This window comes from Xiphias gladius, chromosome 7 (genome assembly GCF_016859285.1).
Source record: "Xiphias gladius isolate SHS-SW01 ecotype Sanya breed wild chromosome 7, ASM1685928v1, whole genome shotgun sequence".
Classification (NCBI taxonomy): Eukaryota; Metazoa; Chordata; class Actinopteri; order Istiophoriformes; family Xiphiidae; genus Xiphias; species Xiphias gladius.
This window is the reverse complement of record NC_053406.1, coordinates 28,052,494-28,187,599: the sequence shown is the minus strand read 5'-3', so window position 1 is coordinate 28,187,599 and position 135,106 is coordinate 28,052,494. Positions and strand designations below refer to the sequence as shown.

At 45.2% G+C, this 135,106-nt stretch overlaps 5 protein-coding genes across 13 annotated transcripts; 4 read left to right on the top strand and 1 right to left on the bottom strand.

The window, feature by feature from the left end:
• Positions 1–14,466: 14,466 nt before the first annotated feature.
• dharma lies at positions 14,467–16,119 on the top strand. The gene is made up of 3 exons (XM_040131342.1): positions 14,467–14,776; positions 15,140–15,351; positions 16,000–16,119. Exons 1-3 carry the CDS (start codon positions 14,467–14,469, stop codon positions 16,117–16,119), a joined length of 642 nt encoding a protein of 213 aa, XP_039987276.1.
• A 5,476-nt stretch (positions 16,120–21,595) lies between these two features.
• On the bottom strand, positions 21,596–53,140 carry clip3 (CAP-GLY domain containing linker protein 3). Of its 9 annotated transcripts, none has more exons than XM_040131598.1 (18): positions 53,049–53,140; positions 51,987–52,100; positions 49,308–49,386; positions 48,946–49,115; positions 38,024–38,443; positions 33,474–33,613; positions 30,951–31,044; positions 30,363–30,524; positions 30,036–30,154; positions 29,595–29,831; positions 28,219–28,269; positions 27,780–27,915; positions 27,138–27,293; positions 26,845–26,976; positions 26,470–26,593; positions 26,117–26,184; positions 25,336–25,408; positions 21,596–24,190 (listed from the first exon to the last, which is right to left on the bottom strand). In XM_040131598.1, exons 4-18 carry the CDS (start codon positions 49,073–49,075, stop codon positions 24,136–24,138), a joined length of 2,097 nt encoding a protein of 698 aa, XP_039987532.1. In that variant the 5' UTR covers positions 49,076–49,115; positions 49,308–49,386; positions 51,987–52,100; positions 53,049–53,140; the 3' UTR covers positions 21,596–24,135. The 9 variants fall into 9 exon arrangements, with proteins under 9 accessions (XP_039987532.1, XP_039987533.1, XP_039987535.1 ...); XM_040131599.1 differs by lacking the exon at positions 53,049–53,140 and adding an exon at positions 52,715–52,908; XM_040131601.1 differs by lacking the exon at positions 28,219–28,269.
• On the top strand, positions 44,066–48,851 carry LOC120792429 (E3 ubiquitin-protein ligase TRIM7-like). The gene is made up of 2 exons (XM_040131608.1): positions 44,066–44,156; positions 46,540–48,851. Exon 2 carries the CDS (start codon positions 46,542–46,544, stop codon positions 48,297–48,299), a length of 1,758 nt encoding a protein of 585 aa, XP_039987542.1. The 5' UTR covers positions 44,066–44,156; positions 46,540–46,541; the 3' UTR covers positions 48,300–48,851.
• On the top strand, positions 52,941–97,831 carry timm50 (translocase of inner mitochondrial membrane 50 homolog (S. cerevisiae)). Its single transcript, XM_040131609.1, has 11 exons — positions 52,941–53,167; positions 55,585–55,741; positions 60,058–60,089; positions 69,361–69,382; positions 81,741–81,799; positions 82,833–82,952; positions 87,229–87,333; positions 88,297–88,395; positions 94,732–94,888; positions 96,053–96,159; positions 96,249–97,831. The coding sequence occupies exons 1-11, from the start codon at positions 52,961–52,963 to the stop codon at positions 96,345–96,347; spliced, it is 1,164 nt and encodes a 387-aa protein (XP_039987543.1). The 5' UTR covers positions 52,941–52,960; the 3' UTR covers positions 96,348–97,831.
• An 11,032-nt stretch (positions 97,832–108,863) lies between these two features.
• dlc (deltaC) lies at positions 108,864–127,847 on the top strand. Its single transcript, XM_040131639.1, has 10 exons — positions 108,864–109,167; positions 109,635–109,877; positions 110,287–110,347; positions 110,898–111,155; positions 112,622–112,810; positions 116,027–116,196; positions 116,418–116,634; positions 123,574–124,315; positions 124,617–124,731; positions 126,312–127,847. The coding sequence occupies exons 1-10, from the start codon at positions 109,117–109,119 to the stop codon at positions 126,315–126,317; spliced, it is 2,052 nt and encodes a 683-aa protein (XP_039987573.1). The 5' UTR covers positions 108,864–109,116; the 3' UTR covers positions 126,318–127,847.
• The last annotated feature ends 7,259 nt before the right edge of the window (positions 127,848–135,106 follow it).

Sequence of the window (135,106 nt, the reverse complement as noted above, 5' to 3'; positions counted from 1 at the left end):
GTTACCAGGTGTTCGAAAAGGAAGAGTGAAGACACAAGAAAAAAAACTTTCAGGACGAAAAATAAATAAAATCATACAAATAGTGTAACAATAGAATAAAATACAGCACAATAAAATAAGCCAAGAGCGGAATAAACGAGTAAAACGGGCAACAGGCTTTAGAAGCGGAGAAATGAGATGTGAATAAAAGGCTTTTTTAAAGGGAGGTTCAGGAGATGCTGAGCCACATGAGCCCTTCGGTCTTCGGGGACAGACTGCAGGACCCAGGAGTCTCCACATCTCGAGCTCCCAGCTCCCTTCTCTTGAATTCTCTCCAGAAATGATAACGATTTGCATTCTCCATGTTTAATTCAGTCGTTAAACTCGTGTGTGTGATTTCGTTTTCCGGCTCGTCTGAAGCGTCTCGATCTCTCGGCATCTCCACGGCTTTAATTTCAGTTTTATTTATTCGCACAGCTCAACATCGCAAATCCCAATTTGGCCTCAAGGGGCCTTAAAATCCATACAGCACACGACGCCTTGTGTCCTTAGACCCCCAACCACCGTGCCGCTTCTCCCGTGCCGCACAGGAAGTGACCGATACCAACTCCGGCGTCACTCGCCTCAGAGCCAGCCTCTTACGTCATTTCCTGCCGAAGGCTTTTCGAATAGGACGCTTACGTAACCGTCCCACGACGCCAGGCCTCGTCTACATGCCGCGTGGAGGCGGCATGAGGCTTCAAACGGTTCCATGTCAAACTCCCTTCTGGCCTTAACTTAGCGACAGCAGCTAATTCCTCGATCACTTCCGGCCTCGTAGCTGTCACCGTTGTCCTGCCGCTGAGTCGTCTCCGTCTCGGTGACTTTGCGGAGCCCGGCGCTTACGGTCCGGGTTTTGGCTTCTCTCTAGAACTCAGTTTGCCTGTTGCCCCACTAGCACACGAGCATCCGGGCCGAGCGCCAGCCCCCCCCCCCCACTGCGAGCATGTCGCTCATTTGACACGATCAGGGCTCCTGTCTCCTGGCTCCCGATACAAGGCTGAGTAGAACCAGCCGGGACGGATCAACTGAACTTCATGTGTGAAATGCTCCTTTAGGGCCTATAGATATGTAAACGTGTATTTGTGTGGGTGTGTGACGTGTCGTATTTCACATTCATATCGGGAAAATTCTCCTCTGTCTGATTTTCCAACGGGTGTCGATGTACAGATCTCAAAGACGATTCTCGTATTTTCCGTTGTTATTGTACCTCATTCGTTCTGTTTCATTTAATCATCATTTCATAAAAACTGTCCCGTGTTTTAAATTCGGGTGTGTGTTTACATTTGAGTGACGGATCGAGCCTCTCCAGGACGCACCCGTCCCGCAGTGAGACCGCGGCAGCAGCGGTGTGACAGCTGGAAGCGTCAGGCAGTGTTTTGAGATTTGAAGCTCAACCCAGGGAATCGCCGCAGCCGTTGAGACCATCCCAAATCTCCCCGTAGCTGTTTGAGTGATACTGTGTTAACTTGTATTTATAAAAAGAACAAACCTGCTGCCAGAAACTCACTCGAGCCGTCCGCTCCTGTTGCCTTCAACCGGGGCATCTCGAGAGGTCTGTCCGTCCCCATGCTGATTTTAAGAGGGTTACACTTGCTCCTAAATTATATCTAGATTGTTGCGATTGTCTGAATTCAGAGTTCAAACCAAAAGACAATTTCAAGCCTTCAGTTAATTCAACAGTACTGATATTTTACGCGGCAGACATTCCGACGTGTGGCAGGTGTGATCAATAAAAAGTTCATTCAGCCTGTGGCACAAATCTACAAGACGCAGACGGATGCGTTTTGTGAGCGTGCGTCTTCGTCTGTTTGCATTCTCTGTTCTCGGTGGGCTGAGGCCAGCGCTTTTCTCCCCGACTTCGCGGACGTACAGAATATGATGATCACATTTCCAGTCACACAACAGACGTAATAGGTGGACTGATTTACCGGGGAAATGTCAGCAAATCAGCACTTTATTGGACACGATCACTCGTCATTTTCTGCTTTCGCGAGATGAATATTTGAGAAATGTAACAATAGTATTGTTCCTTGGATGTTACTTGTTATCACCACATTTGTTAGTCTGCCGGAGTTGTCCTCTGTAGGAGGACGGGGCAGATATTCCCGAGGTGCTCGGCCCGACGTTTCGCCAGCCAGCTGGGCGGCTGCCTGCGGTGTTCTCCAGGACCGTCCGCTGTAGTGACCCATACGCGCCGGAGGATGACCAGCACAGCCACGCCTGGTTCACCGCCGACGAATGATTTTAACTTAATGAGAACGTTCCACGCTCCGAACCACACGATGTCGGCCCAAACGCTTCAACCAGCTGCGGGTCTACGAGGATGTCCCCCGCAGAGGGCCGCTTCTTTGCCGGGTCCAAGCAGACATGAACTGCAATGGTTCCTTGGAGACTTTCTGTAAAGTTTAAAACTGCATCTACATGAGATAAAAGTTTTGTTCGTTGGTTCTTTCCGGCTTTTTTTCGGTTGTGGATTCATTCTTCTGACGGTGTCCTGTTGATTCACCTCAGTTGGATCTTGGTAACCACCGTCTTAAGTGGAAGTGTTCCTAAAATGGCCTAAAGACATCCGACGGCTCACGACCGTCCCTCGGGCCTTAAGATGGTGCACGTGGTGTTTTCGACAGTCGATTAACCTCACTTGGGTCCGAGTGGCCAAAGAGCTAAGTAGGCGCACTTCTGATGTGGCGCTGTCTTTGGTGTCTCGGTAGGTTAATTCAGTGGACTTGGTTTAAGCGGTTATTGAGCTGAGTGGAAGCAGTTCTTGGACGGCGAGGGAAAGCTTCGGAGTCACTGTGGCGCTGCAGAGGATTAGCCGATGGCGGCGTAATGACAGATGCATCTCTTGGCCTCGGTGAAGACGTTCCGCATGGTTCACTGAGCTAAGACCGGTGACAGCAGGCTCGGGAGGGGGAGAGCCTACGACAGCATTAGCCCCGCCGTCTGCCTCGGAGGAAAACACACATACGACTGGCTGAGTTAAACCTGAGCGGGTGGAGCTAGAGAAGAGCAGCAAAGCTTGGTGAAAAGGGCCCAGACGGGTGGAAATAAATGTCTACCTCACTGCACTACCCAGCATTCGTTAGTTGGACACAGGGTGCGGCTTCTAGTGTCGGAAATACGGCGTTTTCACTCGCGGTGAGAAAAGTCTGGGGCAAAACCTGACAAAACCCGGTGTAAAATCTCCAATCCAGTGCCGAAGTCTTACCTGATCCGGAACAAAATACGACACCGTCTTTGACTTCACGGGTTTTGCACCGACGTCACCTTCTCTATTCGTGATCTTCGTTATGTCACACGGGCAGTTTGTGCTGCTTTTAATTCTGCTTAAGACTTTCAAAGGTGCGACACCAGGTTTTAAATCGAGCATCCCGGTCCTGGACCCCGCGATGAGGCATTGCAACTGCTCCGGGCTTTTGAGATACTATAATGTTACTTAGATGACGTTGTGCAGGTACTGATGGTGGGTAACCTGGGCAAAATTATTGCTGAAGGAACAATTAGCAAAATCTCAGTCTAGGTGCGATAGGTAATAATTGATCAGTTGTGTTATTCACAACCTTAATGGTTTGAGAAGGAGACAAAAGCTCAGATTGTGTGTTTCACTTTATTGTATTTCAACTCATACTAGAACAACAGGTTTGAACTTCTATCTTTGTGAGGACACTCATTGACATAATGCATTCCCTAGTCCCTTACCCTAGCCTAAACCTAAACCTGAATCTAACCTGAACCCTAAAACCAGGTCTGAACCCTCCATCAGCCCTTTGAGGGTGTGAGGACTGGCGGAAACGTCCTCACTCCAGTGGTCCTCACAAATGTGTGTACGTACACACACACACACACACACACACACACACACACACACACACACACACACACACACACACACACACACACACTGACCTCCTCACCTTTCCGCCTCAATGCCCAAACGGCCTTTTGTTCTCTAAACTGACCAATGACGTGGCCTCTGATTGCCTGTCAGCCAATCACAGCTCCTATTGTGACGCAAACCAGCCAATCAGAGCACCATATGTAACCCCCCAAACCGACCAATCAGCCGACAGTACCACTTAACACCTTCACGCCACGACCACGCACACACAAACACACACAATCACACGCACACACACACCCTGCATAATAATTGAACTCCTCTCCCTTCACTCTTTTGTTTAAATGTACGTGCACATGAGCTGCACATTTTGTAAACTGTGTGTGTGTGTGTCCGTGTGTGTGTCCGTGTGTGTGTGAGAGAGCGAGAGAGAGAGAACCCCTCTGCATTTCCTGACCTTCACTGCTACATCAGTTCCGACCTTTTCATTAGCGCTGAGAGCGAGCGTCAGGAAATTCTGTCCGACACACTAAGGAGAGAGAAATGACCCAAAAAAGGCTCAGATGCTCTGTTTGCGTTATGCTTGTTGTTTAGATGTGACATTTTCCAGCATTTCCCCCGAGCGGGCGTCATCTTGAAAGTGTAAAAGGTAAACAAAAATCCCCGACCCGGCCGCCGCTCGTATTCGTAACACCGTGAAGTTTCGGTGTTTTCTCACCAAAGCGCTGTGATATTCTCTCTTTTCACCAACACCTAGCATTATTGTTCAACATCTAAGAACGTGGAAACGAAAAACCTCCGTCAGCTTCGGGAAAGCCGAGGCTCTGTGGTGTAATGGGGCAGCGCACCGGACTCCTGGCTGAGCGCCGGAGAAACGATTCGAAGGTTTCTGGGCTTTGAGTCCCAGCAGAGTCGATCTCTGTGAGTCAGCTGTAAGAGAGAAGTTTTACCACTTCAGTCCTCTAGAGGACAAAACCCTGAGCGGCGGAGGCGAAGCGCCCCCTCTGGGTGTCGCCCAGCGGGCTTAGCCTGTGCCTCCTCATATGGTCAGAGGACTAACGCTCCAGAAGAAGGAGGGGTGGGCCAGTCGTGCTCCGCAGCCAAGCGTTTACTATTTGCTTTCCATCGGCCAGCGGTCACAGAAACGGCCTTTCCTGGTCCAAAATGGTTTGAACCTGATCCGAAACAGGCGATGAAAAACCGAAACCGACTCGCATAAATTCATTTTCAAAAAAAAGAAAAGAAAAAAAGACATGATCGTACGGGGACCTGAGGACACTCAGACCCAGCCTGACCAGGACCCGAGCATGATTAGACGCGATCCAGGCTGCGGACCGTGGACCTGAAAGGACCCAAAGCATAACCTCCCGTGGATTTATCGTACTTTTGAAGGCAGCATACGTACTAAACGGACCTTAAAGCATAAGTCTGGTGATGTACTGTGTTTACTCTCATCAAGAACGTGTGCAAACCCAGACCGACAACGAACGTATCCTGCCAACAGGTAACTGTGTGTGTATCAAAGCCACGGAGCTGCGCTGTTTCCAGAAACCATTAAAACACACCAGTGGGCCAGTGGTTTCTCCGGGTGACGTGTTCCTTCACCACCATCAACACACACACACTGGAGTTTATTTTGACTCAGTCCCACACACACACACACACACACACCGTCCTGCTGCCACAAATACTCACTACAGCACAGAACGTGGATTAATCCGCCGCTGAAAATAGTCCCCAACAGATTCAATATTTCCTCCTGTTGGAGTCACATTTGCTAAAAACTACAGTGTCCAGCGGTTTTAGAAAATTACTTTGCTTTCTTTTATTATTGAAACTTTACTGTATATTTGTAACATGTTTTTAAAGATTCACTTCTGTAGAAACCACTGGGCTTGGAGGTCAGTGCCACGGACAGGTAAGGAGCTGAGAGACCGACGGACACATGTATGTTTCTTAACAAGAGAAGAAAGAAACATAAAGTCACGTAATCCTGTAGAAAAGTTTTTTAAAAGACGCAAGTTGTTCAAAAAGTCCAGGACACTTTAGTCCCATCCTGTCTGTGTGTGTGTCTCTCTCTCCCCTGGTGGAAGCACAGTTCAGCATTCAGCTCCATAGACCCCGGGGTGTGTGTGTGTGTGTGTGTGTGTGTGTGTGTGTGTGTGTGTGTGTGTGTGTGTGTGTGTGGGTGTGTGTGTGGGTGGGAGGGGGGTCGTGTGATTCATCAGAAGTAATAAAGACAGGCGGATCTATCGCAGGAAGACAAGTCCTGCAGAGTTGAGTTAAATCAAGTGCGCCAGAAGAGAGATCACATTATTCAGAGAGAGACTTCGGTGACGCCTCAGGTGGCGAACAGCATGGCGGGGCGGGGGGCCGTGAGTCGTGTGTGTGTGTCGGTGTGTGTGTGTGTGCGTGCGCCTGCGAACGAATGTGCGGTGTGTGTCCCGTGGGCTATGCAGAGCAGTGAAGGTCTGACAGTTGTCTAATGACTGTCTAGTGTGTGAGTGAGTGTGTGTGTGTGTCAGACAAAGAGCCGAGGGTTGAGCGTCTTCCCATTGTTTTAAAATTCTATTATGATATTATTGGTTGAAACAGGTGTGAAGAGGGCGAGACAGGAGACGGCGAAGAGAGAGAGAGAGAGAGAGAGAGAGAGGGAAGAGTCACACTGAGGACGGATGCTGGGCTGGAAAGAGAGAGAGGGGACGGCCTGAGTGAAGGATAAGTCCATGAAAAGATAAGAGGAGCAGAGAGGGAGAGGATTGGGAGACATTAGTGGTTTTACTGGCCGTCTGTCCGCCCAGCTGTCTGCATCGCCTCCCGCTGGTCAGAGCACAGCACTGCAGCTGAACCGGGGTCAGAGAGAGAGAGAGAGAGAGAGAGAGAGAGAGAGAGAGAGACAGACAGACAGACAGAGAGAGAGACAGACAGACAGACACAGACAGAGAGAGAGAGACAGACAGACACAGAGAGAGAGAGAGAGAGAGAGAGAGAGACAGACACAGACAGACACAGAGAGAGAGACAGACAGACAGAGAGAGAGACAGACAGACAGACAGAGAGAGAGAGAGAGGGAGAGACAGACACAGACAGAGACAGAGAGAGAGACAGACAGACACAGACAAGAGAGAGAGACATCACCTGCTACAAAGAAGAGGAGGAGAAGAGAGAACGGGGATGTTGAGCTGAGTCTTAAAAATGTAAAACATTTCAAGCAAACTGTTCAAGTTTTTGTTGAAAATGCCACTTTCACATATTTCAGTGAGCCTCGTGTTTGGGCACTGGGGGGAGGGGCTGAAGGCCTTCTGCTAAAATAAGTGATGGATGCAGGGTCGTCCTGCAGAAAAACGGAACCCGGCTCAACCTTTTGCCCCGGGACAAATCAGCGTCACCCAGTAATGTTCTGCAGCTGCAGCCGCCAGCCAAACGTCTGCGAGCGCCAAGTCTTGGTAGACGGCTTTGAGCCGGCGCTGGTGTGGACGGAGTAAAGTTTCATGTTCTTCATCTCCTTCGCTGCACTTTTCCCAGCAGCAGTATGTTGGTTTTTTTGTTCTTTTTTTTGGTGAATGTACACGAGGAAACATTTGACTGTTTTCTCCCTGGAGAGAACCAAGACACACACGCATAAACATATGACTATTATTTAGGATTCGGCGGGGAGAAGAGAAGTTTGTGTGTCTGCGGTCAACTCCATCCACCTGCATCACAGAGCTCATTATCGTGATCCCGAAGCCAAACCACGGCAACGGAAGAATACGGAGCTTTAAGTCTGCATGTGATTAATTTGGAAACATATTCAGCTCTACACAGAGTCAATATTTTCCAACCCGCCCCCCCCCGGCGTTGTGCCTGCAGCTTTGTGAGATGAGTCGAACACCGAGCAGAGACACGGGGAGAGTTGTCGGTCTGGTGCCAGCCGCCGTCTCGGTCTGAGGACGGTTCATTCAAAAACTAAACTCCCAGTAGTTTCCCTCCTTCTCCTCTAAGATCCAGATCGGCTGATCCGACCGGTGGACAGATGGAGAGAGACAGAGAGAGGGTGAGTGTCTTCTCTTTTTATTGGCCGAGCCTTATCAATAAATAATCATTTTTACTCATAATGTTACTCATACTATTATTTCCTCTCTCCTCCAGTTTCCGTCTCTTTCTCTCTCCCGTCCTCACAGGATTCGGTTCATCGCTGGGTTGCAGCCTAGAAACGTCAGTCTGGACAAGACTCAAACCTGCGTCTCTCCCGCCCTCCCCCTTGTTCCTCCTTCTGTCCCTCCTTTGTGTTTTTTACACCTGGTCGCATCACTGAAGTCGGACCGCTTGGCTCATCCGGTGCAGAGACGGACCGGCAGCGGCGGACGGACAGCGGCTGACGAAGCCCGACCATTTGACGCGGCCTTTTGAGGGCAGGTCCACCGCTCAGACATTCATGTTCCCCTCAGGTTGACTCGTATTTAACTCCGGTGATTCCTTTACTTTTAACTCGTCAAATTATCATTTCAAACTTTCCGTTTGTCTGCTACGAATGAAACCAAACACCTGCGGAACTAAGGACATTCCCCTCAGCTGCACTCTGTGTTTACCACTGTGCACAGCCTCGGAGGATCACTAGCAAGGCTGCTACTCCTCTTTCTGGTTCTGTGCTGAAACAAGATTCGAAGCTCTGGGCCAGTGAAAACAGAAAACTCAGTGACACCTGGTGGCTTCTGTAGAAATGATTGTAGCAATTTAAAACTGGGCAAAAGCTCCGGTGCAACACCTTGTTGATTTTATAGTTTCATTCAGGTTTGTGTGCAATAAAAGTCCCAGAAGGCTATGGGTTGTTTATTTTAATCTATTATACTCTTGTCCAGTGCTGCAGTACATGCACATAGTATTGTGCAATATTGTACAGTAAAATAATTCATAAATGTGTTGCCCAAGAGTGTAAAAAATAAAAAAAATATGTATGCATATATTCCATTTTTTTTACATGAAATATTAAGTTATTTTATTAGTGTAGTTTAGGCAAAGTGTCCACTGTGGGCTCCAGTGTTTTTTCTTCATGCTCATTATATTACTTTTACTACCTGTTACTCCTTGGCAGTGGTGTGCGGTGACTCCTACAGCCAGGCACTTGCCCGGAGCTGGCTTCAGCCACTCACCCGTCGAAGGTCCCAGGGTTATCCACAGCGCACAGCCCCCGTCGACGGGACGCGACCGCGCCCATGAAAAGGACAGACGCGATAGCAGCAACGGCTAGTTAGCCAACCTAGCCTGCAGAGGCAGTGGCCTACTGCGGCCACCAGAGGGCAGTCAATGACAAGACGAATGCAAAGAGGCCGCATCAGATCCTTTATGGGGCAGAACGCCATTGAACGCTGAGACGTAGGGAGACGCGTCGCTTCCACTTCGGTGTTGTTCTAACTGGTTAGCTAACTTCGGCTTTGACTGGCACCGCTTGCCTCGCTGGCTGCGACGGCTCGCCGCTGCTAAAATGTTCCAGTACTTATGATCGTCTCTTTTCTGCCGTACTTCTCGGTTCTTCTTCTCTCTTTTTAATCCCGGCAGGGTCACGGTGAGAATCACTTGAGGGCGCGGCTGAGCTGAAAAACTTCCAGGACCGTGAGGCGCTTCCTGAAGCAGCGGTGATGTTTCATCAGTTACCTGGAAGGCGTCTCCTGACAAAAGCTCTGACACGGCGTCCTGAAGCGAGCTTGGGTGTCTCCGTACGGTCCACCGGTCGCCACTGACCATCACTGAGGACCATCCGACACAGTCACCCAACAGTAGGCTACTAAAACTACACCAAAACAAAATAAAACAAAAGAAGACAAAACCAAAAAAAAGAAAGAAAAACACCAGCACTGAGGCCTAAAGAAAAAAAAAGACGCGCTGGACAGTGTGGAAGCCCAAAGATATACTATATAACACTGACACCAACCAGTAAAGGGACTTTATAGTTTTGAAACGCAGCCAGTAAACCTGCAGAGTATGTGGATCGAGCCCGGAGGCCAGCGGACAGAGTATTGACACCCAGCCAAAAGCAAGTGAAATGTCTTGACATTAAAATGCTGCACAGGGCTGACACAGAATTGAAACCCTGCCAAGAGACGCACTGGACAGGGGTGTTAAAACCCAGCCGACACAGCGCGCGAGCGGACGTGGAAGGAGAGACGAACAGTCGCCAAAAGACACAGCCGAGGGAGGATTGAGACGTGTCCGGAAAGCCCTGCGAGTGAACTCCCTCTGTGCTTAGTAATCAGCTACAGAACAGAGAGCGAGTCAGACAGATAGTGAACCAGCCAGACAGAGAGAGCGAGAGAGAGAGGGGGCGGGGTGCTGGATGTCTGGAGTCCGGCTCAGGGAGCAGGCTGGGCCTTCGTGACGTTTTGCTGATTCATGCTGAGAGAGACGAGGCAGCGAGGGGCGAACTGAGAGTCTGACAGAATCATCAGAAGGGTTTTAATCCAACACACACACACACACACACACACACACCTGGACGACTCCACAGCTGGAGCAGAAATATAAACCTACGAGACGAATCCGAATCTTTGAGCGTCTCAGAGCCGCACAGTCGCCGTGCAGCGTGGAAGCACCGGTCCAGCCAGAGAGCACGACAGCAGTGCAGCTGAACTCGTCTGTTATCTCACTGGAGTCAAATGTCACTTTCACCATCTACTTTTTTTTTTTACCCCTGGTCTTGCAGACACTGCTTCGCCTGGTGGGTGCTGTGTAAAAAAAAAAAAAAAAAAAAAAATCCCTCACCAGGATCAGCTGAGCCGAAAAAACCCCGACCATGCCGTTAAAGGTGCAGTCACCCTGGATTTCGTTCCTCGCTCACTCAGTGAGAAATAAGGAGAGAAAGAAAAGCTCTGTATTCTTGTTTATATAACTGAACGTCAGAATAATACAGGCAGCAGAGAAGTGTGGAAGGCCAAAGAGGCCAAAGAGGCTAAAACAGGCCAAAGAGGCCAAAGAGGCTAAAAGGCCAAAGAGGCCGAGAGGGCAGAGAGGCCAAAGAGGCCGAGAGGGCAAAGAGGCTAAAACAGGCCAAAGAGGCTACAACAGGCCAAATAGGCCACAGAGACTGAGAGGGCAAAGAGGCTAAAGAGGCCAAAGAGGCCAAAGAGACCAAAAGGGCAAAGAGGCTAAAACAGTCCAAAGAGGCCAAAGAGTCCAGAGACCGAAAGGGGAAAGAGGCCAAAAAGGGCAAAGAGTCCAAAGAGGCCAAAGAGGCTAAAACAGGCCAAAGAGGCCAAAGAGGCCAAAGAGACCGAAAAGGCAAAGAGGCTAAAACAGTCCAAAGAGGCCAAAGAGTCCAGAGACCGAAAGGGGAAAGAGGCCAAAAAGGGCGAAGAGGCCAAAGAGGCCGAGAGGGCAAAGAGGCCAAAGAGGCCAAAGAGGCCAAAGAGACCGAAAAGGCAAAGAGGCTAAAGAGGCCAAAGAGGCCAAAGAGGCCAAAGAGGCTAAAACAGGCCAAAGAGGCCAAAGAGGCTAAAACAGGCCAAAGAGGCCAAAGAGGCCAAAGAGGCTAAAGAGGCTAAAGAGTCCAAAGAGTCCAAAGAGTCCGAAAAGGCAAAGAGGCCAAAAAGGGCAAAGAGGCCAAAGAGGCCAAAAAGGCCAAAGAGGCCAAAAAGGGCAAAGAGTCCAAAGAGGCCAAAGAGGCTAAAAGAGGCCAAAGAGGCCAAAGAGGCCAAAGAGGCTAAAAGAGGCCAAAGAGGCCAAAGAGACCAAAAGGGCAAAGAGGCCAAAGAGGCTAAAACAGGCCAAAAATGTCAAAGAGGCCAAAATGGCCAAAGAGGTCAAAACCAGGTGATATGGACATCTGAAGGAGGCACGCTGCTTGGCTACCGTGAGGAACAATGATACCGACTCTGAATTGTGCTGCATTTCTAACTTTATAACTACTCCCCCCTGCAGTTTACGTTTGCAAACCTGCCCACGCTTTTTTCCCCTTCCTGTCTACTTTTTCGCCTCAGCACCTGAGTGAATTCTCACCAGGTGAAATCCGGCCTTGCTGCGGCTCAAACCTCACATTAACTCAAGTGTTTGAGGTAAATAAGTCGCTGCTTTTTCCTTTTCATGGCTCCCACCGTCTCCAGCCCCTAACAACGAACGACGTTGAAACTTCCAAAATTTTAATTCAGTTACATTCACGGGTAAATTTCACTTCAGTGTCTTTAGGTTCAAATTACGGGGAAAACGGAGACAGTGTTCAAGTGGAGCACGTCCAGCTGTTGTGGGCGTAACACAGCCTCACTCAGCTGGACGTGCAAAAATGTGAAATAAAATAAAAAACAAAAAAACAAAAGTTTCACTACAGGCAAGAAGAAAATTCAATATATAGAAAGAATAAAGTTTCCAGTAGTAACTGAATAATGAATAAAGATCCATGGAAATTCTTATTTCTCCACATAATTACTACAGGACCAGACTCTTTCACACTTCCGGAAACTCTTAAGACGTTACGAACCCGTAAACGAGTTTTTAACCAGATATAAAACCTGACTTCTAATCTCTAAGTTACCCGAATGCATCATTTGTTAGAAACACAGGCCAACTTTTGAAAGGTTGGAGTCCCCGGTCTCCTGACATTCGGCCTGCGATGTGATGCTTAACGGCCCGACTCTCCCTACGACCTGCGACCGCGTTTGTGCATTGCTGGATAAAAGCCACCTGACGTGCGCGATACCGAAACGTGAAAACGTTCAGCTCCTGCTGCTCCTTAATCTTCGGCCCGGGGACGTTTGAGAAGTCGCCGCCGTTTCTTTCTTCTTTTCTTATTCCTATCGCTCCTTTCAAGTCTGTCGACGATCGATCAGATCAGAGAGGGTTTTAAAGACGGGTCGCCGATTGATCTGCTGCTAATCAGCTATTGATCTTCCCTTCAGAGGGCAGACCTCACGCTCTCCGGAAACCAGGGGCTGGAAAACACATGCTGTCTACATTTCATGCTTTACGGTGGGTTCGCCGCCTTCTGAAGTCTCCTTCCGTCCTCAGACAGTTCCGAGTTTTAACGGGTGAAAAGATTCGATTCATCCCTTGTTTGTAAAACTGATGTGAGTGAATAAATGAGAGAAGTCCAGGCCCGTTTGTGTGATTCGTTTCAAACTGTAGAATTCAAGGTTCGGGATTAGAAGACAATGAGAGCACGTGAGAGAGCGTTTTGTCCTCGTGCCGAACTTGGTCCTGCCGCAGGTAAGTCCCTCCTGTCCCTCCGGTCCCTCCTGTCCCTCGCGCCACCGCTGTGGCGATTCAATCCAACACCGTCCTCCCCCGTGGACGGAAAGGCCGGTTGTTTTTACTATTTTATACAGTTTCGTTCCCCTTCAGCTGCGCGGACGTTAAAACCCTCCCCCGAGTCTCCGGGTCCGGTTCCCTGCGCTCATGTCCTCGCACTCTTTGTCTCGCTGGGCTGTGACGCGATGCGCAGACGCGCTGGCTCCTCCGGCGCGGGCCCGCCGGTCTGTGGACGAGTTGCGCCGGATCGTCGCCCCTGCGGTTTCCCCGTGTGTGGGAACGTGGGTCCCCGCCGTGGTCACCGCGTCGCACTCGCTTCATTTTCGCGGTTCAGTGGTTTTTGCCGCTGGGGGGGGGGGGCGTCGCGGATAACGTGGCCCCTGAAGTTCCAGGTGGAGTCACACGCCGACAGGTGTCTGTGCAGTGAACACAGCCTGGAGTGTGGCGACACCTGCAGGCCACCGACACACACTGCAGCCCCCCACCACCAGAAACAGGTCAAACACTCCTCCACCTGGCGGGAAACGTGTCCCTCGCACTCTGCTTATGTCACCGTGTTTCACGGCTGCAGATCAATAGGAGACGGGGTCCGCGCGGGTCCAGCAGATGTTCCTCTGCAGATGTTCTGCGGTGTGGTTGGATGCTTTAGTTGCTCAAACGTTCGTTTAACGTTATAACGACAACGGATCTCTGTCCTTTGGCCAAGTCTCGTGTCACAGCAGAAGAAAATCAACCAGGTTCATTTGAACTTGTTTCCGATACAGATGTTCACAACTTGGAATAAAGTTTCCTTGTATTTTTTACTTAATGTTTTATTTGACCTGCTTTGTCTCTAAAAAAAAAACAAGTAAGGAAAAATAACTAAATGGTCCTACGGAATTCAAAAAGGAGTGAATGGTACCTTCACCAAAAAAGTGAAAAATTAAAAAACGAACTAAAAAAAAGAAAGATAAAAACAGAAGCCAAAGGTCTAAAGGGAAAGTGTGCTACATGAATTAAGACCTGGACTTGGACCTGGTCCAGAGTCTCTGCATCGAGAACTAGAACATCAGAAGGACAATTAAGCTGTTTGAAGAAAAGTGAAACAGTTTAACGGGAGATTGAATGGACAGAAACACTTTACACATCCAGTCACATCATCACATCATCCTGAAGTTCAAAGACCCGGAGGGTTCACGGGTCCAATCAAAGTCCGGATCCTGAGTGAACCTCCACCATCAAACGCTCTGATGGACTGCATTCACGAGTCTCATTAACATATTAAAGAGCTGTCCGGTGTTTGATGGCGACTTCAGACTTCTGGTTCTGTTTAAAACTGGACCCTGGAGGACTCCCGGAGCTCAGAGGCCACTGGAGCAGCTATCTGGAAACTTTCTGGTCCCTGGAACTGAATCATGGACGGAAGCAGGGTGTCCGACTTCAGCATCGAGCGCATCCTCTCCCCGCAGCTCGGACACAAGCCGCCGGCGACGGAGCTCCCACCGGACGGGTGTCTCCAGGGGATCCCCGGCGGATTCGGTCTGGACTCCGGGCAACTCAGACCCCCTGCGCCGGTCCCAGTGCCGGTCCCGGCGCCAGGCTGCCTGCAGTACCAGGGGATGGGCTTCGGGGAGGCGTTTTACCCGTACGGGGCCGGTTTCCATCGCGCAGACTTCGGCGGCGTTTACCCAAACTCCGGAGTCTACGTGCACCTGGACTCTGCAGGTCTGTAGACTCTTTCTGGGCTGAACTCGGAATGTTTGTCCAACTTTGTTTTCCTTTGTCTTTTTTGTCTCAGTTTAGATGTTGAGCCTTTTAACGAGGCCAGATTCATCAGTCTCAGTGTCCGCTTTTAACCTGCTTAGATGTAGGATGAAATCAGACAAAACGCGCTTGGATTTCTTTGATTTATTGTTACAAGTCGATGAGACGCGTAAAGTCCGGTCCACGGTGATGATGTAACGGGGCCGGTGTCGTTCTTTGCCCGTAGTCCTTCTGTTTCTCACTTGACTCGACCGTTAAATCTTCTTCTATCACCACATGTGTGTAAATGTATAAATGTTTTGTTTTTTTGTTTTTTTTCCACAGCAGATTCTCAGGCGTTGCCGGGTTACCATGGCTACCAGCAGGCCGCGGCGTCCGCGCAGTCGCATCCGCGCCAGAAGGCCCGGATGAGGACGGTGTTCACGGACAGTCAGGCCAAGCAGCTGGAGGCGCTGTTCGAGCTCACCGACTACCCGCCGGCGGAGTCGCGGGCCGACGTGGCGAGGAGCACCGGGCTGAGCGAGGAGACGGTCCGGGTGAGTCCGACACGATGCTTCCCTTTGCCGCTCTCGAATGTGGCAACTCAAGTCTGTTTATTGGGCGGGAGACTGAAACAGCAAAAACGTTTTAATGTGATTTAATTAAGATGATTTGACCTGCGACCCAAAAGCCTTTCTGTGTTGGAGTGGACTCCTACAGACCAGTTGATTCAGTTTTCCTCATTTCTCAACCACTATGCTTTCCAACTTCCTCTGAATAAGAATTAACTGAACCTGGTCCGCTTCATCCAAAACCTCCCCACCGGCAGGATGGGCTGATTGGCAGTGGGAGAGAAAGTCCTCACACTAGACTCAAAGCCCACTTTACCACGTGTGAGGATTGTTGACCCTCAACGAATCACGCTTCACTGTACTGCTCTGCTTCACATTACTGCTCTGCTTCACATTACTGCTCTGCTTCACTGTACTGCTCTGCTTCACTGTACTGCTCTGCTTCACATTACTGCTCTGCTTCACTGTACTGCTCTGCTTCACTGTACTGCTCTGCTTCACTGTACTGCTCTGCTTCACATTACTGCTCTGCTTCACTGTACTGCTCTGCTTCACTGTACTGCTCTGCTTCACAGTGCACGAGTATTGATTCGAAACTAAAACTCTCCTCCTCTCTGTCTCCCTTGTTTCCAGGTGTGGTTTAAGAACCGCAGGGCCAGGAGGAAGCGGCAGCGCAGCGGGTCAAAGGTCAAGTCCCCCTCCCCTCCCCCCTGCACCGGAGCAGAGAAGAGGCTCTTCACCTCCTTCCTCTGAGCAGCCCGCGCAGGGACGCTGTCTTCGCGTCTCCGGAAGCCAGGAACGTCAGAGGTCGGCCGTCTCCGTCCCGCTCAAGGGGAACTTCAGCAGGGTCCTCACCGGCCGGACTGTCCTGTCACCTGCTGACCAAAGCTGCTCTGATGAGATTACTGCTGATCCAACGTTACATTTTTGTCGTGATGATGCATTCAGGTGCTGCTGGGAAAGTCACACGGCCCAGACGTCAAACCCTGGGGACACTTGACTACGGAACATTTATAACTAGAGCTGTTTGGCCGAAGCTGCCGTTTAATCTCTACAGAGTCACTTCTAGTTTTCTCCTTTTAAATTATTTTGTATCTCTATGTAATTTATAGAAATCAGTGTATTAATGATATTGTGTGTAGGTTTTAAAGACGAGCACCATTTGTAACCTTGAGCAGTTTAATTAAAAATACATTCAGTTATCTTGACCTGAATTCTGTCCTGTGTTGCTTTATATTTTTAGTTCCGTCTTCACTAACTGCACTGGTTACCTTTCAGAAACACGTATACGAAAAGAATCACTACACCACAAGACGTACGATGCACCTTGCAGGGAAGCAGACTGAGAGAATCGGGGCGTGATCTACGCTTCGACCACTAGGCTTCAGTATTAGACCTGTTCTGGGTTTCTCTCAAGGCTTGAAAACAGGGCTGGGGTGTTACCAAGTACACTTATTCAAATACTGAATAGAATAATAATAATAATAATAATAATAATAATTATGAGGTAATTGTACTTAAAATTTTTATCTTAGTCTACTTTATATTAATTCACAGCATTTCATTATCTTATCTGGTGTTTACGTTGTCAAGAGATAAATATTCTCTGGTGAAGTAAAAGACCTGCTGGTGAATTCTGGAAAAATAACAGGTTCTAAATCTGGATTTTACATTTTCATGGGATGACTCTCTCCCTGACATCTGGATCGTGAATTGTGACTTCATGATTAGGTTACGGTTTGGTCAGGGCTTCACTTAGTCGAATGTTAAAGAAAAGATATTTTTTCCATCTACGTGGTCTGCAGCTTATTATAATTTGGTTTTAACTCGAAGAGAAAAGGAAGTAAACGGGGCCGTCACATCACCTCTGTCTCAAAGTCCGTGCTTGTTATTACAATTCTCTAACAGTTAAATGAAAAAAAAATGTTGTCCAGATGGGATGATTTCACGAATTCACAGCAATGAAATCTGTGGAGCAATTATTAATTGCATTGTTGACCACGGTTTGCTATTTAAGAAATTAGAAACACACGGCATTAGAGAGGTTGCACGCTGCTAGTTAAGAAATCACTCAGAAAACAGGTGTCAACAGGTTCAGATAAGAATTCAAAATGATAGAAGGTTACTTGTGGAGTTCCTCAAGGGTCGGTATTAAGCCCATTCTTGTTTACTTTGGACATGAAAGATATTTTTTATGGTTTAACAGTGTATAAAATAACGAACAGTGCATTAAATCGGGCCTCGTTATACCCAACTGTGCAATTATAAATCAGAAATAAATTTCAATTCAAAAACCTAACCTCTGACGTGTTTTCTGTGAGTAAAAGCAATGGACAGGAGAGGTAGAAAAACACCATCAAATTCTTTATTATATTCATAGAGTTGTCACTGTTATTATAAGAAGCATTTCCATGCTGATGAGAAGAGGATACACATATTGAAAAACCCAAATCAGAAAATACTGAGAGAGAGAGACAGAGAGAGAGAGAGAGAGAGAGAGAGAGCATGCAGTGAGTATCTGTTAGGATGAAGACGTCCGATGCTCGTTCTCCCCTGTTCCCCCTTTAACGTCCGTCAGCTTCACACACTTTTAAAACAGGAGTGACTCACCCACATGGACTGTAACCAAACACAAAGTAACAAACACACACACACACGCACGCTACAAAACCGGAGAACAAAAAGTACACTTAGTGAAGTTATCAAAATATAGGCTATATACTGTATATTTTTTAAGACTTATTAATGTTAAAACAACCAGTGCCGAGTTAAGTTTCTATGAGAACGAGTTCAACGTTATATTCTCAGACACGTACTGTACACCGATCGATTATAGAGGATTTAAAGGACCGGCCACTGGTTCTGAATGTTGTAGCCTATGACCTACAAACCACAAATGCTTTCTGTACCCGCTGATCATTTTCTAAATCATCCATCAATCTTTTGATTGATTTCCTTCCTTCCAGGCAGTTCATTTCTGTGAAAATCAGCTTACGGAGGCTTGAAACTCACTGCAGAGCGATAATCCATCCCAGTCAATTGAAATTCAAGAGCTGGCTGCAAGTGATGGGGCAAACAAACCTGTCTGAGGCACCGAACCATTATGAAGCCGCTGTGCTGAAAATGCTTGATTGTTTGAAGGCTTTGATACTGTCAAAATGTCGACCGCTAACCGTTAACTCTTTGTTATTATAACATTTGTACGAAGGGGCTAAATCCAAGAACGTGATGATGCAGTGAGTCAGAATAAATCACTGCTATCATTATTGATATTGTTATATTATTAAACTGATCACTTTTATCTGGTGTGTGCAAGGTTTAAAAAGCCTGCCATCTTCTGTGAAAAGCGGTGGCTCTGCACACGTCTGACTGACGGTAACTCTGGCTTGGCTGAGGCTGTAAATAATTTACCCCAACCCTGGAAATTTCCTCTAAGCAAGAAAATTGTTTAGGTGCCATTTTTTTATGTGGCAGACTGACACACATAAGACTACATTTGAGGGTAGTGGGTCGACGCATGTTGGCAAGAGTGAATGGATGTCACTTCACTCGTAGGTGAATGAAAAGACCTGTATCGACAGAAATGGGTGCATATTGAGCCTTTAACAGGAAATTAAATTTGTAAAGTAGCAGAATGCCACAGTTTAAAAGGGGCTTTGTTTATGGTGGTTGTGATTTTTCGGGGCGTTGAAGGAAAGCATTGATGCATTTTGCCACAATACTGTGATACTGGGGTTCAGCGGTCTGTTTTTCAGCCTAACATTACTATTGCCAGCAGTTCAGCAACCTTTTTGACGCACCAGATGTCCAAAATGCGCAAAATTTGTACTCATTTATTGTTTGTTTTCACGGTTTGATTTTTCCGACAGCTCGCTATCAATTCTCAAATGTGTCCGCGTTCTTGAATACACTATCAGGTGGAGTTGAGACAAATAATATTAAAAAAGGACTAAAGTTTGACAAGGATGCAAAGTTTCTGCAGCAGGTTTCATGTTCATTTTCTCACAAAGAGGAGGCGGAGGCTGCCCGGAAACAATGAAGTAACTCTAAAAGTTAAAGGAAGGCTTTGGAAATGAGTCAGCGGAAACGTGGAGTAAAGATACAGTAGTTTGTAGCTGTGGAGCTAAAACAGTCAAAACCACCAGAGTCCTTTAAATGGAGCAAACCAAATAGAAAATATGTGATGAGGAAAGCTTACGTAATAGTTTACTTATTGTAAGATGAATAACCAGTGACTCACTAGTGACACTTAGTGGCCAAACCAGAGAAAGCTCCACATTTACACAGTAGTCAGAACACTATGTTCAAACCAACAGAGACGTCACCGGGACATATTGACTGTACTGTATGTTTACTGTACAAAGACAAACTTCCACCATCACTGTGGTCCACTAACGTCACTGTCCAACTAAGATGGAGTCAGCAGAGCCGGACTCTGTGGAGCTTTAGCATTGAACAGCATGCTGCAGTAGCTTATTTGTAGCAACACTTTTCCTGTGTGAAATTATAAACAGATGTAAACTACAACACATGGATTAACTTCAGTTCATCAGGCTCTTTTGTGTGGGTTTGGGTGGGTTGTCAGATGAAAGTAGCTGATGGCATGAATACGGGAAAGTAAAGCTGTGAGTCATCTGCATAGCGAGTTAACATGACCACAAGATTCTCACATTTTTCAACAACTTGTCTTCCAGGACATTTTTTGGACAGTTTCAACAACCCAGAGTCTACACTATCGATGCAGGATTATTTAAAAAATGTGGCTACAAATGAAGTTGAAGTCTGGCTTTAATTAGACTGATGTGGCAAATCTGGATTTCTTGGTTTGTAAAACTTAAGTTCAGTCAGGTTTCTAAATGCACTCCAAACATTAGAAGTCAGATGCTAAAATCAGCTGTGGACACAGCTGCGGCTTCACCTCGTTCCTTAACAAAGCTGGAATTTGCACCAATAAACTTTGGGAGATTATAAAGTTCGAGCAACCTGATCAAAATTTGTTGCAGTTTTCCAGGGCAGACTGTAGTTTTCAGGACATTTTGGTTGTTTTTAAGGACATTTCCACGTCAGGAAAGCTGCTTAAACAAATGCAGGTTTTTCTAAAAAAAGCCAGGAACCCTGGATTTTGCAAAATGACTGTGGTTTTTTCACCATTTCTTCTCAATGTCAGTTCTTTTCATTAAGATGCAAGTGCTGAAACTCTGGATCTTAACAAGCTGACAAAACCAGGTAAACTACAGACCGTTAGGCCAAGAAACACCTTGACATAAGGGCCGCCAGGGCAGTAGTTTGTATCACGTAACTCAACCTACAACTCACAGCGAGGCTTGAGAGTTGGACGACGTACTTTTTGCACTATCTGACCTTTTGCTATGTTATTTAGCAGCAACACTCAGAGCTAAGCTTTGAGTTTGAGCGGAAATGGAAAGCTTCGGTCCGATCATGGCCTGACTAAATTCTGCGCACTCTAGTTATCATTGGTGTAATGTTGAAGCTGATTCCACGGGCACAAACAGAACAGTTATCAAAAGCAGTGTGCAGGAGCAACCACAAAGTGTTTCCTTTAGCCGAGGCTGCAGAGCACAAAGACCAACTGAGAAAAAATTTCCGCAAGCCACCGACAACATTCAGTCTGCTCTTTGTTTACTGTCAGTCTGGATTCTGTCAATCCCACACAGACACAACCAGAGTGAAGAGCGAAGGTTCTCACTGAACGGCTTCAGAGACTGATCCATTCAAGAATTCAAGAGCTGTTTTCTTGTTTTTACAGGGATGCGAATGGTTGAGTAAAAACAACTGCCGAGATATACGGAACGTGTAGATTGAATCTAACTTGACAGTTATAAAATGATTTCATTATAAAAGCCACTGCTCCGTAAAATGAACTTATAGCCCGTGATTTGTTACAAATTTTTACGATTACAAAACCACGGTTTTACAGCTCTGGAAAGAAACGGTTGAATTACTGCGATCTAAATGTGTCATCCAAAACAAGAAGATTAACGTGTGGTGGGTTTGTTAAATAAGTCATAGGAAAATTAGTGGGAAAACAATATTCAGAAGTAAGATAATGTCTTTTTTGAGCTGTAAAATACAAAGTATATCCATCTGAATAAATGTCAACGATAACTCATGATCATAAACTAAAGATCTGACCTGTAAAAGGCGAAACATCCAATGTCTTGTCAAACTTTGGATTTCCGTGACTGGGTTTACGCACCTTTTGTTTTTGGGTTAACTTAACTCTATATTCGCCTGCTACTGTGGCCACAACAAAAAGGTCAATGGCCCCTTGGATTTTCGAACCTACGAGTCACTGAGGTGTAAACATACCTCCACAGATCGATTCCTTTTGGTTGTCTGGTTGTTTTCTCAGCCGGAAAAATGTTTTCGAGTGTCCCGCCCCGGCAACCTCGGCCATCAGAGTGTGAGCGTGTTCATCTCTCTGTATCAGTGTGCTTACAGAGTGTAAAGAGACATTAACACAGGAACCATTTCCACACAGAGATAGGTACACTGTTTACATATTGCTGTTTTCAGTTATGCACATACTTCAAGAGAGATTTCAACATTAAGCACACGTGTAAGTTTATATTAACTTGTGTTTTTGTTTTTGTCTTTTCGTGGATGCTCACATTCACAAAAGGTACAGAAGTCTTATTTAAATGGAGAAAGAGGGATGAGAGAGGAAGGGGAGCGGCAGAGAGGGGAACTTTTTCAAATATCACGGACTCTCCGGAGAGATTTTCCAGGGTTTAAATTTCTGTGGTAGGAAATTGAAAACGTCGAGATAGAGGAGATCGATGCGTGATGACGGGTCGCAGAGTTGTACGGGTGATTATTGTTAAAAAAAGTTATTAAAAGTTGGGGGTTTTTGTTTAGTTTTCAGATGCAAACAAGACAGCAGCAACACAAAAACCTTAATATGACTTTTAGCAGGGCTGAAAACACTTTGATTTGAACATTTTGGATTTTTAAGTTGCATCAGAGGAAATCATGGTTTTGGGTCTGTTAGCAGTTTTGGTTAATGACAGATCACAACTGCAGCTCTTTATAAGATTTCTATAATACACTCTAATTTAACTCTAACTAGTTGGACTAATGTCTGTATTATTACTGATCAAAAATGAGTTATTCTAAGGCGTCTGCTACAACGTCTATCTTCAGTACTTCATCTAGTAAAGACTAAAACGGAGTCTTTTGTTTTTCAAAGGAGCGAAGGAGAAAATCCAGTCGTGCCGTTTCCTTTGTGTTAAGATTTCGAGTGAAAGGTCAACTAGCACAACATAAAGCTACAATTTATCTTAAAGATGTGCAGTTACATCAAATTCAACTTGTGGTAAAATGACGGCACCCACATAAACTACAGAGTAACGATCCCCGTATGCGACAGGAGATACTTCATAGAGACCAAGAACCATTTTGTCATCTCACAATCCCAACACTGACATTAGGCCTGTTACATACATCTGAAAGATAAAAAAATATAACTGACTGTAACACCATGATAAAGTACAATAAAGTCAGTAGCTGATAAACCCTGTTTTCAGTTTGACATCTGAGATTAAAGCATGCAGGTGATAAAGGTTCTTCACACTCAGTTTGGAGTTAAAAAGTTTTCGAGGATTGAGACTGAATTTGAAGCACTGACTTTTATGCTTACGGTTACATTGTGTAACCCCAGTTCTCTGAGTGGAGAAACTGTCTCTCTGGCTCGTGGCTCCGAAACTCGTTCAAACCGCGGTTAATCGGAGACCATGGAGGCGTGGTTCTTATATGGCCACATTACTCCACGGACACCGCAGCAGTGGCGTCTTAAAGAGGGTCTACGTCAAGTGCCCCCATGGGACCAGGACTGTACCGAGTGGAGAGACGGTCTCAACGCAACAGAGAACTGTAAATTTACACAACAGAGACAGCAAACTGTTAAATGAAGTTCTTGGTCTCCGACCAGCGGTGAGGCAGCAGCAGCCAGATCAGGGTCCAACACTACGAACACACGACTCGATACTCGAGACATTTTCTGCACGAGTACCCAAACATTTTGAGCCAGGCAGAATCGAGCTACATCCCTTCCGTCCTCAGGATTTGTTTCCCAGGACCTATATGGCCGTCGCGGTCTGCATTCAGGTACTTATGCAGAGTATGTTTTCTGGATTTAACAAGTATGCACACGTTTGCAAACTGCAATCTATGAGTCAAAGTGTTAGCGTTATTTTCTTTCTTTTTTTAGCTCACAGGTGCCAACCTCGGCTGATATGCACGTTTGTGACAAAGTCATCTGGCACTCAACGCAAAATCTGGCAAGACCCAAATCTAGTAGCAGCAAAAACGAAAAACGTAGCAGCGCAAACTAATGTTATGTGTTTTTTGTTATCCTTAGGGAAAGTAAACAGCAGTTTCTGCCCCGAATACGGGTACAACATGGAAGATACCAAGCTGGGACAACGAAATGATAAGACGTGTAAAAAGGTAAAGAGATTGTTTTTAGGGGAACTGCTTAACAGAGCTGTTTCAGTTTCATTAAAGGAATTCAGGACGTTTTTATATCAGATACAAGGCACTATAGATTTTGCTATAGAACGGCTAAATTAGAAGGATTTGGGCTGAGAGTTAGAGAGAAGAGGGACGGGGTTTCACTGTGAGACGTTTGACTGACGATAGTGATAGTCTGAGGAGACTCGGAGCGGAAAACTAAAGTAAAAGGTGGAGAGAGGAAGGAGCGGAGAGATCGATCTGGTGGAGGAGTAGAGGAAGGAGAGGGGGGCGTGGTTAGGACCGCATCTCAGCACGCAGCATCCACGGAAACCAACAGCAGAACAGCAACCTGCAGGAGGAGACGAAAGAAGGAGGAAGAGGAGGGAGAACGGACGAGGCGGGTGAGTTGAGCGTGGCCGAAGACCAAAGGGAGGAGGAGTTGAGAGGGATGGGGAAAAAGAAGAAAGGCAGAAGAAGAAGAAGGGTAGAGTGATATTAGTAAAACATAAAGTCAGACTGAGTATCGGGGTGTACCGCCTGGTGAAAGGGACAAATTCAGATTTTCTGCTCACACGTGGGACTCTGATGCCTTTATGGTGTTATACACACAGGAAATGCTGCGTTCATGTCATGTTTGAGTTTCCATAACTACCAGTTTCCGACCTGTAAAATCTGATCATGTCAGCATCCAAGTCATAATTACGATTGGGAAACTCCAATATATCCGACTTAGTGCTTAGTAAAGGGGAGTGACTGAAAAAGTAAAAGCCTCACGACAGCCAGATACCAGTTTCAAGGTAATTACACTCAAATGTCATGATTTTATTTAAAATGTTAGTGGACGGTGTTTTCAACCCTTATACCACCAACTCTGTTATCATGCAACTGTCTTGAGTTGTCCGATAACAAGTCGTACACACGGGAACCATCCCTAACTGGATGGGAAGTGAACTTGATGGGAAACCGATATCTTTCACTTTAAGGCAGCCATCACATTTTTTTCGTTGGTTTTGATTTGCCTAAACCGCTGCAATTGCGTTCACTTAACTGTAAACGTCATGTACACAGGAAACCAATTTTCTGTAATCAGGGTAAAGGATTAGAAGGAAAACCTGAGTAACATTGGTAGATTTCTGCGAGAGAAATCCAATTTAACATACCGGAATTTCAAATGGGATTTTTGTACACGCATTAGTATGTGAGACTTCACCGAAGGAAAATATTGCTGTGAATCAAAAGTCTGACTGAAACTGAAATGTAGAATAGTAGTTTCTAGAAGACTGAACAAGTCAGTTTACAGGTAAAAGGTTATAAAGGTGGATTATTTGTCAAATTAGACGCGTTCCCACTGTAAATCTCATTATCTCAACACTACTTCATTAACGAGCATCTAGTCTCAGTCTAAACGCTCTGACTATTCAAAAGTCTCCAGAAAGCAGCGTCTCCTATCATTTAAACCCTCAAAATCAGCAGGCGGGCGGTCTCCGTTCTCACCTGGATATGGAGCTCTCAGAAGTCAGGTCCTTCGGAGAACGCATCGTGTTGAAGTTACGCTTGGGCTGTGACACTGCAGGGCGCAAACAGACAGTAAGTTAATGACTGATCATTGATAATGGGGTCGATACAGAGGGTGGGCTCAAACCTCCATCACAACACAAACCACCAAAATGTTGACACTTCCATCAGGTTTCTAAGGTTGCGCTTCTGATCCTTGCATTCGGTGCTATTCATTTTTGTTTGGGGCCTTTTTGTTGGTAGTCTTCCCCATCACTGTGTCAGTTATGAAAACAATGTCTAGCAACTTCACTGCTGAGACACGGACACAGCTTTACAACAAAGTCGGTGGAGCGTCAACACACAGGAAGTCCAGTCTCTCTAATAACCGCTGAACTTTAACCGTGAACATATCTGAACTCTCCGCTGCATTATCGTAGTGAAGACATCGTAAAACCGCACAGCGAGTAAAAAGTTGAAGAGAGGAAACTCTGAGGGCCTGATGCCGTTCATGTTTTCTCTGTTTACCTGATCAGCAAGGTTATCAACAAGGTTATCAGGTAAACCCAGTTATCTAAACTGGGTTGTTTCAGACCTGTCTGATGGTTCCCCGTTGTGATACTCTGTTGTAAAACTGTGTCCGGCGGGCGCCACTGTCCCATAGTGTCTCTTCGGTACAATCCATAAATCCATAAAAACCTGACGTCTCCTTGAAAGCTGTGAGCCTCGGATACCTTACCCTAAGCCTGTTTGACGCTACAGCATGATGAAAGACACTTACTGGTGACCTGGTGGACTTTCTTCACCATGGAGTTGTCATCCCGTGAGCCGTCTTTAGGGCCTCCGATTCTGAGAAAACAACGACGATGAAAAAAGGTGTTTTCAAGATGTTGCCGAGAAGAACACATCATATTTAAAAGATACACTTCTCCAGTGGAAAAAAACAAACAAACAACAAGTTTCATGTTGTCCTGGTTCATTATGGAGTGCAACACAACACCAGGCTTCTACTAACGTTAATGTCCTTCAGTACTTTGAATTTAATATAATGTGATGTCAATCCCTTAAAATCATCATGCACGTATTAGTAAACAGACACTGATATAACCTGAAGAGTTTTGAGCAAAAGTTTACCTCTGGACGCGGGAGGGCGGAGCGAACACTCCATATTTGGGCAGGCAGCTGAAGTAACGAACTCCAAACACCGAGCCGTCGTGTTTTCCTGTCGGCTGATCCAGCTCAATACCAAACCAGTAACCTGCAGGGACACAGACAGCTCAGGTCACACCTGCTCCGCCTCTACCTGGGTTTTAACGGCTTCCTCGAAGCTGCTAATCATCATCTTAGAGGGAAAAACTGTCGCCTTCGCAGGGCTAAAAAACTAGACAAAAAGTCTATGGCCGTGCTACTGAAAAAAAGGGCGTACACAACAATTTTACTCCACAAGGAAGCCTGTTAAGCTACCAGAGTACGCAGTACAGAGAATCGACTGAAAACCAGCAGCCAGACCTGGCGCGAAGTCGGTCTTGCCATAGAAACGGACGACGCCATGTTTCTGTCCGGCCACCAGAACCTGATCTCCGACTTCCACGTTCATTCCCTCTGGATCCAGGCCGGCTACTGATGACTTCTTCCTCTGGGCTGAGAAGATACAGAAAACACACCCACGACCATGATTCCCGTACGTCTCCATAACACTGAGGAATCCGTGATGAATCTGATTTAACGTCATTCGATATGTGACATTTATTGGTATTCCAAGAACACAGACTATACCCTCTCTAACCATAGAAGCATGTTACCTTTCTCTCTCTCCTTTTCCTTCTTCTCTTTCTCCTTCTTGGTCTTTCCAGCGAGGCGGGAGGCCAGGTCCATGCGGGGGGTTCGCGGGGTGGAGGTGGCAGACGAAGGTGTCAGGTCCAAAGCCTTGGAAATCTTTGACACGGGGGCGAAAATCCCTGCATCGCAGAAGAGACAGACAGACTCAGATTGTCATGGTCAGCCCGCTGGACTATTAGGTCTAATAGCCATTAGCTATCGGTCGCAGTCAATAGCAAGATGTCATGGTGGGCTAAACTGTAGGCTGTTGCCACTTCTCATATGCACTACTGCATGTTTGTGTTGCTGCAACTATCACAGGCGCAGCAGACCTTTAAGTATTAATCAAAGAATATTACAACCAAGTCAGGATGACGTTTTATCATGTTTATGAAAAACAGGAATGAATTCAATCAGCATTTATGTTGAATTGGAACATAAAAAATCAGATAAACTAGCTTAAGTAGTCACTCTGGGCTGCTGGCTGGCGTACGTTTGCTTTTTTGATTCCCTGCTCAAACCTACAGTTGCGAGTCAAAGCTTTAGTGCGCCAAGCTGGACGGCAACATTGTTAGTCTGTTAGAAGAAGCCCTCAGCATCTGAAGCTCCTTGGCAGCAGCGCTTACCTAGTTTAGGAGGGCAGATGAAGTAGCGGACGCCACCCACACTGCCATCGTTCTTCCCCTCGGGCTCGTCAAGCTCCACGCCGACCCACTGACCGCTGGCAAACTCTGTTGTACCGCAAAACCTCAGAGTGCCGGTCTGAGTGAGAGACAGTGAGACAAAGTTCTGAGGTTAGAAGTGAAATCTTTCCCACGCTTGAACACATGACTGCAGAGATCCTGTGGCCTGTTAGGTTGCATGGAGGTAGGTAATCTGGGTGTCTGCTGCTGAATCGTATGAAGGGGAAAGGGAGGAAATGTAACTCGGCACATACAGCAGTGCTATAGATGGAGTGAAGGTGGACAGATTTTAACTTGGCATGTGGCAGGGAGAAAACATGTTGTCAGCGTGATGAGTCAGCTCAGTTAGTCTACGGTCCAGCCAGAGCCCTGTCCAACCAACCTGTCTGAGGTTTGCAGCCGGGATGTCGTCTCTGCTCTGGTCTCTCTGGAGCTACACAGCGAGAACACACTGTTCAGAGCCCATACAGCTTTAATCTGACCTGCAACCATGCATTCACTTCAAAGGCTTCAAGCACCTGAAATACTGTCTCCATTGGTTCTTCTGTATACGTAATTTAACCAGCTAAAACTACTACTGACTGATTTAACAATGAGCCACGCTGAAAATATACTTACAAATATACTTTTAAAAGCTTGTCAAAGGTCACATCTGTTTACTGCTGACTTTGTGGGCAGCCGCGTTCATAGGACATCGCATCTTGAGTATTTGAGAAAATGTTCCCAACCTCCTGACTAAGAACACACTCTTAAAACAGCTTTTTAATGTCACCTGAAAGTGTCACGTCAAAGACGACTGAACTTGCTTTAGATTCACACGGATGCCGCAACTCTCATCCAAAGGTTCTTTCAATCCTTTCCGACAGGTGGGCGATTCTAGGGCGTTTGTACTCCTTATAACAGAGGGCAACGCTATGAATTCCTTTGAGTACATGGTGTTATTCCCGTTTAAACGATTATAACGTCTTGCCCCTCCCTATGACGGTATTATTTTCACCCCACCCCTCACTGTGGACATTTGGAACAGCTACAAATACTTTTGCCATCCACTGTGGTTGGACGACACGTCGTACAAACTAGTTCGCTCCAAGCAAGTCCAGTTAACTCTGACTTAGCACTTCTAGATATACCGATTTTATTTTTTCCTCGCAGTGCGGAGGGAGTCTCGGTTTCAAAGGTCGTCAGGCGTGGAGGTGGACCGGACCCACGTTCTGCTTAAGCACATTTCAGCAGGGTCTTAAGTTTCCTTGAAGTGTCCTGTTGAAGGACGATCCCCCTGATCACTACACCCCCTGTCTGCTCAACTGCTGTTACAATGGCGAGTCTCAGTTTAAAGTGTATGCAGTTGTAAAGCAACTGGCATTAAAGATTAATTTGAAACAGCTAAATAAGATTTTCACACCTTATTTGGTGACAGTCAATGCCCACTTGCTTTCCTTTCATTTGAATCATCATCATTCAGGATTCAGGATTATTCAATTCATGTTTAACCCAACGGAAACTTTTGTTTCCTGTAATTGCAGCTCAGTATGATCAACCTTTCTGTGCAGATCTTCTTTGGTATTTATCTGATCTAAGAGCCTCGCTGTGCTTGAAATGAGGCTGTTGTCGCTACTGAAACCTCCTCTACCCACAACTTTCTGAGACTGAAATTGGGGGGGCTGCATCCAACACTTTTCGTTGTAGGGGATTTGGTAGGTTTGCTCTCACGTTGTGGACTGACTCATAAAATCCCTCGATCATCAGTGTGCCTCTGACCTTCATGTCGTCCAGCAACACACGGTCTCCCAGCTTCAGCCCCAGCGAGGTCAGCATCAGGTTTCCTGGGATGTTGTCGTAGTTGGGCAGTGTGGCTCTGGGAAGGTTGCAGCTCAGAGGGACGGCATCCAGCAGCAGCTGCTTCAGCTCTTTGGCTACCATGGCTGCCTCGGCCTTGTCCAGACTCATGTCCATTGGGTCAGGAACCACCTCTCCTGGAACCTGGCCCTTATCATTCTGCGGAGAGATGGGACGAGAAAGAGTCAACGTTTTCTTTAGTGAGGTTAAACAATCAATCTGAGAGTCAAGGTTTAATAGCGCACTGGTATTGAGTAAAATATCTCCTTTATCCTCCCATAGGATTCAGGCAGGATTCAGGTGTTCATGTTGAACAAAAGTGAGGGCTGAAATGAAACATAAATGAACCCAAAGTGTTTTTACCCGGACGATGGGGTTGGCTCCGTGCTCCAGCAGACATTTCACTGCACCCAGACAGAGGTTGGAGGCAGCGATGTGGAGAGCTGTACCATAGTGGAAATCGCTGCATGTGGAGTTCATCACTGTGGAGAACACAGAGGAAGAAGAGGCCTCCAGTCCTGACTTTAATATCTGGTGATACTCTCTACTGAAGCACAGATTATAAAATATTGAGTGACGGAACATCTGTGACAGAAATCTGTCGAGGACTGTTCTTGATCTGTCCTGTACTCACACCGCCCACCGAAGCCCTGTCTACATGTTCCCGTGTGCGTCCATGTGCGCACGTACCTCTGGGTTTGGCGGCTTTGAGCAGGACTCGGATCAGTTCTGGGACGTCGAAGTAAGCGGCGTAGTGCAGGGCGTTCATGTTGGTCCAGCGACTCCTAAGACTCACGTCGGCGCCCAAAGAGATCAGCTGGCTGGTGAGACGCAGCGCTGCCGCCGGATCGCCTGCGCGCACCCACACACACACACACACACACACACACACACACACACACACACACACACACACACACACAGAGGACAGAGCTAAGAGGAGCTCCGGCTTTACAGCAGCAGTGGAGCAGAATCCGCTACCTGCCCCGGAGTTGTCCTCCTCACCACAGACCCTCATGACTTGATGTTGGACTTTATTTACCGTCCCGACCGACTCTAGTACGTATTTTGTTTGACTGGTTTCACTAGTTTAGTGTCTGACCTGAAAGAAGGTCCCCTCCTCTGTTCCTCTTCCTTACGTTTCTCCCTTTTTCCCGTTAAAGAGGATATTTTCTAGGGTCTGCAGATACTCAGTGTTGTGTTTCAGGCCCTTTCCCTTTAACTGAGCAGGGTCGTGACGGACCGACCGACTGGATCCATGCTACGCGGGTAACTCACCGACTCCGTGTGCTCCGGCCTTACAGCTGTAGTGAAGCAGCGTCATGTCGGTCAAACCATCGCGGTCGTTCACGTGGCAGCCACGCTTCAGGATCTGAGACACAAACGGGAAGAGAAAGAGAAGTTAGTGTAGAAACGCGGTGCTTAGCCATGGCTCAGGGCAGTATATGCTAGCTAACCTTTTCAATCCCGCACCTGCCCCCGACATGCCGATTTTTCCTCAGGTTATCTCAATGAATCTTTGGTCAAATGTCGTTTCTTTGTAAGAAAACATTAGTGATACGAGAAATCAGGCGCCTCGTTGCGGGAGCAGGACAAACGCTGGCTTTCCTTTCAATTCAGCGGGTGTGAAGGGAGCTATCTGTTATTTTCCAATATCAGGAGACCCTACTGTGTGTATTGTTATAACCAAAATCTATTTTCACTTCCTGGTACGCCAGAGCTGTAACGAATGGTTATTTTCATTATCAGTATACGTGATCATTTTTTGGAAACTGAGCCTAACTCAGCTATTTTTATTGTTTTACTTATCGATGGCGGTTTGTAAACAAGTGGAACCCGACAGAAACCGTGTACAGCTCCTTTTTAATACATTGAATTTACTGTATTTATGTAAAAATTGGATTTTTATTTATCTATTAATCTATTTATCTTTTCATCTGCCGCATCTACAACTCAAGTCAAGATTTACAACTGTGGCATGAATGCTAAAAAAACTAAATATCAAATAAACAATGATGCTAGATTTTTTTTGTTGTTAGTTCTGAGGTGATTATTCTTATTGAGTGATTTGATAACCGCAGGGGGTTTATGTTGCAGGGCTGAATTTGTAGCTATGCGTGATTCTGAATGAGCTCTTCTGACTTCTGAAACACCTTGGCTGATCACCTGCCACATTCAAAAAATAAAAATAAAAATGACACAAAGGCCAAAGAACAAAACAAAACAACAATTTGCGGCAGCGGTTGTCGGACGGGACGTGATCACATGAAACTGTCTGGGTGAGACTTCGACTCTGCTCGCTCCATCATTCTGTCTGTTCCTGAGTCATGTCACTGTCCGTTCCTTGTTTTTTTATTCCTCCAGGCTGAGTCAGCTTCCTGCTGAATCATGATGGAGCCTCAATGACTCTCTCTCTCTGTCTGTCTTTCTTTGTTTCCCTCTTGTCTCTCTCTCTCTCCTCTGCACCACTTTCTCTGCTCGGTCTCTCTCCATGTCCATGCAGCCATTTTAACTGGGTCATGATAACAATGTTTTTGTGTGAGTACTTGTATTACTGACATTTTGGGGACAAGAGGATGCTCACTATTACATTTTAGACATTAAAGTCTCTTTGTGGTTAAGGTTACGGTCAGGACTGGCCTTAGGCAGGCTGGGTAAGTGGCCTGGCAGGGAATGTAAGTCCATTTAACGTCCTCTTAGCCTTTATGCTTTAAATTACGTGTTTGGTTACAGTGGTTATGGTTATAGTTATAGTGCAGCAGCTTTCAGTCCTGCCCGTGTTTTTCTTTACATTTGGGTAATGATTCAGGCCCCGAACAGAACGAAATGTGCATTGTTAATATTCAGGGTTCAGGCTTTGTTCCTACAGCTCTAATACGAGCTCCACGCTTTTCAGCGGGATTTCATTGTTCATTATTTCTACGCGTGTTTGTCCAGAGGGTTGAGCCGGGGTCAATATGACGGTGACAATCGAGCCGGGGTTCAGGCTCCGTGCCAGAACAGCTGGGGCGATTCATCTTCGACTCACAGTTTCAATCTGCTTTTTATCATCTGCGGAACAGATAAATCGCAGCCATTTCTCTCCCCCTGTGAGACAAAGAGAAACTCGTGCTGCTCTTTTATTTCTAGCAGGCTCGACTGTTGCTCCGCCATCTGATGTTTCTAAAAAAAGTCGTAAATGTGTTCAAATTTATTGCCCGATTCCTGATTTCTAAACTCTTTTTACTATTATATAAACTACATAACCTTGCACCAGAATGTTTGTCTGACATTCTTGCAATGTATGTCCTCTTGCGTGAAAACAAGAATTTTGGTGATAAGCTTTTATGTATTTTATTATTTCACTTTCATCACTTCTATTCTCTTGCATTAGTCCCCAGTTGTTTTACTGTTTGTGTCTTGCAATGTCAGTCACCTGTAAGAGGCTCTGAGTCTCACTAACCTGTACGGAAGATGCTGTACAAATAAAGCTGAATTGATTTGGCTCAATGCCGCAGAGGCTACAGCTAAAGCAACTAAACTGGATCGTGTTTGTGAAAAACAAAAGATTCAGTTTATAAGGATTTGAGATGAAGAAACGCTACAAATGCAGAAACTGGATTCTCCAGCTGTTTGGTATTTTTACTTGATAAATTACTAAAAAAAAACAGGACAATATCAAAATGTTAAATCACAAATAAAATAAAAGTCTAACCATTTCAGCATCTATATAGTTTAAGACATAATTTACACTTCAAGAATTTTTCAGAAACAACAACGGGATGGTGGTGTGTCAGTGTGTTGGTATTTGTGCGTTCTCACTTCGTTGCCGATGATGTCGATCTTGTGCTGCACTTGGGGAACCCACTGACGCACAATGGCGAACAGCTCCGGGATGGTGGTGCGAGGATCCATGAGGATTTCCAAACAGGCCGGGTCATTCGGGTCGAAGAAGGTGAAGGCTAGAGACAGGGGGATACAGGAAAGTTCAGAGAAAAAAACCCAAAGAAAGACCACGGACACCTGAAAGGGAAACAGAAATTGAAAAGAAAGCAAAGAAAAAGAAAGGAATTAAAAAAGCACAAGAGTGAAGAGTTAACTGATGACAGAGGAGCAGAGGAGAAGTAAAAACAAATTAGGAAAAGTAAAAGGACAGTGGACCACTCCAGATGGCGATGCCAAGACCTTTCTGCCGCCCTCATCAAATCAGAAGTAACCTCTGAGTTCAGCACTTTCTCTTCCTGCCAGGCCTGCAGTCTGAGCTCTGAGTCAGATTTCATTTCACTGAGTGACTGAAATCAGCTCGACAAAAAATATGTCCCACTGCAACGTATGACTTATTCTGATGCACTACAGACTGAAACGGGATTTGGGGACGGGGCATAAAGCAGGGAGGGTTCATTCAGTAGTGTTTTAATCAAGGTGGTACTAGTTTTTGTGGAGAGGCAGTTTGATCGGATCGGAGGGGTAGGATATTAATTAACTTGACTGGTTTATTGGCTTGAGTTTTTACTTCTGCCCCATGGTACAGCATTGAAGGGTCAGTTCAAGAGAAACATATGACAAGCATTTAGAGTTCCCACTAGTGTTCTCTGGACATGCACATAGTTCTGGACTTGTTTACCCAACTACTGAAATAGATACCAGAAATCCATTTATCCATTTTTTGCAGTTGTTTGTCGCAGCGGCAGCCAACTAAGCAGCGTACATCAGCCCATGAAGCCTCATTCCTGGATACATCTCCCAGGATCCTGAGGTGTTCCCGGGCCAGATGGAATATTTTATCCCTCAGACGTGTTCTGAGTCGACCCGAGGGTCTCCTCCCCGTTGGACTTACCCAGAAAACTACTGAAGTCCCGATCAAATGCTGAGCAACCTCAACTAACTCCTCGCTACTTAAAGCACAGCAGTCTCTATAACCCTGTTCACATATACAGACTCAAAGTAGCAGGCTCTCTCTTGCCTTTAACTAGCCTGAAGCTTGTGTGCAAATTTAGCGTCAAGCATTCATTTACATACTCTGCTCGGGTTGGACAGGTTTTCTCCCGTTGCCTCTATAGTGGCACACCACAAAGTAGGTCATTTCCCAAGCGATGTGCTTCCCCGCATCGATTACAAGTCCCGGTAGCTCATTAAAGTTGTGTCATAATGACCGGGGAAGCCGCTTTTCATTTGTTTCAAGTGCTTTAACAGAATTAAGATCGAGTGGAAAACAGCTACGTTTCCTGAAAGAATCACAAAGCGCAGTTGTCGTCACCAGGTTTCACTCCTGCACATGGGAGGAAAATCTGCACAAAGTTGAACATCCCTCAACCTCTTCAGGTGAGACTTTTGAGTCTTGAAATGCAGTGGGGGGTGCTAGGCTACTATTTGATGGTTCCATTCTAAATGAATGGCAGCCTGGTGCACCTCTACTGTTTGATTTCCTTACGTGACCCTGGAGAGGAAACTATTTTCAGCTAATTTGATCTGAAATCTTATTCTGTCTGCCATTATCCAGAGCTCATGACCATAGGTGAAGGTTGGAGCATAAATTGACTGTTAAATCAAGTAATTCACCTCCAGCCTCAGCTGCCTCTTCTTCACCATAACTAGTACAGTACGACGTTGGCATCACTGCTGACCACGCAGCAGTCTTCCTGTCGATCTCATGCTTGATCTTCCACTCGCCTTTAAACAAGACCCCACTGTACCTGAATTTCTTTGCTTGGGGCAAAGGACTTAGAGGTTTAGAGGCTCAAGACGCTCTTCTGCAAACTGTCCCAGTGCACACTGGAGGTCCCAGTCTAAGGAGGCCAACAGAACCACATCATCTGCAAAAAGCAGAGATGCAATCTTGAGGCCACCATACTGGATACTTTGCACAACTGAATGTGTCTGTGGAGATCACAGAACAAAATATCTGGCAAGGTTCGACTCTGCTGGAGCCCAGTGCCCGCTAAGAATGCACTTGACTTTAAGCTAGAATGTGACCACGTGGCTCGTGGTTATTAACCTTATACCCCATATTCCTGCAGTACCTCTGACAAGATCCTCCAGGAGACACGGTCAGAGGCCATCTCCAGTTCCCAAAGCACATTTAAACTGGATTGGCAAACTCCTATGATCCCTCCAGCATCCGCTGGTCCACTGCTCCATGGCTTAAGACAGTATCCACATTGTTCCCTACGGAAATCTGAGGCTCAACAATCGGTCTTCTTTTCCATCACTCTGTCATAAGCTTTCCTAGGAATGCTGAGCAACATGCCACCCTGACTGGTGGAGCACGCCCTCTATTTTTAAAAATGGGAACCCCCACCCTGGTCTGCCAATCCAGAGGCACTGTCCCCAACTTCCACGCCACCACACTGGCGATTGAAAGTGAAACTGCAAAAGAAAATCAACTCCGATCTTCATTGGGCATCTTAACCACAGTTCTCCTTTGGTTGAATGCCATCTCACAGGACGAGGGTTCAAGAATAACACGACAAAGACAGAAGTGTTGGATCCCCGTGCATGGACTCCCCTCTCTTTTCAAGAGAAACGCTTATTGTCAATGGCTTCTCATTGATCTGTCGTTGGTCGGATTCTATCTCATCTACACATCACTTTGGACAAAAGCATCTGTCAAGTGAGTTAATGTTACTGTGAATGAAACCGACGGCTGCCCGAAAGGAAGAAAATCGATCCAGACAGTAACTGTATGATCCGGACAATGATCAGCAGGAATATAACTAATAGCAATAGGTAAGTGGCTGCTAAAATTTAGCTCTCAGTTTCAGATTTAGAGAAAGCAGGAAAATTCTCTGTCGGGCTGCTGAGCAGGCCCACTCTCTGTATTCACTGCTGGATAATTGAGATGGCCAGTAAACACACACACACACACACACACACACACACACACACACACACACACACACACACAGTGTGTATAATCGCCTGGGCCAGCTCTGAGTTTGTCTGATGAATACCAATGAGCCTGTCGTCCATACTGCAGTCAATCCACGGCGTTTGAAACCCACTGATCAATCAAAGCCGTCAGGAAATAATGACTGTACGCGCTGACAATCCACTCTGGTCTATTACTCTACAGTTTCTCTACTCTCACCACTGCATGCACGATCTGTGTGTGTTTTAAGCCAGTTTCGTAGCCGTGAGCAGCCTCTGCAACGACATGGAGATTCTGCTGAGGTTTACTTGCTGTGCTTTGTCTTTTGTTGTTGTTCTTTTACGGTAATTAGGGGCAGGACTCTGCAGTGGCCTCGGTCTATTTATCTCTCCTTTTATCCATTATATGCAATGCCCTTGTCAAAACCCTGGACAATTCTCTCTACTGACATTTTCACAAAAAAAATTATTATTATTGAACTGAATTATTTTGACTAATTATCCTACCACCTTCTGATCAGACATCAGACCCCCCTTGCCAATACTAATCAACAGCAAATAAATTCAAATTGTTTCAAATAATTTAAAGAAGATATGTTGCTTGTCACTTTCAGCTATCTGAAAATGTTAATACGCCCTTTGCCTTTCTAAAAGTTTGACACAAAGGTGTAATTCTTGGGACGAGTTCACCGGTAACAATAAAAACCTCCTGTGTAGAATGACAACTACTGGATGTGAACAGAGTGAATGTTGCAGACAAGACACCAACTGTCGACGGAATCGAAACTCGTAAAGATTACAACAGGAAAACACTCTGTATTTTGACCTGGTGCATCAGCCTGATGTTAAAGTGGCACGGTATACTCTAGTCTTTGGTTAGGGGTGTGAGTATGTACCAGTACTATGTATTTAAGGTGGTATGATGTACCACAGTCCTCGGGCAGCAAGGCCTGGGGGGATAAGTATAACCATAGTGTTTGTGAATTTGAGGTGGTATGACATACTGTAGTCTCTCGATAGCAGTGACTTGGCTCAGGGGTATGACAGTATGTGTTTAAGGCGGTATGGCCGTGCGTGGTAAAGGTGCTACGGCAGCGTGTGTTTAAGGCGGTATGGCCGTGCGTGGTAAAGGTGCTACGGCAGCGTGTGTTTAAGGCGGTATGGCCGTGCGTGGTAAAGGTGTTACGGCAGCCTGTGTTTAAGGTGGTATGGCCGTGCGTGGTAAAGGTGCTACGGCAGCGTGTGTTTAAGGCGGTATGGCCGTGCGTGGTAAAGGTGCTACGGCAGCGTGTGTTTAAGGCGGTATGGCCGTGCGTGGTAAAGGTGCTACGGCAGCGTGTGTTTAAGGCGGTATGGCCGTGCGTGGTAAAGGTGCTACGGCAGCGTGTGTTTAAGGCGGTATGGCCGTGCGTGGTAAAGGTGCTACGGCAGCGTGTGTTTAAGGCGGTATGGCCGTGCATGGTAAAGGTGCTACGGCAGCGTGTGTTTAAGGCGGTATGGCGTACCATAATCTTTGGGCAGCGGTGCCTGGGCGGAGGGGTGCACCATGGCTCGGCGGCGCGGCTCATTAACTGGACTCTGGTACTCGGACACCGACAGCGGCTCCGTCTCCGGCTCGGCCTCAGGCTCCTGACCTACTGGCGGATCCTCCTCTTCCTCCCTCTCCCCTGTTTCCTCCCGCTCCTCCTCCTGCTCGTCATCCTCCTCATCTTCCGCCTCTGCCTTCTCCTCGCCCTCCCTCTCCTCTAGCTCGTATTCCTCCTCTTCCTCCACGTCTTCGTCCTCCTCCTCCTCCTCTTCGGTCAGAGCCTCCTCCTCCTCTCTCTGGACCCTCCCCTCCTCCTGCTCCTCCCGGTCGTGCCTCTCCTTCTCCTGCACCTCCAGGTTCTCCTCTTTAGTCATGATGTGGGATGCTGCAGCTGGGCCTGTCAGAGAGGAGGCAGGACACTGTGAATGACTTCAAATCTTTTTTTTTTATTAAACAGCAAAACATTTTTCCCGACTCAATCACATGTGTAAACAGGGATTTTACACCATTCAGCCGCAACATAAAGCCGTGAACTGGTTTTAATGTTGTGGCTGAGTGGGTGGGTATTAGTGGCGTCAAAACATTCGTGCTGCTTGCATATAATGCATCACAGGTCGGGTTTGATGAATCGACCTTCTGTCCCACCCTGACGTTATACAGTAAAAGTTTACCGTTATCCATTTTAGAGATTTTCAAGAAAAGTACCTGGATTTTTAAAATAAATAACATTTATTGATTTTATTGCCCCGGTTAGGGACTTGAGAGAAAAATAAAAACAATCCAGTCTTAACTCCTGACCTGGTAAAATCCAAGAACCATGACAAACACAGGCCTCGCATGGACACAAAATATTCAACTATGGGTCCTGAGTCCTAAAATAACTTTAACTATAACTGAAAAGTGCTGTTGCTGGTAGAAACATGTACCTGAACTTGAGCGTTTTGTTCAGGCCGGAGAAGAAGAGAGATTCTCTAAAACCTCCCGCCCCATCACATCCATGGATATTACAGTACAAAAGTAAATGACACGGTACGGAGGTACTGAATATTAGAGGATGAGTAGTAAAAGAGGGTTTGAGGGCCTCCCCGGACCCCTTGGACCCCTGGGCCTCAGCCCACAGTTTAAAGACTTAAAAACAGCACTAACTGCTCATCTTTTGCTTCTCTGTTGGTCAGATCAGCCTTCCTGTCTCTTGGTGGTCAGTGTTTCTGCTCTGTATCACCAGACTAGTGCTATTTTTAGCTCAGGGGTGCGTGAGTGTGTGTGTGAGTGTGTGTGTGTGTGAGAGAGAGAGAGGGAAAAGGAGGAGAACGCGAGCTAATTGACCCACCGCATCGTACTGATAAAAAGACCAATGCGAACGCTCCCTGTTCATCATTAGCTGTCGACGGGCCTGACTGGATTAAATCTACTGTCCACTCTAGCAAATGGACAAGACACTGAGATCCATCCAGCGGCCACTCCCTCCATCACCGAAGCATCCATCTCCTCCTTTATTATCAGACCCCCGAGGAAGCGAGGAAGGAAGGGAGGGAGGAAGGAAAGCAGAGGATGTAACGATTAATTTATATCCTTACATGCTTCCTCGGGCGAAAGATTCGTCTGATGTCGTGTAACGGCCGATAAATTATAAGAAAACTCTCCGTCCGATCCTTCGGCTTCTGCTGTTGTCAGGGTCATTCAGACTCTACTACATCCACTTTTAATCCTGAGGATAAAACCTTCCCTTAAAGGCGACTTTTTCTTTAATATATCCTTCTGATCTGTTTACTGATGATCGTTTAAAAAGCCTGACTGAGTCCAATACACTCATTTCTGATGTTTCATTGTGTATTTCGGTCTGACACATCAACGTATCACTGAATCGGCACATCTAATGTGATTAAGGTAAGAGAGATCCTGGGTGTAGCATAAAGAAGGAAAATTCATTTTCGGTCAGCGATGAGACACAAACTCCGGTCTCCACCTTCGAAGTCAACAGCATTACACCACCCCGACCTTTTCCGAGCAGGGAACCAGACGTCCATGACCGCGGCACCGGTGATATCTGAATCTCACTTAACGAGTTTAGAGACGGTCGGCAGCGATTCAGGGGTCTGGATCCAGCCGAGCTTCCTCCTGCTCTGGTGCTGAGCCCACGTAAACCGTGCGCTGCAGAATCAGCCGGTAGGAACCTAAACGTTGGGGGCAGTGGGCCGACAGTTCACACGTGGTCCAAAGCCATCGGATCCGAGAGCGAGCACACACACACACACACACAGATCATCTAATACGAGGCACAGGAGACGTCTCTACAGTCTGAGCCGTGTCAGATGTTGTCTGTCTGCCTGCAGCAGCAGCTACATGCTAAACTAAGCATTGCTATCAGTTGCATCAGACAGCCCACGGACAGGATTCGGATCGGAACAAAACACCGTCCATCAAGATGAAATTTGACTTAACAACGACACACAAATGAAGCCGTAACATTCATTTTTCCGTTTAAATTTTATTCTATTTCATTTAAATTTCATCTGAGGTCCGGATGTTGTGAACATGCTCTGTGGACTAAAATGCTATTTTGTGATCGCAAAAAAAATAAAACCTGTTGGGCGCAGATCGCAAAACAGCAGCGTAGCGATCACGCGATAACGCACGCGTCCTCTTACTGTACGATAAACCCTCGGTTCGAAAACTTGGTCAAAGTAATTATCCGTCTCTGTGTCTGTACTGTGCCTTATGTAATCTACGGTCTCGGCCGGATGATTCCAGCCTGAACAGAACGGCAACCGCTGTCTGGACGGGGCCACGATAAAGGTTACGCAACATGGCCGCGTGAGTCGGCACGGACGCACAGAAATGGGAAACAGGGAAGTATGCAGACAGAGAGGCGGGGGGCAGGGGTGGCCCCCCGCTGGATTCAGACCCGGGGCGTCTCGGTGTGGTCCTCGGTCCTCAGGTCACAGGCGTCGCTGAGCTTTGATGCAACGTCACGCTGTCGGTAAATGAAACTGATTCGCGACAGAGAAATAAAGACGGCAGAGATTTCTGATGCCAGCGGGGCCGTCGAGATTGAGCGACATATTTGCAGACGGCGAAACGAAACGACCTGTTAAGTGCAATTTGCCGCAAAGATTTTGACTTGGAAGAAAAGACAAACAAGCATCGTAATAACAGGGCATCACTGTTACATTTCTATTCAATTAATATAGGATTTCTATTAAATCTCTACCTGCCCTATGAATGTTTCTCTAAATAAATGTTTTCTTTTTTTTTTTTTTAATGGTATCAGACGCAATAGACAGATACATCGACAGGTAGACAAGTAGACAGATCGATAGATAGATGATAGATAGATGATAGATAGATGGATGGATACATGGATAGATGATAGATAGATGATAGATGGACAGAGAGACAGGTAGACAGATCGATGGATAGACAGATAGACAGACAGGTAGATCGATAGATAGACAGATAGACAGACAGGTAGATCGATAGATAGATAGATAGACAAGTACATAGATAGATGAGAGATAGATGATAGATAGATGATAGATAGATAGATGGATACATGGATAGATGATAGATGGACAGAGAGACAGACAGGTAGATCGATAGATAGACAGGTAGATCGATAGATAGATAGATAGACAAGTACATAGATAGATGATAGATAGATGATAGATCGATAGATAGATGATAGATAGATAGATAGATAGATAGATATAGAGAATGGGGAAGTATTAAAATGCCAAATGCTGATTGTCATTATCATCTGTAAAATGTGTTCATGAGAATCACAGACGCTGTTGATCCGAGCAGTAACGGAGCAGGACGTCAATGTCCGTATAATCAGGCCTGAGCGTTTATTATGACCTTGTATTGAGTCGGTACAACGGTCCTCTTATTACCGAGGTAGTGGGGGAGCATCTATCATACACTGGGTCCCTGTGGGAATACCGGTCGGGAGGAAAACCAGCGTCACGACCAACAAGTTCGCTTTCAACACCCGCACAGTCAGAGCCTGCAACTGGATCTTTTATGGGTTCTACCTGTAGATTGGGGATGTGATGCGCAGCCCACCAGCAGGTTGCGAGAGGCGGAGGAGGCCATGGCAGCGGCGTCCTCCTCCTCCTCCTCCTCCTCCTGCATCAAGCCTCCATTTTACAACGAACCAAACCGGAGACACAACACAGCGCCTCAAAAAAAAAAAAAAAAAAGGACGGTCCAACCGGGCAGCGAGTCCCGCACAGTGTCAGCTCAACCCCACGGTAACGTTTATCAACCCAAACAGCAGGAAAGACTCGATTTAGACCGCGACCGCCTCGGTCGGCGGTTTGTGCCAATGTGCGTAGTGAACGGCAGGATGGGGAAAAACGCCCCGCTGACAAACAATGAAAACACACGCAGGCGGAAAAACACCGGAGACGTGGAGGCACGAACCTTAAATTCACCCCGGTATTAAACACAGACCCAGACTGGTGCTCGAGCGGCTCGCTCCGGCCGTCGGTGCACGGGAGGGACGGAGAGCAGGTTTATCCCGGAGGCTTTGTTGAGAGCAGCACCCCCCCCTCTCTCGCTCTCCATCTCTCGGCCTCAGCATCTCCATCTTCACGGAGCGCGGACGCGGAGGAGCCACACGACGCACGACGGAGCGATGCCGACCGACGGGGCCAGTATCTCGAGGACACGGGCCGAAGGGCTCTTACCTGAGAACAAGCCGCTGGTGGTTCGGTGGCGATCCGCTCTCCTCTCTGCCCGCAGCGACCGGATCCTCGGCAGCAACAACACTGATGCTCTGCCCCACCTCCTCCCGCTCTCTGCCCCTCTCCCTCACGACGTCGCTCGCTCCCCCCGCCGCGCTCCCTCTCTCCTTTAATTCAGCGGGTGCGGAGCCCGTTCAACACGCGCCTGTTATCGGGTTATAGTTCAGTATTCTACCAGTCATCATCATCTCGTTTCCATGTCACTGCCGAGGGACATGACTTTGTTATTATTATTGTTGTTATGATGATGATGATGATGATGATTATTATTACTATTATCATTATCATCATTGTTGACGTCATCAACCACAACAACAACAACAACAATGATGATGATAATGATGATGATATTAATAATAATAATAATAATAATAGTAGTAATAATAATAATAATAATAATAATGATAGACCCTATTTGTTAGGTACCTGATCAGAAAATACTGGAGCACACATTCAATAGCGTCGCAGTATAGGACAATAGGACACACGTGTTTTTTGAATGGTCATTTTGGAGGCTGTAGTTTGTGCTGCTGTTGAACCGTACTGGGTTACACTGAGACGTGTTCCTAATATTTTGTCCAACCTGATTCATATAAATTTGGTTCCAAAAAAATGTCCATGATTTCCAGAAGGTCTTTACTTTCGAAAAAAAGTCCAGACTTTCTCAAAATGTCAACACTTTCCAAAAAGTCCTTATTTTCAAAAAAATCTCCCTACTTTTCTAAAATGTCTTCACTGTCTGAATAACTCCCTACTATCCAGAAATGTCCAGGGTGTCCCAGAATGTCCCTCCTTCCCAAAAATGTCTCCAGTTTCCACAAAGGTCCTCACTTTCCTAAATATCTTAAATGTCCAAACCTCTCCACACTTTCCAAAAATGTCCCTACTTTTCCCAAGTGTCCTCACATTCCTAAAATGTCCCGAACTTCAAAGAATATCCTTGATTTAAGTAATCTAACCTTCCAAAGTGTCCTCCAAGAATGTCCCTACTTTCCAAAAATGTCCCTACTTTCCAAAACTGTCCTCAATTTCCTAAAATGTCCTTAGTCAGGGTCTACAACTGAAGCTGGTCCTCACAAAGATGAAAGTACAGACGTAAACACAGACAGACACACACGCACACACACACACACACACACACACACACACACACACACACACACACACACACACACACACACACACACACACACACACACACACACACACACACACACACACACACACACACACACACAGAGGCTGGCTGAGGAGGAGGCGTGTCCACTCTGCTATGAGGAAATGAGACAGCAGACGACGTCTCTCGGCAGCTGATTTTTCCTGCTTTTCTACAACGAGAAAAACCAACAACCGCCTAAAGAGGTGAGCTTTGACTTTGTTACCTGCTCTGACACTTCGTGCCACTCAAGTGAATGTTATTTTATTGTCACCGTTAAGTACCAGTAGTGTAGTAGACTTTTGAGAGACACATCTGGTGTGTAACCAAGGTTGTAAAGTAGAGGCCCAGTCACTGTAAGAGCTCAGAGATAAACGCAAGAAGAATTAGAAGTAGTAGTACCAGGGTGTAAAGATACTCCCTCCCCACCTTTCATATATCTGACTTCAAGGAAAAGAAGAATCCAATGTTTTACTTCTGAATAATTTGTTGTTTTTAAATTATTTTTGTCCAAAATTGCCACTTTCAAACTCTTTGATAGGCTTTCCGTGATTATCCGCCTACAATCGGTGACCAACTGGACTACCTGCGGTCGAAGGCAACTTCAGAACCCGAGCCCTGCTCTACCGCGTCCATTTTTATCATTCAGACATATGAAACAGGCTCAAAACAAAGCCCTTCGTGGTAGCAGCTTTTACTGAAGTCCAGCTCATGTTTTCCTCTTTGCCTCTCCGAGTGTGACAGTGCAGATCTCAGTCAGATCTCTGTGCTGAGCTGGAATCAGTGGGAGGCAGAGATATGCCTGGAGAGGCTAAACTTTCTCATATCTAACTCCAACGTTTGACCATACAAAATACCAGTATCATAAAGTATAAACCACTAAATGTCACAGTATTTTTCTGCAGCCGCTGAACAAAAGGAAGTATATATATTTCCATTATGTACTAACATGCAAGACATGCAAGACATCTGTCTTTTGGCGAGAACTCAACCTAAAGCGAAAGCCACCAACTGAGATTTGCTTTCATTTCTTTCAGATGCGAGTAGCTCCTCCATTTTCTTTTTGAACTGCATTGTACAACAATAGTCGAGAACCACAATTAAAAATCATGCAAGTATAGTATACGCACGTCGTACACATCTTTGAATATACTGAATGTTGAGATTTTCGGTGTGAACCCACAACAAAAACGAAAAGAGCTGGGACGCTGCTTATCGTAAATATGCTGTTGTTGCACGTTGTTTGCCATAAATCAATTCTGGTTACCTCATTATGTCTACTGACATAATTTACCTATCAACAAAGCACGTATATTGTTTCACATTGAAGTTAATTTATTGTGTGTGTGTGTGTGTGTGTGTGTGTGTGTGTGTGTGTGTGTGTGTCTGTGTGCGTGCTTTCCAATACCTGTCACATCCAGGTAGACATGACAACTTTCAGACAGTGCTGAATGGGGTAGATTACTGAGGCGGGGGCTCGGTCGTAAGTGGTGGGGTAGACTATTAGGATACCGTACAGTAAGATTAATGTTTAGCCAGGCTAGCGACGCGGCTCTGTGGGTGGTAACGTTGATCTGCCGGTCTGACGGTCGGGAAGGCCACCGCTTTCCCGACTGAAATATCTCAACAACTAATAGATCTATTGCCATAAAATGTTCTAAAGACACTCATGTTCCCCAGAGGATGTGTCCCACTGATTGTGACGATACTCCTACTTTTCCTTTAACGTTACCATGAGGTTGACATTTTTAGTTTTAGTGAGAAATCTCAACAACTGTTGGATTGATTGTCATGAAATTCTGTTCAGACATTCATGTTCCCCTCAGGATGAATCCTACTGCCTTGGGTGATATTCCTACCTATATAGTTAACCTATAGGTTTAGAGTGATATTAACAATTGCATGAACTGCCATGAAATTTGATAAACACATTCACGCCCCCCTCTGGATAAACTGTAATAGCTTTTTTAATCCTCTGTCTTTTTGTCTAGTGCCACTACAAGGTCAGTTTTTTAATTTGACCAATCCTTTTATCTATAACAAAATTCCTACAAAATTAATGACATTCCCCGCCATCAGCCTTAGCTATACTTCCTGTTTAATGCTAATAAGCAAATGCATGCTAACCACTAAACTACGATGGTGAACATTCTAAACATTATAGAAATCAGCATGTTAGCATTGTTACTGCGAGCACATTAGCATGCTGATGTTAGCATTCAGCTCACATAGCCATACCGTCACATAGCTGCCAGTATGGCTGTTTTTGCACCCTGTTAGCAGTAGCTGAGGTTATCTGAGGTGGACCCACATTGCTTGAGCCAGGCGAACTGCTTTTAGGAGACACCAAATTAACCGTACTAGGTTATTAAATCAGGTTGTTTGGGTATGTGAAGCATTTCCAGGAAATTCATGGTGGATAGATCAGCTCGCTGCAGTTCAAAGGCTCAGTGAGTTTTTAACAATCCCAGCAGATACACAATTGATTGCACTCGTAAGAGTAACTTGTTTAGTCTAACCCTTAACTTGAGTTTGTGGTATTGATTTTATCCTTCTACCCTCTCCTCTCACCTTTATTTTCTCCTCCAGATATGGCCTCAGCGAACATTTCCCTATCTGAAGAACAATTTAAGTGTTCAATCTGTCTGGATGTTTTCACTGAACCCGTTTCCACTCCTTGCGGACACAACTACTGCAAGGCCTGCATCATGGGCTACTGGGCCCAGAGAGACGTCAGCCTTTGTCCACTGTGCAAGGAGAGTTTCCCTAGAACCCCCGAGCTGCGAGTCAACACAGAATTCAGAGACATGCTGGAGCTTTTCAATACAACAAGAGCTGCAGGTGATGACAGTAGTTCCCCTGCTCGGCCTGGGGAGGTCCCCTGTGACTTCTGTCATGGGATGAAGCGTAAGGCTCTGAAATCCTGCCTGGTTTGTCTGGCCTCTTACTGCAGTGCTCACCTGCAGCCACATCATACCGTTCAGGCCTTAAAGTGGCACAAGCTGATCAACCCCGTGAGTAACCTCGAGGACAGAATGTGCAAGAAACACAACAAGATGATAGAGTTCTTCTGCAGCAAAGATCAGAGCTGTGTTTGCATGGTGTGCCTGAGGGATGATCATGCGATGCATGAAGCCGTGTCTTTAGAGGAGGAGTTTAAGGACAGGAAAACTAAGCTGGAGTGTATGAAAATGAAAGTCAACCACACTCTGAGCGAGAAGCAGGTCATGTCTCAGATGATTCAAAACTCAATGAAGCAAGGTTGGCAGGTAATGGAGAGAACAAAGGCAGAAATTGCAGAGGCCTTTGCGGCTCTGGAGGCCTCGATTGAGACCAAAAAGCTGAAGCTTATTGGGCTGTTGGAAAAGAAGCAGAGAGCCGCAGAGCGGCAGGCTGAAGCTCTGGTCACACAACTGCGGCTAGAGATCGCTGAGACCCGTCAGATAAGTACTAAGCTGGAGGGGCTCTCAAAGACTGAGGATGACTTCAGACTCCTCCAGGACCTCCCATCCATCTCCTCCCCTTCAAACTCAAAACACCGCTTTATAGCCACAACCCAAAGCCCCCTGCATGTGGAGTCTGTGAGGAGTACGGTGGCCAAGATTGAGGAGATGCTCAACAAACACATGGAGGATATTATCAGAGAAGCCAACCTGGTAGATGAAGAGGAGCGAGTTGAAGAACTGACGGATGTGATTGACGATGAGCTTGGGACAATCCAGAAGCAATATTCAATAAAAGTGACACTGGACCCCGACACAGCACACCCCTCCCTCATCATCTCAGAGGACAGGAAAGAAGTGTGGTATGGAGGCACAAAGAGGCCAATCCCCGACGTCCCCGCAAGGTTTGACACCCTCCATTTTGTCCTTGGAAATGAGGGGTTTTCCTCCGGCAGGTTCTACTATGAAATCACGCTTAAAGGGCAAACAGGATGGGAAGTTGGAGTGGCAAGAGAGTCCATAAGCAAGAAAGGTGTTGAGTTGTCTCTCAGCCCTGAAAAGGGATGCTGGACATTGGGCTCATACTGGGGACGTTGCCAGGCTAACGCAAATCCTCCCGTCATCCTGGCCTTGTCTGAAAAGACCCAGAAAGTCGGGGTGTTTGTGGATTATGAAGGAGGGTTGGTCTCTTTCTACGACGTGGATACTAGGACTCTTGTCTACTCTTTTACACAATGTGCTTTTACAGCAAGTGTCCCGTTTCTGAGTAATTTATTAGCATTAAGGGTTATAACCGGCACCCCAACAAAGACCAGGATCTACCCTATATTCCGACCCAGCTGCGAGGACGGGAGTATCTCTGCTCCTCTACAGATCACTCCTGTCAGATACACAAAAGGAAAGTAGTGATCCACCTTGTTAAACTCAAGCTCTACTCGCAGAGACAAGTTTAGCTGGTGGCTCCTCCTATGATTTGTAATGATTGTGTTTGCATTCTGTCAATGAAATGATTCAGAAGGGTTGGATTACCTGCTTTAGCAACGCCCTCAAAAGAAAACTGCGATGTTCTCTTCAGAACAGATTTGAGTTTATGATGAGTTTCTAATTGAACAAATAAACAACATCAGTGGGTGAATGTTACAACACAGATGACGAAAGTAATCGAGTATGGAAGGTTCCTCTTGACATTTGGGAACAACATATGTAACAAAATAATCTGAGATCAATAGGGATTATTTGCTGCATTTAAAGATTTTTTTTAACTTCAAATACACTGTAGAGCACATGTCACTGGATTGTAAAACTTTTTTCTTTTACATTTTCTCAGAATAAAGAACCCAAAATATTTTATGCCATAAACCTACAAATAATGAGAGTTCAATAGGTTAAAAAGGAAGTTTTTATTTTATCATGAATTTGGATTTTCCCTTTCACTATTTGATAGAGAGATGTACACACCTTGTTGCACAAATACATTAATGGGGTGTTTTATAAAATGCACTTCTCTCGTTTTCCCACTGTTATCCCTTTTCATCATGTTAAAGCATCTTACGGTTCTGCAGATTATTGATCATCTCCCCCTGCGTCATTCTCTTCATGAAGTACAGTGTGATCTTCAGAAACGCTGCTCTGCTGCTTCTCTTCCCTTCTGTCTCCCCCTCCGCCTCATCCTCCCTCTCCATCTCCGAACACTCGGAGCCTCCGGACCCTCTTCAGCTCGTTCTTCACAAAGGTGAAATTGAAAAATATTTCAAATTTGACGCTAAAGTCAAATTATGCAACATCTAAGCAACGTCGCATGAGCTGATAACAACGCGCACTGGTCCAAAGAGTGTCGCATGGAGAGTCAGAGCTGAGTGGTTGGTTTTCGTTGATTTAACAAGAGGTAAAAGGTGTTGTTGAACATTCACATACCCGAAATATGGAGTCCAGGTCTGTTTGCGGCTCCTGGGCAGACTGAACACTGGCAGCCTCACACCTGTCCTGAAGGTCTCTGTAAAGAAAACATGATGCATAATGTGTTGTTGTGGCTTACACACTCACGTACAGCTAGTTAAAGTGTGGTCACGCTTTACTGTAGTAGAAAGAGGTGAACAGTAGTGCAAGTAACACTGTCATGATTGCATCTTGTATTTTGAAAACAAAAATCGTGTCTCAAAGACAAATTCTATATCTCATGACTGAGAGTCACAACTGCTTTGGGGCCAATACGCAACTTAAACAAATGTGATGTAGAAACTTGAAACCTCCAGCGAACACACTGCACACTGACAATGAACTTCAGTGAAGTTGGAGACATCTTGAGCCCTGCAGTCAAAATTTCAAAATGAAAAATCGGTGCATATTCAACTTCCATATAAACAACCTAATGTATCTCTGAAAACAGAGCAAATCAAAGGTGGACAATGAAAACAGGAGTGTTGAAAAGGAGCGGACAGCCAAGTAAGACAAACTGATAAGAAAGAGATAAGAAACACACATTAGTGATCCAATAGTGAAAAGCACTCTGACCAAAAACACCTCCTGCTCTATTATGTAGGATTGGATTTTTGGTTTTTTACTTTACTGCCATCTGGTGGTAGGAGTAAGAATAACACCAGGATTTCTTCTTTTCCCAAACAAAAACTTATTCCCTAAAAATATCCATGTCATTCAGTTTCATTCACGTAGGCTATAATCTAAAAAAAAAATACTAGACAAATTAACTTCTAGATAAACAGTATTAATGACTGTATGTGAAGGACAATCAGTGGTGGAAAAAAGCATCTTTTACTTAAGTAAAAGTAGCAATACAACAGTATAAAAATACTCCATTTCAAGTAAAAGGCCTGCATTCAAAAGCAATACCTTGCAGCAAAAAACGGAGTATTGTTTACCGACATTACAATACTGATGGGTGATTTATTTTATATCAAGGAATGACATTTTATTAGATGATTATATGTGTTGTACTTAAAATCTTAAACAGCAAAGTAAGAAGTAACTATAGCTTTCAGTTTAATGTAGTGCAGTAAAAAGTTCAACGTGTCCCGCTGAAATGTGGTGAAATAAGAGCATAAAGGGAGATAACAAGGGAGTGCTCAAGTTAAGTACGAGCACGTGAAAATTGTACTTACAGTAAGTACAGCACTCGAGTGAATGCACTTCGGTAAATTCCACCGCTGAGGACAGTGCTGCTGCAAATGAACAGGCACAATCTCACAAACCTTTTCTGGATGTGTAAGTGTTGAAGCGCACCATGTGTAACACTCCTTTTCAGGAGTAAATGTAAGATGAACAGGTACCAGGTTCAGGGGACTCTGGTCTCTCCTGATGGATCCTAATGGTAACACGGGGCGGACTAATCAGTGATGATGGCATTCAAGAGAGAGGCTGTCGTTTGGTCAGAACACTCTAAACCAGCAATGTCGTCCTGCACATGAATACACCCGGGAATCACGTTACATCACATTCATATTGGATGAACCTGCACAACACAATTTATGTTCAGTTCCAGTGCAGGAAGAAATGTTTTAGTTTCTGACACTTAACCCAGACATTCGAGGATAGGTTCGTAACTTTTCCAGTCTGTTTTTAAACAACAGTCATGTGCAAATATATATATGAAACTACTTGGTGTAAAATGACCCCTCCCGCTCATGCTGGCCATTAGGAGATCCCTGTGATTTCAGTGATGGGGGGGGGCACCCCAGAGTACTCCCTCTGTTTACAAATACATGCCAAATTTTATCTGACATTAATATGAGTCTTTAGCAGTCCGAGTTAGTCAAATCGGGCGGATATCTTCCAAAGTTACTGCATTTTAGCACAAAAGCCCTTCTTTGTGTTTCCCCGGAGGGTGTTTCTTGTTGGGCTGAAATGGAGGGAGAGTACCACAAAGAGAGAGTTTCTTACTAAAGAGACGGTAACTTTGAAACTTGTATCCACTTTATTTTACTAACTTTAATAATCAATATCTTTATACTAACAACGGATCACATTACTTCTTGTGTGTGAAAAGACTCATTCATTCCACCTGTTTAGCGCTAAGAAGCGGACAGACACAGCTGAGACTGAATATTGGACCTACATCCGTTTGGTGGATGCAAACACGGCTCCAAATGTCTGTTGGATCTGCAAATGAGCAACTGCTCACCAACATGTCGTGTCAGTGTTGTTGTTTACGGCTCGTGGCAAAAAAGGTTATAGTAGGTTTAACCACACCTGAGCCGCCATGTGCAGATATTGTAAATACAAAGAATTTCATAAACGTTGGCATTAAACATCAAACATGCTGTCATTCGGTTTAGCAGAACGGACCGAAATATATGTTTTTGTCTGGTGATAGGGTCGGGTCCTGCTGATAGGGCACCGGATCAGAAAGGGCTCCAATGGGTTGTTTTAGACGGCACTGACAAATGACCTAATTTGTTGTTTACGTCGCAGTAGTCTTAAAAAGATAAGAGAGGCAACTGCTGTCGCTTCTGGATGTCAGGCATGTGCAAACTAATGTGAAACAACCCGCAAAAACCAGACTAGACCTCAGGTACTAGAAGCACTGCCTCTCAGCACACGACAGCTCGCCTGTATTCATCATCATTTGCAAATCCTTACTCTTTATTAGTAGAGTGTTGTGCATCTTTGAAAGCCACAGGGTGACGCATGGGGCGGTCGCTCCTCATGGACACGCAGCTGAGGCCAACGCAGTCCGATCTCTTCTGCTGAATCCTGATGAAGAAAAGAGAGGATGATTTCTTTTTGCAGCCAAGTCATTCCATGAGAACAAGCACGTGCTGAATGATAATAACACACAGTGAAGTGTAACCTAACTTCTCTGCCTTTTCATGTTGGAACATGCACCTGTCAGTAAAAACAGAGAAAGAGAGTGTTGTTGTTTTTATACTGAAGATTATATGAATTAATTCATAATTATTTCTTAAAATAAATATAAAATATTTTAAACATTTATAATTACTGTATCATTTATTCAGTTCTGAACAGGTCTGCCTGGAAAAAAAACATTTTTTTTTCACATGTGAATTGGTGTTCAGGCTGTAACACTGGGTAAAGTGCCACATCATTTTGCAGAACGGCTTGTAGTTGTGTAATTGCCCAGGTCATCTGAATGTCGCTGCAATTCAAAATACTTGCACTGTACTTGGCCAATAACACTGATGCTTATAATATATTAAACATATGCAGTTGTTTTTTGGAATGCGTTATTTTATTCTTATAGAGCACAGTATTATTTACTTATTTTCTCTGAATTAATATTTAAAGTTGTTGTCTTGATGCATAAGGATGGTTTTGTTTTAACAACTAACAAAGGTGACATAACTGACCAGATTTTGGGCGGTTTGCCATCAACCATCATGGCAGTTTTGCGTTGCAATCGAAGGTCAGACTCACTCTGGCTTCTGATTGGGCCGAAAACTCTACGTCCCGCCCTCCTCCTGCTACACGTGGCCTCTCGCTGCTCTGACTGCGCCTCCCGCCTGCCACTCAAACCAGCCCCAGCCAATCGACCGTCTTTGTCCTTTTTGACTCGCGTCATACGCGTTCGCCGGCAGCTAGTGCTACTATCCAAGATGTCGGCTACGTCTGTGTTCCCCATGTGTGTGCGAGCGAGCCGGGGCCTCCTGAGGCTCAGGAGCGGCGCGGCGGGCGCCTCCTCACCGGCCGTGGTGGACATCGTGCGGACACTCTCTACGGACAAGCCGGGCGGCACGACGGGCGGGCTGGCTCAGGCTATCCTCCAGGAGCGACTCCAGCAGCAGCAGCAGCAGCAGAGTCAGGTAGGTGCGCTCGGTTTTTGTATCAACATATACCGATGTGGACGGGGAGAGCAAATAATGCAGCGTCTGGGTTCGACTGTGAAACCCCGCCCACAGGAGCTGCCCGTGTAACGGAAATCGGAGCCACTTGTATGACATTTCCAACCTCTGGCTAAGCTTACATCTAAATAGTTAGCTGACAGACAGAATTGGACGTTTGTTTCGTGTTAGTTTTGTTTGGATAGATATCGCCTTGAGAAATGTTAGATTCCTGCTGCACTGCCCCGCCCGTTCCCCGCAGTCTGCTGAATGAATGAACCTGAGATTAGCCTAGCTAACAGATTAGCTGGCTAATGTTAGCATGCGTTTTTACTGGGACCGGTTGTCTGTCTCTCTCTAACACCTCTAGGAGACACATTAGTCTAACAGTCATTGCCTGAATCCAGTTGGTTTCCCCCCTTTCCAACAAAATAGTCCGTTAATTCATTTGTGAGTGTTTTCATACTCTGGCCAGCTACGGCAGCGGGCAGGCAGCTAGCATAAGATCAGTCCCTTAAAGCCTGCCGTCGTAACCTGTGCCTCACGGCTCGCTGTGCGAATCCGCTCTCCACGCAGCCACACCGAGCTAAACGTGCCTCCGCGTTTTATCCGTAGGAGCTGTTAGATAAATACTGTGGACAGGCAAGGTTTGTTTGGTTTGAAGGTCAGAACAGACACCCGCCCCCTCCCCTCTCCTCCCCGCGTTCAGTTCAACCTTCCCCGGAAAACCAAATCTGCAGCAGGCTACTCACAGTCCAAGCGACTGACGTGCTGCCGTGTCACTGAAATTTTAAGATAAATTTACTGTCTCGTTTCCCCTCCTTTAAAGACGAAGCTGAATGGCACCGGGGAGGGAAAAGGAAGTGACAGCATCACTGACTTTATATTCCACAATAATAATAATAATAACAACAACAATAAAATGAACCAAAAATGACATCACGTACAGTACATGTGACTTTTAATTTGAAGAGCCCGGTTTGGAAAGACTTGATATCATGAGCAAGATTACCTGTGAAACAATTGATAACTTGTGGACTGGCAGAAGATATTTAGTCCATGATGGTTCAAACTCGTCGCAGATACTGTGCAGTTTGTTAAAGCGTTGCCCACATTACCCACCCACGAGGTTTAAATGAAGAAAAGCCATTTTCGCAGAGTTAACTGTATTATATTTGTTCTCGGAGAACAGGACTTTTTCTGAGTGCAACAGGAAATGTAGTTAAGGACGGGTGTGTTGGGTGTCAACAGCAGATTGACTTTGAAATTAGGATTGTCCATAAACGTGAAGAAATTTTCGTAATAATTTCATATACTGTTGTTTTTTTGAAAAATTAGGTTGAAAGAGGACACGATATGCTGCTCCGTATTGAAAAATGGCGATTCATCCTTGTACCCACTGACAGATTAAGACCAGAGTATTTGTGGAAGAATATTTTGAAGAGTTGGTTGCATGCTTTGTGTTTATGATCATTTATTTTCCTCTTTTAAATATGTCTATCACATTAGCTATACAATTTGTACTGTAAAAATAAAATGATAATGGCTTTTTTGTACATTAAGTATCTATGGCGATCTACACCAATCTGGATGGCTGTCTGTCTACCTGTCTGTCTACCCGTCTGTCTATCTATAAATGTAGAGTTATCGAGACAAACAACGCCGTCACACTCACATTCACAGCATTCGGTGTATAAGCAACGTAACTGTTTGCGGGACTGTTTATAAAGAAGAAACCTGAAACACCCTCAGACATTGTGATGAAGTTGCTGAAAACGTTTGGTGAATAAACCACGATGCGCTGGGGAAGAGTTGTTCTACGCGTTTCGAGTTTGTTGAACTTGCATCGACGCTCACACTGGTCTACACCTCACTGTGTGCGTGTGTGTGTTCTCAAAGTTTGAAATAGAAATGTATTAAGTGACTTTTTTGATTACTGTTACTCCTTCCCTCATCATTTGATTTTCAGTGAGTAAAAATTTTTCTAGTCACAAGCCAATGTTTGGTTTTATAACACTGGGGTTTTTGACTGTATTTCTAAACAAATTCAAGACATCACTTTTGGCTTCGGGAACTTTTGAATGGATATATTATCTATGTTTACATTCTATTGAGAAGAGGGTAAATTGATTAATCTCAGAATTGCTGAGAGATTAATTAGTAATTAAACTAGTCCTTAGTTTCAGCCCTATTGGCAGTGATGAGATGATTTTTTTTTTTTTAGTGGGGGAAATAGTTAACTGGTTTGATTGACTGAACCCGACATCACAGTAATAAGTTTACACTCACCCATCAGTTCGAGCTTTAAGTCCAAGATCCCACAACATGTCAGAATGCTCTGTTATTATAAACCGAGATTTAAATTCAGTTTTGTTTTTTGTTTTTTTCTTTTTGTCCAGGGCCAGCCTCCTCCTGAAGGAAAGGAGGGAGAGAGGGAGGGAGAACAGGCAGAGGACAAGAAGCAGAAGGAAAACACCGCCTACGCTAAGAAGATGGTGCTACGGCTGGCGGGACTCATGGGACTGGGCGGGGCGGTCGGCATCGTCTACATATTCGGTGAGTGTGTTAACGTCATCCCATGGCAACGGAGACTTTGAGAATCTGACAGTGAATCTCTGTATGTATTTTATTTAGTATTAAAAATAATTCTTATAATTATGTTAGTCCAATTACTTTTTAGCCTCTGAAAATGGAGGGACTATGTATAAAAAGGGCTGTAATTCCTAAGCAGTTAATGCGATATTTTTGTAAAACCCATGTTAGACATGTTGCTTTTGATTTTTTTCTTTAAAGATCTTTTTTTTTTTTTGATGCGTTTGACCACCAAATTCATGATCTATTCCCTTCTGTTGTAAGGGTGGCTTCAGAAGTTTCAGAGTTGGAGATTTCAGAACTTCACCTGCAGAGTGAAGCGATTATTCGATTAGACGGGCAATGGAAAATTCAGCAGAAACTATCTTGATAATTAATTAATGATTATAAGTCATTTTTTACACAAAAATATCAAATATTCCCTAGTTCCACATTTTCAGGTGTGAAGATTTGATGCTTATCTTTGTCTTATGTGATAGTAAAACCGAGTTTCTTCTGGGTTTTGAACTGTTGGTTGGACAGAACCAGATATTTGAAGGTGTCACCTTTGACTCCGGGTTCTTTTTTCTGACATTTTATAGACGGAACAAATAAGTGGCTAATTGAGAAAATAATCTTGAAATTTATCATTAATTCCAAGCCACGACAGCGGGGCTGGTATTGTTTTTCACCTTGTGAGTCTCTGTGTGTGTCATCATGGCATAATGTGGTCCTGGAGACGCCTACTGTAGTGGGAACTACCACAGATAAGGTTTTGAGTACTCTGCCAAGCGCCTGCCTGTCTGCCTGTCTGCCTGTCTGCCTGTCTGCCTGTCTGCCTGTCTGCCTGTCTGTGGACAGATTTTGTCACCAAGATAGCATCACAACTGTGCAAGTTACGTCATGAAACTTGATAGATGTGTAATTGGGATCAAAATGAGTTCAAAGATGGGGGTGATGGGTGTGGTGCGACCCATGAGCACTGAGTGCTCAAGGGCCACAACGTTAACGTGTTGATGGGCGTTGAGTCGTGTGATCCCATTGGAAGATGGTCTCTAGTTGAAATAATCATTTGTTGCAGATAGTGCTGTCAAAATTAGCCAAAATTGACGTTTGATTATTCCTTCTTAAAAAACCCACAGGTTCGAATCATACGCGTATCTGTTTTTGCGCATTATGTCCGTTAGAGGGCAAACCAGTACAACGAGCGTCATGACCACTTAGGTGCATATTTTCGAGTTGTGCCCTCAGGTTGCTAGTGCTGGAATGCTAGGCTAACTGTAGCTTACATAGCTGGCATACAGCTTCATCTTGAGGTTCCACAATTTTGCCGTCTACCGACCAACATCCAAAGTGTTTCAAAACGGGGCTTCTCAGATGGCTCGGAGTGCAGATCCCACTCTCTGCCGTCGAGCTGGGTTGTGAACCCTCTGCTGCCATTACCACATGGTTGTTGTTGTTGAATTATTCAATCATACACACACATACAATCAAATATTAATTTTAACAATCAAATATTGTTGTTTTTTTTTTTACAATTCAATTATATATCAGATGTAGAATATTCATTAACAGCCCTAGTTGCAGCCCTTCTTGGCAAACAAACTAAATTGATCTACATCGGATTTTTTTACATTATTTTTTTTTATTTAGCTTAGCTAACTCTTAAAACTTGATCAGAAGGACCCTCCCTACCTTCTCTGTCAGTGTGAGTGGAGTGGGGGTTGTAAACATTGTGGTGTGATTATCCGAGAAAAGTTGAATCGAGGGCGACTGGACGTGGTTGCAGATACTTTAAGACGTATCACCTCTCACCCTCGAGGCTTCTCCAGTTCTGAGACAGAGCCACCACCACGTCCGGTCGCCTTCGATTCAACTTTTCTCGAATAGCCATGACCTGGACATCACAGACATTGGGTGTGATTGGTTTATCACCCTCAGCTCCATGTTTAGAGGGGCAGCCCACAGATGGGCGGAGCGAGCAACTGTCAGTCAGAGGTGAGGATCCTGACTTCAGAGAAGAATGAGACTGAGGCTGAAGCCTGAAGAGGCTTGTTTCATCAGCTTGTCAGGTAGAAAATACATGTGTGATCTAGGAGTCAGATTCAGGTTGTGAGTGAAGTTTGAAGCAGCCGGTTTAGTTTTCAGTCAGTGGTAGCACAAAAAGGCCATGTGACAAAAAGAGTCTGGGAAGAGAGAGTGCTTAGAAATTAAGATTTCAACTTTCTTCGAGGCAGAGCAGACAGTGTTTAAAATCATCAGCTCCTCTTAGAAGCTTAGAGGGAGAGCTGGTTTTTAGCAGCAGCCGGTCAAGGACAGTCGCCACACCAGAACACTCTTAAACCCAGCTGGGACTGAGTGAATCGACTGTTTCATCTGCTGGGTTCATTTAGTCATCGGAGCCTTTATTTTTTCATCTTCAGGCTTTTAAGTTACCCTGAAGTTTTCATTTTTATTGTGGGTCAAAGCCAGGATTTGGATTTCCCTGCTTTTGTCCTCTTTTATTTGCTTTTTCTCCATGCGATCTCTGAAGCGATTGGAGGAACAGAAAATGATGGAGCACTCGGCCCCACACAGTCTGCAGAGGAGCGGGCGATGGCGTGATGGACAGTGCAGACGGAAGATGGATATACATCTTAATTGCTTATCATTTCGGAAACTACTTTGGATGCTTTGGAAGTGCAAGCGCCCGTGAATTTCTGTTGGAAATTTACCAACTTTAAACTTTTACTTTGTCACTTTTTTTTTCCCCCTCGTATCAGCCTTGTCATGGAATATTTCTGTTGCACATTTGGAATACTGAAGGGGAATTTGCGCTTGATAATTTGGGATTTAATCACGTCTCTGCCATGGGGAGTAATCTTTGGAGATATTGTGGAGATTCTGCTCTGGCAAAATATACATGTCCACATCTTTTGTCTGGTTTTCCAGGAGATAGGTTTGTAAAATACTGTTTATTTTTCCAGTTTGCACAAGATTCTAGTGACGTGCAGAAGTTATTTGCAGGTTATAATGCTGTGAAAGCGAGATCTGGCCAAATAACACCTGACAAAGTGTTAAGCTTGGGAATTGAATCTCATTCGTCTGACCTCTTTCCCCTCTTTCGTGAAGGCTCTTAATACTGTGATGAAACTATAGAAATACTAATGAAACTTGCATATAGAAAGGCTGGAAAAATGTTTTGGTGTTTTGCATGTCATATTTTTTGGGGAAAGTTTACTCAAGTAAAGTCTCTTAAGTGTGACTGTTTATTTTTTGTATCTTTTTATTTGGCTTTGCAACGGACCATTATTTTCATTATCTCTCTATCTATTGACTAATTTTTTTCGATGGATCTACATCTAGTCAGTACGCTTTGTTTTTGTTTGTTTTGTTTTTTTTAAATAACAAAAAATGCTCATCACAACTTCTCAAAGCCCAAGATCATGTCTTTAAATTTGTAGTTTTGTCCGACCATCAGTCCAAACCCCAAACATATTCAGTCAGTACTGTAATAAAACAGAGAAAACAGCAAATCTTCACATGTGCTGGAAGCTGGAAGGAGTAAACACTAGTCATTCTTGCTTAGTTAAAAGACCTTAACAAACTTAATCAGTTATCAGAATTGTTCCAGATTTATTTTCTGTTGTTTGACTAATTGATCCATGAACCAAACCTTTTAGCTCTTGTCTTTAGTAGGGCTGGCAAGTACATCATCATCAACTACGCTCAGTTGCCAGTTAATAAGGAGCACGTAGCTAAAACTAAAGCAGTCTAAAACAACAGTCTTGCGATAGATCCTACCTTCATGAGGGATATAGTGTTCAGTTTTTGTTGAAACAGACAGGTGTTCATTCAACTGTGTGATCGTTTTGGAGGATGTAGATTGTGGTTTTGTATGAGACTGCGTCAGTTTTAGCCAGGTGTTCCTAATAAACTGACACCTGAGTGTATCCAATCAAATAAGAATCTGATCAGACAGTTGATGGCAGCTTTTGGCCCCTTGACAGTTTTGCTACAAACCCATTTTGGTTGAAACCAAAAAAGTATCCCCACCCTGCCCTACAGATCTCCGCTATCTGACATACTCATTGAAAAATAAGGACTGTTAATCAGCCTAATGTGTTTCTAACAGTTGTTCTAAAAAACAAATGTTAAAGATCAAACTAGTGGAAAATTCAGGATGTTACCTTTGTATCGTGTTGAAAAGGCTCACAGTCATTGTGGGTTTTTCCTGTGAAGTAACTTACAGAAATACTTTCTCCACACAGATAATAAACTGTTGTTTTCTTTTTTTTTTCTTTTCTTTTTTTTTTTTTTAGGCGCCAATTCAGTGGATGAACAAGGAAACACGGTAAGTTTTATTGTCTCACCCACATAATTCCTCCAGGTGTGATCCTGGACACGTTACCAGCAGTACCTGTCAGTGCCAGTGTTTTGAGGTGATCGTGGTTGGAGAGCTTGTGTCCGCACAGTGAAGACGCATTTACCCGTCTATTCAGGCTCAAATTGGATATTCACGTGTGTGTTGACCAGAGCCGAGCTGACGCAGTGATTTGTGTCGGCACACTTTAGCACACCGCTGTTAATTTCGGCCACATTTTTCTTTTCGTTGCTTCCCTTTGATGTGTGGTGCTGTTTCGTTCACCCCACAGGTAGGAGATCCTCTTCCTGTTGCATAGGATGCTAAAGGGCACACTTCACAGGTCTCTGTGACGTGTGTCTGTCTGACAGAGGTGTAAATGTGGACAGGCAGGGCTTTTCGCTCCTGACCATCATGCAGACGACTGAGGTAGCTGTCAGAGGTGTCAGTATGGGAAAGGAAGGGAGCACACTTATCTCGCCTTCAGCACCCCCTTCTGTTCCATGCCATACTGTAATATAAGGTTTAATGTGGTCGGGCGGCACACTCGACAGGTAGCTGAGACATCATGTTCGTCTGAGCCGTGAGTTTGGGAAAGTCAGGAACATCAAAGAGCCCAGTTATCCCACCTCCACACACTAATGACAACCACTTCCAGTCCTCTCAAGTACCACTGAATAATAACCAGTTTGATCCCAGATCTCTGAACTGGTTAAAAAAAACTGCTGCCGGAAGAAGACTGACTAAAAAGGCTGGCTTTTATCTTGTTTGCTGCGGTATTTCAGTGGTATTGTTGTTTCACGTAATTTTGAAAATCAATTCATTTAACGCTTTAAGTAGTAACTTTAGGTTTCAAGTCCCCAATCAGTAACTTTTTTTTCCCCTTTGAACATTAAATATTCGTACGTTCACAATGCAGCAGTTTGATTTAGAAATGTACATTTTGTGTTTAAAAATGGAAATTCATTCTTGAATTTCAGTATACATAACAAAACATTAACAAGCTTTAGGAGCTTTCAGCTGCATCTCAAGGTCTTCATCTTCATGCTTGTTGACAGATCTTGGCGTAAGCTCAGAAAAGCAAGTAAGTGGACCTGTGGAGCTTAGATAATTTTCTCAGATACATTGAGTCATTTGTAAGTGATGATAAATGGAAAAGAGAGGCCTATTTTTACTGATCTCACCAAATGCATCACCTAGCATCTGAAATATTGATAACTTATGTATATAATATAGATATAGTCATGTATTAACTATAGGAGCTGTAAGTCAGTTCGAGATCTGTCTTGTATTGTGTAAACATGTGGATTGCAGATTGTGCCTTAATGTCAGTATTGGTTTGGGACTAGGCGATATTGGCGGACTGTCGGTTTGTGTTATAGAGTATTGTGGGATGGAGTTTTATATTCTGACAACATCTGACTTGAGGTCTCAGGTAGCCTGTGGTCCCAGTCTGAGAGGCCATCTCTCAGCTGTCAGACAGGATCTGCTGTCGGAGGTGTTGGTCCGGGAAGACGAGCCACTTCAAAGGGCACACTTCTCTTGCATTAGGATCCTTTTGTTGGTACCAAAGAGCCAAACGTCCCAGGTTGGCTTCCTGCTAAGTGGCCTTTGCGACTTTGAAGCCGTCAGTGTGGGAAAGTCGAGTCATCCAGAGGGAAATTATATTTATTGCCTTTTCTACAGCAAAAAGGCAGAAGAATTACCTGTGATTGGAGTCTTCAATAACTTCATGGTCTTTTTTTCTTTTTTTTCTTTTTTTGTTGAACGCAAAATACTCCACCAAGGAGAGTGTTTTGCTTTCTTTCAGTTTTCTTATCCAGGTTAATCCAACGTCTTTCAATCTCTTGTGGAACTTGACACCTCGGTCCTGTTGTTTGGCTGCCTAGGTCTTTGGCGGAATTGCGAGGTCATTCAAAGATTTTATGGGTGCAAGGATCGAGTTTGTGACATTCGATGGCCAGCAGGACAAACCATCATCTGGCTCATGACATTCATGACCCTATGGTAGTATTTCATTAGCTCTTTGCATGACCCTAATTGCTGTGAACACCAGAAAAAGTCACTTCATCCAAGTCCAAATTCATCATTTTTATCAGACGTTGCAGGAACGGGAATCGAATCGAATGACCTGTACGAATAAAGAGTCACCAAAGTGTAAAAAACAGTCTCCCAGCTCTGTTTTGTTTGTAATTTAGCAGTTTTGAATTTTTTTGGGGTCTTTTTTTTCCCAACACCTTTCACCAAGTTTGGGGCCAAATGAAAGCAGCTGTGATGCGTGACTAGGTGTGAATGTGGGAATGATGGTGTCTTTTGTCTGTGCTCGGTTTACTTCCTTACAGCTCGGGAGGATTACTTCCTTCAAAGAGCACACTTATCTCACCCCGGACATCCTGTCGGGAGCTTTCAGCTCCCATCAGACGACACACTCCTCACGTCAGTGTGACACCGTCTTGTGCCGCTCGTCAGAGCCTTCAGAGGGCACACTTATCTCACCTCCTCGTCCCAAAACTCTTTCTCTACTTCAGAGAACATTTGCTAAACAGGGACTGTGACATGTGGCGTGTGCCGGTTCTGTCTGTGAAGTGTTTGTCTGAGAAATTCAGTTTACTTCAAAGAAAACACTCCACAGGACACTGTCAGTTCCGTGTGTGTGTGTGTGTGTGTGTGTGTGTGTGTGTGTGTGTGTGTGTGTGTGTGTGTGTGTGTGGTCTTAGGCATGTTGTCCAGCTTTAGCTTTGGCAATAAAGTCACTAAATTTCCGAAAAGACCTTGTTGGGAATGTAAGTAAGGCAAAGGTTAACTTTTCCCATCAGACGACATAGTGGCATCACCACTCCGCAGTTTACATTGAACTACAGGTAAAACAAGTCAGTTATTTGATTAGTTGAGAACTGGACTGCAACTAATGACAATTTTCAGTATTGGATAATTGGCTGATTATTTCCTTGATTGTTTAGTCTATAAAACATCAGGTCGTGGTAAAAATTGTCATCACAATCCCTCGCAGATGCATAGACATCTCCAAATGTCTTCTCTTGTCCAAAACCCAAAGTATTCAGTTTACTACCATTCGAGGAAAAAAAAAGCACTTTTTCACATGAGAAAAAGTTTTTTGCTGTAAGAAAATGACAAAAGTGATTAAACAGTCAATGAAATTGTTACTGTCAGTCGATTTAATTAATCAACTATTAAGCATTTTAGCTTTTGCTGATCTCGAGATAATTATTCACAAACAGCTCTGATAATTGAATAATCAGTTGTTTATTAAGCACAAATACCAGCCATTCTCTGGTTGTAGCTTCTCCAGTCTGAGGGTTTGTAAAACTTTAAAAACTGAACAGAGAAATCTGAACTAATTTCTCATCAATATGCAGAAAATTGATGACAACTTGAACAGACAACTTACACGCAGCAGGTTGTTGTTTATGAAATTCGGGTGAAATTCAGTGATGGTTTGGTTTGGTTTAGAGGTAGTGTCTTCCACTAAAGCACCTAAGTAGCAGAGTGGAAGTTCTGGACTCAACACAATTAAAATGACCATTTCTGTGATGAATATTATTCCAGGTAATTGCTCTCTCACCCTTGAACACTAAATAACCAACACTAAGTTTTCCTCTGAAGTTTCGTGATGATGCGGGAACGAGGACATGTCCTCTCCTCGTAGCTGTTTTATAAAGACCTGCCCTTCCCATTGTCACGCATTATAAACTCTTTGGCTGTATCCTGTCTAGCCAACAGGCAGACTGAGTCACTTCAAAGCTGAGGTACACTTCTCCCACCCTCTCACCCCCCACCCCCCCCGAACCTGCAGAGAGCTTACAGGTCCCAGCTGTCAGAGGTGAAACTATGGGAAGAAAGTCTTCAAAGGACATACTTCACATCAACTTTGCATCTTATTGTGCTCAAACTTTTTTTTTTTTTTCAGGAGGCTGTGAGGTGAAAAATTAGGACACACTTCTCTTGTATTTACATCTTGAGGGAGTGCCGCTAAAGTCTCAGTGCAGCCTTGATGCCGTCACCAGTGGGAATTAGATTTAACTAATGATCTGATTGTTTCATCAAACATGCTGCAACTTAAAAGTCCCTTCTCCCAAAGCCTATGAGCATATATGTGAAATTTTTTACTCCACGTGTGCACATGCCATAAATATGTGAAATGTGTTTAGCTGCAAATAACGATAATTTTTATTACCGGTTAATATGCCAATTATTTTCTTGGCTATTTGATTAACTGAAAAAGTAATTTTTCTGGAGCTCAAGGTGATGTCATCAAATGTCTAGTTTTGTCCATGCAACAGTTCAAAATCTAAAAATATTTGGTTTACTGGTATGTAAGACAAAGAGGAGCAGGCAGTTCTCCCATTTGAGAAGCTAGAGCCATCGACTGTTTATTTTTATTTATTAAAAAACTGATTTTTAGTGTTGTAGTACGCTATGGTGTAATATATAGTTTATGGTCGGTTCTTTCATTTGTTTTTCTACTGCTTTAGTAGTTTAGGTAGTTGAGTCAAACTTCTCGTTAATGACGACTTCTCAAACAGCATGCGGCTCATCGTGGGAGGTGCGGCTGAGACCGCACACTTATCTCACCCTCCTGTCTCAAACGTTGAGCTGTTTTTCTGTCCTTCGCCGGACTCGACGCGTGTCAGAACCGGACATTTGTTCACTTCGTTTTCGTCTCGAAAGTGCACGCTTGTGTCAGGGAGGTGCGACGAAGTGTGCCGGCCACCAGGCTGCCGCTGCAGGACTCGACACGTTGTATCTCGCGGTTAGGTAGTGCATGTGGCGTCTTTACGGTGCCTGAAGTCAGAGCAATCCCCTGTAAGACAGATGATTATTAAAACCAAGAGTGCGAATTCAGTACTTGTGTATTTTTTGGAGAAAATGATCTGAAAGTTAACTTCAAAAGAGAACACTTTGAAAGAATGTGTTTTTAATGATGTGGGATGAAAAAAAAAAAAAAGAAGATGGAGAACATCTGCACACACTTTTCATTTTGCTCTGTGCTTTGGACATTGCACCCTCAAATAGGGCAAACAGATGGTCCTCAGCTGTTGCAACCAGCTGTGACATTTGACTTTAATGCTATAGATGGTACTGTGTCCTCAAGAGTGTTCTGTTTTTGACTGTATTATAGACCTTTAGATATTAGTTGCTGTATTCTGTATTCTGCATAGTTAAATACAAGCAGCTCAAACAAAAAACAAAAAAAAAGTATACATCATCGCATCTGCACTCTTACAGAAAGTCTTGCAGTTTATGTTCCCTAAAGAAATAATGTGAAAAATGTTGTTTTGTGATCATCAGCAGGATGATATACTGATGCAAAACTTTGTTTGCATCTGTCTGATCGCCTGACTGCTTGTGTTTCCTGTCTATCAAGTAATACACAGTATCTGATTCTTACCTGCTTCTACAAATATTTTCTTTTGACGGTCTATTTTTCTTTTTCACTGACAGATCATGTCATGTATCACAGATGATTGCCTTCATATGGCAGAACTGCCCGTGATGGCTTAACATTGTGATAGTTTTGTATTTCATTTCTTCGTCACACTGCGTTTGGTGTGTGGGAACCTGTTTCCTTCCGGCTCTCCCAGGCTGCAGCTCTGTAGTCATACTGAGGTGTCGAGGGGCTTTTAACGGCCTGTTTCACACCTGGATCTGGATTGACCCACACGACCCAACACAACAGGCAGCAGCTGAGCTTTGCCCCTCACATCATTTCCCCGTCGTATGGAAGCATCTGGTCCCCTCCATTGACTTCTTTTCACTGCTCTGTCAAGTTTCATGAGAAAAGGTTCATACAGCGCTTTCACAGCTTCATCCTCCTGTGTCAGAGTTAGAGTCACTAATACTTGATGTATTAAATTAAAATTAGACAAGGTTTCAAGTGCAGGGATGTTTAAAAATCTGAGCTAAGAATGAAATGTTTTTGAAGGATAGTTCATCTGTTTGAACTTTTCAGCTGCTTTTTCCTGAGTACTACTGTGTGATGGGGGACATGACTCTTCTTGGGTGTGACGAAACAACTTTTCACACCTGGATTTTGTGCCGTTCTTCTCTGCAGATCCTCTCAAGCTCTGTCAGGTCGGATTGGGACCATCGATGACAGCCATTTTCAGGTCTCCTTAGAGATGTTCGATTGTGTTCTGACTGCGCCACCCAAGAACAATCACAGAGTTGTCCCAAAGCCACTCCTGCCTTGTCTTGCCTCTGTTCTTAGGGTCATTATCCTGTTGGAAGATGAACCTTTTAGCCAGGTCTGAGGTCCTGAGCTCTCTGGACCAGGTTTTCATTAAGGATCTCTCTGTACTTGGATCCGTTCAGCTTTCCGTCAACAGTGACCAGTCTCCAATGGAGCCCGGTTTCCTCCAGACTTGACAGTTAGAATTTAGGCCAAATAGTTCAATCTTAGTTCCATCAGACCAGAGAATCTTGTTTCTCACAGTCTGAGTGTCCTTCAGAGGCTTCTGCAAACTCCAAATGGCTTTCATGTGTCTTTCACTGAGGAAAAGCGTCCGTCTGGCCACTCTGTCTTAAAGCCCAGATCGGTGGAGTGCTGCAGGGATGGTTCTGGAACTTTCTCCATCTCTCCACAGGATCTCTGGAGCTCAGCCTAAGTGACCATCAGGTTCTCGTTCACCTCCCTTACGAAGGTCCTTCTCCCTCGAGTTTGGCCTGGTGACCAGCTCTAAAAAGAGTCCCGGTTGTTCCAAACTTCTTCCATTGAAAAATTACGGAGGCCACTGTGCTCTTGGGAATGTTCAATGCAGCAGAAATGTTGTCTGCAGCATGTTGTCCCCAGACCTGTGCTTCGACACAATCCTGTCTCTGAGCTCTGCAGGCAGTTCCTTCAACGTCATGGCCTGGTTTTTGCCCTGATGTGCATTGTCGACTGCAAGACCTTATGTAGACAGGTGTGTACCTTTCCAAATCATGTCCAATCAGTTGAATTTACCACAGTTGGTATCAAGTCAAGTTGTAGAAACATCTAGAAGAGCATCAAGAGAAATGAGAGGCACCTGAGCTAAATTTCAAGTGTCATAGCAAAGGGTCTGAATACTTATGTGATATTTAAGTTTTTTCTTTTCAATAAATTTGCAAAAAATGTCTAAAATTCTGTTTTGGGTTTCTTGTTTATAGAACATTGAGGGAAAAAATGAATTTAAACGACTTTGGCATAAAGCTGCAACATAACAACATGTGAAAGAAGTGAAGGGGTCTGAATACTTTGTGATTAATTAATCTGATTGTGATTAATTTTAATCAGAATCCCCTCATCAAGTACAGGAACAGTCTGTTCACACCCACATGAGACACAGCCCTCCTGAGAGGACTAATTGGGGAAAATATGTGGAAACACCATGGTGGGTTTAACGTTGATGTGTAGGGGGTTTAAAGGTGGCCAGAAATCCTGCTGTGGAATTAAAAAAAAATGCATCTGGTGATAGTAGAACATTGATCTAAGTCTGGTAATCTGTTGTTGCTGTCCTTGTTACGTTTTGACACTTAGATCTACAGCTGAAACGATAAGTCAATTAATCAATCAGTCGATCGACACAATAATCGGCAACTGTTATGATAATCTGTTGTTTGTTTCAATCATTTTTTCAAGAAAAAATGGTGAAAACATGCCAGATATTTTTCTTTCTTTGTGAAGTGAATATTTGGAGGGTTTGGTGTTTTTTTTGGCCTCACAAAACATTTTTGACAGTTTTTTTCAAGTTGCATAGACTGAATGATTAATTGAAGGGATGATGGTCAGATTAGTCAATAACAATCGTTAGTTGCAGCCCTAGTTAGTCCTTCCTCAGGTTTCACGACCCGGAGTCCCCCTGATTTCTCTGGGCATCACTTTGTAAACTGGCTCTATGTGTGTGACATTCATATTTAGGATTTCAGGCATTGAGCTAAGTAGCAAAAGTGAGCAGTAGAAACGGGTGTGAAGGGGTCAGAGGTCATTAGGTTGGGTGCTCGTAGCTGCCAGACAGCCAGTGAGATAAATACTGTTTAGCCACCAGGTGGAGTCCTACACCACAGCTCCAGGCTGTGTCTCCGAGTCCTGACCAACCCTGCACTGCTGTCTCCCCCTTCACCCCTTCTCTCTTTCCTCATCTTTATTTTCCTAATCTTCCTCCACCCTGCCATTTTTTCCCTTTCTTACTTCTCCTTCTCTTTTAACATATCTAATTTTTAGTCCTAAAAAAAAAAAATCTTCCTTTAAAAAAAGGGTCTACCTTTTCTTTTTGTTGTATTGTCTTTTTCATCATCTTCCTTCTCTTTCCCCTTCATCTTGCCGTTCTCCTGAATCACTGCTTTCTTACCCTCCCTTTTACTCCTCACCCTTTCTCCTTCCTGTAATCTCTCTTCCTTTCTTCCTTCTCTTTTTCTTCTTCTGTTTTTTTTTTTTAAATTTCATTCTTTACCCTTGCTTCTTTTCCTCCTCTTCATTTTTGTTTTCCTTGTCATTCTCATCTTCCATTCCCTCCAACATTTTCCTTTTCTTCTCCTTCTCTTTCCTTGTACATCACCCTCTTCTCCTACCTGTGCTTCTCCTCCTCCTGTTACATTTCCATCTCCCCATCCTCCTGGTCTTGTTCTTCTATTTCGTTTCACTTTCTATCTCCACTGCTGTTCCACATTTTCTCTTTCCTCCTTCTCATGCTTTATTCCCCTCTTCCTCCAGCTTCCTCTTCTTCCAGCCCTGTCTTTTTACTTCTTCTCTTCCTCACTTACACTCAGTTTTCTTTTTTTCTCCTCCCATTTCTCCATATCATATTTTCTCCCTTACTCTTCCTCCAATCCTTGTCATTCCACTACTTCCTATCATACTTCTTTCAACTTTGGTGTTTCTTTCTCATCATCTATTATTTTCCTCCTCCTCCTGTTCCTCCTCCTTTTTGTATTTTTCTGCTATTCCTCCTGCGTCTTGTCCTCCTTCCCTCTCTGCTGCTCCTCTTCTTAATGCTTCTCCATGCCACCATAACTACAAATCTATGTTGTTCATCATAGGGAAACGCGTGTCTGTTTAACCGTCAGCAGCGAAACGATTGATTCGCAGCGTTGTGTTGTCACTACAAACACGAACCCCGAGTCGTCACATCAGACACACTGAGTGGAGCAGATGTGATGCTGACACGTTTACTGTCAACAAGATGCACTGATTGATTGATGTGATTGATTATCAGTCAGCTGCTGTGTGTAGAGGTTTAAATCATTTTTTCTCTCCTTTGCTTTCCCTTCCTCTCTCTGACAGATTCCAGATGAGTTCGACAGAGGTGAGTGTGACCACACTTTTATCACTGACTCTGTGTGTGTGTGTGTGTGTGTGTGTGTGTGTGTGTGTGTGTGTGTGTGTGTGTGTGTGTGTGTGTGTGTGTGTGTGTGTGTGTGTGTGTGTGTGTCTGTCTGTCTGTCTGTCTGTCTGTCTACGTGCACAGAACTGTCCTCTTTATTTATTCATATCTTTACTCTGTGTTTTCACAACATAATAAACAACAGGCCGTCACAGGCAGATCTGAATGAAATCCGTTCCGACTTATGCACCGTATCCTGTTGTGTTGGTCTAGATTTGTTTGGACTTTTGATTTAAAAGGTTTAAAAAACCTCTTCCATTGTCTTTAATCGTCCACTTTAGGTTGCTTCTAGGATGTGATCCTGTCGATGTCTGTTTTTTATTGGCAAATTTATGTCTGAATTTACAATTTCATTTTGTTTTATTTCAGTAACACTGGATGTATCTTACATTTTGCAGTAATATGAGCAGAGAGAGATGAGCGTGGTAGTAAAAGATGTCACATTTTTATTTCAGTATGTTTCTTAAATGTTCTTCTCAATTACTGCTGAAACAATTAGATGATGAAATTGACAGTCCATAAACAAAAAGTCAAGACAGAACAGTATTAACAGTTGAATAATCATCATTTATTACATAAAATTATAAATATATTTACAATTTACAGCTTCTGTAAGTTGTTTGTCTTTTTCTTTTTTAGTGTCGAAGAGAGAGTTTAATCAACAACTTTTATAACTGATTAATCATTAAAGTTATTTATCAAGAAAACATGTCAAACAGTCTCAGGTTCCAGCTTCTCCAATGTGAGGATTTGCAGTTTTTCTTTATTTTATGTCACTAAAACTGAATTATGTTTGGGTTTTGGACCGTTAGTCGGACAAAACAAGACATTTGAACATGTCACCCTGGGCTCTGTGAAACTGTAATCTGGATTCTTCCACTATTTTCTGAGACTGTAGACCGAATAACAGACCGATCACTCGGGAAGATAATCTGCAGATTAATGCAGGTTAAACAATAATGCAATTAATTAAGCTGAGAAGTTTCTTAAGTCAGATTTTATGTGTGGCGGTGACTCGATCTGCCTGAAAACACCAAGCAGATATCAGACTGAAAGATTGTGTGTGTGTGTGTGTGTGTGTGTGTGTGTGTGTGTGTGTGTGTGTGTGTGTGTGTGTGTGTGTGTGTGTGTGTGTGTGTGTGTGTTGTTTTTTTGTTTTTGTTTTTTTCTTTTCCTGTATTCACCCTGCTTCGGTCCAGATGAGTCGTCCTCCACCTTCTACTGAACATGTGTGTTTTTGTTGACACCCTGGCAGTGATATGCGTTTGTGTGTGTTGGTGTCAGTGTTTGTTTGAATGATGGATCACTTCACAGAGCATCAGTGGCACTGCCAACTGCTCTCACTGTGTGTGTGTGTGTGTGTGTGTGTGTGTGTGTGTCTGTAACAACCATCCATATGCCCCCGTCCCATCATTCATCCCCCCGAAACTGCCCGTCTGACAGCCCAAAACACACACATGGATTTACATTCTGTTGAATTATCCATTGAAAGACATTTGGCAGCAGACTGGGCCTGGGACCAACAGGAAAGAGGTCAGAGGTCACAGCAGCCTCGCGATGTAATGACAATGATAAAATAATTAGTAACTCCAGGAAAAGTCGCAGAAAACCGCAAAACTGTCCTGGAAAAACATTTTCAGTCACAATATGTTAAATATTTTTCTCTTGCCTTCATTTTGTTGACAAAGATTGGGACCAACTATATTCACTAACAGCCTTTTTTTTTTTTTTTTTTTCATTCCAGGAGGAGACCAAAACTAACTTACACAAATAACTGACTAAATCTGTATATTGTTGAAATACAAAACATTAACAGCAGACGAGGAAAAAAATGACAGAAACCTTTTTCCTCTAACAGTCAAGTTAGCCATATATTCTTGTCATTCAGTGGCTGTTAATGATAGCGTCAGTCTTCACACTGACTAAATGCTCATTCTTGGCCTTGATTGAAAGAAGACAAAGGTGTCAATTCTTTGACTAAAACGTTTTAGTTGACAAAATAATAACTAAAAATAAGGATGAAGTTGACTGAATTTGACTAAAACTCATAGACTCTTGATCTCTAGACAAAGACTAAATCTAAAAATAGTTGACAAAATGAATGCTAGTTTTCTCTGATGTGGCTCAGATGGTCTTAATGGACAACATCAGCACCAGAGTCTAACATCAGCACAAATTCTTATTACAATGAGTTCCAGATGTAGACTGCTGCAGATGACACTGGTTAACTGGTTAGATCTTCAGATCAATCTGCTACAATTAGCCTCCCCCTCTAAATGAGTTCTGATCTCCTGCCGCTAATAATCGCTTAATCAATACCTCCCCCCTCCCAGAAGTCCAGTCCGTGTCTCCTGCCTGCACATATCCCTCCTCCCAATCCCATCCCTCTGTCCCTGCATCCATCGATCATAAAATACTCCCCAGGGTCCACTTTGTCCTCATCTGACTACAAATCTCCATCTCGTGATCCTTTCCTCTGTCTGTAACTTTATTACCGTCTCTCCTCTCGTCATGTATTTTCTTTTCCTCTCTGTCTAAATCTGTCTGTCCATCTGTCTTTACCTCTGTCCTGCTCTCTGACTCAACGACGTCTGCAGCTCCCAAGGCTAACGTGTTGTTTGCAGCCAGAGGAATGTTGTTTTTCCACTAAGACTAATGGTTTTTGGCTGAGGCTAAACTAAAACTGAACAAAGAGTGAACAAAGTCTGGCCAGACAGACAGACCAGAGGATGGAACTGATGGTTAGATGTGTAGATGGAACGACGGACGGACGGGCGGACGGATTGATTGATGAACAGACGGAGGGATGTGTGTGCGGGCAGGACTGGGCCTCGGGGACACAGAGGCATTGACGAAGGGATAACTAGTATCAGCAGGCGATTAGAATTCTTTTAACCGGAGAGTTCTGTCCCGGCGGATTAACCCGATGTACGGCTCACAGCTGTGCCTCACACACACACACACACACACACGTTTGGTTTAAGGTGGCGGTATACTCTCTGACAACCTCTTGTCAGACAGTCGAATAGCTTCAGAAACCCCCTCCCCCCCAAACACCTCTCCGACTTTGCATTAGGTGGGGCTGTGTCTGACCATTTCTATAGCTTTCCAAAACCTTATATCCCACATTGACACCCACTTTACGCCGTGACTGGCCAGGTGTGTGGACGGGTGACACTTCCAGGAGAGACTGTCTGAAAATTTGCAGTGTCATCCTCATATTTAAATGATATCGCATCCCCCTGCTTTTGATTTCCGACGTAGTCAGAAAACCCGTTGTACGAACTAGATCATAGCCCAGGCCAGGTGCCCACTAAATGACGGGATGACAGGTTTGAAGTCCAGATAGTCCAAAGTCCAAATATCAGAAGAAACCATGACACCTATTTTTTCTCCAGGACAACCCAATGAAATCAGCCTCCCATGCCCCTGACTTGACTACGTAGTCATTATCAACTTCTTGATGTCTTTGTTGAAAGTCCGTTAGAGGACACGGCTTATGTCCGTAACGCCCTTCAACAAAACCACATGTAGGACATCCAGGAAATTTGGATTGTAAGTCAAAGTGTCGGCCCTCAAAGTCTGGTGATGCATAAGGTATTGGGTTTTTTTTGTTTTGTTTTTTTCTTTTCAGCAATTCCCCTGAAAAGACCTCTTTGCCATACAGGTCCTTTTGCTGTCCAACAACTATCAAAAACACATTGGAGCCACACTGTTGCACTGGCTGACATGTTCCTTCGTCACCACGAACACACACACACTTTAGTTTATTTAGACTCAGTCCCACACACACACCGTCCTGCTGCCCTCAAATACTCTCTGGAGCTATAAATGTGGTTTGAGGTGCCGCTAAAAATAGTTCCCCTGATTGAGTAATGTTTACTGAATGCCACAGTGATTGGCTGTTAAAGGAAATTACTGAGGCTTAATGAGTGAAACTATATTTGTACAGTGTTTTTGAAGATTGACATATTTACCAGGAAACAAAGAGCTTGGAGCTGAGAGCCACAGACCGAGAAGGGAAGTGTTGGGAGAAGGAGTAATGCATTGTTGGTTTGGCTCCGCACATGAAAAAATTAGTTTGCCTTAAACACATAGAGTAACATCAAACTTCTCCGTTTAGATTAAGGCTAGGTCAAAGTTGCGGTGGTGGTTGTGGTTAAGGTTTGAATGTAAATAACGATAGAAAAATATAAGGTCATGTCAGACTCGTCCTTCAAGATGGATGCAGTTTTTTTTCTTGCAGTTGCCTCACTGAGGAAGAAAAAAAATTAGCATACTAATTTACTATCAAACTGCAAAACTTTAACAGTATAGACTTTTCAAAATAAGCATGTGCACACACGCCACCCACGTAAACACACACACACACACACACACACGTTGCTGTAATGCTCTCCGCTGCTCTCGATCCTACAACTAGCCGGCTAGCTAGCTTCTTTCACCTGTTCAGGAACAAACACTGTTTATGCTGGCAAGCGAAACATTTCTGATGCTACTTTGTAGATATTACAATGCATCTGGCAATGACAGCGATGCTGTTGGACCTTCAAAGCAGTGTTTATGCTTTGGCGGAGGCATATTTTGAGTTCTGCTATTGGGTCTGGTTTTGATCGGCCATTGTGCTGGTTTTGTGACACAGACCTGGCAACCCTGCCTGATTGCTCCCTCTGGTACGATAACCTGCAGTGTGTCATGCGCCATTGTTTTTAAACCTTGTAGTTTGTGCATGTTTGACATTAGAGAGAAGATAATCTGTGAAGTTTCTCCTTATGTGCGTGATGCAACCCGATTTCAAAACCAGTTAGGATTTTAAAACTCCTGTAGTCTGAGCCCGGCTTAAGATAATTGACATCATCGTATGATTATTACGCACATTGATTTTACAGATATGTAATAAATGGTATTGAATTATTACCCAATGACCTAAACATCATTTAGATCTGAATGCTCCCCTACACGTTTCCCATCAGCCGTTGTCAGAGTAATGAGGGCCAATCATGACCTCTTAGGGACCTCTTAGGGACCTCAGGGACCAGGACCGAATCATCCCTGATGAGTTTAGGGACCAGGGTAAAAGTTCATGATCCCTCAGGGAGGAGAGAGAGATAAGCTCTGCTCCTCCATCTTCTTCGTCCTCTCCTCCTCCTCCTCACCCCCCCCCCCAAATTCTATCCTTTTCATCTTCATCTTTTCTTGCTCAGTCCTCCCCTCCTCCATTCTCTTCCTCTCCGATCCTCTTCCGCTAGTATCCCCCCCCCCATCCTCTGGGAGCAGCAGAAGGTGAGTGGAGAATGGATGTATAAATAGGTCTTGTGGCCTGTGGCGGCATTCGCGTGGGTGACGCAGAGGGGCGTCGGATACCATGGCAACCAGGAAATGTGACACTCCTCTCGCACAAATGCACGTGTACACGCGACACACAAAGCCAGCCCCCTTGGATCTCAAGACATCTGTAATAACCCTCTGCATGTGTTCCTTGCAAAAATAGACACACCCCTAAACCCGTAGCAAATCGACAAGCACTCTGAGGCCAAAATGTCTTTAGTGCTCGAAAGAGAACGGGTTCGAATCCTCAGGGGTTTCCGACGTGTTCTCAAAACAGTTATGCCGAAAACTGCGTGACATTGAACACAAATGAGACACGTGGCTTAAACGGCTGATCTGTAGAGACGTCAGCTCAGATCCTCAACAAATTTGGTAACTCATTGATCATATTTTTTTGGCAAAAATGCCAAAAAATCATATGTTTCAGCTTTTCAAGTTGAATATTTTCAGGGTTTTTTTTTTTTTTTTCAGTTTTCAGTGAAAGTAAACTGAATATCTTTGGGTTTTGGGCTGTTGCTCTGACACAGTAAAGAATTTAAATATGTTGGCTTGGGCTCTGGGAAACAGATGGTTATTGTTGACTATTGTCAGACAGTTCATCACTTAATCAAACGAACGGTCGGTGGAATATTTGATAAAAGTTGGCGGCAGCCCTACTGAACGGTATGAGTCCAAACTGAGCACAGTAAGGGCTTACACATGTACTGTATGTGTCCCTATAAATAGCCCCTCCCACCACTCATCTGTTAATTTGACCCCAGCTCATGCTCCTAAGCATCGTGTTGCAGTTTAATCCTCATTATTTTTTAATTTAATCATTTTAAGTGTCCTTGCATACATCAACCACTTTGAAATTTATATCAAAATGATAGCAATCCATTATTTAAACGACCTGACTGATATGTTGATGGTGATTTCAAACATATCACCCAGCCTGCTCAACCGCTGCTGCTCTAACATGAACACACACACACTTTCTTTCCAGTAGATCCCCAGAGGCCTGTCTCACACACACACACACACACACACACACACACACACACACACGCAGGGAGGGAGAGAAACATTAAAGAGGCTGGGCCACGCTGCCGTTTGTCACCCGGAGAGAAAACAAATGATTGACGGAGGAGGGAGGAGGTGGTGTTGTGCAGCAGATGCCAGGCCTGACCACAGCTTTTGTTTGGGATGGAGGCCCTTCCATCCATCTCTTCACATCTCCCTCTTTACCACTCTCTCCATCCCTCCTTCCTCTGATGTCCTCCTCCTCCTCTTTTCTTCCTTTTTTTCCTCCTCCCTTCTTCTCTGAACCTCTTTTCTTTCTCCTCTCATTTTCTTCTTTTCCTCCTTCATTCTTTCTTCTTTCATTTCTATGATTTTCTTCTTTCTTTGCCTTGATGCCGTCTTTGCTTTCGTTCCTTTTATCTTTCATTCCTTTTCATTTGTCCCGTCATCCTTCTTTTTCTCCTGCAGTCTTTCCATCCTCTCATTTTTGGCTTTCCTCCCTGCGTTTTTTCATTTTATCTTTACTTCTTTCCTGTTGTTGCTTCATTTACTCTTTTTTTCCTCCGTCCTTTTCTCCTTTTATTCCCCCTCGCGTCCCCATTCTTTTGCCTCTCTCCTTCTATCTAACCCTCCTTTTCTTCCTCCATAATCATGTTTATTCGGCTGTAATGCTACTTTTGTCCATCCTTTTCTCCCTTTTGCTCCTTTCTCATTCTTTCTTCCATCTTTTTTCCTGCCTGTCCTTGTCTTCTTTTATCCATCCATCACACATCCTCCACTTTAATCCCTGTTTTCTTTTATCCCCGTCCTTCTCTCCTCTACCCCCCCTCCCTTTTCTTATTGCCTCCCCTTGTCCTTCACCCCCTCCTACCTACACTGTTTTCCTAACTGTCTCTCTCTGTTTATCTTTCCACTTCTTTATCTTCCACTTCTTCTCTTCTCTTTTCATCTTTTCTCTCATTATTTTAGTCAGCCCCTCCCCCCTTCATCTTTTCTCTCTCTCTCCTTAATTGGTTTTGGTCAGCTTGTTTTCTTCTCCTCCCCCTTTGTTTATCTCCACTCTTTCTTTTTTTATCCCATGCGAGAGAAATTACAAATCAAAACACAGCCCTTCATTTTCCAAATACGTGGAGCTCCCTTTACGTGAGTTATTTCAAGATGAAGTCTGATTAATTTTTTTTTTTTTTAAAGACTGGTTCCACTCTTTTGCAGTGGATTCTTCTTTGTATGATTGTTGCCTGTTGATTGTCAGTTTCAAATTGGCAGTTGTAAAAGCCTCGCCCTTTGATTTTGCAGGACTATCACCCAAACCTCATCTTTACTGTCGATGTTATAGACCACAGAAATAACCTGGCGCTGACAACATCAGTTGGCCAGTTTTTTAAAGGAAGAAAATACAGTTAATGTACACAAACGTACTAAATGGAGCCTGAAGCTTGAAGCCCGTCACTAAAAGTTGTTTGCGTGATGCCGGCACCAGACTGCGGGATGTTTTTGTCTTTTGGGGTCATCACTGCTTCAGATTAGCCGTTCGTACAGCCATCAATAATTGCTGTGACTTGGCTGAGAGACATGTCAGACTGCACGTTTGATCCCCACCAATCAGAGCTTGTCATCTTTCGTGACTTTATGTGACACAAATAGATCATCATTATCATTCCTCTTGCTCTTCTCCATGTTGACAGTTGAAGAGAGCTCTGGGCTCCTATTGGTCAACATCACTGAACCCGTTGTAGACGCTGTCAAACTTGGCGAGAGAATTCTGACAGGCTATAGTCTTACGGCCTTTCGGGGTGGTTGTCTTCCGCTAAGACACACTACACAGGGCACAGACGCTACCGTGGCTCAGCAGGTAGAGCACACTAATCCCAGGGTTGGAGGTTGGATTCCCAGCTCCTCCGGTTCAAATGTCCAAGTGTCATTGGGCAGAACGCTGAACCCTAAATTGCTCGTGACGATCGGACCAGCACCTTGCATGGTAGCTTGCTGCCAGCAGAGTGTGTGTGTGTGTGTGTGGGTGAATAAGAAGCCAATTGTAAAGCAGTTTGGACACATGCACAAAATAAATGCAGCCATTACATGGAATGAAACCAGAAATCGTTGTGCCTAGCACACATTTTCATGCCCGTCGTAGAGTTTTTGGTTTTAGTCGTGTTACTACAGTGATTGCGTGTTGGGCCCTTAACGCTGGCAAAACACAGGCGACCATCCACACACTGGGCTGCACCAGAGAAAATCCTGTGTGTCGACGCAGACGGAGGACTGAAGCTACTGCTGCTGCTCTACTAAAAGGCTGCTAATGCTCCACCTAATGTGTAGACATGGTGTCAGAGTTTCCAGCAGCAACGAGCAGCTGTTTTCCACCAAACGAGCTCTATAAAGCCACCGCACACTACCTGCCAGAATCATAATAATAGCCAGTTCTGTCACTCATGTTGCGATAACCTCGGCTAGGATAAATTTAGCTCGATTTGCCTCAGCATCACCGTGGCAGATTGGCACCAGGCCGGGAGGAAAGTTGTTTTGGCAACATCAGCCCACCCAGACCGATTTGTTGCAAGAGGAAAACACAAACAGCCCTGACAGCTTGACTGAGCGAGGCCTCTCGCACAAAGAGACGACATTGACTATGAAACGCAGACCGTTGGAGACGGAGAGAAGATGAAAGGAGGCTAACGAGGGGAAAAGAGAGAGGAGGAGGTGGCCTCTCCTTCATTCCCAGAATATCATCAGCAAGACACGCACACAGGCAGCAACACGTGACAAACAGGAATTTTAATTATTTTACATCCACGTAAACACTTGGCACAAATGTATTTTAGAAGATATCTGGTTTTTCACTGGTTTGGATTTCTTTAACTCCGGTAGGGTGACTTTTTAAGACTTGGTCAGAGAAATATGAGGTCCTGTTGATTAAATGAAGTAAGAGTTTTAGATCCTCTTTTCTCCGTGTGGGTTGGTCTTTGATCAAAGCTAACACGCAAACAAAACTTCAACACATACTGTATCTACTTAACAGCACCTTAAATGGAGACGATTTTAATGCATTTCAAACTTCTCCTGTAAAAACACCCCCGTCTGGGTAATGGTACCCAGACAGGGGTGGTGTCTTCCAGGATGACAGTGCCCCCATCCATAGGTCAGGAGGGGTCCCTGAATGGTTTGACGAGTATGAAAATGATGTGAATCGTGTGCTTCACCAGATCTCAACCCAGCTTAACACCTGTGGTAGATTTAATAATTTACATCATGGGTACTTGCTTTTTGTCCCCATAAGGGAGACAGGTCCCTATAATGTTACTGTATAAACAGATTAAGGTCCCCGCAACAAGAGAAATACCCACGCTGCCTGCGTGTGTGTGTGCCTGAAGGGGAGCGGGTTTAACATCCTCTTCCCCTGCAGAGTGCATAGTACCACTCCACTTTATTTCATTACTCAAAGCACACACACACACACCTTCTACGTATTCAGGGGCCCAGATGCCGTCCACTTCAGTCCAGGTGTGTCTGCTGCAGCGGACTGTTGACCCCGTGCGACGCGGAGCCAAAACCGAGCTCCGAAAACAAGGGGAGAGAGGAAGAGTCCAGTCTTAGTTGTGTTTCGTCCTGCCAACAGCCCAAAACCCCCAAATATTCAGTTTACTGTCATAGACTCAGAAGACAGGAAAATATTCACAACTGAGAAGATCGAACCAGTGACTCTGGGAACAGAAGTCATTTTTTTAAAAGCAAAAATATCGAAGGGGTTGTCGGTTAATTTTCTGTTGATCGACTACTCATTTCAGCTCTAGTTTGAAAAGTGTCAAGGAAAGACCGTTGGCATGGAATACTCTGTCGGCCTCTTAAGGTGTGTTCACACAGTACCTGTTTCAGTCGGGTTTGTAAATCGCCCCCTCACCTGGTCTGTCAGAACATTTATTCGGATCAATCCAGCTGTTTTACGCAGGCTTGCGCAACAGCTCCCATTTCGCACACACGCGCACACATTCGACCGCGACTGAAAGCTTCGGGTCTGTTTTATTCCGTCTCACTCAGTTAACCGCAGCGAGCGCGGTCAATGTGATGCACTCAGCAGATTGGTGTATTTAGTTTAATGAAAAGAAGGGTTAAAAAAGAGTTGTTTTTGAAATGATACAGATTCAATACTCAGGTATTGTAATGGCATATTGAAAATTTTCAAACAGTACCAGCCGTGTGTGTGTGTGTGTGTGTGTTTGGCTGCCGTTCATGCAGTTTCTGTTTTTTTTTGTTTTTGTTTTTTTTTTGTCCAGTTTCTCTTTTTATTTATTTATTTTGTCCAGTTTCTCTTTTTATTTATTTTTTTGTCCAGTTTCTCTTTTTATTTATTTATTTTGTCGGTCTGTGCGCACATCCCCGCCCTTCAACTGATCCAGGACGAACCCCGATTTTTTTTCCCTAACATTTCTTTATTGATTCCCTTTTTTCAGAGACAGGAGTTTCGGTCGCTTCACGTCCACTCTCGTGTTTCTGCCGACTTTGCTTTCGGTCTCGTCACCTCTGGAACTGTGACATGAACACGCATGTGGAATACAGAGGGTTGTGTGTGTGTGTGTGTGTGTGTGTGTGTGTGTGTGTGTGTGTGTGTGTGTGTGTGTGTGTGTGTGTGTGTGTGTGTGTGTGTGTGTGTGTGTGTGTGTGTGTGTGTGTGTGTGTGCGTTTTTATTCTGAGATACTGCATCCGTCAGCTGGAATTTTCTGTAAAAATGAGTCAAACCCGCTGGTTTGTTTTAAAACTCCCAGGTACATGTTTTTTAGAAATCTTAGGGATTCTCTTTCCATTCCCTCTCCATCAAGTTTACATCTACATCCACCCCCCCTCATTCTATTCACCTCCCCCCATCGTATACACGTACATGCATTCATACTGTAAACACACACCCGCACGAGTGAAAGCGTACGCACCCACTCGGCGCCTCATCACAGCAGGACTGTGGCAGATGGCTTCTGCTTCCTGCTTCAGCACGCTGCTATGAACTCTGGGGGATTGAGTCCCCTGGGACCGGAGTGCGCTGGCTTCGGCGTGTGTGTTTAGAGATGGAAAAAGAGGAAACGAGAGAGGCAGGCGCATGTGTGTGCATCTTGCTATTGTGCTCCTATTTGCAGTAATGAGCCCCGTGGCCCCGAGGGAAACGAAGTCTTTATTATTATTAGTCGTCAGCGTGTTGACAGCTGGAGGTGTCATCGGCAGGACTCCGCTAGCTGGCTCAGCCGCGTCGTCCTCAGCGGCGCGTGTCACGGCCTCATTGATCGGGCTGGAGGCTGCAGGTCGGACCGTGCGAGTCCTCCGATCACCACACTGATAATAACTGATCGGCTGAGCCTCGTGTCGTCATCCTGACCGATCAGATCTCATCCGGCTTTGCTCTCTTCCCGTTCAGGTGAAAGTAAGTTAAAAGAAATACAAATATACGGCATCAGCGAGTGGCCACTCAGTGTGAGGAGCGAAGTATCAGTTGTCGGTCACGTGAGCATTGGAATCAGCTTTGAAAGACCTACATTTCCAGCTTCAGCTTGGCTCGTCGGTGTTACCAGGTCCCGACGGGCTCACTGAGCTGATGACGCTGGTGTCTCCGGAGGGGGTTGTAGTCTTCAGGAGCCATTAGGACCAAAACGCTGCTCATTTTCATTCACATCTGTCTGTATCGAGGGGGATCTAACCCCGTTACAGAAGTCTCTCGTCTCATCTTTGATCGTTTCGTAGTTCAGCTGATCTTCCCTGATATTTTCCTTCATTTCTCTTCTTTTAAACAGTTCAAACCTGAAGATGCAGATGTGCTATGTCACTTCTGATCCGGCTTTAACAGAATAACTTTAGGTTACCCTCAGCTGTCTGCGCTTTCTTTCACAGGCTTTAACACATTATGTCTGAAGACTGTTCTTGACATTTGTTGAACAGGTTTTTCTGTGTTGCTTCCGTTCTTCCTTTCAGACCCTCCAGTCGTCCAGCAGTTGAAAAGAACCTTCAAATACTTCAAGGACTACAGACAGGTGAGTGGAAGTCAGACATCCTGAACTTCGGGTTGCAGTCAAGCACTTTTCTTGTCATAAAATCAAACCAGGAGGAAAAAATCATTCAATTTAAGGCTTTTTTTTGGGGGGGGGTGTAGTTGCATATGGGGGGGTTTTCTAAAGGCTGATTCCATCATATGATACGTTTAGACTTAATGCCTTTCAAAAATTTGACTATTTTTTTTTTTTCCCCACATTGTCTATTGTTTTATAAAATATGATATGTACACAGAGACAATCACATACATACTGTACATTGTATCCAGACACAGTATTTGTCAGTCAAGTATAAATATAATCAGTATTGATCATCATTGTGTAAATGGTTTATACTTGCAATCATCGAGTTTTTCTTATTTATAATTCATCTAGGCTAATTAGGCTGCCGGGTAGAGTGCACTCAGTAAACTGTGGCAGATTTAGTTAATCTAGGCAAAACATGCAGATTTTTTTTTTTGTTTTGTTTGGATTGGTTGAAGAGTAAGTAGGATTTCAGTCGACCAAGATTTTTCTTCTATGGTTGACTGCAGCCCTACTGCAAACCTCACACCACAGACAACTCAGTTTGACTTGAGATTTATGCAAGAAAGGGCTGTGTAGGGGATTCAGGTCATCGCTGTGGATTTTCCTCAGAAAAGTTGTGGACTAAACATTTTCAGTTCTGAATGTATAAACTACCGACAACAGTTTCGGTATCTTAATATGGGCATATCCTGTCTTCCGTTTGGGTTTTTCGGAGTGGTAATATGAGCTGATTTAGCCTTTATTTACTAACTATTAGAAGGATGATTAAGTACACACATAAAAGCCATATGGGCTGGATTTTCCCTTTTGAAGCCAGAACTTCCAGTATTTTCTCATTCTGGATAACTTCCTCCTCTGATTCTGGAAGGTATTGTGAAATATGTGCACAATGTTTTGATCTATAAAGGCATGGTGTGACCTGCTTTTGTGTGTGTGTGTGTGTGTGTGTGTGTGTGTGTGTGTTTTGGACCCCTGTTGATAATTTTAGATGATCATTGAGCCGACGAGCCCGAAGCTGCTGCCCGACCCTCTGAAGGAGCCGTACTACCAACCTCCTTACACTCTGGTGCTGGAGCTCACCGACGTCCTGCTTCACCCGGAGTGGTCGGTACGTGTCCTCACACTCTGTGCTCCCCTAAGCATAGGGCTTAGCCGCCTAGCATTAGATCATGTGGTGACACTTTATAAACATGGTTCCAATCATATGCTTAAGTAATGATATGATGAGTTAACTTAATGCATGAATTACCGCAGGATGTATCACGAATTGCCGTTGCTCACATTAACTAAGGATCAAGTCACTAAGACTCTGTGTGATTAGTCCAAGGACGTTTGCTCATCCTCTCTGATTTAAAATATTTCTGTGAGAATAGACCCAGTGGTATTTATGACACATTTACAAAAGAGTGGGTGGAACGTGACTTGTTTTGTTTGGTTTTGGTTTTTTTGTTGTTGTATTTGTGTTGTTGCTGAAAGTCTAAAGGAGTTTAACAAGGTAGAGGAAGATGCACTAGAACCGTAATCATTCGAGGATGATCAGCTGTCCGACCTAAAGCAGAACGGTTGTCTTGGTATGTTAATTTCCCACATGCTTGTGGTTCATTGGCTTGTGCTTTTTCTCGTATTTATTTTTCGCTTTTTTCGACCAGCATCAGATATACGTTATTTACTCCCCTGCCCAGTCTGCGTCGGCTCGGCTCCCCCGCAGCGCCGTTGCCCCACTGAGCTCCAATGTCAGCCCGCATGAGTCTCATGTTTTCATGTCATTGTTGATCATCTGTATCGTGAAAAGCATCAGATTTCCACACAGTCAGAGGAGGTCAAAGTGTGTGTCCCGGTCATAGCTCAGTGATAAAATCCACGCACAAACCCAGAACGTCTTCCCTGCCAGTCTGACGGCGGCCGAGCTGAGAGCGTCGGAGCGGCCAGCAGACGCGAGCCGTGCTGCCCAGGCTCGCGTCGCTCTCCATGGCGGTTCACTGCTCCGTGTACGGTGAAGGAACTAGAAAAACGGGCTCCGGGCTACATTAGCCGCTTCTAGACACCCCAACCACCCACCCAACTTTTGGCAGTTGAGTTGCGTTGTGGGTAATGTAGGCACCGTGTTTTGACCAGAATGTGTGGAATAAAGACGACATCTCTCGTTCTGCTGCATCGATTTTGATCCATTTTTAAGAGTCGCCCATTGTGAGTGGACAGTGTTACAGGAGCACAATGCTAAATCGGTGAAGTCCTCTTTTAAGACCGAGTCTTAAGACGGAACTGACTATAATCAATCAATCACTGTCGTCACTAAATGAATCCGGAGCTTTCAGCAGTGGAGCTGAAGGCTCCGTTGTCAGCTCAAATGTGATTAGTCGTTGAAAGTTACCTCACAACGTCTTTGTTTCTGACCCTCTAACCTTTGAGCTTTTAGACTCTCTGCTGAACTACAGACAACCACAAGGCTGCTTTCTCTCAGAATCCACCCACTTATTCATTTTCTCAACTCTATTCTTCTTCTGGATTCCTCCCCTACTCCTTCACTAAACTTCTGTCTTTATTCCCCCTCTCTTCTCCTCCTCAAGTCTTCTGCTTCTGCATGTTCCACTTTCCATTTCCACAGAGCTGCGAGGGTACACCTAACACAAACTCTTCTGCATCTTTTTTTCTCTTCTGCTTCTCTCTCCTTCTCTCTCTTACTTTACTCTGTCTTCCTTTTTCCATCACTCCTCCTCTACTCTTTTTTTTCTTTCCTCCACTTTCCCCGTCCGTCTGTTTATCGCTCTGCCCATCGACATTCATCATGAGATTATAGATTAAGCTTTATGTAGAGAATATTATACAGTAGCAGACCTTACATGGGAGTGTGTAGAGAACAAACAAAAGCAGCAGAAATGAAAACAGGTAACAGTTAAATACATGAAGGAGGGACGAGCGGCGGTGAATTTGAGGGTTAATGGTTTTATGGGACAGGTGGACGATGGGGCATGTGTGTCAGAGGTGTGTCCTGCCACCTGTCGACTTGTTTTCTGACACTCCCCGTTTTCGCACGCGCACGCTCTGTCTACATACCTGACAGGTGTGCAGCAGCCGTAACTCAACAACTGCTGCCTGTTAAACCAGATGAACGCACACACACACACACACACACACACACACACACACGCTTTTATGCTTCATTATCTGTTTCCCCACACAGCTTGTACACACACAGTGTTCTTCCGTCTTTCATCATTGTAAAGCTCCTGCACTCAACAACACGCTTCATATCTTCCTTGTAACCCTCCAACCACACACATGCACACGCATTCACATACAAACACACACACACACACACACACACACACACACACACACACACGCAGGTCCGACAGCCCTCATGCTGTTAATGTGTGTTTTTAACCCGAGCAGCAGCAAACTGTAGCCGACCTGAGTGGAAAAGGTCGAGACCTCTGAGCGTCTGACCGTGATGAAACAACGGCTGTTCAACTGCTAAAGTTACACACAAAGAGACAGGCCTGTTACAATAGGCTGTGGTTGCAGCAACAGTTGACTTTACAAATACAGTGTGTACTCTTCCTGTTTCACACCCCTGCTTTTACTTGTGAGCAACGTCAAAGTCAAATTTCCACCGCTAAGTTTTTCTGCATCCTAATCTCGAGATCAGGGTCAGGCCCATAGCTGTGATATACACTACAGGGCCAAACGTCTGTGCTAAATTTAAAGATAATCTTGAATAATCTAGCACTTTTTAAAATCTAGGTTACACCGTGCTTCACACTAGGCTGCAAATAGAATCAACTATATTTAATTAAATGGAGAACTAAAGTAGTCACTGAGGTGTTAAAATCGGTCTTAAAGCGCACCGGAAGGCCGACACAGGTGCCTTGTGCTCACGTGGAACCTGGCCACAGGGGTTTGCTCCCAATTCAGACACGTTAGAGCATCCGTGACGTCCAACACCGATGTTGGTGAAAAGGTCACAGTCACCGTTGGATGGGGTTGAGCGTTGCTTCGTCCACGACGGCATTGTCCCGTTGAAACTGGACGGGAACAAACACACGCTGTTTACAGAAAAGTTGGAGGAACACTGCTGTATAACACACAAATCTGTGCTGGAGCATTAGGATTCCTCTTCACTGGGACTAGCCTTTTCTTTCCCTCTGCAGGTTTCTGCGGGTCCCGAACCTGTTAGCCTCCTGATAAAAGGTTCAACTGTGCTGTTAACTTAATAATTACCCATTATGGTTTTCGTTTCTTTGTTTGTTTGTTTTTTACCTGCCATTCCATTACTTCCTACCAGGAATATGGCTGCAACTTAGTCTATGAAACGTCCGTCAGAAGTCACCTGAGCATTTCAGGTTTCTATGGTTTGCTCGTTTAGAAACTTAAGTATTGTGTACGCGGTGTCTTGCAACAGCACCGCCAGTGTCTGAAAGCCACTGCTTGTGCTACACGTAAAGGTGACGGAGAAATGGCCGAGGCCTCGCTCGGACCGCCTGGACAAAGGGCAGCTCTCTCATTTGTTTTTGAGTGAAGCCGGTCTGTTGGTGCAAACACAAGGGGGTGTGTCGGAACAGCTGAACCGGGGCCAACTTTCTCTGCAACACAGTGGAATGTCGTCCAGGAAGGCGCTACATGCGAGAGCACATTCTTGGTGGATCACTTTGTAACATGAACACTGTTCCGCCACTGTTTATCTCGCCATTGTCTCAATGAAAGAGAGAATATTTGCTGCAGTGAGAAGTTTTGTCGTCTGATAAACCCTCAAACTCCATCTGTTATTCTAGCTGGACTTTCTGGATTTGTGTTTCATGTCTTTCTGGTACCTTAAACAACGTGCCCCCACCAAAGCAGCTCCCTGCATTGTTTTAAAACAGGCCAGTTTTCGGTCTGAGCGCCTACTTAAGGAGAAACTGCACCACATGGGTGAAATCGTTGATTCACCGATCGGTCCCTGATCTTCGCCCCTTCCTGTATCGCCAGTCATCGGTTTGGCCTCTGGTGTAGATGATGCTCTAAACAGCAGCTTCACTCATTAAACCTGTGGCCTCTTCTCTGAGAAACAACACGTCAGCGCTTCTTCCCTAGAGGTTTTCAAGTAATATTCTTCATGACTTGTTCCGTTATCTGATGTGCATTATTTTTATACATGTAGATATAGAAAATAAAAACATTATTCTCGTTCAGCTCGTGTGTGATTTAATACTCAAGACAAGATGGATTCAAATTCAAAATATGCCTCAGAGAGAGACGCTGTCGCCCACTTCTGAGGAAATAACATGACACTCGATATTTCAGGGTCGGTGGAGACAATCGCAGTATATTACAGTACATGCTACAGTATATGTTATAGTGCAGACGTGCTGACTGGTTCCTGTGTTTCCTGTCTGCGTTTCCAGTTGTCGACAGGTTGGCGGTTTAAGAAACGTCCAGGCATCGACTACCTGTTCCAGCAGCTCGCGCCGCTCTACGAGATCGTCATCTTCACGGCAGAGACCGGCATGGTGAGAGCCGCATCTACACACTCACACACTGGCCCCTGGATAATTGAAGTCGTGTTTATCACTAAATAGGCCCTCAGAGGCTTCAGTGTCATGCTGATGAGAGCTGTCTGCCGTCCGATCGGATCTGTCGTGTTATGTTGTTAATCTAACAGCGGATGCCTCTGCTGTCGTTTACTGTCTGCTACAGAGAGGTTGGTTCAGGATTTAGCTGCAGTCTACAAAGTTTAAAAAGTTTTCAGAACGAGTCACAGAAGGTCAAAGTCCCGCAGGTAAATGGTAGATAATCGGCGCCTTTTCAAATGTGGGTGAATATAAAATCCTGCCTGGGCTCCTGAAAGGGTCTTTGGCCTGGTTCTGCTCTGTGTGATGCTTTGAGATGCTAAGAGAGTCATCGGTCAGATCCCTCTTCTGTTTGTGTGTGAAGTGTGTCAAGTTGTTTACAGTCATCTGAAGACCAAAAACACACAAACAGAATTCAGGCGCATAAACAAACAGTCAGTGTATTGAGTTGCTCTGACAGATCGTCTCAACCAACAACAGTTTAACTATTTATTCTTTGTTTCTTGTTTGTTAGTATTATGGCTACAGCTAATGATTACTTTAATTAGTGATTAATCTGCAGATAGTTTAATCGATTAAACATTGGACTTGAGATGCCAGATAATACTTTTTAAAAATCAGAGTCCAAGCTGCATCTTGTCTTATCTAACTCCAAAAACTGGATATGTTCAGTTTAGGATATAAAACAGAGAAAAGCAGCAAAAATGACACCAGAGGATGTTTGACTGTTTTTCTTGAAAAATTACTCGACTCCAAATGGGGAAAAAAAAAAAAAAGTCTGACGTTAATTTGATGTTTGCAAAGCAGATTATTTTATTCAGCTGATATAGACGTTTTGTGTTACAGCTGCTGTTGCTGATTATTTTGTTTTCCTCTTTTGTGTGGTTTTGTGTGTGTGTTCAGACGGCGTATCCGCTCATTGACAGCATCGACCCTCAGGGTTTCGTCATGTATCGTCTCTTCAGAGATGCAACACGCTACATGGAGGGACACCACGTTAAGGTACTGAGCGCGTGTGTGTGTGTGTGTGTGTGTGTGTGTGTGTGTGTGTGTGTGTGTGTGTGTGTGTGTGTGTGTGTGTCTTGCCAAGGTCTTTCTCTGTGTGGAGGCTCGGTGATTGTCACAGTCCAGCCTCTTTCAAACAGGTAAGTGCTGTCAAAACAAATCCAGCAGTGTCTTAGAGATGAAGAGCAGAGAATTAGAAATATACATAGTCAGCATCACATTAGGAAAAAAATAGTGTTGATTTTAAAAAAATTTACATTTTTAATGTAAATGTAAAAATATTTCTAAAAACTGAAAATTAGATGATAAATGAATTACAAACATAGATGAATTAAATTAATTTTAAAATATGAACATTTTTTGAGTGCTTCAAACACACCAGTTAAACAGTGAGCAAAGTGGTCCTCAGATATTTAAAACTTGGAAATACATGACTTCAACTCTCGTGTTTACGCAGATCCAGAATACGCGATATAAACATACAACTATGAAATATTCCCTTAGAAATATAATTTCATGCTGCTTATTTTCACAGTAAGAATTTACTGCAGGTCATTGTTACTTAATTCCAACAATTTTTAATGAAATTCAATAAACTCTTATTGTGAAGAGGGATGAAATTAACATTTCATTCTAAAATTTACGGCATTATTTTCTAAGTTCATGGTTTTATATGTTGTCTGAATTCACTCATACAATTCTGTATTTCATATTTCATTATTCATTTATTTCAATAATGAACGAAGGCCAGCTTCCCCGCTCGAGAGTGAAACCGTGAGCGGGGTACAGCTAAAAATTCTTGTGAGAAGGATCGTTCATGTCGTTTATTTATTGAATTTTATTTTATTTTAAGTTGCTTAAAGAAGTTCAGGGCAGTGACAGTGTTTCCAGAGTTGATGTCGTATAGGAGGAAACTCCATGGAACACCTGTACACCGTTACAGAGGCTCCACGGAGCTGTGATACCCCCTGTGTCTGCTCTGCTTAGCTGCCTTCTGCTGCTGCCATTGATTTCTCCTCCCTCTCTCCACAATAGACATCCCTCCTCCCCTCTTTACTCCCTCCCTCGTTTCCTCCGTCTTCCACTCGGGCCTCATTAACCTTCTGCCTCCTTCCCTCTCTCTCCTCTTCCTCTCATCTCACCTCCCCTTCAACAACCTTCAACCCTGCCTTCCTTCCTTCCTTCTTCCCCTCTTCTCTCATTTATTTTGCTTCTTCCTTCATGTTTCTCCTCCCTCCCTTCCTCCCTCTTCACCCGCCCCCTCCCTCCCTCCTCCCCCTCCTCCCCCTTCCTTCTGTCTCCCTCCAACTGTCATCTCCCTGGGTTTTATTGAGGAACAGTCTGGAGGTTGTAAGGAGCTGGTTAACCTACTTCCCAGAAAGAAGACACACTTACCATCTCATCTCCATAACGCCACGACAGACCAGAATGCAACAGATGCTAAGAGAGAGTTATTAATGCTCCATATGCTGAGGGAGAGTTAGAAACGCAACATATGTCAAGAGAAAGTTATTAAATGTCCGATGAAATTAAAGTTGTTTACATGTGTCTGCGGATGTGCATTTTCTGCCATCAATGGACGTAATCCAAACACATGGAGTTACACTGCGTTCAGAAAGTATTCAGACCCCTTCCCTTCTTTCACATGTTGTTAATTTGCAGGCTGATGCTAAAATTTTTTAAATTCATTTTTTCCCTCGTCAGTCTACACTCAATGCCCCATGATGACAAAGCAACAGCAGAATTTATTAAAAAGGACAAACTGAAATATCACATCGACATAAGACCCTTTGCTATGACACTTGAAATTTAGCTCAGGTTGCCTCCTTTTTACCTTGATCCTCTTTGAGATGTTTCCTCACCTTGACTTGAGTCCACCTGTGGTAAATTCAACTGATTGGACCTGCTTTGGAAAGGCACACACCTGGCTACATAAGGTCTCGCGGTCGACAATGCATATCAGGGCAAAAACCAGGCCATGAGGTTGAAGGAACTGCCTGCAGAGCTCAGAGGCAGGATTGTGTCGAGGCACGGGTCTGGGGAAGGCTGCAGAAAACATCTCTGCTGCATTGAAGGTTCCCAGGAGAACGGCGGCCTCCGTAATTCTTCGATGGAAGAAGTCGATGTTAGCACTCAGCTCATTTCAGCTGAGCCTGACGACACAGCCCGGCTTAAGTTGAGCACACATCAGTGTCACCTGTATCACACACCAGACCCTGTGTGTCATACAGATAGAAGAAAGTAAGACGTCAGGATGTGTTACTTTAAGGAGTGAATGTGATGAAATGACCGCTTTTCTGAATAGTTATCAAGTGTTAGCGCTGGGACACGGGGAAGTGATGTATCCCAACGATTTGACTCGTGTCATCCCACAATCAAGATGGCTAATTTAGACCTCTGAAAGCTGAGCCACTTCTGACAGCTTGGAGCCGAGTCGGACAGGCCTATCGCACCCAGAACCGCAGACGTCGTCACACCGTCTGTAAGGCAGCGATAACCGTAGAGAAGACAGGTGTACGTTCATTTTTAGGCTTCTCTGACCTCCGGAGTTCTGCAGCTTGAGTAAGACCTGTCCAGCTCAGCAGTAAACATCCAAGAGGGGAGGGGTCTACCAGGTGAGAAGATTAATAGGATTCAAATTCCGATGTAGTCCATAGCGTCCCTTTTTAGCTGCTGTGAAGAATTACGAGCTGCTCCTCTGACTCACCTAGACCCTAGACGACTGAGGGTCTTCGTAGATGTGACAACATGGTCTCTGTCTCTTGTGCCCACCTCTGGACAAAGGTCCGGTAATAAACGGCGCAGCATCAGTGGACCAACAGGATGGCTACGGAGTTTTATCAACTCTGTGTCGGTATTATTAAATTATAAGCCCTTTCCCCTAGCCTTAACCAAATGATTCACCCTCTAACCTTTTAAAAATGACGCTACGCATGGAAACTTTATCACTCATCAACTGAAAAACATTGGCACGGCGCATTTAAAATTTTGGCCACTGAAAAAAGTAGAATAACAATGTTCTGATTGGGTTGCGATGGCAGCATATCGTGCTTGTTGTAAGAGTTGTTTTATTTTCTGCCCGATACTGTTCCAGAAATGTGGAAATGATGCCACGGGCAGCTAAAAGTTTATCTCGAGTTTAATAACATTAATTCCTCATAAGCCACAGCGCTGGACCTTCCTCGCCCTCTTATAAAACCTGGCCAACACGCAGCCATTGTTCGCTGCCCTGAATCTGAGCGTCGGCTGCAGGCCTGAAGTGGATCAGACTTCTTATTGTTTGTTGGCTATTGCCAGGATAAGAAACACGGCACAACAGTCGGATTAACTGTCTTCCTTCAAACTTTGTTGTTTTTATTCTGGCCTGCTGTCTGTGCGGGGTTAACTGCCAGGAGGTTAATGGAGACAAAATGGGCTTCTGCATTTCTCATCATCATCATGTCTGCTCTCAGGAGAGAGGGTCATTTCCCCCTCTCAGTCCGATGTTTACTTTATACGTCTAAAACTCAGGAGACAATGGCAAAATCACACTAATACTCATTCTCTATGGTGAGGTTGTATTGTTTATTATTATTACTCATAAAAAAAAAAAAAAGGAAGAAACCTGTGATCCCTTCGGTTTTTTGCGGAAAACATCAGATGTGAGTCGCACGGGAGGAAATAAAATGAGATTTGTTCATGTTTTGAGCTGCAGTGTGAACAGAGCTGAAGTGAAACGCTGTGACGTGCCCGACTGTGATTTCCTCTGCTGGACGCTGATCTAGCATCTGCCCCTTCGCAGCAGTGGATGTTCCTCACAGCAGTAGATGTCATTCCTGTTTTCTAATCTCCGAACAGAGGCAGCGGCCGCAGATGGCTCCTGCCAATAGCATCGCGCGGCAGATTTGACGAGTGGCGTTTTCATACAAAGACACGGGGAGCAGAGTGGCGGCGTGGAAGTCGTAGGGGCGCGACCTTCCATTGATGCAACTGTGTTTGTGTAAATGGCTGCGGCGCGCGAGAGTTAACCGCTAACCTGAAACAAACTTCTGTTTTTAGTTTTTCTTCAGCCGTCGTTTTAGTAGTAAATTATATCAGAATATAACATAAAAAGTTTGAACTAACATGTCTGTGACATAATCTTTTTTTTAAAAAAATAAGGGGGTTTGTTCTGAACTGCTGCGCACGCGGGCCACGTTGGGAAATGTTGCATAACTTGATGTCCACAGCGCGCGCACACCGACCACGTCAGGCCGACAGGAGTCAAGTTACAGTAGCCTGGATGTGCCAATCTGGGCAGCGGATGTGATAAAACTGCTGCTTTTCTGGAGGATTTGACGCCTGTCAGCACTGGCAGACACTGGCGTATCCTGACTGCCGGCTCACATCACCTCACAGTGACGGCACGCTACAGGTTTCGCAGGCTTGCACTGAGAAAAAACCACTGGCGTTTGCTGGTGTGTGTTGCCCTAAATGGTGCTTTCACACCTTAACCGTTTTGGTGCGGTTCAAACAAACTCCGGTGTGTTTTTGCCACAAGGTTTAGTTCTTTTAGGCTGGTCTGAAGCTGCAGAGCCATAATCTCCACTTTTTCCAAAAAAATAAAAACAGGACTGATTTATATTCTCGAGAGAGTAAAGGCCTTTCTCTGTCGACTGTGCGACGAATAAACTGCATGAAAATGAGAAAAAAAATTCCCTGCTGAAGCTGTTGCATCCAAAAATATTTACTGAGATCGTCAGAGTTTGTTTTAGAGATGCGAGCCACGTTTGAGGAAACCCTCTCTGGTATCAGCCATATTCATGGCCGGTAGATGAACTCTGTGTCACTGAGCAGAGGAAAGACCGGCCCAGACCCACTGTCAGAAGGAACTGTGGGTCTGCTGAGGGCAGTGACAGTCTGCAGTCATTAAATCAGAGACGGAGGCCGTGGCAAACAGCTGCTCCACTTCTGTCATGTAAAAGGTAAAACTAGTTCCTGTCCCAGGCTGGGGGCTACCCGTAAACCTCCACGGACCGTCAACATCTGTTTATATGTACTTGCTTTTTTAAGGGCTGATACCAAGTGAAGATTGTCTGGGCTTTATTGAAGAGCGCTCTTGCCAGATCTAAACAGTAAGTTGGTCTGCCATTATGGTCACGTTAACACGTAGCCGTTGCCACGTTGTGATTGGCCGAACCTGTCTCATCGCAGGCAAAAACAGGAGAAAATCAACCTTTGGACAAATCGGATAAATTATGCATTTCAGCAGAGTCCCGTTCCCCTGGCGTATGTATGTTTCGTAGCATCCAGTGATGTGTTTTGTTTTTTGTTTTTTTTAACGGGCATGTAAAATAATCACACTAAAAATTGCCCTTTACGTAGGAGAGACTTAACTCTTACCATGTGTTAATATTTACCATGTGTTAATCCCAGTTTGTTTATTTAGCTTATTTTAAGGAGAGAGTTTTTTCCTTTTTCTTTTTAATAATTTTTAGAGGTGGAAGTAGTCTAAATAGAAAATACTTCAAGAGAGTCTGAAAAAATAAATGTTATTTATGATAAATGTTTTCTCTGCTTTGCTGTGCTGTGAACTGTGAAAACGGGGGGCTGAATTTATTTAAATATCATTGTTGTACAACTGCTTGTTTGCAGACGCTTCAGTTTAGGTGGTAGCTTTACCCAACAAGCGCACACACACAAACACACACACACACACACACACACACACACACACACACACACACACACACACACTCTCTCTCTCTCTGAAGGAAGACAGATCCCTTTTATTCATTGGCTGTGAGGAGGATGGACGAATGAGTCCACTGGGGTTTACGCGCGCACACACACACACACATGCGCGCGGCTGCCCTCAGCAGCATTTTATTTTTGGGTGGGGGGGGCAGAAGATGAGCTTGGCGATAGAGACAACGAGGAGCGTCCCTCTCCATCTGTCTCACACATACAAATATACACACACGCTAATAGTCACCAGCTGGGGCGACCAGAGAAAATGTGTGTGTGTTTTGTTGGTTTTAATCTGGGTGACCATTAAGGATTATCAAGATAATAAAGTTGTTATTTGATTAGGCCTTAAAAAGGTCAACAGGGTCCCACAGCTTATGTTGGGCCGGGGCGGGGGGGTCAGGACGACAAAAACAAAACCTAACAAACCCAATGTGTCTTTATATTTTATTTTGTGTGATTTCCAAGATCATGGGTCCTACTTTATCTGTAGCAGAATGAAAATCAATCCTCCGTCACCTTCATCTCCACATGACAGTTAACCCACTTTAATGGGTTTTTTTTTTTTCGTTATTTTTCCCTTAATTTTACATCTGGACCCGTTTGTCTCTCTCTCGTCTTCCTCAGGACGTGTCGTGTCTGAACCGAGACACCAGCAAGGTGATCCTGGTGGACTGTAAGCGGGAGGCGTTCAGCCTGCAGCCCTTCAACGGCATGGCGCTTAAGAAATGGGATGGAAACTCAGACGACCGGACGCTCTACGACCTTGCCAACTTCCTCAAGAGTAAGACACAGAGCGGGGCGTTCAGGGGCCCATCCCTTCCATTTGATTTCTCATTTCTTTTTCCTTTCATTTCTTTCTGTTGTTGCAGTTCATTCAGTAGTCAACCAAAGAAGATAATATCGGTTGACTGAAATCGTAGCTACTCTTCAACCAATCCATTGGTCGCAGGGGAAGAAGATTAGCTAGATTAACTAAATCTGCCACAGTTTACTGAGTGCACTCTACCCGGCAGCCTAATTAGCCTAGATGAATTATAAATAAGCATAAAAACCTAGTATTTGCAGCAAAACGTACTGAAATACGCCAGTTCTGATATTTTCAAGCATTACACAGGAAAGTTGACAGAGCCTCCTAACGCAGCCACGTCAGCACCTTTTGTTAGATGATCTGACTTGTTGGTCGTTGAGCTGTGACATGAAAACTGCTGGTTGCAAAGTTTACGCTCGACTTTTTGGTCGTCTGTTTTAACAAAATGCCGCCACACCGACGACGTACTTTGACGGGGTGTCAGTTAGTTTGGAGCCGACTCCAAGTAAATGTCCAGTAAACGTTCAGTAAGCGTTAAACAAGATGGGCCTAGCAGTCTCCGTTAGGTTGGGCGAGTTCAAAGTTGTGAAAACGGGTCGGTGTTTTGAAAACACCGCCCCGCTTAAAAACACTGACGTTTCTTGTACACACCTTTGCAAAAACCGTAATTGTGGCATGTGCAAGAGTTTAGACACCTCACTAGGTCAGTACTTAGTAGCTCCTCCTTTGCCAACTGTCGAAGCGTTGGGGTGGAAATATTCTGGCTTTGGTGGGCGGGGGGGGGCACCGGTGGCACAGGAAACACTGCACAGACAGAGGGAGGAATGGATTCCACCACACATCAGCAAACTCTGGATGCAAATGTCCTGCAGTCAGCCAAGAAAAGTGAGAGGGAAAAGAGGCCGGCGTCTACAACAGGACAATGATCCGCAATTACTGTTTATTTTCTTTTCTTTTGTGATGGTTTATCAACATTTGGAGAGAGGCTCATTGTTAATGTCTGTTTGGCCAGAGAAGCTCAAACCTCTCGTACAGTTGTAATAAAACGTGCTTTTACACACGTTCCTTGTTGGTCGATGATCCAGAAAGAAAAGTGTCAGCTTCTGTTTGACCTCGCGTCTTCTCTCCGTCTGTCAGCCATTGCTCTGAGCGGAGTGGAGGACGTTCGTTCGGTGTTGGAGAACTACGCGCTGGAGGAGGACCCCATCGACGCCTTCAAACGCAGACAGGCTCAGCTGGCGCAGGTAGGAGGAGAAATAAAAACGCACCCCGCAACTATTCGCTCAGGCGTGTTTCGGTTGATGGATTTGATTCCCTGACCTCTGTCTGTCAGGAGGAGGAGCAGCGTCTGGCCGAGCTCTCCCAGCAGAAGAAGCAGGGAATCTCCCTGGGCTCCATCACCTCGCGGTTCTGGCGCTCCAAACAGCAGTGAGCGCCGGCCCCTCTCACACTTCCACCGATCGCAGCCCGGCTCTCTACCAGCGTCAAGGTGAGGGGAGAGGCCAGAGGACAGAAGGGGCGGGGTGGGCCCGCGCACTGTAGCTGAGCCGGCTCGGCTGTCGCAAGCAACCAATCATGTCTCAGTGGGCGGGTCTGCAGTGCTGGAACGGAGCGAGGACATTGGCCGTCGTCTGCACCGATGAGAGAGGCACTTCCTAGTTTTTTGGAGGTAGGGCGCCAGTGGACCCCTCCCTTGGTCATCTTGGTGTCAACTGATGCATATCGGGCTGCTGATTGTTTTAAAAAAAAAAAAAAAGTTAAAAAAAAGACAAGCTGGAGAAGATCCAGGTCAGGTTAAAACTCTTTGTGGTGGTTGGAGGCAGATCTGAGATCAACACTGCTGTCGCCACTCCGGTTCTGGTCGGCCCCACCGCTCACGGGATCTGACATGAGATCAGCAGTGCTCTGTCCTATACCACACCTTCAGAATGTGTATTTTATTTTATTTTCTGTTCTTCTGTGTGTGTCAGACTGTGCCGACGGGCTGCCGGAGAGACCGTGTTAATATAATGAATATTGTTTCTAAAAAATAAAAGTAAACAGTACGTAGTATCCCTAAGCGTTCATTCAATACGTGGGACTGTCAGAGCAACCCAGTGGCGGCGTGGACGGGTGCTCGGTTTGTCTCGTGGACATAATGAAGACTGGAACGGCAGCTGAGCCAATGGTGGAAGAGAAGAATCGAAGCAAAGGTTTACTTGTAATTTCTGCCTAATTTCTCCTGGTCTTTCATTTTCACATCTTTTACAGGATATGTCACGTGTTATTCAAAACTTTTTCTTATTGTCAAAAAGAAAAAAAACAGAACCAACAATGAGCAATGAGTTAGTTCGTCTCTCAACACTTTCCGACTTCCCTCCTCTGTCTGTGGCTCTCAGCTCGGAGCCCTTTTTTTTTTTTTTTTTTTCCTACCGAAGACGTAAAATCTTTAAAAACACCTCACAAATATATAGTTTTATTTTTTAAAAAGGCTCAGTAATTCTCCTTAAAAAGCTGCTCACTGTAGTTTTTATCAAGCAAATGAGAGGAAATAGTGCAGAAACCCTTTATACATTCTTCTATAAAGCGCTGCAAATATACTATATACTATAGTATTTACTATCCATACATGCCAATTGCATGGATATAATGACATCACCCTAGGAGGCCTACGTTTTTTTTTTTGTTTTGTTTTGTTTTTTTTATTGTTTCTGTGAAGTTTTAGATCCAGTTTAATTCTCCGAACTCCCGTCCTTCTCTCTCTCTCGTTGGAGAGAACCACCCTCCAGAAAGAGAGAGTGAAGCGACGATGTTCTGAGGACAGGAACCGTGACGATGGTCTTCGAGGCTCGGCTGCTGTTCTCTTTCGAGTGCTTGTTGAAGATCCATGTTGACGTGAACTCGCCATCGACATCCTCAATAAAGGAAACAAATCAACACGTTGTACATGCAGATTTTATTGAGATTTTACTGCTTATTTGATGTTTTCCAACAAAGCCCTCCTGTTCGAAGGCTGTTGTTCCTCAGTGTTTGTTTTCACATTCTTATAAATTAAACCATTTCTTCTTCCTCCTCTTCTCAAAGTAGGAAACTGGAATTCTTGCTCGACAAGATAATTGGCATTTCAATTTCCACTTTTTCCATATAGATGATTTGTTTTTATTGCTGTTGAGCTGCCTAAGGTTTTTCTCTCCAGTTCTTCCTCCGTGAGTGAATCTCCGCTCGATCGGGAAGGTTCTCAAAAAACCCGACTTTAAATATTCTTTCCCTCCACCTATCGTTAACGGACACACAGTCGAAATCCTAAAATAATGTTCAACCGCGGAAGACACTCGGTAGAGCGACATGCCGCCGCCAAGGCAAAAAAAATGCCCCATCTCTGAATGTTAAGGGAGGTGATTAAAAAATTCCTGGAGCCGCCCCTTTAACCGGATCTGCATTAAAATGTAGTGAGTTATTGCCTGGCCCCTGCCCCATCCCTCCGCCATGCCCGGTGCAAATTGGTTCAGTATTTTCTGAGTAATACTGTTGACAGATAAACCAGCAGACGGACACGGGTGGAAAACATAACGCCATTGGCAGAGGTAGTACATGCTGAATAACCAACGTAGTCTGATTTCTTTGAGTAATTACGTACTTCAATCTTGTTTGAATTTTAATTGTATACTTAGTGTGGCACTTTGATTCACAGGTTAGAGTGTAAGTTCAAAAATTACATTAGTATCACCGCCTGTGTAGGGAGTGCAGAAGAACACAGAGATGAGGAAGATTTAGATTTTTTTGGTTTTACATTTACTTCACCGAACTACAGCTACAGTTTTCTGATGAGGTTTAAAGAGAACATGTGTAGTACTCCTGTGAATTCCAAGTACAATGTACAGAAAAACAAAGTTGAAACCCGACCAAACCTCAGGAATGTTTCACATTCTTGGATTTAAAGCGGAAACCCCGCGGTGCCTTGAACCTGTAAATCTGTTTTTCTTTTCTTCTCCCTGTTGGATTCCTGCTTCACAACCACGCATGTTTTAAATCCTCCGAAGGTGTTGTGACAACTATCACCTCCGAAACGCCGAGCCCCCACCTGGCTTCTTGACACTGGCATGAAAACGAGCCTGGGCCCAGGGGGAATGATGGGAAGCAGCGAATCTCCTGTTGGCACAGATATACGAACACGAGCAGCAGGAAGGTTTTCCTCGCTTCCACGAGCAGCCCTGGATCTTTATCGGACCAGAGGTTTGCCAAATGTGGACGCACATTTCTGCCAGGAAAAAAAGATTCATAATCATCAGAAAAACTTAATTGGTCCCTGCGGGGAAACTGATAGGAAAGAGGAAGTAAAGTAAAAACTACTATAAAATAGTAATGATAATAAATACACGGTAAGTGAGTGGAAAAATGTACAAATGCAAACGTGCAGAAAGTGCGAGGCAGGCTCTCCGGGCCTCTTTCACAAGACCGGCAGGGCAGGGGTCCTGTCTCCTCTGGTGGTGCAGGCCACAAAACTGAGTGGAAGTGGGGAGACTCTTGTCTAGAGCCGAACTCCCCGGAGATGGTGAAGGAAGCCCCGGAGTGCGGAGTCGCTGACGTGGATGGCGCCACACGCGGTTGCCGGGTTAGCGGAGGGGCGGGTACAGACGATGAACCGAGATGCCGTAGGCGTCGACGTAGGCCCAAGGCGAACGGTTCGATGTCTGGGCTGCAGAAATGTTCCATCCCCTATGCCCGAGGTGTGTGTGGAAGCCGTCGATGGTAGCGATGAGATCCGGAGAACCGTCCTGTAGCCATGTCCCCGTGAAACCCACAGCGCCACGGTCACGGAACGTCCCCCCGATTCCTCACCGGCGCCGCTGGCTCGTCCATCGTGTTGCGCAGTGATCTCACGTTGCCCGTGATGGTAGAAGGGAGATCCGCTCCTCTCCATCAGTCTCTGTCGTCTGGACCCAGCTCTCCGCCCTCGTCGCTTTGTTCCTCCTCCGCACCTACCCGTTTTGCGTCTCTACCGGGGTGTCCGGTGTTCTGGACACCATGGCCGGCCGGCCGGCTTCAGCACAATCAGCTGGTCCCTAGGGGTCAACAACGCGGGTCGGCGCTCAACGGTAGCGTTTTCAAAAGAGGCAGCTGAATGAAAGAAGGAATTCCACGCTGCAAAAACCCAACCAGAACTCCCTCTACTAGCATGTTTAGAGAGGGAGCATCTTAGATGAGTCACCAGTAAAAAAAAATTTTAAAAAGTATGACAAAAGAAGAAAAGCTAAAAAGTTGGAAAAATAAGAATCGAGCAGGAGCAACTGCAAAACAGGCTGCATGCACAGAAAAGAAAAATAAAGATTTGATTCAAGCAAAACATGTTACAAACCTGATGTACGAAATGGAAATCAGGAGTCTTTTGTTTTATAATATTCATTTAGTATTTTATCATTTGATTAATCAGTTTCCGCCTCGCAATTCATTATTTAATGACTAAGTCAGCGTTTTGACTTAATTCAAGTTTAACCAAATAAGTCAGAATTTTAACTTTGAATCTCATAATTTTGACCTAAGTCAGAGTTTTGACACAATTTCTACTTTGTATGTCTCACTAGTTAACTTAGTAAGTCTGAACTTTTCCTGTTCCTGTTCCTTATTGTCACTTTACTGTTGTCACTCAACGGGGACCTATTATGCTTTTCCTTGCTTTTCTGTCATACACACATACAAGTTGTTGTCGGATGTTCAGATTAAATGCGGCTGCGGTTTCAACAGTTTCAAAAAATGAGGTAAACGTATGTAAAAGTAATTCCTGTGAGGCGAAAGCTCAGCAGCTCAGGCGCCGGACCGCCCCGAACGTTAGGTTTCCGACCGCCGGCCCATCGCGAATTTCTTCACACGTTGATCCGCTCCGAGCGCAGCTCGTTCTCCCAAAACCCGTCTACGCGAGTAGCGTTGCAGGCATTCAGTGGACTCAAGCAATAACCGCAAGATTAGCATCTGAATTCCCCGGACAGCGGACGTTTCCCTGCATTTTAGCACATTTCTCACATGTACAACTATTAACGGGGACATATTTAGAAAATTTCTCTGTACGGATTGTGATTGAAAGACTAAATCCACCATGATGTCCAACAATAAGCAGGAGGTGGGCGTAATATTTCCCGAACAGAGACGTCCTGCCGTAATCCCTGCTGCTGCGGATGTTCGTGCCTTCCACTCTCAGATTCCGGATCGGTTTCCGTTCAGGGACGCGTACGGATGGATTTGAAAAGATACCGTTTCCAATCAAGTATGTTCTGTTACTTTGCTTTCAGAACCTCCACGTTGGCGAGAGGATGAGGCGGTGCTCGAAAGCGCCGGGTGGGCCCCCCCCCACCGGCAGGCTTGCGGATGTTGTCCGATCAAAAGAACGTGGGCTCTTAATGAGGCCCGGGGCTGAGATTGCCTTTTTCAGTCAGAGGCTCAACATAAGAGGCAGTTTGAGAGAAATAGACCTTTTTTGAACTGTGAATCATGCAAAGCTCCTCTAGTGGAGTCCCAGCGTAAAGATAGAGCTGGACACGAGCATAACAGGTCCCCTTTAAACCAGTTGTTTCCCTTTTTTTTTTTTTTTACGTTGGTCACGTGTCTCGTTTTTGACGGAGGTCAGAGTTTGTTTGACTCGAGCTGAAGTCGTCATTTTGTGACACTGAACTTCTATTTCATGATTTTGACTTTGAAGCTCATAATTTGATTTGTTGTCTCAGCTTTGTTTGACTTGGTCATTTGGAATTTGACTCATTAAATCATAAATTTGACTCGTTTGATTTCAGATTTGGACTCGTGTTTCGCCCACTTTTGATTTACCACTAGTGTTTTATTTTTTTTTTCTATTTTCATAATTTCCACCGAAAATATATAGCAAACAATAAAACTTTATTACAACCTCTTAAAACCGTATTTTGGAAACATAGCACATGGGACGCTGCTCTAGCTAAATGCTTTCAATGTGTGGACTGAAGGAGGTTCAGCCTGCCGGTTGAAAGCAAACAGATTAGAGGCTTCTCGTGGACAGTACTCAACAGGATGAAGTGATCTTCACAGAGATTCACCGCTGCTCCTATTTATCCAGCGTCTGAAACCCCGCAGGGACCGAAGTGAAGCAGCCCGGGAAGGTTTCCAGCCGGGAATCGTGTTTAAATTGAGGACTAAGTGGAGTTTGGAGGGGTTTAAGAGGTTTTTATGGAGGAAGATCTACTTGGGGATTAAGAATTACTGGCATGTGTTTGTAGCTTCGGGCTCTTAAAAATCCCGTTTTCACAGATGAGAGTCGGGAGACCAAAGGCTCCCTCTCACTGTTGACCGAAGATGTTGCTTTGGGGGGGGGGGGCCTTGACAGGAGCAGTTTGATTGATGTTGAACTAATGATAAAGATAGAGACTGAAACATCCTCAGGGGTTTTTTTCTTTGCCATTAATTCGTTCATGTCTAGGAAGGACCAGTGGTTGGTGACATGGACACAGTGATGATAGTTATATATATTAACCACAGACCCAGTGTCTCCTCAGCGTCCGGACACCTGCATCGTGTCCACATCGCTGAACTGTTTTTTTTTGGGGGGGGGGACAAATCTAAATGTAGTAAAACGAAAGGCCGATACCTCGTGAGGTTTTTATGATCTCACGTCTCCCCCGTTTGATGACGATTGTGCTGAAGTGATTTGATTTGATGCCTGTGCAGTTTGGTTGTTTGTGTGTGTGTGTGTGTGTGTGTGTGTGTGTGTGTGTGTGTGTGTGTGTGTGTGTGTGTGTGTGTGTGTGTGAGAGAGTGTGCGTGTGTGTGCCGTTTCCGTTACAGCTCCCGTACGTGCAGCAAATGTGGCAGCAGAAGACTGAGTTTGTTCACTGAGAAAACTTTATTCGCCCCGCACATCATTTCCGAAGGAGCAGAAATACTCAAGTAAAGCACAAGCGCGTAGTACCCGAGTAAATGTACTCAGTTACTTTCCACCGGCGTCCCCTTCCTGACACTCCACCTTAACTCTTCTCTTTATTCTCGCACAGCCAGCAACACTGCTCAGAGCTGACGACGGATGAGTCGCCTACCGGAGGGGGACCGGAGCGGTTTGCGTGACCGGCGCTGACGCGCACGGGGACCTCTGGCTCAGATTAAACGCGGCTCTGCGGCGGCTTTCATGGGACGGTCTGTTCTTGTTTAGTGCGTGGAGGATGAAACACTTCATGTGCCTAATTAACGCGAGCAGCTTTTCACTTCCCAACAAGAAGCTTCCAATCATTCTTCGATACGACCACATGTTGGTGTGTGTGTGTGTGCGCGCGCGCGCGCGTCTTCCTGCCTTTAAGTCATGTTAATTGGCCAACACGTTTTGAGAAGAGCGCGTGAAAGGAGAAGACAATGGGCGGGAGGAGGGGGCGGGGCTCACACCCACCTGCAAAATGCGTCTCAGGTGAGAAAAGCAGCGCGAGGACCCCCCCTTTCACCCGCACCCCTCCTCCGCAACTGACAGACGACCACGTGCCAAAACCCTTAATGATGCCCGCGGGCTGTGCGCGTGCGTGCGTGTTAATCTCACTTTCCTTTAATCACAGCCCACGGGACCGGTGGCGGCGGTTTGGGAAACGACCACAATTACAAACCTGATCATCTCAAATCCGGAACTACCGATTTAATCCGTCGGTTCGGTCTGAGGCGGCTGCTGACGGCTCTCCGTGGGTCAGGGAGGAGGAGGAGGGGGCGGGAAGATGGGATCACACAGAGATGGTGGAGCTTCACGGTTTGTTTCACGTTCCTCTCACCGGAACAAGGTGAATATGTCGAAAGGGCTGCGGGACTGGCCATCGGGCACACGGGGACAAATCCCGGCGGACCGGGAAATAATCAGCGCGCTGCCTGCGTCTGGGCTCACTGGCCAATCACAACCCGGTTTCCGGAGCAGGGCTGGCTCCTCTCTATGTGGCTGTTTTCCGTCAGCGTGGCCACGGTTCAACGTTCCCGTTGGAGTCCTCGTCGGTCCCGGATCTAAATGCGGTTTGGTTCAGCTGCTGCTGTGTGCTCCCGGAGCTCCGGGAGGTGTGAACTCGGGAACACCGAGGCGGGGCGGAGGTTAATGAGACCAACCGTTTGCCCTGCGGCAGCTCCGACAGATGCTAACAGCAGGCTAGCCGAGCTAACAGACTGCGGGGCCCGAAAACTAGCACCTTCAGGGTGATGCCATAAACGCATTGTGCCCCCCCCCCCCCCACCAGCACCAGCACCGGTTTACACAGATTCCCAGTTTTCATTTTTATTTAGTGGTGACTTTGCACCAAAGCATTTGTTCCGTTCAGAACTCCGAGTAGCCGCCGCTAAACAACAATAACCACTGTCACACGCTTCACCTGCACTGAATGTCTGTTTACATCATTAACTGAAACCCAAACCATTTATTTATCTAACAACGAATAAGGCGGATGCTGAATCGGTCTTTTGAAGAAACGGACGAAAAGCCTGGTGATTAATTATTCCAAGTGAAAAGGAGTGAAGTTGTACCTGCGCTCCTGCACAGCCAATCATCTTCCACCCTCTGTCTTTACAGGTGAGAGGGGGCGGGGCCAAGATAAACCACGATCGACAGGTGACGTGGATTAAAAACACAGAACAAAAGGTATTTTGTCATAGTTTGTGGTGTTTATGTGTGTTTGTTACAGTCAGCGCCCCCACCCGCCGGAGACCCGTTTGGCCTGGGCGGTGGTCCTGACGGCGCAGGTGTCGCTCTTGACGCCTCGCCGAGCTCCTCGCGCACATTTATGAGCTCCCACCTCTCAGCAGACTTTCCCACGGTCTCTCTCTCTGTGTGTCTCCCCCCCCCCACACACACACACACACACACACACACACACAACACCTCTCCTCCTGCCACCCCCCTCCCCGGCACGCGGCACACGCCTCGTGTTCTCTCACCTCAACAAAAGCTCGTGCCATTTGGACACGTGTTGGGGGACAAAAGGTGCGACACACACACAGAGGGACAGACATGCCCGACGTTATTAATAACATTAGTAAGACATAATAACATAGATAGGCCTGCCTCAGTTTCTAGACCCTGAACCAAAACCCGAAGACCCGGACCAGACCCGTCTACCTCTCAGCCTGTGCAGTGACCGCGCCATCGATGCCCTAAAACCCCGCAGGCCACAGCTCAAACCGCGCTTTGAACGCACCGGAACAGAAACGGAGAAATGCGGAGCCCGCCAAGAGTGAAATTAACAATAACTAATGAGAAACCAATGGCAACGGAGAACGACGCTCTCCTCCGTCCTGCGTGACAGCAAAGACAAAGTCTTGGGTGTGGGACTGATCCGGGGACGTCAGCTCGGGACATTACGACAGGTAAGTCTCCACCGAGAAAAGAAACGTCAGAGACGGTTCTAGCGAGCTGCGGCCCTCGTGGGGTCTCCGGCTGGTGAGGAGCGGAACTACCGCAGCCTGAAGTGCCTGAAGCTCGGTGGTCGCGTGGCGTGCGCGTCTTCTGCGGCATCTGACGACCCGAGAGGGGGGGGGGGCGCTGATCGATAAGCAGATGGGGCCGATCGAATATGTGCATATTGTCGACTGATGGCGACGATGCGTCCCGGTGCCGTGCGCACGCGTCCCCCGGCTCTCCAGGGAGCGGACGCTGCGCGTGCTGAGCAGGTATGTCGCTCAGGCGCGTGCGCCGCACCAACGATCGGTGGTGGAGAGTATCGGAGTACGTTTACTCATGTTCCAGGGCACGTGAGGGCGTGCGTGAGTGCCCACGTTCTACTTCCTTCCTCTCCTCCACGACGTCGCTGACCCCGTAGAGCCGGATCGCGAACAGCAGGTGGAAGCAGCCACGAAACGACCGTGTACAGGTGTAGAAGAACCTGCCCGGCTCCAGGTGTAGGGACGGTGGTGACCCACCTGTGGTCACCTGTAGAGCCGAACGGGCCCTTCCCACTCCTGCTGGTGGTTCTCTGAGGCTGGCGCTTCTGTTGGCAACATCCGGCCGGGTCCAGAAGACTCTGGGGGGGCGTCAGGGTCCACAATCAAGAGACCCCGACCCCCCCAGACAACCTGCTGTGAGTGTTCCAGGTGAGGTGTCACATCTTACTGTCATATCACCGTCACGAGCCGAAGAGCCTGTTGTTGTTGTTGTTGTTTATCGTCCGCGTGCAGACTCATATCATTTGATTCATCTATGTGACGCTTTTGTCTCGAGCGACCCACACACGCGCGCGTCTGGATCCAAACAGGGCAACAATATCAGGCTTGTAGTGCGTGCGTGCGTGTGTGTGTGTGTGTGTGTGAGAGAGAGAGAGAGGGCGAGAGAGAGAGTCTTCGCGCGCGTCGGGGCACATGAAGCGTGTCTCGTGCCGTGGGTGTGGTTTGGAAGGAGGGGGGTTAAAGTCAGGGCCAGCGGAGGCACGCGCTGCCCTCATTACAATAATAATAGAGGGCGAGGTGGGTCGCGAGCGCCAAAAAAAAGCAACAGTTTGTGAGCTCGTGTTTAATTTTCACCAGGTAAAGTTGGTTGTTTTGTGTTTTTTACATTTCGGTGAAATCGGTTCTCGTGCCTCTCATGTGTCTCGAGTGAAATCAAACCGTGGCACTGATTTAAAAACCGAGCCGGACCGACACGGCAGCTGACACCGGCCCTGGCGCAGGCGGGTCTGTGTCAGGGCGCGGGTTCGAGCTCATTTACGACACAGTCTGTCCGTTGCGGTCCGTCCACCGGAGCGCACCGATAAGCGGACTTTGACCTCCCGGTCGATGTACCAGTATCAGTCGGGGCCCGGCGTCCATCCCACCGCCCCCGGTCCGGCCTTACTCCTTATCGATCCGCCCCTGACACACGGCGCAGCGGACGCGGTGAGTCGGTAGGCGACACGGTAGGAGGAACGGGAGACCGAACTCTAAAGGACCGACTTCGGGATACGGTCTCGAATGCGGACTGTTCACTGCGCAGAAACACCAGAGCCTCGACCTCGGATCCTCTTCACACGTCCGCGGGCAGCCGGTCTCCGCGGCCGGTGACCGGCAGTGACTCTGCTGAGCTAAAAGCAGAATCGATGACCGGACACTTTTACTTCCACGTCGCAAACGAAAGCGGAGAAATCACGTGATCGTGTTTCTGAATGAAACGTGCTTCATGTTAATTACATCAGAGCAGCGACACAGCCTGACGGGGGGGGGGCATTATCATACAGCTGGGACCCCCCCAACACACGCGCGTGCACACACGCTTGAAACACACACACACACACGCAGACACACACTTGAAACACATACCCGCACGCTTGAAACAGACACACACACTCACTTGAATCACACACACACACACACACACGCTTGAATCACACGCACACGCTTGAAACACACACACACACGCACACACACGCTTGAATCACACGCACACACACTTGAAACACACACACACACACACGCTTGAAACACACGCACACACACACACACACACACACGCTTGAAACACACGCGTGCGCGCACACACACACACACACACACACACGCTTGAAACACACACACACACACTTGAAACACACACACACACGCTTGAAACACACACACACACACACACACACTCACACAAGCTTGAAACACACACACACACACACACACACACACACACACACACACTCACAGACACTTGACACACACACCAGAGTTGATCTGCCTTCTCCAGATCGAAATCCTCGTCTCTGGCCTTGAAGAGCATTAACCGTTCGCGCGTGAGGCGTTAAAAACTTGTCTGTGTGTGTGTGTGTGTGTGTGTGTGTGTGTGTGTGTGTGTGTGTGTGTGTGGCGTAAGATTGGCGTGCCTCCACCCCTCCCTCCCGGGACGGCACGCGACTCGAGGAAGAGCTCTGGGAGGAGAAGTGTGTGTGTGTGTGTGTGTGTGTGTGTGTGTGGACTTTCCTCCGCTGGATCCGTCGAGCACGGATCTAACCCCCGTTAATATCCCCCCCCCCCCCCTTCTCCGGATGTTTCTTTAGCCTCGTTCTACGGTTCGTCCCTCGGGTTCTGACTTTGCTGCCTCTTCGGAAACGTTTCCTCCGGTACCTGCGTTTTTGTGATTACATAGACTGCAGGTGCGGTTTTCTTGCTGGTTTGAAACCCTGTGCTTGGGGTTTTGTTTTGGGGGGGGGGGGGCGCCACCGTGCCACCCCTCAGAGCAGTGAGACGTGTGTGTGTGTGTGTGTGTGTGTGTGTGTTGGTGTGTCCGCGCTCTGGAGGCGGTGACAGCGAGCGTTTGGCCGCTCGGCCCGCCGCCGCTGCCGCCGCCTGACAGTTTGTTCTATTGCCCCGCTGTAATTGCCCCCTCGGCGGTGAAAGCGAATCAAAGCCTCCCTCCTCCCACCCGCAGAAGACTCCCTGTCACTCCACACTGCAAGAAATGTCCCCTCGTCCACCTCCGCCGCCGGAAGCCTAAACTTTTACGCGAGTTTACGTTCCACGGTTACACACGCCTACATCTCCGGGGGAGAACCAGCTCGCAGAGCCGCGACTGCGGCTGCGGAGCCGCCGTCTTGGCAGCGCGTTTACAACCAAAGACGCCGCCGCGACGACGTGGCCTCGGGCCTTCGCTCAGCAGCTTCACGGTTCAGGTCTCCGCAGGCTCCCGGCGTCTGCCGGGCCGGGTAGACCGGAGACACCTAGACTCGTGGCGGGCTGCCCGCGCCGACGGGAGCTCGGCTGCACCTCGTCCGCGGTAAAATTCCAGCTTAGACAGAAAGTTTCGGTTTGAATGGACCAAGTAGCGGCAGAACGAGAATTCGTTCCTCAGGTGAATATTTTTTGCAGCGCCCCCCACACACCAACACACACACACACACATACCCCTCCTCCTCTCACACACCCCTCCTCCTCCTCCTCCTCCTCCTCCTCCTCCTCGTCCTCCTCCTCCTCCTTTCCTGCCCGCTATAAAGCTGAGGTATAGCCGGAGCAGCCACAGTCTAGAGTTCGGTGGCCGAGCGGATCTTTTACTCTCCGTTGTCTTCCTCTGCTCCATCCACACCGCTGACACACACACACACACACACACACACACTGACTGCTCCTCTGACTTCGAACCTCTGTTCTATTTCTCCCCGGGACGTTTTCACCTTTTGTTTCTCCACTTGACGCTCTCCGTCCGGATTCCTCTGGATTTTTTTTTTTCCTCCGTTTGGATTTTACGCACTTATTGACTTGGACCTCCGGCGCCCTCTGCCCCGGACGCTCCGTGCCGAACCTCCATGGCGCGTTTGTTACTGCCGTGTCTCCTGCTGTTTGTATCAGCACAGGCGGTGAGTAGCATTTCCAGCACACTTAGAGGATTTTTTTTTTTTTTTTTTGTCGGTTTGGTTAGCTTAGTTTTTCTCTGCTGCTTTCTGGAGACGCGGGGAGGTTTGGAGATGTGCGCTTTTACGCGCAGCGCGCCGAGCTCCCTCTTGTGTTTACCGCGTTTCTGCGGGAACCAAGTTACTTAGATTATAATTTTTGATACCTTCAGGAATCCGACTGGTAAATGATGCAGTGCAGAGAGTCGGAAGGCAGAAATATCACCGATGTCTACACAGGTTACATGAAAAGAACAGCGACGCTTTCATTGTATAACGTTTTCAGCCGTTTGCAGCAGTGCGCGGACCGTGTGTTTGTGCATGTTTGCGTGTGTTTGGCGCATTTTCTACACGTTACTTTCTCGTATCGGCTGATATTCTTTTTCACGCTCAGTATTTGACCCCCCTCCCCCCACATCTGTCCCCCCCCGCAGGCACTCTCCTCCGGGGTCTTCGAGCTGAAGATCGACTCCTTCACCAGCTCCCGCGGCGTCTGCCGCTACCAGTCCCGGGACTGCCAGATCTTTTTCCGCGTCTGCCTCAAGCACTCGCAGGACATCATTAACCCGGAGCCGCCGTGCACGTACGGCATCGCGTTCACCGAGATCCTCGACGCCGACTCCAACTCCATTTCCGAGAGCGCGCCCATCAGGGTGCCCTTTCATTTCAAGTGGCCGGTAAGTGACGAAAACCCCAGGAGGTCTCCCCAGTTCTCCCGTGACCTGCGTGTCCCACGTTGCTCCGACGAACCGGACGGTTAACCAGACGGTTCGGCGGCAGCTTTCATACATCCGGCTTCATATTCAGCTGTTTCTATTGAGATGACGCGCACGAGTCCGCGTGGGTCTCTTATGTGAACAACATTTCCCGCTTGTCGCGGGTCTGTGTTACCCTGCGGGGACCACAAACTACAGCACAGAAATCAATCACAATGACCGAGTAAAAGCTGAAAACCAAAAGCCTCCAGAGACATCTGTAGAACATCTGTAGAACATCTGTAGAACCTAACACGGTCTGACCTTCACTCACTGATCAACGCACGAGCACAGATGTGGTGACTAATCGACCTTCTCTAACTCATTTCAGGGGACTTTCTCTCTGATCATTGAAGCCTGGAACGCGGAGTCTTCAGAACTGGAGTCCACAGGTAAACTGCTGCTGCTGATGCTGCTGCAGTGTCGCTGCTCCACCGCCAGGCGGCGACAGCGGCGCTGCTTCCCACTGAGAAAAACACACGTAGAGAGGAGAGTTCCCTTACGACTTAAGAAAGCACAAGTTTAATGCAGACGTGCAGCTGCGAAGAGCAGTTTTTAAAAGCTGTCACGCGTCTTTTTATATGGCAGTAAGTGGCAGTCTTGTTAAATATCTATCAGCCGTGACAGATGTTGACGATGTTCAGCATAAACGCAGACGCAGCAGGTCCCGGCCCCCTGCGCTTAAGTCACTCTGACCTTAAAGAGGAATCGCAGACCTGTTACGGGCCACACAGGCATATTAAGATCAGAGAAACCACAGAGTAGGATCGTGTCACTGCAAAACTATCCCTGAGCCCAACAGGCAAACCCAAAGTCCCCGTGGGGAGATTAGGAGGAGGTCTGGGTATGAAGACTTACGTTAGACCGCGCAGATCAGCCGCAGCATTAAAGCTGTAAACTGGTTCTAATGGGCTCTCCCCACTCCTTCCCTCGTTGGTCCAGAGAACCAGAACAACCTCATCAGCAGGCTGGCGACCCGACGCAGGCTGACCGTCGGAGAGGAATGGTCCCAGGACGTGCACTTTGGCAACCAGAGCGAGCTCCGCTACTCCTACCATGTGGTGTGCAACGAGCACTACCACGGCGAGGCCTGCTCCGCCTACTGCCGGCCCCGAAACGACACCTTCGGCCACTACACCTGCGACGACAAGGGGAACCGCCACTGCCTGGAGGGCTGGAGCGGCGAGTACTGCTCTGACCGTGAGTATGAGGACCGGACTTTTACCGCTTCCTGTGGCCGCACGACGGCGCGTGAGTGCGTGCGTGCGTGGCGCTTTAAAGGACCGCACCGGTGCTTGTTCTTTTTTTCCCGTTTTGATCCCTCCAAGTTTTTCAGTCTGGTGACAACACGGCACGCTAGTAGATTTTAGTGCTTTTCAGCATCTCACTCTCAAGCCCCATGAGCTCAAATACTCCAGCACCGGAGGTACAAGCTCCTCACGTAGATGGGCTCAAACGTGCCAAAAAACGCCGGAGTGGTCCTTTAAGGCATCATGCTGTCGTTGTAACATTATATCAGGGGTTCCATTTGTGTCTCCGCAAAACAATAGTGAGCTCAAAGTGACCGCATGATACCGAAAAGTATAGTACTGCTTTGATTTTTCTAAGATACGCGTATTCCTATAACAGCCCTGAGGGGACTCGAGGTTCGTCTTTACTTTGTGGACACTTTCACGTTTCGTGGTGTCTTTCTGTCTGACCCCCCGCCTAGTGTCAGTTTAGCGTGGGGTCGCAGAGGTGATTCAGTGCCCCTTGTTTTCCGGGCACCAGTGAAGCTTATTTTAGATTTGAAAAATATCCGAAGCTCAGTTCTGGCGCAGCTGTGACAGTCGACCACATCAGTTAGAGAGTGAGTTTCGGCAGAGCTTTAGCAAAGCTCCAGAACTGGCTGCAGAGTAGGAGTTAACACTGTGTCTGTACAGTTGCCCCCCCGCCCCCCGCGCCCCGCGCGCTCTCCTCTCCCTCCATTTTTTATCCCAACGTTTCAGATTGGGAAGCAGGGAATGGGTGTGTGTGTGTGGGGGGGTGAAGAATAGGACCCTTGGCGCTTAATTTTTTTTTTTTAGTCCAGCGGCCTTGAAATTGTTAAGTCAAGCAGTTGTCAACGCCATCGTCGGCCCTGGTGGCTGTGGAGGACAAAACAAAAAAAAAAGATCTTAGAGCTTCTGTCGTTTCCAGTGTGTGTGTGTGTGTGTGTGTGTGTGTGTGTGTGCTGTGCGCGTTGGCTCTGAGGTCTGCTCCTTTTGTTTTGAGCTCAACAATGGGCCCCCGGTCGTCCCCCAGTCGGCCCCCGGCCCGCCCGCTTTAACAGGGACACGCGCTGGAGCTTAATGTGCGCTGCCTTGCGTGAAAGGAGACGGCATGTGTTGCTTTTGTTGTGGGGGCCAGCTGCTTCGTTCAGTACTTAACAAGCACTTGTAGGGGGTGTGTGTGTGTGTGTGTGTGTGTGTGTGTGTGTGTGTGTCTGTGAGTGTGTGTGAGAGAGAGAGAGAGAGAGGCCCTGTGAGGGGAGGTGAGTTGTTTTGTGATTCCAACGAAGAACACGAGACACACACACATGCAGTCATAGTAATATTCTCTCCTTCTTCATCCCCCTTTCTCCCTTTCTCTCTCTTTCTTCCACCTCCCTCCCTCTCTCCCTGCGTTCCCTCTCCTCCTCCCATCAGCCATCTGTGCAGCGGGGTGCAGTAAGACCGGTTTCTGCGAGTCTCCCGGGGAGTGCGTGTGCCGGCAGGGCTGGCAGGGCGAGCGCTGCGACGAGTGCGCCCGACACCCGGGCTGCCTCCACGGGACCTGCCAGCAGCCCTGGCAGTGCAACTGCAAGGAAGGTTGGGGCGGCCTGTACTGTGACCAAGGTGGGTTCAACCTCAGAAACAGCCCCGCTGAGCAGTTTATTCCCCGGGTCACCCAGAACCCGCCAGCTCTCCACCAGTTTTAGGACAAAAAAGAAGTTGAGAACACACAGAAAAACAACCGGAAAAGAACCCGGCACGCACAGACCCACAACTTACAGACTGAATAACCATTTAAACGGCCAACTAGGACATCAGTCTCCAGATGGTGTGCGGGTTCATAATTCGGTCTTGGGCTGCAGCTGATTAACAGGGGCCGGTGACTATGGCCAATTAAAATGTTTATCAGAGGCTCGATAACCAGTCAAGTCAGAGGATCATACTGACGCTTTTGCAAACGTTTTCATAAATTTAAAACCCTTTTTGACCTCGGATTTAACAAAATGATGTCATTGTTGCCTGACAATGTCGATGAACTTGTGGACTGAGATGAAAAGTCTGGCGGTGTGGCGCGTTCCTGTGCCAGGCAAAACTTCGACATTTTTAACACCAGAAAGCTCCGAATTCACGTGATCATTGTCAAAAAGTTTGCTTATTATCTCTTTAGTATGCTTTTTTTTCCCCTTCGCCAACGAAGCTTGTGAATACGATTATTCAACAGCCGACTCTCAGGTCTCAGATGTTGGGGCTTCGCAACAGCACGTAAACATCGCAATCTCTCTAGACTTCAAATCTACCCGCGCTTTCAACAACGATAATTCAGCGTTTAACAGACGTCTCGTAACACATGGCGTCGACTCTGATGGCGACTCTGACTGTTGCAAGTTTCAAATCTCTGTAGGTTGATTTTCAAACTGCGTTGAAATGAAATTAAACTAAAGGCTTAAAAATAATCTTTATAAATTGGGAACCCTGTTATTTTGCGATGATAATGTAGTAATAATACATTTATTAAATGACCGAAAACAGGGCCAAAAGTAGACATTGCCGTAGTTTCTGTTCCAACTGTGAACCAGGTCATTTCTCATTTTTATTCCCACATTACAATGGCATGATAATGGACTGTGGATTCATTGTCACATTAATGGATGTGACAATAAATCCAGTGAAGGACGGTGACTGTGATTAAAACGGGGTCAAAGTAAACCACTGTAGTTACGAAAGTGAAAGAAAAAACATCCGCTCGTCCAAGTGGCACCTGTACAGATTAAGATCTTTGCAGCTGTTGTGTTAACATTATGGTGTAAACATAAAAAAAAAAAGAAAGATATTTCTAGATAATGTAACCGTGTTGTGTCAGCAGGTTTCACTTTAATATGAATTTGTTTATTCTCTGGATATGAGCAAACATGAAAAAACGTTTCCCAAAACCAACACGACTGGATCTATTTCGCTACGGAAAGACGTCAGCTTGATTCACCGTGCATGTAATGTCCCAAAATGTTGAACATTAATGCCAGTTTCTACCATCTCCACACCGGCAGGATGTAAATAGAAACAGGCGAACCTTTCAAATTCCAGGATTTGTAAACGCCTCCTAAAAATAGCTGAGAACCATCTGAAATGCAGGTTTTCCTTTATCCGTTAGAGCGGACCCAAAGCCGTCTAGAGCAACCTACTAAATGACTGCTGAACAACTCGAGCTGTAATAATGTTTTTGAAATGTTCCAGTCAGTCAGTTAGACCTCGGTGGGCAGAACTGGGATGACCTGTCCTCGATCCTCTTCCGCTGTCCTCGTACATTCTTTTCTTCACCTGGTTAACGACTTACTCGAGGTCTACGTGTTATCGTGGTTATGCCGATGATGCACATTTCTACCCGTGTCTCTTCGCCGTGATGTTTAGGTCCAGGCTAGATCTGTGTTTAAATACGGAATCAGTCCTGAAGCAGCTTCAGGTAAACCAGCCACGGAGACTTTGTGTGATGTGCAAACAACAATCTGTTAGGTCCAAAATACTGCTAACAAACTTAGAACTGATCAATGTCCCGGGAGATCTTTGGGGTTTTGCAGTCGTTGTCCCTCAATGCTTGGATGATTTGGAAAAGTCTGCCCTCAGACATTATTAAAACCACAGTTCTATTTTCATACTTTCTGCTTTGAACATGATTTTTCTATGTCTTTTATTATTGTGCAGAAAATTCTAACATTAGTTTTACAAGGCGCTTTATAAATTAAGTTCTGGTTTGAGTTAGTGTCATAGTTTTGACCCGTTGTTTATGGGTAGTTTGTCCAATCTGAAGTAAATTCTGGTTTGATCAGGAGGACGTACAGAAGGAGCTGGAAATCTGGGAGCTTAAACCAAGACCAGCAAACCCACTTACTATTTCAAAACCTGGCAACACGCTAACATCTGTGCATCTAGGCTGCGTGACTTTCAGTCTCCGGATATCGTCATAGTCTGTCGAGCAGACAACGATCTGAAAACACATTGTAGAATGTGCCGTTTTCTGGCTCTGTGTCAGCAGTTTGTGGGTAAAAAGCTTTAGCTGTGGCAAAAAATATCAGCTCACCGGGATGGAAATCAGTAAAATCGGGGCTCAGCACAAATTTCACACCACTCTCACTTCAGTATTAATCTGGACAAGTCTTCCTAAAACTCACCTTTTGATTTGACTCTCCATTCTCTAGTCACAAACTATTAGGCAAGCGAAGGCTTTAACATTTTAAATTACATCTGTAAAATCCAAGCAGGACACACACAAACCTTTGATAATTTATTTAATTTGTTGTACAAAACCTCCATCAAACTCTCTCCTTTCATTGCAGATAGTTTCTTTAGACCACATTCTGTATACAGTATTAAAAGGGACCAAAGTTTCCTCATCACCTGGTAACCTTCAGGCAAAAGGGTCCAAGAAAGTCACATCATGCAAACTGTTTCAACACTTACTGAGATTTAGGAAACGTAACAGCGTGATTCGTTTTTCTATAGAGGATGTCACGGTTTTCACAAGAAAACAGTTTGGCACCATCAAGAGGCATCAACGGGATCTGCTGTTTCTGCCTTTGGGTGACACAGCACACATCGCAGACATGTCAATCATCTCGCCCGTTGCATGGGACCAAACAAAAGCCTTAAAGTTTTCATTTAGAAGTAGGAAATCTGCCACTAAGACAGGAAATCTTGTTCATTTTTATCCCTATAAGTTTGTCAGATTCAGTTTTTACAATACAAGGAATTCTCAGAAGTATAGTTGTTTCCCGTTGTAGCTGAGGTTTCTTTTGAGTTGGTCCATTAACCTCACCTCGCCGTTACTCTGTCCCTTCCTCACTCCAGACCTGAACTACTGCACCAACCACAAGCCGTGCCAGAACGACGCCTCCTGCACCAACACCGGTCAGGGCAGCTACACCTGTACCTGCCGGCCCGGGTTCACCGGCAAAAACTGCGAGATCGAGACCAACGAGTGCGACAGCAACCCCTGCAAGAACGGCGGCAGCTGCAAAGTAAGTCAACGCGCCGGATCTGACGGAGCTGTCGCCTGTCGTAATCGTGCTCCCTGAGATCAATAAAGTTTTGATGAAGCATCTAGATTAGCATTCATCGTTAAGTGGCAGTCATGTAGCAAATTGCTGTTTTTCAAAAACCGTCCGCCTAGACTGCAGCAGTCAGAGCGTGAGCCGTGCCCACACTCACACCTTGTCTTCTCCTCCCGTCTTTCCAACAGGATTTGGTGAATGATTACTCATGTGCGTGCCCTCAGGGCTTCTATGGGAAGAACTGCGAGATCAGCGCCATGACGTGCGCGGACGGACCGTGTTTTAACGGAGGAACCTGTGTGGAGAAGGTCGCCGGCGGGTACAGCTGCCGCTGCCCGCCCGGGTACACAGGCTCCAACTGCGAGAAGAGGATCGACAGATGCAGCAGCAACCCCTGTGCTAATGGTACGAACCATCTGTAACCTGCTTCGTTCCCTTTTTTATGTCACAATGCAATGATTTTTCAAGCAAAATACAAAGATTTCTACTCAAATAATCAATTTCACAGTGAAAGACTTTGAGGTTCTGTGAAGTTTTTGTTTTGTATTTTTTCTGTCTGGTGAAAGTATTTGGTGCAGCCTTGTCAGTGGGTCCACCTACACAGCACCTGTGTAGAAATACGAATTGTGACGTTGTTGAACTTTAAGTGAGCACTTCAGGAAGCCTGAACGGCGAGAGAAGAAAACAAGTGATAAAACAGTCAGCTCAGGTGTGGGGTGCAACTAAAACACAGCGTTCGTAGAGGTTCGGATTTGACGGTGATTTTAGGAATTCGTGCCTTTCTCATTATTCAAGCTGACATTTTTTTAATCACCTTTGCATAATCACAACACACAAGAGGCACCATGAACCAGTTGCAGCGAAAACCCAGCACCAGCCTGCCTGGTGTTGAATTGTCACCCTTCAGTTTGAAAGGACAGCTGTGAAATTTCCCATTTCCTGCATTTCCTGCCAAAATATGCCTGTTTGTGTGACTGATCCTGTACTAACTGAATTTACTTGCAAACTGGTTATAAAAAGAAGAAAAAAACACGGAGCATACGTCTGATTTCAAAAACACTCGTATCCTTTTTGGGACAGTCCTGTCAGTACTTGCCTATTTATTTATTTTTTTACCTTAAACCAACAGCCAAGACTCTGATATGTGAGTTTAAAAAAAAAGAAAAGAAAGAAAAACAAGTTATGAAGCTCCGTGGAGATGGCTGATACGACTCTGAGAAATGCGGTGACTTTGCAGAAGTTCAGACTTGCAGGCAGTTGGCACTCAATCATCTCATGTCATCTGCCTTGTTCCCAGTGAAGCAGCTTCGGTTGTCAAGAATCTTGGCTTTTTGCTTTGTGGTTTTGTGATAGACAGTTGTTCAGCTCAGATGCACAGGATGTTCTGTGGATGTTCTGTCCAAGGACATGATGGTTGACTTATGTTGTAGAGTAGACGTTTCCAGCCGTAGCCGACGTTACAATCCGTGAAACTGCTGAACAGCAGAAAGTGGAACAGCGAAAGATTGAGGTGAAGCTCGTTCTCACATCTGAGTCGATCTCTGCTTTTTAGACACTGCAATTTATTTCAAACCTAGTCTGACTGATCAGTTGGAAACATGATGCACTGCTTTTGGTTTAAAGCCTCAAAGATCTTTTCTGTTGTAGCTGTTTTTTTTGAGTCATAAAACACTTATTCAAGCACCAACAAATACGTCTGTACGCCTCTGAACTCATATAGTAGTTATAGATTCAAAAACAGGCTCTTAGCTCATGACTTGTTTCATCAGCGGATATATTACAACAACTGGCCAAGCAGGTCGAGTGCCCTGCTGCAACCACTGTTCTGCTAGGACGAACAAAAGAGCTTCAGTTGTTGGCTGCAGTGTTGCTCACGGCGGATGTGTGTTGCCTAATCATTCATTCACTCTGAGTTTGGTTCAGCTAGATTGACAGCCTGGAGGTTGAGGCAGAGGAAAAGGTAGGAAGCGTGCTTTTTGGTGTTGAGCTGAAACTTGACAAGGTGTTGGAAACATGCACATCTTTTCTCAGGCAGTTAATGTTTGTAGATCTTCACTCTAACCGACTGGATCCACCTGTTGCCAAGTTCCTGAAGGGTGGATTATCACTGGCAGTTCAATCCGGTGTCAGTCAATATCAAACTATTTGCAAAGAAAAGGTGGCGTGATAAATGATGCTATAACAAAGGGAACAGCCTGATGATTAGCGTTACAGGATCTAAATCTTAACAAACTACTGCACATATCAAAACTTGTTAGATTAAACAGACATTTATCATGTGTTTGCTGTTTCTAAAATAGTACGGTGCTTCAGATATGTTGCAGTTGTGTCTACAATAAGTTGTTAGTGTATCCCAGAATATTTGGTTCAAACTCTGAGGTCATTTTATATCTTTGGGCTTTTCAAGCTTGCAATAATCGCTGTATTTTATCCTAAGTAAGCTGCATCAGATTCAATGAACTGGTGTCATCAGTAAAAACACGGATGTCCAGCTGTGTATCATCTGCATAAGTACACACGAGTTAAAAGTTAAAGAGTTGAGCCCTGTGGAGCGCTACAATTCATATCTGTCTGTAAGATAAATTTAAGACTGTCTCCGTGCAAAATTTCTTCATACAAATGCAGCGGCCAGACGTACAGGAACAGCACAGAAACGTTGTTTGAGTTGCTACTGGTGCTCAGGACATGCAAAGCGTGGACATGAGGAAGCCTCAGTTGTAACGATCAGCTCTGAAACCAGACTGGGACCAAAAAAGACTGACGGCTAATCAACAGCAAAAAGAAATTCTCACACGATTGCACACCAGCATCTTACAGTTACCATGGAAGCACACGTACTTAAAGAGAAAACATATCATATGTCCCAAGGTGGGCCTGTAAATTGGTTGCATTTTTAATCACCAGCCTGTGTTACCCCAGACTTCCTAACTAATGAATTATAAATTGCCAAATGACTTCTTGAGGCACGTTCTCTTAAGGTACAGTCCCGATTTATTTGAGGTTAAGGGCACTTTCTGTGTGACTGTCTTAATGTAGCTTGGTGTTACAACTAACAAGCACATCTTCCGCCGTTAAGTTAAGTCAGAGAAATATGGCTTTTAATGAATAATGATCTGGCATGAATATAGAAATTATGCTGATTATCTTACTTTGAAAGCCATTGGTAATAACAGGGTCTAATGTGTTGGAGCTGATCCATGTTGGATGAAGTCCAGAGACTCGAGGAGGGCATTAAACCTTCTAATGAGAGTGACTCACGCCGATGTGTTAACTCCCAGACATAGTATACATGTTTGTGTACATACTCTCACTCATTTCCTAGTAAAATCTGTTGTTGCCCAAAGACGCTTTTAGAAGGTTTTCATCACCATGTTTTACACGGATCTCAGTGTTTTTGGTCGTAAATTTAACATAGTTTAAAATCCTTCCTCAATAGTAACTTCAAACAGCAGCAGATTCATTCATAAGCCAGTTTCAGAGACAGTAAAGGCGGATCAAGTATTCTGAGCACTTCCGGTGAGTGTGCTTGGATGTAATTCATTAGTTTAGCGCAAGAGGAGTTAACGCACTGGCTTGAAGCTCTGTCGGTGCACCGGCTGACCAAAATCGTTCGGGAGCTGCAGGAGTACGCTGACCTGGGTTCGGTCTTTCTCCAGACTCAGACTACGAGGGCTGAAGCAGTACTGGGCCTTAGCGTCATCCTTTATTCATCATCTCGTTCGTACGTGAAGCATTCTGAGCGCTTTGAACCTCAGGCTGAGTGTTTCCGACGTGACACAACGTGAAGAACTTGAGGGTTCCTGGGAATCATTCAGTTCTTTTTTGTTATTTTTTTTAACTGTGTGTACAAATGTTTCTGTGTTGCCAACTTGCCTGGAAGGGCAGGAGAGGACAGAAGTAACTGGTTTCAGCTGACACTTCGGAGATTATGTCGTAACTTATTAAGCATAACAGACATTTATTAAAGGGATAAATTCAGATTACATATGAAAAAATTGAAATTTTATTTGTCAAATTGATCATATTAGTTTATTATTGGATAGCTCTTATTACTGATGTAAAGTTAAAAATTCCACCAGTAAATATACACAGAGATGGACTCGTGATGTTTGGGTTTAAAGCCTCGCATCAGACATCCGTGTATGTTTGTGCGTGTGTGTGTGTGTCAGAGGGCAGATAAACTCCTGGATTGTCACGTAGGAGCCTCTGAGCATGTCTTATCACCTCCATCAGGCATGCTTTTAGCAGTTCCCGTTGAGACACTCGGAGCTCTCAGTCTCTCCTCCTCTACCTGGTCACGCTCGTGCTGTCGTCTCGGGCAGGAATGCGGCTCTGGCAGCGGTTCTCGGCCTTAGAGAGCAGGCAGCGCCGGGCTGATGCACCTTCTCATTTCTCTCTGGATATGCAGGTCCGATCCTTGTGTGTCCCAAAAGAGCCTCGCAGCAAAGCTTTACAAGATCATTTAGCCAGTTGCACGTCACTATGGCATGTGAAATGCATGCGAACCTTATGTGTCTGTGTTGCTAGAGGAGCCTTGGGCTGGTGTTTCTCCATGTTTAACTCATTTGCTACTAATTACATACAGTTTAAATTACTGTTGCACATTTTCCAAAAAAAATACCACCAGTTTTTTTTGATTAATTTCCCTTCTTCTGGGCAGCCATTGCTTTCGTTTCTTTTGTTTTTTGTAGTTGTTAATCAGCCTGCAGAGGCAGGTCAGTCATCGTCAACAGTGTGCTGAGTTTTATTTTTGGTAAAGTGACTTTAGTACTTTAGTGTCGAATGTGCTAATGATCAATCTGTTGGGTTTATATTACCGATGAGAACCTCTGACATGCAAGTCTTGAGAGGTACCTGCTGAACATCAACTCTCTTTTTCAACGCAAGACAACAAATGCAACAAAAACGTGTGAATGCCACGCTCTACAACAGTCAAGTCTAGGGTGCTTGGTTTTGGTTTTACAGATTGATGAGAATGATAAAAGTAGTTGTGATTAAAAACAAACAGAGAAAGATGTTTATTGTGATGGATTAGCTATCTGCGACCAGTTTCAAGTCTCTGCAAGTCGATTTTCGCAGTATTGTGAAACAAACTGCAACCCTCTAGGTTTCCTGGAAGGAGGAAGAAAATGGTTTGGAAAATGTCCAACAGTAAACTTTAAAGGATTTGTGGTGGGTTGGTTTACAACTTACGAAAACACCATATTAAAAGTAAAAGAATGGGGACGTTTTTGGAACTTTTTGATGCCACCGAGTTTTAAATTGTGCTTATCAGAAAGGACAGAGATCGTTAGGAAATCTTTGTACCTTACAGGATGAAATGATGCTTGTCAAGAAACAAAACATCCAAATGGAGTTTTTGTAAAGAAAGACGGATGCAGATAGATTCTCAGGGTTTGTTAAGTCACCTCAGTTGTTCTCACGTCAGATGGACGTCCAGTCCGCCTTTCTTCACGAAAGCAGACAGCTAATCGGGATCAGATGGCTCCAATAGCAGAAGTGGCATTGCAAAATAAAACCATATCACTGATTATTACAATTAACATACATTTATCGTTGGCCTGCTGAGTGGAGTCGTCTCTGGGGATCCCAGTTTTGCCTTCAGTCCTCCCTCAGGTCCTCATTAACGTGTAGAAACCGCTGTCTGCTTATCTTGAATCTGCAGCCATTCCTGCCTGTCAGTGAACCTTTGAGAGGGGAGAGTAGGACGCTCATTGCTAATGTCTGGATTTTTGTTGATCCGCTCTGTTTGCAGTGCACAGCTGCACAGAATAACCAAACATGTAGCTGTTTTAAAAGATGGTTTACACTGTTTACAGTGCAGTTTGAGCTCCGGTGTGTTGCCCTAATACAACCCCACGTATCCAGTTTAAACAACTTCCTGCAGCGACTTAACACTAAAGAAAGAGTCAGCCAGCGTAGGTTTTGGTCTGCATCTTTTTCTCAGTCACAGATCTCTTCAGTGTTTTCTACAGTTTACTTCCTGGCAGTGGAAAACATCTCAGAATGTTTCTAATCACACACACGTTCTCTCCTGATGAGCAGCATCTGTTGCGAGGAAATGTTGTAATAAACAAGTTTTTTTCCCCCTCTCTACCCCTTTATCCCTCTCTCCTCTCTCTCCGCCTTCCTTCCTGTCCATATAGGGTCTTCTGTTATGAACTCTGTATTGTTCTTGTGTCTTGGAGGTTTCAAAGGTGTTGATGATTGTGAGTTATTTCTTGCTTGTGCAGTCAAAAACAGCAACTCTCCCTGGCACAAAATCCAAAAATAATTCTCATTCAAATCCTTTTTTTAAGTAGAATTTGAAAAAAATACACGTTCTGCTCTTAATTTTGAAATTTTCGGGCAGAAACACAGGTTTTTGATGAAGTTGATCACAATGTACAGTACTTAACATGTAAGATATTTAAGACTCTCGGGTAGAGTATTAAGTCTGTTCAGGCTGGAAGCGACTATTTGGCGTCCCCCAAGGCTCCATTCTAGGTCCTCTGTTTTTTTGTTTTTTTTTTCATTTCTTATGCTGCTTCTAGGAAACATTAACAGTAAAATTAGATTGAATTTTGCAGATAAGCATCTGATACTCCCTGTAACATTTCTGTCACTCAGTAATGTTAGCCCCATCAATAACCTTTGGAAGAAAGTGTCCACCATCTTACTATCCCTCAAAGAAAATTTCACCACAAGCATCCAGTCGTAGTGTTTTGTTTTTTTTCCCTTCGGATTTTAGGACTATTTTCAGAGTACAGCCTTTTCTCCTTAACGTACGCATGCTTTCAAAATACGGCAACGATTGTTTTCCTATTTTGGATGTACTCCCTACCACATCAGCAGCACCTTGTATCCAGGCATCTTGTTTCTTTTCCACCGTATCTCCCACTCTGTTTGTGAGCCTACTGGTCTTGAGACAGACATAAGGGCGTCATAATCCATTGACATTTTCAAACAAAATGTGCATCTTTTTACCTTTACATAGGTGAAAAATGATTTTTTTTTTTTAAATCTATCTATCTCCTCAATTTACTTGGTTGATATTGTCTCATTTCCAAGTTTTGTGTCTACTATTTCCGGGTGAAACTTGTATTGCAGTCGTGCACAAAATAGGGAAAAACGGATCACTCTGTCTCGATTTGACTCTTTTGAACCACATAGAATATAAATTATAGCATAGGACATAACCTATATTTTTTGTTACATAATTAGATGTTTTGCTCAACAATCATAAAATCTGTCCTCCCTCCCGTCTCCTTCCATCTGTCTGCACGGCCAGTCGTTATCTTCTGTGTCCTATCTTCCGGTTGCGTGTTATTAACTAGAACATTTTTTGTCTCTGTCTCTCTGCAGGTGCTCAGTGCTTGGACCTCGGTCACCGTGTCATGTGCCGTTGTCAGCCAGGCTTCACCGGATCTCGCTGCGAGACCAATATCGATGACTGCGCCGGCAACCCCTGCCGCAACGGCGGCACCTGCATCGATGGCGTCAACGACTTCACCTGCACGTGCACACTCGGCTTCACGGGTAAGGACTGCTCCGTGCGCAGCAGCCCCTGCAAGCAGTTCCCCTGCGACAACGGCGGCAAATGTTACACCCACTTCACCGGCCCAGTGTGTCAGTGTCCGCTGGGCTTCATGGGCGCACGGTGCGAGTACCCTGTGAGGACCACCACACCCACCACCAAACTGCCTGGGAAGGGGGATTCCCCTCCTGCGCTTATTGCCGCTGTCGCCCTCGGCCTGGTGACGCTGACTCTGCTGGTGTACGCCGCCATCCACGTTCTGCGTCAGCTCCGCCGGGGCAGGGAGCTAACAGCCATGTCCACATCAGTGAAGAATGACCTCGAGGCAGTGAACAACCGCAACGCCGTGATCGGTGGGGGTGGACCCAATAATGGGGGCTTACCGGGAGCACCGCTGGGCAGCCTGAGAGAGAAGGAGGCCTTCCTCATTCCTGGGGGACAACTTAAAGTGTCCAATAAGGACGCAGCGCTGGTGGAGAAGGGCAGCGACAACATGGCCATGTTTAAAAACAAAATGGCAGACTGTAACCTGGCGAAAGAGGAGCAGCACCTGGCTAACAAGTTTGACCTGTAAGAACCTGATAATGGTTTGATAGCTTTCAGTGTGTGTGTGTGTGTGTGTGTGTGTGTGTGTACGCTCCTGTCTTTCTCCTTCTTACTTTTCCTTCTCTGCACACTCATCTGTTCTGTGACGGCACGTCGGAGCTTGTTTGTCTTTCGTCTGTAATCTAATCAGTCCAGCGTTCACACACCTTCAGAAGAATTTCTGTCAAGATTCTTGGTCGTTGCCACTTTACCAACCCCCGCCTTCTCTCTCTGTCTCTGTCTCTGTCTCTGTCTCTCTCTCTCTCTCTCTCTAACTCCCTAACAGTAAGAAGTGTGACTCGTCCATCATCGTCCCCCCTCTCACTTTTGCAAAGGACAGTCGGTATCACCCAGTGTATATCATTCCAGAGCAGATGGAGCAGTGTGTGTTTGCTACTGAGGTACGACACACCTACCGACACAACCACATGCACAAAACAAGTGTTTATGTGGTTTTTATTGACCCTGGTCCGTCAGAGACCGGTCGCACTCTGTTATGTTAAGTTTTATTATTTTGTGGATGGAAGTGGTGACGGCGAATCAGAGTCTGTCTAGTGAGACAATGAGCAGAAAAGAGAGAAAAATGAGTCAAAATATGTTTACAAATAAGAAACTAAATCCTGTTTAAAGTTTGTTCTAAAACTGCAAAGGTTTATAAAGGCTTCTTCAAACTTCTCTTGTATGTTAGAGACAGTGCTGAATTTGGGCTTTTAAACATTTTTAGTGTTTCTATGAGAACTGGACATCAGATCATCAGAAAATATGACTTACTGAAGAACTAGTCTCAGTTAAATGTGAACTTTAATCTAAATACAATAAATAATCACCATAAAAGTGAGGTTTTTAAAAAATATTCTGAATGGGTTTCACCCGATAATTCGACAGTAAAATACTCTTTTAATTAAATTACTAAACATATATAAAAAAAAAAAATGTAGACAATCATTAGATCTACCATGAGCTCAGACATTTAGCTTTTTGGATAGTTGTGCTGTTGATTACAGCTCTAATGTTGACAACACTGCAAATGGCTCTACTGTAATAAGTCACATTTTGGTTCATTATAGAGCCAATAGTATAGTAATACTGCCCCGATAAATTAATTCAATGACCCACACTTTAACACACTCAAAGTAATGTTTTATGTGTTTTTTAGCATTTTAATTTGTGCCTGACTGCTTCTTGAACATGACCACTACAACAGCGACCTTTTTCGAACTAACCGTCAGTTTCGTCTGACATTCTCAAGACATTCAAAGATCTATTAACGTTCTGTGCTCCAGTGCGATAATTCATGTAATTTCCCAACATTTCAAGAATCAACAACCCTGAATAAAAGTAGATAACACAAATTAAACGTTTAAGAGATTTCTACATGATTGTTCTGAGAAACAATCCTGCCACTTGATAAAGTCAAAATCATGATTTGTTTTGGAAACTCTGCTGTTTTTCTGCTGACTGATGACTGTCACATCCTATTAGTGCGCAGAAAAATGTAGTAAATACCATATTTAATGAAAAATCAACTTTTATTTTTTTGATTAGAAAGATATTAGTATGTGGAAAATGGCTTCATAACTTACATTGTAGGAAAAAGTTAGAACAACAAGGAATGTAGGTTGTGATATCTGTCAAAATGAGCACATTTGCAACTATTGATCAAGTGATTCAACAGCTTCATCAAAACTCACAAAGTATCTGCGATAAGGAGGCATTTCATTTATTCACTATTGAGTTTGACATTATACACTACACATGCCAAGTACTTGAATTGTTTAAATAACGTAAACATTTCTTTCTCAAAGTTCATCCCACTTCAGACTTTGAAATGTGATGAATGTGATGCTGTAACATTTTTAAAGTGCTTTTATACAAAATTCATCATCCTGTTTCATGAACGCCGGCCTGCTTTTAAATTGGACCAAAATGATGTGATCAGATACGCTGATGACTAAATGCTGTTTCTCCGTCTCGTCCTCAGGTATAACTTCCAGTTTTCCGACCGCCAGCGGAAGAACTTCTATGCTGAAGGCCTGAAGCATTTACTGTCCAGGACAGTTCACCCAGAGGGTCTATTGTACACACGTGGTTTTATTTAATATTTATTGCCGCTGCTCAGTGGAAAGAAACAAAAAGAAACGACTTGTTTTTTATTCTTTTCTGCTTTGATACTGAGTGTTTGGATGACAATGTTTTGGAAAAGAAAGAAAGAGCAGCAGAGGAGGAGAGAAAAGAGGAAGACTGAATGTCCGGCGTCATTTGCACTATTTATCTTTTTTTATACATTAAATCTTAATATAATTTTTCTGTTTGTATATCAGAATTTTCTTTGGATCAAACACGAACGAGAGATGTAAAGAGTTGGAATTGTCCAACAATCGTAAAGACCGGTGCCTTAGCTTCCTAATCATTGTGGCGACCATTTCCTGTACAATTTTAAAATAAGATGTCAAGATGGACTTTCTGTCATCACTCTGTCCATTTTTTTTTTTATGTCTTGTTTTCTTTGGAAGTGAAGCACCGCATTGTGGCCTGTTAGAAGAGGAATGACTCAGCCTTACAATCACCGCCCAAGCTACAAACTCTGAAGTGCCTCTTCTTATTTAAAAAAACGAAAAAAAAAAGAAAAAAAAACTGGAACATGTATTAACACCAGCATTCAGACCAAGCAGGATTCGTTTCTTCTGGTTTTTAATTGTAGCTCATTTTCAAACCCTGTCTTTACAAGTCCAGAAAACCCATTTAAATCCACGCGACCCGGCAGTTTTTACCGGTGACATGTCTTTAAATCCACCACATGTACTTTTCAAGTCCTAGACCAAATCCTAATCCCCCCTCATATCCCGAGCCCCAGTCCCAGATCCTAATTCCAGTCTAAACGAGGTTTCAGGTGAATCAGGGAGAGTTTGTACCTCTAACCAGCTGTTTCCTCCATTTTCACCTCATGAACAGATAATCGAGTCCAGCCGAGCTGGATTCATCTTACAAATCAGTTTTTAGGTTTGTCTTTCTGTGACTGTACCTGCTTTTTTTCCCCACTGTTGTAGGTTTCAGAAATGTATTTTTCTATGAATCAAAAAGCAAAAAAAGCGTTGCTGCCTTCATCGACCACTGCTGTGACAGCAAGTTAACAGGAAAACAATAGAAACACCCGTTGCTGTTCTGCAGATTTATTCCACATACTCCAGCTAAAGAGTTTAGTTCGAGTCTGAACACAGTCACACCTCCTTCTTTTACATTTTAAGAAAAAAAAGACTTTTACTTTTACAGTGAAGGACTCCGAGGAAAGTTTTTTTATTCCGTCATTTTTTTTTTTCACCTAATCCATTTGATGCCAAAAATATGTGTTTTCCTGTGTAGTCATGTCTTTATACTATCTTCGTTAATTTAAGAAAACAATGCAATGTGTATATATCCTCCAGAAGATAGTTTTCTTATTTAATTTTGTCCTTTGTAAATAATTTTGTATTTATGAAAGAGAATTGTATATATGTCTATGTTAACGTGCCTAATGTCTCGGTCAGAATCAAGAAATATATTTTTTCATAAATAAATTAGAAAATAACATTAACGTTGCTGTAATGTTTCATGTTTCTTTTTCTGTGTGTTTTTGGACTTCGCCTCTCGTCTTTTTCTAAACACATCGTAAACACAACCGACACGAACGACGAGCTGCTGTGATATAAGGAAGCACTGAACGTGGTTTGGGCGAAAAACGCCGCAGTGCCGTATCCTGGCCGCAGTGCTGTCACTCGGGACTGGTCGTGCGAACGTGACGTCACACCAGAAGAACGACTGCGACGGACACAACATCTGGGGGCATCTGGCAGAAATCAGGATACAAAACACAAGTCCAACTATGAAGTGATGTGACACCGGGGCCCGCATCACAGATAACAGTACCGATACTGAGACCTTTAGTCATTAAAGGGGCCGCAATTCGCAGTTTTAAAGTGGGTCGCGTTCCGGACTCCTCCTTGGTCTTAAAGGTTGCACACATGAAACAACAACTTGCTGCTTTAACACTTTTTTGAGCAGATAAAAGCAACAAGACATAGCCTGTTAATCAGTGAGCGTTAGAGCTGCTGGCAGGTGGATTTCGTTTCCTGTAGTCGGAACCAGGATGGTTGTGAGCTCACTAAAAACACATCAGTTGTTCACACTGTTGCGCCGGGTGACGCCTTCCTTCATCACCATGAACACACACACACCGTAGTTTATTGTGACTCAGTCCCACACACACACACACACACACACACACACTGTCCTGCTGCCCCCAAAGACTCACTACAGCACGAAATGGAGATTAATCCGCCGCTGAAAATAGTCCCCAACAAATGCGCTATTTGCTCCTGTTTGTTCGATAAAACCTACAGTGTCCAGCAGTTTTAGGGAATTACTGAGCCTTTTTTTAAAAACTGAAACTATATGTCGTAGTTGCTTTGGGTCAGCACATGGTAATAGTGGACAGTAAGAAAAATGTGGAAAATCATCAAAATGATCTTTTAATTTCATTCATTTCATTAATTTATTAATTTGACTTTCTCCGAGCTGCTATAACGACCTTCCTTCTTCCTGTCTTTGTTTCCCCTGTCATATCTTATCTCCACTCCTCTGTCCTTAAGCTCTATAAAAGTCAACAAGCTGAGTCAGTTCAGGTCTGAACCCGCTTCCCAAATGTTACAGGTTCACTTGAACTTGTTTCTCTTAGTTTTCTCCTGCCGCATAAATTCCCGCTTTGTCTCCCTCCGTGCCTCTGCTCTTCCTTCTCTTCTCACTTCTTTCCCTCTCTCGGTTTAGAGTTTCCATTTGCTGTTAATTGATACAGCATCTCCTCGTGAATGAGTAGCCGCTGCTGTGTGACGAAGCGTCAAACTCACGCACAAAAACCGACAGCGGGAGTGCGGAGAGAACTTCAGACTCTGGCTCACCTGCTGTTCACCTGGCTGGCTTTGTCACTGAAACACACAAACACACACCTGTCCTCAGGCTGAACTGTGAACTCTTCTGAGTGTCACCTGGTGGAAACGGAAACCCACGGACCCCCGGCCAGCTAGTGAAGGTTAAAGGTCTTACTGTGGCAACCGCCGGATTTATTATTGAACTCCTGCTGCCGTCGGTGGTTTCCCAGGCCGCCCGTGGCCGTGTTTTACAGGTGCTGCCTCCTCAGATTTCTGCGTGTGACGGACGAATGCGTCACATCAGGTCGAGAAGCCCAATTCGATTCCTTAGCGGCGGTTCAGACTGAAATAACGTCCGTGTTGGTGTGGTCACGGTGCTCCTAGTGTGGATTGAAGGGTTGCACTTATTAAAGGATAATTCCGGTTTATTTCAACCTTGTGTATTTCCCATAAATGTGGCTATTGTGGCTCTATAGGTGGTGCTAACTTTGCACTGTTGAGTTTCTGGGGAAACAAGGACTAGCGCACAACATTGGGGCACGAGCCTCCTGCAGCTTTATTCCAAAAAAAAAAGGTTTTTACACGAACCATTTTAAACATTAGAAAATGAGCCTCCTGGAATGGTTACTATGCCAACTTATAGGGATCTAAATCCAGGGCAACTTGCCGGCTGACCTAATCACCCCGCATATTCATCCGCACGTGACAGTTTGTTTACATGCGTGTGGCGGACTGTCGCTGCTGTTAAACTACTAAAGTTAAATGCGATGGCGCCATGGATAATTATGAGGAGGAATCATTTCACTGCGGTGGTCGACTGTATTTATCCGAACCCGGGTAAACAGACGAGGAGCTAAAGCAACAGGACCGTCCTGAAGGGCAACGTACCTCGTGAACCAGCCCGCGGAGCAGACTACCTTTTTCCTGCGGAATCCAGACCTGAAAAAGTAAATGTCTCCACGGATTACGGGAAGCAAGTAAGCGTGACGACAAGGAATGATTTTGCACGGCCTTATCGACATTGTCGCCCTGGAGACTTGTGATTATGTCGGCTGGCAAATTGCCCCACATGTAGATCCTGATAGGTCGGCCTTAATGGCCGTTCCTAGGGGCAACACTCTGTGTCTACTTTGGGTCAGACTCAGAGAGGAACGTTTGAAACATTTACTTGGAAATCTGCGGTACGCTCGTGCTGTTTGCCACGGCGCAAACAGTTTTGCATGAGTCCTTGTTTCCCCGAACCTCAACAATGGTGGTGGCGAGTCCAAAGTTCCCAAGAACCGTAGAGCCACAATGTTCACATTTATGGGAAGCAAAGCCAAGTTGAAACAAACTGGAATATCCTTTGAAAGGGAGCAGATTCATATTAAGTGGGGGGGGGGGGTCCCATCTGTGGTTTAGGCAACAACAGCGCTTTGGTTAAGATTCGGGAATGAGGTGGTTTTGGTACAGTGTAAATAAACAGGTTGTGTCTTAAGTCACTTTTAACTTTTGCTTGATTACACAAGACCAGGACCTTTCCTAATCCTGGACCAGTTGCTGTGAGAGTCTAAACAGAACCATAACAAGACTGGGTCGAAACCTAGTATATGGCTGGACACTGTATGGTCGATGAGTGAAACTGAGGACATAGTTGAAAACTGTTCTGGAACCGCTGCAAACCACTACTTTTAATAGAAAGTTGCTAAATGTCGCTCGATGATGTAATACGCTGATTACCATATTCATGATGTCTACGTGTCATGTTTGCTTTCAGACTAGTGTCGGCCGGTTTCAGCCCTTTATCTGTTTGCTTCTTTCCCACTCTCTGTGCTCACATTTACAGTAATTTAATCCAGCTGGGTTCCCAGTAAAGCTGTTCTCATCTACATGCTGTTCTGTTTCTGTTGTCAGACGACGGAACAAGTACGAAACAGTAACTGAAACGTGGCCCTTTGAGACGACACGTTAACCAGCAAACACTTCCAAGACATTTCCAAGCTGCTGCTCCGCTGCTGAGATCCTGGTTTTAAAACCACGACGTCGTCTGACAGAATCACCAGACACACGAGTTAAAGACGACGGCTGAGCTGTGATTTCAGGTGTATTTACCTGTAAAATGATCAGTCAGAGAGAAAGTTAGAAGCTCTGTCACGTCTGTGTCAGCTGCCGTGGGGTCAGTTGTATGCGACGCATAGAGAGGTTTGTATCTGTGGAGGCGAAGCCCGACCTCGCGCTCGCGGGGCAACACTGGCGACACTCTTCTACAGGAAGTAGCTGAGGTTTGTCCAGAACGGCAGATTAGATTTGTCTCTAGGTGCTTTTGTGAAGTGAAGACGCTAAAGTTGCTAAAGTTGCTAAAGTCGCTAAAGTTGCTGAAGTTGCTGAAGTTGCTGAAAACTCAGTAAATCTGGCGACAGAGACACCAAGTTGGCAAATCTGCCTGTAAGCGCACCCCGCTGACGTTATACGAACTGTTTGCGCCGACTGATTTTGACTGAACTTTATCGCTCGGTCAGGCAGTGACGGACATTTGTGTTTGTAGGGCTCCCCCTCCTGTTGCTGTCCGGCCAAAAAGTTTGATAATGCCGGAGTCACTACAGGTGGATGTTGCGCTGCAAGATCTGATATTTTGGTGGAAAACAAACACGCTGCCTGTGAAGATTTTACTGATACGTTCAGTATCAACGTATTTGCGACTTTCTAAAAATGTTAATTAACCATAAATCCTCATTATGTTAATAGAAAACGTGATCCGGTCACAATTACGTTTCCCACAAAACATACCTGCTGTCGCATATTAGTTGTCTACAAATGTAATTTCTGGGAGACCGGGTCGCTTTTACTCATGTGAAGAAATTATTTAACTAAATGCTCACTGAGGGAAGTAATCCCATTACTAGTGTTACTTTTATTCTTCAACAAGTCCTCACCTGTGACTGATATCTTGTTCGGAGTTTAACCCACTGATGTGATGGAAGACATGAGAGATGTTATCTCCTGTCTGTCTCTTCATTCATGTGTTACTGCGGCACAGTTTGTCCAAAACTGAACTCAGTGTGTTTGTGTGCGTGTACGTGTGTGTGTGTGTGTGTGTGTGTGTGTTGTTTTGTGTTGGTGTGCAAAAAGCGAGATGCTGGGAATAACAGGAAATGTGTGTGTACATAGAACAGTATTTAACTGAGAAAAACACTTCAGGCCTCAAGTATTACCACATCTTCACTGTACATGTGTGTGTGTTCACTGTGTGTGTGTGAATTTTTCCTGTTTATCAGTGTGTCACTGTGTCGTGACCCTGTAATCCGACCTTGTGCTCAGCCTCCTATTGGCCGGTTATAGGAAACGGCTTTCAGTTTCTATTTTTTAAAAGAGAAAGACAGATTTCTGCCCAGAGGATTAAAAAAAAAAGGGGGGAAAGAAGGTGAGATGTGATGTGAATAGAACATCACGTCTCCGGAAACTAACAGAGGAATTTGGGTGGCGGCGTCGGCCATTGAGCTGCAGTGTGAGAGTTTGATGATGTTTCGGGGGTTTGTTATGACGTACGACGCTGAGTGGAGGTGCAGTGTTTTAGGCAGAGGTACGACCCTGCAAGGCAAGGGGAGATTTCTCCACAAATCCTCTGACGTCTTTGCCTCCACCCCTATCCAATGGAGGCGAACGCATTTCCACGCACCTCACGGTGGACCAGTTTTCAGAGGGACTGTTCACTGTCATTAATGTTTATTGACCAACGTCGGCGCTGAAATGTGGAAAAAAGCCTGATGTTTAGATGTTGTCCCGTTAAAATCCTGTATAATATACTTGTCGTCAAGGAGAGGCCGTGTGACTTCTTCTGGTACGGTGTAGATTCTGGTTATTATAAACTTCCCTGATTCCACGGATGGCAGTGAGGGTCAGTCGGTCCACCGCCCTGGTCCAGACTGAAACCTCTCAACAACTACTGGATGGACTGACTTGAAGTTTTTGACATTCATGGTCCCCAGAGGATCAGTCCTCATGACTCTGATCAAGACTTTTCCTCCGGCGTCCCCGGGGTTGACATTCGTGGTTCAGAGTGAAACATCTCAACAACTGTTGTGTATTTGCGATGAGATGTGGTTCAAAAATTCATCTTCCCCTCAGGATGAACTGTAATAACTTGATCTTCTGACTTTTCCATCATCAGGTAGAAATTCTAATTGTTGTTACTAATAATACTCATGATCAAAACTAATGCCATTCCCGTCTGCCTCAGCTGGACTTTGTATTTAGTGCTAATTGGCAAAAGTGAAAATTCCAACGCGCTAAACTTAAATATACTAAAATTACTGATAGATAATCCACGAACCAGAGAAAAATTCAGAATTTAGAATCTCCCAGTTTCATATCAAATCAGTCAAAACATTTCGTATCTTCTGCTGTTCAGCTCGTTGTCAGCATCCATTGGACTGACCCTCAGAACTGTGTCTGCATTTCTAACACAAACAAAAGGTGATTACAGATATTTGAGTTTTACTTTAATTACTTACAAATGTTGAAAATTAAACCTAATTAGATTTGAGAGGATTCTGGTTGGATAAAATGCTACTGACACCAACCCCAATGTGAGAGCCTGAAAGCGTGAGAGCGTGGAAACCCTGAATCCAAGGAAAAAGGGAGAACAGACAGAAAGAGAGAGAGAGAGAGAGGTTTAACTGACACAGATGAAAGAGGAGAGAGAGAGTGAAAAACACACACAGATGAAACACACACCTGTCATGACTCCATCACCGTCTCTGATCTCTGACCTCTCCGCCTCCCTCTCTCTTTCCCAGCTTGTTTTGGATACACACAGTCTGTCTGCCCTCAATCCTACATGACATGTAATGTGTGTGTGTGTGTGTGTGTGTGTGTGTGTGTGAGTGAAAGTTGTGAGAAACAGGAAACAGGAACTGGAAGGATAAAGACGAGGACATGAATCAAGTCGTTTCTCTCACCTTGCAGTTCTGCCTTTGGCTCTCTCTCTCATAAAGAATATTTCAGACACACACACACACACACACACACACACACACACACACACACACACACACACACACACACACACACACACACACACACACTCCATGGGAACCTTAGTATGTTTGTGCTTATTCTTTCACGGTGGACAAAATAATGGGAACACATAACAGCACATGAGCCTCAGGTTTCTCCCTCTCCGTGGATGTTTAAAGCAGACATTTCCCCCCTCCCCCATCTTCTTGATTTTCAGAGGAAACATTCTGACTGTAATACACTCTGTCTACAAATGATGTGTTCCTCTGAGGAAAAGAGCATCGATCTTAAACCGCACTCCTCTGAAATGAATGTCTGGTTTGATTCAAAGCCTGACTGCAGTGTGAGCGAGCAGCGCCTTCTGTAACTCCTCTTTGCTCACTCTGAAAATATATCGCCGCTTGGCGTAACAGTAAGCTGCCATTTTTGGCATCAGAAGCAACCGAAAGTAGCAGCTAACGCTGAAAAGTTGGTGTAGTTGTATGGCCATAATAATGACAACGTAAGGTCGTTACGCTACAACGGTTGTGTGCTAGACTAATGAGGTCTGGAGAAAAAAAGAACGTTAATATTACCCCAGAAACCCCAGATGACGTGCAGTGACAAAAGGTTCTCACGTTCTACAAATCATCATCTGAACCTGCAGCTCATCTCGGCTTCACGGAGCGTCACAGTGAGTCCCAGCTCATCGTTTATCTGTCCGGACCAGAACTTCACTGCTCTGGTTCACGCTCACCGCTCTCATACAGCAGATGTTTTCAGAGAAACATCTGTAAAAAGCCACTGTCCGCCACCTGCTCAGCAGCAAACAGCAGACAGACCCAGTCAGAGACCAGCTGCTGAACATAGTGGAGCGTTTAGCTGCTAAAGAGCCAGAGGT

Bases quoted from the DNA above. Each gene is read 5' to 3' on its own strand.
- dharma (XM_040131342.1), top strand. From the start codon at position 14,467: ATGGACGGAAGCAGGGTGTCCGACTTCAGCATCGAGCGCATCCTCTCC. The intron at 14,777-15,139 runs GTCTGTAGACTC...TTTTTTCCACAG, and splicing joins CGTGCACCTGGACTCTGCAG to CAGATTCTCAGGCGTTGCCG. The intron at 15,352-15,999 runs GTGAGTCCGACA...CCTTGTTTCCAG, and splicing joins TGAGCGAGGAGACGGTCCGG to GTGTGGTTTAAGAACCGCAG.
- clip3 (XM_040131598.1), bottom strand. From the start codon at position 49,075: ATGGAGAGGGAGGATGAGGCGGAGGGGGAGACAGAAGGGAAGAGAAGC. The intron at 27,916-28,218 runs GTTGGTTGGACA...TCTCTCACTCAG, and splicing joins CGGCTGCAAACCTCAGACAG to ACCGGCACTCTGAGGTTTTG. The intron at 27,294-27,779 runs GTAAGCGCTGCT...TCTGCGATGCAG, and splicing joins CATCTGCCCTCCTAAACTAG to GGATTTTCGCCCCCGTGTCA.
- timm50 (XM_040131609.1), top strand. From the start codon at position 52,961: ATGTCGGCTACGTCTGTGTTCCCCATGTGTGTGCGAGCGAGCCGGGGC. The intron at 53,168-55,584 runs GTAGGTGCGCTC...CTTTTTGTCCAG, and splicing joins AGCAGCAGCAGCAGAGTCAG to GGCCAGCCTCCTCCTGAAGG. The intron at 87,334-88,296 runs GTGAGAGCCGCA...GTGTGTGTTCAG, and splicing joins TCACGGCAGAGACCGGCATG to ACGGCGTATCCGCTCATTGA.
- LOC120792429 (XM_040131608.1), top strand. From the start codon at position 46,542: ATGGCCTCAGCGAACATTTCCCTATCTGAAGAACAATTTAAGTGTTCA.
- dlc (XM_040131639.1), top strand. From the start codon at position 109,117: ATGGCGCGTTTGTTACTGCCGTGTCTCCTGCTGTTTGTATCAGCACAG. The intron at 111,156-112,621 runs GTGAGTATGAGG...TCCTCCCATCAG, and splicing joins CGGCGAGTACTGCTCTGACC to CCATCTGTGCAGCGGGGTGC. The intron at 112,811-116,026 runs GTGGGTTCAACC...TCCTCACTCCAG, and splicing joins CGGCCTGTACTGTGACCAAG to ACCTGAACTACTGCACCAAC.